Source organism: Mobula hypostoma, chromosome 2 (genome assembly GCF_963921235.1).
Source record: "Mobula hypostoma chromosome 2, sMobHyp1.1, whole genome shotgun sequence".
In the NCBI taxonomy this organism is placed as follows: Eukaryota; Metazoa; Chordata; class Chondrichthyes; order Myliobatiformes; family Myliobatidae; genus Mobula; species Mobula hypostoma.
Window position 1 is genome coordinate 72,459,937 of NC_086098.1, and position 143,965 is coordinate 72,603,901.

Consider the following 143,965-nt stretch of genomic DNA (forward strand, 5'->3'; position numbering starts at 1 on the left):
ATCTCTTGAAGTTTATTTTTCAAAGCTTTCATCTCTCTCAAGTATCTTGCTCTTGTTTTCTTTCTTTCCCTGTCCCCTGCTATACTGCAAGCTGGCTCCTGTATAGTCTGATCCAGTGGACTATCTGGGGGAGTTTCTGGGCATTCTGGGCCCTTTCTCTTATGCTCTCTTGTCGCTTGCTGTCTACGTTTCCATGCCTTTCTCCTACTCCTCTTTTCCCTTTCATTCAAATCACTGATAGTTTTTATCTTCCCATCCTCTACTCTCTTCTTCCATCTTTGCTTTTCCTTTCTCAGGCATTCCTTCTTTATCTCTAGCTCACAATGTATTTTCTCTCTCTGCTTTTTTTGGTATTCCCTGTTTCTTCTCCTTCACTCCTCCACTGATAGCTGCTGCCTAGCCATAACTTCCCAAAATACATAAAAGGAAAGTCAGAATTTAATGGAATTACTATGAAATTGTGCAAAAATACTATGAATTTAATTATGTTTAATTTGGTGAAATTTTATAAAATTATTATAAAATAGTGCAATTAAATTCATTTATGATTTTAGTCATTGGGGATACAGACATAGTAAGGAAATATTGTAGGCTTGTGTGTGGAAGAAATAAAGGGGAAATTATGTATATTATAAATAAGGAAGTTAATGAAACATTACAAGCCATATTACTATTTATTGTGATCATAAATTATATTCAAGCCTCCATTGAGGATGATTTGGATGTTTTTGTCAACACTGTCAAACCATGTATCACCACCGTCAGACAGAAAACCTGACAGTGTTGAAGTCCGACGGTAGTGACAAAAACACACTTTTTAACATGACATGCATGAGTTGTATACAGGAACCATCTTGTTTTTCCTTTGTTGCAAGCTGCCTCTGGCCTCTACTGAAAATGCATACATTTATGACATAATTTAAAATAATTCTTTCTATACAAACAAGACAGTGTTGACACTTCATACCTGTGACAGTAGCAACATCAATAAGTATGTTAAAATTATTGAAAAAATAGCAAACTTACAGGGGAACAACAGGAATTCTGCCGATGCTGGAAATTCAAGCAACACACATCAAAGTTGCTGGTGAATGCAGCAGGCCACGCAGCATCTGTAGGAAGAGGTGCAGTTGACGTTTCAGGCCGAGACCCTTCCGCAAGTGAGTATGAGGAGTGATAATATAGTATAGGAGCCAGGAATTCTGCGCTGTGTGGGCATGGCAAAAGCAAAGGGAATAAATTACGTGTTCCTGCTTATTTCTTGGCATTTTGTAGTTTGGGACCACAGAGGTCTTATCACTGCTGGCTGCTGAGATAACACTCAATAATGCTTAATTGTATGTTTGATAACTGCTAATAAATGATATGAATAAGGAATTCAATGGTTCAATTTACTATCAGAGAACTAATACAGTATACAACCTGAAATTCCTACTCTTTGCTGACATCCACAAAACAGAAAAAAACCCCAAAGAATGAATGACAGAAACATCAGAATCCCAAATCCCCTTCTCCCCCTCCCAGCAAAAGCATCAACAATCCCCTCACTTGCTTCAGCAAAAGAACTGACCCACTCCCCCACCATGCAGGCGATAGCAAAGCCCCCAAAGAGACCGTGATCCAGACTCCATCAGACACTGCAGTCCATAACCCAATATTTTGTTATCTTAGACACGCTCTCTTTCACTAGTGAGGGCAAGAGAGGTCACTCCTGCAACAAACAAGAGCAGGAGACCAGCAGCTCGCTGTTTCGATGTTACAATCTGCTGCATCGCTTCTCTGAGTCCCCCGACTCGAGGACCAACAGGCTCTCATCCTCCATCGAGAGAGAGAAGGGTCACTTGATTCTTTGGAGCTGTGGGCTGTCATGCAAGTATATCAACTGTGTGAGGTCACAGTCTGGCGGCAATCACTTTGTTATGATTTTGGATCAATTTTGCTGCTGCAAGTAGCTATGGCATGAAATGAATGAGATGATGTTGGGATGAGATGGACAGTAGGATTAAAGTAAATACACCACAGCTCCCACATTTCTTGGTGTAGATTATATCATTAAACCATTTCCTGCAATCCATTCCTGATGTCATTCTGTTGACTCTTCTTCTATCTTAAAGTAATCCTACTTAGATGGAGATAGCAATTGGGCTTCTTCTGCTCATTGATAGAAGACAACATCAAAATGCTCACCACTGCACTTCCAGAGAAGTAATGATGCAGTGGCTTGAACCCTTAAACTGCCTAACTTTCACCTCAGACTTTCAGACTCAATTCCCACATCTACTTCTTAAAAGGTTCAAAGGTTCATTTGCGATCAACATATACAACTCTGAAATTCTTTAATTAGTCATAGTCATACTTTATTGATCCCGGGGGAAATTAGATAGCCATGAAACCAAAAAAGAAAAAAAAGAAGAAAAGAAAGGTAGCAGGATCATCAACGATGAAATCCCACCTCTGCAAAAAAAAAAGAACAAATACGGATCAGGCACATCAACCCCCAGAATCCGTCCTCCCGCACAAAAAATGAGCAAAGTGAATCAGGTACATTGACCCCTCCCAAATCCCTCCTCTTGCACAAAAAAAAAGAACAAAATGGATCAGGCATATCAACACCCAAATCTCTCCTTTCCCCACACACGAAAAAAACGAGATCAGGCAAAGAAACAAAGAATATAAGGACTATAAGACTGAAAATTGAAGTCTATAGTCCAAAGTTCAAATCCAAAACGCAAGAAAAACCTGGACAATACTCTCAGGGCCCGACTGCAGCAGCAGGCCTTTCCCTCTCTAGTGCAGAGCAACTGATCAAAAGACAGGCAGCCGGCGCTCACCCTCTGCACTTGCTTCAAGGCTTCAATCATCCTCGTTGCTTCAGTTGGCAAACAGTGGGAGCTTTAATCGGCGAAATGGAGCCAGAAATCGTTTTGTGCCTCATCCTGCAGCCTGTTCATTGTGAAGTTCATTCACGCAGCCTCTCAGAATCCTCTTGGAAACTGCAGAGCACTGGAACACAATATCTCCAAACTTCTGCCTTTCACTCAGATAAATCGTAATGCACTCACTATTGTAAATTGCCTGTTCTGCTTTAGTGTGTGTTCCCTTGCACTTGATGCCTAAGGCATATTGTGCAGTAGATCAGATTTTACACACCAAACCCCAGTCAGTGTCTGCTTGTCAGTGGGTGCCTAATGTCACTGTAGCTGGTTAATTCAACAGGTAGCAGGATAGAAAACTATTTTCAACAATGTAATTTAGGCTCCACTGTTAAGTTCAACAGGAGTCTGTGTCCCTGCCTGTGCCCTGTTGCTCCGATTGTTTTCGGCCACAACAGCACTCTCACTGCCTACTCAATAATACCAAGAATTCTGTTTGCAAGGAAGTGTCAAGCTCAAAAGGCTCCTTGTTTTCAATCTTGTCAATTTCAAACATTAAAGCTGACTGTAAGCAACTTATGCCATTGTATTTTTCATCTTTGTACTTTATTTGGAACTTTTTGTGCCTCTCTCAAGGTGAGTTAAATCCTGCCTTGTAAAAAGAACTTAGGCCTCATTTATTCATGAAATGCACACGTAGATAAACGAGTTTAAAAGACATATAATTCTGGATGTTGTCCAGCACATTGCATGCTAAAGAAAGTTAATAATTAACATTACTGTAGGAACTAGGGAGCGACCTGTCACGAAATAACAAGTGGAGTGAAAGCAGGGTGCCACAAACTAATGATGTACCATTGTCAAAACATCTTGATCAACAGTGTAATTCACATACTATAAGAGGCCTGTAATCATCTTAGAAGAAAGTGGACATCTTCTAATTTAGTTTGCAAGGTAAGTCCTCAACGATAAATATTAGGTTATTTATATAAGAAAGACTCTATGGTTAAGCATATGGCAGAGCTTTCTTTGTATATACTTATTATTTGTAGTGTTTTTACTTCTATTAACCATTAAATGTTTTAAGTTATAAATGTTTTATTGGGTGATGAGTACATAAGGAATTTCTAATATAGAGTTAGTGTGAAAGCATAAGAGTAGTAAAGATTTGCTACAGCTGTAATGTAAATTAGAATTGCAAATATCTTAATAGTGATCATTGATTTATGTTTTTATATTTCCACATCTTGTACAATTTCTTCTATTCTACTATAGTAAATGGAAACTTAATGGGAAAACAACATTTTTATAATTCTTTATATAAATATTAATGATTAATTATATTGGCAAAGTATGTCAGTCTTATGATTTTTGATCAGGTGTCTAATTACTTTCAGCAGACAAAATAAAGACAGGAAAGAACTAAGATTTTTAAAATAAATATTTGTTCATTATACCGAACCAAGGACATAGTTCAATCATGATATACTTTCAGGTGTATTTCTGAATCTCTATTTTTAAACACCCCCCCCCCCCACCTTCCTTTTCCTCATCTCTGGGCCTTAAGTCTTTAGCTATTTGCATTCTGGAATTCCATATGTAAACTTCTCATTTTCCTCTCCCTGCCCATCCCTCTCCTTCAAAATCATTTCTTTAACTTCCTCAAACCTTTAACCAAGAATGAAAATCATAAATTTGCTGCAGCAAAAAGTTATAATTATCTTTCTAAAAATATGGGCTGCAACTATATTGATGGGATAGCTGTGTATATACTAAAAAACATAAAATTTCCAATGTTAATCTTTGCCTTGCGCTAAAATAATCATTTACATCAAAATAAATGCAAAAATTTTTAGCCAGCTTTGTGATTTATGACGAACTGATGACAAAGTTTTCCAAAAAAGGATTGACATGTAAAAGAGAATAAGCCACTTGCGCCTACATGCATAGTGGGAGGAGGTTAGCAACTCCTGCAGATTATGTGTTCAAGTTCAATTATCATTCAACCATACATGAATACTCATGAATACCCAAACAAAACAGCGTTCCTCCGGGGCCAAGGTGAAAACCACAGTACCAACAGTCATCCACAGCACAAGGCACATGTAACACATATAAGATAGCAAGTAAACATACAGTCACACCAAAAAAACATATATAGCTCAAGCTCCTGTGTGACATTTCCTGTAAATATATGGTGCACAGGTATTATTGGCAAGAACTACTAGTAACGAAACCAAATTTCCCTCGGGATTAATAAAGTACATCTATCTATCTATCTACCTATCTATCTATCTTTTCAGCAGTCCGCAGATGAATGTACACACACACGTGCAATGCAGCTTGTCATTCCATCGAGCAAACGTTGGAGTGCAATGCTAACAGGAAGGGCCAGCTCCGAACACATCATGAATGTCATGCTACACTGCCTCTGGCATCTCCTATCCTGGATTGCAGACACATGGCAAGCCCGCGGCTTTAGGCCGAGTCCTTGCTACAACCAAAGCCATGTAGCTCCCTGCCATCTGCCTCACCAGTAAAGAAGGGAAACAGACTTGAAGCATTTTACATTATCAATGTCCAGTAGGGTTTTGCAATCACAAAAGAAATGTAGAAGACAGTCACTTGCTGTTAGTCTGCACACTGCCTTTGTGCACTGACTCCAGTGACTACTTGTAGCAGGCAGTAACACAGTCGCACCAACTCGAGCTCCTCCTGTGAGCAGCTTGCTTATGGAATACACCTGCAGTACCTGAAGTTCTTATGTCCAACTTGGACCTAAATGACATTTAAAAAGACAAGAGCACCTTTGGTTGTCCAAACACATTACCATTTTACCAGAAGTTTTTTATATATATTAGGATTAGACAATTATCTACAGGGGTGTGTCTGAATGGAAGCACTGACTTGTATTTACAGTGCATGACGTCAGATGTTTACAGGACTAGCAGGAAGTTGTTAATTGCGCCAACTTAGTTCAAGATGTTTAAGTGTGAGGCATGGTTACGACATTCTTTTATGACTCAGTTTGTACATGGTTTGATTCAATATGTCTGATACTTTTCAAAGTTCGAAGTTCAAAGTCAATTTATTATCCATGAGCAGACTGAATCTGTGAATTATTCATTATGTTGAGGCAACATTTTCACTGAGAAATCCTACTGAATATATTCCATCACGTAAGTATAAACAGCTGTATTATAACCTGCAATGCGTTAACTGATCTTGTTGTTTCTTTAGTTTGTTTCATATTTCTGTTTTCATATTGAAGGTAGTAATAAGCTACATTTCACAATTCCCTGCTGATAAGTGTGGCAGTAATTGACCTGTTTATTGTTCCTTTTAAAGACCATAAGACATGGGAGCAGAATTAGACCATTTGGCCTATTGGATTATACTGATTCATCTTTCTTCTTAAACCCATTCTCCTGCCCACTAATCTAAAGGGAAATACCTACCAGCAACACACACAAAATGCTGAAGGAACTTAGCAGGTCAGGCAGCACCTATGGAAATGAATAGATGGTTGATGTTTTGGGCCAAGGCCCTTCTTCAGGACGAGGCTATCAGCAAAGCTTCATAGTCAATGCCTGCAGCAATAGGCCTACTACATTAGGCTTATTAATTCCCATACTACTTGAATGAAAATAAAAGCTTCTCAGCCCCTTAGACCGAATGTGTTAATTAACCTGTTCTTAACTACAAGTTTCATCTGAGCTGACCTCTACCTTCCCTCAACCTCGCTACCTGCTGACCTACTTCTTTAGTTCCTATACCCCCGTTACTGCCACAGAGTAACACAAGGAAAACTCCCTGCGAACATCTCTAGTTCAGGTTCAGCCTATTTCTCTTGTACAGGTCCTCCCTGCTCTGGAATAGAGTCCAATTGTTCAAGTATCTTAAGCCCCTCTTCCTGCACCAGCTCTTTAGCTACACAGGGATCTCTACTATATTGCTATTTCTTCACTTCTTTTCTGACTACTACACATTGCATTAATTTCAGTCCTCTGGATTTTGTCTCTGACCATTCTGGAATTCACTATTCTGTTGAAAGAACCTGTGTAAAGTCAAGATTTATGCCATGTCCACCAAATGGCAGGGATCTCTGCAAACTGCGTAATGGATTTCCAATCAGCTTGTCAGAATGCTTGAGGAACCATGACTTTATTGTGATGTGGAGACCAAGAAAGACATAAACTGATGAATCTTACTGACCATTGAAGAAATTGAAACTAATTGCTTAAACTGTCTCAGTTTTAATGATCAACATTTCATTTTTAAAAATCTAGATATCAGCCTGAAATGAATGAACGCTAAAATATTATTTATCCCTTTGGCCTTGTTGCACCAGTTAGCAAGACGCTGGACGAGCTTTTGCCTCAAATGCACATTCACAGTCAATCTATATTTCTTTTGATTCCCTTGGACAGCCCCCAAGATTTTCACCAACAATGACTGCCAAGTAAAATAGAATTTCTGTCTTGAAAACATAAAATTACAGGTGACACAGGGTTTGAAAATAAGTTGTGACAGTGTAGAGATAATTAAAATGGGAATACATGATGTCACGGCAGATCTCAGTTCAAGTATAATTAAAATCATTTGTGGTGTAGACATTGACATAATGAGCAGGAATTAGCTGAATGCAGAAAGTAGATATTGATTCTAGCACCATGTGAATAAAGGGATTTTGTTTTCTTTCTAGGTGTGTCAGGAGATTCAGAATATATATTTTGAAAAATAAAATCTTTACCTGCTAAGTTCACTGACGGTATGTGGTGCAGCACAGAAGTGAAGCAGTGCTCAGCTTTGCAGGAACAGTTTGCTAGTGCTTCTCCAGGGGTTTAAACTAGGGTTGCAGGGAAATGGGCACCTAGTCCGTGAGCCAGTAGGGCTGGTCAGTACCATCTGAGGGGAATAATGCTCATAGTGATTTTTGGCAAGATATATGTCTCTGGAGTTAGAAAATATGTGATAGCGTTGCACCAGTGGTAGCTTTATTACTTCAAGTGCCCTAAAACTTCTGACCAGCAACAAGGAACCTCAGGACACATTCTTAGAGTTGGGTCAGGAATGGGACCTCTCCCCAGAACTGATGGACAAAGTGGAGGCATTTACATGTTTCCTGCATGCCCCAAAAGCATTGACCACCGAAGTAGATGAGCTCAGGTATCACCTTTTCTGTGCCAAAAAAGGTGAAATCAAGAGTCATCAACTCCCAGCAAGCAACGACTACTTAACAAAACATACACAGCAAGTCATCTACCAGGCTGGTATATGGAGAAGGACCCACAAGTGCCAAACCCTGTTGGCAGAGGATGGAAGATGGAGAGAGAAGAGGAAGCTGAACAGTTGGTGGTGCACTGGATGGAAGGCCAGCCAGCACCGATATTGTCCTGCATCTACTGGCCCGTAACTATTCAAGAAAATGCTCACTCCCAAGACGTATGTGTGTTGCAAATGGCCTCAGGTGTACTGACACGTGTAGACTGGCAGACTGTGAGAACCAGGCATCCACCTCAGAGAGCGTGGAAAGTTCAGATGAAGATGTGGAAGACGTGGAAGACTTGGAAAATGATTATGATTATTAATAGGTTATGAAAATATGGAAACAAAGTATAGAAAGCAGTCTTTGATTAAATATATTCATTTTACAACCAAATGGGGCCCAGGTTATGGCTGTGTGGAACCCCACATTTGAATTACTGTATTGTACTGTAATTCTATATGCCATGACAAAAGCTTAAGATTGTTTTGATTTGATACAACAATATGGAAAATATCATGACATTGATAAAACTCCAGAAATCTCTTCAAATGAGGTTTTTTACCTTTTGGGGGGTGAGGTAACATTTTCTGCTGTACTGGTGTCAATATGGAATATATACAAAAAGTGATTACTTATTTGAAGTAATAAAGCTACCGATGGTGCAATGCTATCACATATTTTCTAATTCTAGAGATGTATACCTTGCCAAAAATCACTATGAGCATTATTCCCCTCAAATAGTACCGACCAACCCTATTGGCTCACGGACTGGATATCTACAAGCCTTGTATGGGTTCTAGTGCCACACTTCTGGAACAATGGGGCCTCAATGTTGTCACAAAATGCTAAGGACATGATAAAGGCATCAGTGTCTTCTCAGCAGATCACTACAGATTGGTATCCCTGTCTTGTGGCATGGGCAACATGGAGAAGTAGGCGGCCATCTGCTTCTTCTTGTTGACACTGAAGAGCTGACAACTTCTCACTGTCTTAAGATTTGATTCTGTAACATTTGTCATTCAAAATTCCATACAGAATCTTCTCCTGTAGTTTTGCTCTGTACTCCGCCTTCCTCCATTCATGGACTATGAAGCAAATGAGACTATTCTTGTTACTGACTTTGGTCAGGAAGCTCCTCCATTGCCTCACCATCTGCGTGCCTGTGATACCTTGCAACTCATGACCAGTCTCTTCACCCCGTAGAGATTTTTCACTATTCTTGATAGAGTTCTCCTTGTACGTGTCGAACACAACATCTATTCTGCTATTCTGACTGCCTTCCCTCAGAGCCATTACTTGATCACCTTTCACTCTTTGGACCAAGTTCATTCCATCAACCACTGTAGCAGAGCTTCCTGGGAGTTGCTCTTCTACTGCTACATTTTTCTGCAAGGTTGTGGCTGAAGTAGCTTTATTCTTCTGGTGTGGACAGAGCCCAAGGCAATGGTCCAAGTGGATGAGAAAGGATATCCTCCATACGTAGACTGCACCCTTGTGCCATCACTATGATGTGTCCAAACAAAGACCTGTCTGCTTTCAAGATGATCGCCCTCCCTTTAGATTTCACTTCTCTCTTCTTACACATATCACTGTATGTTTTCAGCTTGTTGGTTTTCATTGGGTCATGGAATTTCTTTGCTGGTGGGTCTTCCTCTAGTCTCTCATCCTTGAAGGTTGCATAGCATTGCTCACCAATCTCATATGCCTTCATCAGGTTGGAGGCAATGTCCTTGGGGGCTGCCTTTGCTGTAGAGATGCTAATGAGGTCCCACTTCTCTGCAAATGAGTTGACCCATTCATGTATGAGGCTAACCACTGCTGAGACTGCTTCCTCATCTTTCTGGATTCTTGGCCGCTGTAGCTCCACATGACAAAGCTCTGATTTGTTGCCTTGCACCATCTCCCTTATCTGTCCCAGGAATGCACAGTGGTGCTCTGCTGTTGTGTAGTAACGCTTGATAGCTCCAGCATTCAGGCTGAACCGTGATATGCCACCAGGAGTCTGTGTGTCTTTGTTCACTGTGGCTTCAATAGCCTGGTCCACAGGGATCTACCCAAAGGGGTTGTTACTTGACAGCTGCACTGAGAACTGGCCCGTCCTGAAGGCCTCATACACAGAAGGATTCTTCTCTGGGAGGTTCATCATCCGAGCAAAGTAAGGGGACAGGTACCTGACATAATTCATTTTATTATAAGCAAAGCACCACGGGATCATGGTTCTTATAGCATGGAGGTGCAACTCCCAGTCCCCCTCACTGAAAGCTACCACTGCTGCAATGCTATCACATATTTTCTAGCACTAGGGGTGTATACCTTGCCAAAAATCACTATAAGAATGATTCCACCTAGGTGGTATCGGTGGCCCAAATTTGGGGTCCTGGCTCATGGACTAACCGGAGTGTCAGGGCAGATGGTGGAGTAATTGTGGAGAGAAATATTGTTAAGCCTACAGACAAAGACAGGAATTGAAAGGTTGAGCATGGTGGGGATAATATTTGACCTGTGTATATTTCAATGCAAAGAGTTTTGTAGATAAAACAGATAAGTTTAGAACACGGATCAGCACATGGAATTATGACATTGTAGCCACTAGTGAGACTTGGTTTCAGGAGGAGCAGGACTGTCAGCTCAACCTTCCAAGATTCCATTGTTTCAGACACGATAGAGTGGAAGGGACAAAAGGGGGAGGAGTGACATTACTAGTCAGGGAAAATGTCAGGCAGTGCTCGGGCTTGACAGACTAGAGAGCTCATCTATTGAGGCTATATAGTTGGAACTGAGGATTAAGAAAGGGTGACTACATTAATGGGATTATATTATAAACCACCCAATAGTCAGCAAGGTTTCAAGCAAATTTGTAGAGAGATAACAGACAGTTACAAGGAAAACAAGATTGTGATGGTAGGTGCTTTTAACTATCCACATATTGACAGGGATTCCCATACTATCAAATGTGTTCAGGAAAGTTTCCTTGATTAGTAAATAGAGATCCCAACTAGTGAGAGTTAGATACTGGACCTCCTACAATGGAATGGGATGGGGCAGATGACTGAAGTATGTGTAGAAGAACACTTTAGATCTAGGTCATGGTTAAGGACCATCTGCCTCTGCCTCTACCTCTACCTCTACCGTATTCCTGGCAGTGGGTTCCATGCACCTACCACTCATTATGTAAAACATTCCCCCCTATACTTTCTTTGAACCATCTTAAAATTATGCCCCTGCCCCCATATTAGTCATCTCTGCCTTTGGACAAAGTCTCTGGCTGTCTATTTTCTAGACGCCTCTTATTGTCTTATTCAACTCTCATCGTCCTTCACTCCAAAGAGAAAGGCCACAGTTTGCTCAACCTAGGCATGCTCTCTAATCCAGGCAGCATCCTGGTGAATCACCTCTGCATGCCTGAAAGAAAATGAATCTCAAGGTTACATATATGTACTTTGATAATAAATTTTGAACTTTGCACCCTCTTTAAAGCTTTCACATCCTTCCTATAATGAGACAACAATAACTAAACACAAAACATTATTTACGTATTCCCAGTATTGGTATCATTAATACCCAACCAATTTTGAATAAATCAGTTGAAGTTTTCAACCAAAATGGAAAATGAAGATAAAACCCCAAATGTCAAAAACCTGAAATAAAAAACACAGAGTGCTGGAAATGCTCCACTGGTCAGTGAGCATCTGCCTGGAGAGACACAGAATTAATATTTCAGATTATAAACATCCGAGATTCTGCAGATTCTGGAGATCTTGAGCAACATAATTGAGTATGTAGTGCTAATCAGGCAGCACCTATGGAGGAGAATAAACAGTCATTATTTCAGACCGAGAATCTTGATCAGGAGAGGAAAGAAAAAGGACAGAAAGCAGAATAATGAGGTAGGCCGAAGGAAAGAAGTCCAAGCTGGCAGGTGATAAATGTGATCAGATAAGGGAGAAGGTGGGTGGATGGGGGAATGGGGATAATGTAACAAGCTGGGATGTGATAGGTGGAAGAGGTAAAGGGCTGATGAAGGTAGAATGTCATAGGACAGGGCAGTGGATCATGGATTAAAGGGAAGGAGGAGGGGAACCAGAAGGAGGCTCCTCATAAAACCATAAGACACAGGAATGGAAATAGGTCATTCAGCCAACAAAGTTTGCTCTGTCAATCTATCCTGCTGATTCACTATCCCTCTCAACCTTATTATCCTGCCTTCTGCCTTCTTGCCTGTAACCGTTGACACGCTTACTAATCAAGAGGCCATCAAACTCCGCTTTAAATATTATGACTTGGCCTCCTCAGCCATCTGTGGCAATTATTTTCATTGATTCACCACCTTCTGGATAAAGAAATTCCTCATCACCTCTTGTCTAAAGGAGCATCTCTCTATTCTAAGGCTGCACCCTCTGGTCCTTGAATTCCCCATGACAGGAAACACCCTCTCCATGTCCACTCTATTTAGGCCTTTCAATATTCAAAAGGTTTCAATGAGATACCCCTCATTCTTCTAAACTCCAGTGAGTACAGGCCTAGAGCCATCAAATGCTCCTCTTACATTAATTCTTTCATTCCTGGGATCATTTTTGTGAACTTCCTCTGGACCTACTCTTTCTTCGATCAGGGGCCCAAAATTGCTCACAATATTCCAAGTGCAATCTGATCAATGCCTTATAAAGCCTTGATATTACAACCTTAATTTTATATTTGAGTCTTTACTACTTTGCCTTCCTTACTACTGACTCAACCTGCAAGTTGAACTTTAGGGAATCTTGCATGAGACCTGTTTGTACCTATGATTTTTGAATTTGCACTGCATTTAGAAAATTGTGCCTTTATTTCTCCAACCAAAGTACATGACCATTCACTTCCCTACACTTCATTCCAGCTGCCACTTCTTTGCCCATTCTCCTACTGCAGATTCCCTGCTTCCTCAACACCACCTACCCCTTCACTTATCTCTGAATCATACACAAACTTGGCCACAAAGCCATCAATTCTGTCATCTAAATCACTGACATATGACTTGAAAAGAAGTGGTCCCAACTCTGACTCCTGTGAAATACCAGGAGTCACTGACAGCCAACCAGAAAAGGCCCCCTTTATTTCCACTCTTTTTCCACTGCCAGTCAGCCAATCCTTTACCTATGCTAGTACCTTTCCTTTATGTCTTACCTGGTCCCTTATCTTATTTAGAAGCCTCATATAGGGCACTTTGTCATAGGCTTTCTGAAAATCCAAGTAAACAACATCCACTGACTCTCCTCGGTATGAGTAGCTAATGAGGAAACTACATTCTCATTCAGAAATATCTTTGGAGTAGATATTGCATGAGGTATTTCTACAGGTTTGCTTTGATTATTGATATTAACAATTGTTTTAGGTTATTTAATTGTGTGAACACTGGCGGGGATACAGCAGAGAAGCAAAGGCTGAAATTTCTAGGAGAAATTCAGAAAGTGCAGGATAGGTACATGCAAAAGAGGAAGAAGTATTATATCAGAACATAAGAACATAAGAAATAGGAGCAGGAGTAGCCCATCCGGCCCGTCGAGCCTGCTCTGCCATTCATGGCTGATCTGACAATGGACTCATCTCCACCTACCTGCCTTTTCCCCATAACCCTTAATTCCCCTACTATGCAAAAATCTATCCAACCTTGTTTTAGATATATTTAGTGAGGTAGCCTCCATTGCTTCATTGGGCAGAGAATTCCCCAGATTTACCACTCTCTGGAAAAAGCAGTTCCTATTCATCTCTGCCGTAAATTTATTCCCCTGAATCTTGAGGCTATATCCCCTAAATCTAGTCTCACCTACCAGTGGAAACAACTTTCCTGCCTCTATCTTATCTATCCCTTTCATAATTTTACATGTTTCTATAAGATCTCCTCTCATTCTTCTGAATTCCATCAAGCACTGTTCCAAGCAATTCAAGCTCTCCTCATAGTCTAACCCCTTCATCTCTGGAATCAACCTGATAAACCTCCTCTGTACTGCCTCCATAGCCAGTATATCCTTCCTCAAGTAAGGAGGCCAGAACAGTACATAATACTCCAGCTGCGACCTCACCAGTACCCCGTACAGTTGCAGCATAACCACCCTGCTCTTAAATTCAATCCCTCTAGCAATGAAGACTAACACTCCATTTACCTTCTTGATAGCCTGCTGCACCTGAAAACTAAGCTTTTGTGATTCATGCGCAAGCACTTCTATGTCCCTCTGCACAGCAGTATGCTGCAACTTTTTACCATTTAAATAATAATCTGATCTTTAATTTTTCCTTCCAAAGTGGATGACCTCGCATTTACCAACATTATACTCCATCTGCCAGACCCTTGCCCACTTACTTAACCTATCTATATCTCTCTGCAGACTCTCCGCATCCTCTGCACAAGTTGCTTTTCCACTCATTTTAGTGTAATCAGCAAACTCTCTATTCTGTGCCACTTTGCATGTGGCTCAGATGGTAATCCAGAGCTTACTACTTTTTTGGCTCCCCTTCTTTAATTTAGTCCCTAGCTGCTCAAATTCCTTCAGCAGAACCTCTTTCCTTGTTCTACCTATGTCGTTGATACCCACATGGACCACGTCAACTGGATCTTTCCCCTCCAACTGCAAGGTCAGATAATATGTCCCAGAATCAGGCACCAGGCAGGCAACACAGCCTTCGGAACGTCTTATCCCTGCAACAGAGAACTTAGTCTATTCCCCTGATGATACTATCTCCAATTACCACTACATTATTCTTCTCTCTCCCTCGTCTTGAATAACTACCCGAACCATGGTGCCACACGTAGGTTGCTTATCCTTCCTACAGCCTCACACAGGGGACAACCACCTCAGTCCTGTTGGACAAGCTGAAGGGCTCAGGCTGCTCCAGCACTGTGCCTTGGATTCCACTCGCAGTCACACCCTCTCGTCTCTGACCACAGACTGAATTTGAGGCTGCTAATCCAATGGTGTGAGTAACTCTTGAAACAGAGCATCCAGATAACTCTTCCCCCTCCCTGATGTGTCAAAGTGTTTGAAGCTCAGATTCCAGGAGAGTGCAGAGAAATTTACAAGGATGTTGCCTGGATTGGAGAGCGAGCCTTATGACAATAGGTTGAGTGAACTTAGTCTTTTCTCCTTGCAGTGGCAGGGGATAAGCAGTGACCTGGTAGAGGTGTATAAGATGATGAGAGGCATTGCTCGTGTGGGTAGCCACAGGCTTTTTCCCAGGGGCTGAAACGGCTAACACAATGGGGCATAGTTTTAAGGTGCTTGGAAGTAGGTACAGGGGGATGTCAGAGGTAAGTTTTTCACACAGAGATTGGTGGTGCATGGAACGACGGTGGTAGAGGCGAATACAATAGGATCTTTTAACAGACTCTTAGATAGGTACGTACATGGAGCTTAGAAAAATAGAGGGCTATGCGGTAGGAAAATTCTGGGCAGTTTCTGGAGTAGGTTACATGGTTGGCACAAGAGTCCCTAATGGTTAATTTGTTGGTTGATTTGGTGGTGAGGAAGACAAATACAATGTTATTATTCATTTTGAGAGGACTAGAATATAAAAGTAAGGATGTTATGTTGAAGATTTTATAAAGCACTGGTGAAGCCCTATTTGGAGTATTGTGTGCCATTTTGGGCCCCTTAATTAAGAAAGGATGTGCTGATATTGGAAAAGGTTCAAAGGAGTTCATGAAAATAATTCCAGGATTGGAAGGCTTGTCATTTGAGGAGTGTTTGTTGGCCTTGGGCCTCTACTCAGTGGAATTCAGAAGAATGACCCCATTGAAACCTATTGAATGTTGAAAGTTCTCAGAAGTGTGGATGTGGAGAGGTTGTTTCCTCAGGTTGGGTAGTCTAAGACCAGAGGTCGCAATATCAGAATAGAGGGGTGTCATTTTGGAATGGAGATGAGGAGGAATTTCTTTACCCATAGAGTTGTGAATCTGTGGAAGTTGTTGCCACAGGCAGCTGTGGAGGCCATGTCACTGGATATTTTTAAGGGAGAGATTGGTAGATTCTTGATTTGTTAGGGTATGAAGGGATATGGGGATAAGGCAGGAGACTGAAGTGGAAAGGCAAAATTGATCAGCCATGATGGGGGAGCAGATATGATGGGCCAAATGGTCTAATTCTGCTCCTATACCTTATGGTCTTATAGTCATGGAGCAGCAGGGCTTAAACGGATGTGGAGTGAATGCAGAAAATCAGGACAAACAGGGTGAGCATGGACTCACTGGACTGAAGGGCCTGTATCTGTACTGTATTGTTCTATGACTCAAATTTTATCCTTACCCATAACTATCTTAAAACATATTGAGTTGTGGTCAAACTGCTAATGAAATATAGCTACCACCGTGGCCTTTGTTGTAATTTCATCAATATTTAGGCCCAAGATAGATCTTCAAAGGTGTTGGCACCCAGAAACTTGAACCAGCTCGCCAATTCCACTGCAGACGCTTCAATGAGAAATGGTGTGTGTTCCCTCGACTTCCCCTTCCTGAAGTCTACAATCCAATACTGTCATTGAATGCAAGGCTGTTGTTGTGACACCACTCACCCAGCTGATTTATCTCACTCCTGTGTGTCTCCTCATCACCATCTGAAATTCTGCCAACACTTGCGTCATTGGCAAATTTACAGGTAGTGTTTGAGCTGTGCCCAGCCACACAGTCAAGGGTGTAGAGGGAGAAGAGCAGTGGGCTAAGCACTTATCCTTGAGGTGTATCAGTGATTATTGTCTGTGAGAAGATGTTACTTCCAATCTGCACTGACTGTGGTCTCCAAGTAAGGAAGTCAAGGATCCAGTTGCAAAGGGAGGTATAGAGGCCCAGGATTTGGAGCTTGTTGATTAGAACTGAGGGTAGGATTGTGTTAATCAACAAACAGCAGCCTGACACAGACATTTCCATTATTCTGGTGATCCAAGGCTGAGTGGCAAAGCCAGTGAGAGAGCATCTGCTATACACCTTTCGTGGTGTTAGCCAAACTGGAGGGAGGAATGTGTGAGTGATGGTCAGGGAGAGGGTGGGGTAAGGGAAAGTGAAGGGTTAATGGCATCAGTTAGGTCAGGAGGAGAAAGAGAGAAAAAATGAAAACCAGGGGAAAGGGACAGAGGGATAATTCTTAGTGGAAGTTTAAGAATTCATGGTTCATGCCACCAGCCCAGGCAGAATATGAGGTGTTGTTCCTCTAATTTTCAATTAAACATGACTTAGTAGTGGAGGGGTACATGGAGAGATATGCTGGTGTGGGGACAGGAAGTTCAAATGAAATGGCTCGCCAAGGGGAGTTCCTGGTTGACATGACAGATAGAGCAAAGATGCTCAATGAAGTGGTCCCTCTATCTGGTCACTGATGTCGAGGAGGCCATACTGGGAGCACTGGCTGCAATAAATAACATCAGTGGATTCCTTTGTAAAATACTGCCTCACCTGGAAGGACTGCTGAAGGGCCTGACAGTGGTGAGGGAAGCTTACCTCTTTGCACAATTATAGAGTGGAATACCTGGAAAGGATGGGGGATCAATAAGGAGAGAATAAGTATAATGAAGAGAGTAGTCCCCTGTGGAGAGGGGAGAGGAGGGAAGTGAAGGGGAGGGGAATATGTGCATGCTGTTGGAGTCCCGTACACATATAACTTTCTTTTCCAATATTTTTATTGTTAATTTTACATATAAGAATACAGAATACAAGAAAAAATGTCAATACATTATAATAAATTGCATATAAAGACTCCTTACCCTATATTCACACAGATGAATTAATTTGTAACATTGAAATATAGTAATTTTATTATATAAAAAAACCTAACCCACTACCAAGACCGAAGCTGATTAGTAAAGAAAAAAAGGAAAACAGAATTATTAGTTATCATCTGTGCTTTAACAGCAAATCAAAGGTTTTGAAAATAATTCAAAAAAGGACCCCACGATGTTTGAAAGTCTTCGCTAGATTCAGGGATTGAACATCGAATCTTCTCTAAACTTAAACATGATGTGACATCACGTAACCATTGAACGGGAATAGGAGGGGTCACATCTTTCCATTTAAGCAAGAGTGTCCTTCCGGCCATAAGAGAAATAAAAGCCAACATGTGTAAGTCAGATGACTCCAAGATAATATCCTTTCCTCCAACAATACCAAATAAAGCGGTCAAAGGATTAGGCTTAAAGTTTACTTTGAAAGGTATCGAGAAAGTTTGAAATACTTCTTTCCAATAGTTTCCAAGACTCGGGCATCTCCAAAACATATGAATGAGTGAAGCTTCTCTGTTATTACATTTATCACAATACAGAGATACATCTAAGTGAAAATGAGACAACTTATCCTTGGTCATATGGACCCTATGGACCACTTTAAATTGAAGGAGAGAGTGGCAAGCACATTACAATGAAGTGTTAACCAATTTAAAAATTTGATTCTAAGTTTCCTCAGAAGTTGAAGTCTGTAAATCTTGTTCCCAAAGATTTTTAATTTTATCTAAAGGAACATTTCTCATTCCCAACAGCATATTATGAACATTAGATATATATCCATTATAAAAAAGTTTCAAATTAAAAATTACATCTAGTAGATTCTTATCAGGACTTTTAGGAAATGTACTTATTTGAGACCATAAAAAAATCTCTTATTCGTATGTATTGAAAAAAATTAGTCTTGGGTAAACTATATTTAGTTGACAGTTGTTCAAACGTAAAGAACGTACACATATAACTTAGACATGTTGGAGTGGAGGGCCTTTACAGGAGTTAAGACATACAAGATGTTGGTGAGACCACTCCTACATTATTATGTTTGTAGTTTGAGTTTCTGTGCTCTAGGAACAATGTAGGTAGGAAGATATGATTAAGCTTGGAAGGATACAGAGAAGATTCACAATGTTATTTCTGGGATGGGAGGTCTTGAGTTATAAGGAGAGACTGGATAGACTGGGAGTGTTTTTCATGGAACAAGGAAATCTACAGAGGTGACCATACTGAGGTTTATAAAATTGTGAAGGGCATAGATAAAGTCTTTTTCTCAAGGTACGGAAGTTAGAGGGCATAAATATCAGATGATGGGGAAAGATTTAAATGGGACTTGAGGGATAAGTTCTTCACACATAGGGTGGTGGGTATATGGAACAAGCAGCCAGGTAAAGTGTTAGATGTGGTTTAGTTACAAAATTTAATAGATTTCTGGACAAGTACATGGATAGGAAAGGTTTCAGAGAGAGATGGGTCAAATAAATGCACTTTGGTCAGCTTGGACTAGTGTGGCCAGAGATCCTGTTTCAATGCTGTTTTAACTCTATGACTATACAAGTATGACGCTAATGCATGAGGATTGGATGTCAATATTTTAAATGCATCATCAGTCCAAGAATTAGATTACTGGCTTACGGCTATGTGCACATCTGAGTGATAACGAGGTGGCATGTTACATAGCAGCATTGCACAGATTTCCTGTGAGTGAGTTAATTACCCACTAAGAAATTGCCTCTAGGTCTATTCTGTGTTGTCTTCAGAAATCAGAGTTCCCTTGCATTATGTAATTAATACAATGCTTACCATGTCTGTTCAGTCATGAAGATGATCAGGCTGGGAATTTTTCCCTGAGCTTTTGACGAATGCCATTGCCAAGTTAATTCCCTATAGTTCACAAAAAATCTGCAAATAATTTTATTATTCTCCCTACTATTAATTTTAAAATGGGTGTTGTATACTAGATATTTTGTTAAATTCTCTAAATGAGGTACAATATGTATTTGCTTCCAGCTTTGTAGGTTCTACTAAGTACGCATTGACTCTAAGTAGTATGTTTATGACTTGGATAGTAATGTCATAAGCTGGGTGGCAGTGTTAGCAGTGAGGAGGATGCTAAGAGGATGCAGGGTGACTTGGATAGGTTGGGTGAGTGGGCAAACTCATGGCAGATGCAATTTAATGTGGATAAATGTGAAGTTATCCACTTTGGTGGCAAAAATAGGAAAACAGATTATTATCTGAATGGTGGCCAATTAGGAAAAGGGGAGGTGCAACGAGACCTGGGTGTCATTATACACCAGTCATTGAAAGTGGGCATGCAGGTACAGCAGGCGGTGAAAAAGGTGAACGGTATGCTGGCATTTATAGCGAGAGGATTCGAGTACAGGAGCAGGGAGGTACTACTGCAGTTGTACAAGGCCTTGGTGAGACCACACCTGGAGTATTGTGTGCAGTTTTGGTCCCCTAATCTGAGGAAAGACATCTTTGCCATAGAGGGAGTACAAAGAAGGTTCACCAGATTGATTCCTGGGATGGCAGGTCTTTCATATGAAGAAAGACTGGATGAACTGGGCTTGTACTCGTTGGAATTTAGAAGATTGAGGGGGGATCTGATTGAAACGTATAAGATCCTAAAGGGATTGGACAGGCTAGATGCAGGAAGATTGTTCCCGATGTTGGGGAGGTCTAGAACGAGGGGTCACAGTTTGAGGATAGAGGGGAAGCCTTTTAGGACCGAGATTAGGAAAAACTTCTTCACACAGAGAGTGGTGAATCTGTGGAATTCTCTGCCACAGCAAACTGTTGAGGCCAGTTCATTAGCTATGTTTAAAAGGAAGTTAGATATGGCCCTTGTGGCTACAGGGGTCAGGGGGTATGGAGGGAAGGCTGGGTTCTGAGTTGGATGATCAGCCATGATCATAATAAATGGCGGTGCAGGCTCGAAGGGCCGAATGGCCTACTCCTGCACCTATTTTCTATGTTTCTATGTTTCTATGTCATAGGCTGCTTTGTATAGATATCAACCCACTACCCTCACCCCCTGGGGCTATTAGTGTTGAAAGCATTGATCCCATGTCATAGAATAGTGAGTCTTCTTCAGAATCCCTAATTACAGAGTTCTGGAGATTGTCTTAAGTATGTGTGGAGGAAATTTGTAGAATTAGGAAGAAAATTAATGAGAAAAAGATCATATAATCAGCAGCTTCAATCTTTGATATTTGACAATATTCTAATATTCATAGAAGTCAGAACGTATTGGTGGAATGGCATTATTCTGACTTGTGACTTTCAGTGACATTCCACAAGGATCAGTAATGGGACCTCTGTTGTTTGTGACAGATAACAATGGGCCCAGCATTGAACTCTTGGGCACACGACCAGTCACAGATTTTCAGTCAGAGAAACATCTTTCCACCATCATCCTCTGTTTCCTACCATCTAGTTAACCTTTATCTATTTGGTCTCCTTGGAGGTCTTATGATCTAACCTTCTAGAGCAGCCAACCATGAGGAACCTTATCAAAAGCCTTACTGAAGTCTAAAAATACAATGTCTTCTGCCCTCCACTCATTGAAACTGGGCAAATTTGAACTCTGTAGGTTAGGCAGCATCTATAGAAATGAATGGACAGTCAAGGTTGGATACCACACCTTGGTTCTCTGCCTGCTCTGGATCTTTTCAGGTCAAGTTGCTGATAAGACATCAACTGGCTTGACCTCAATACTCCTCTCTTCTCTTTGAACCTTAGTCCCCTGAATGCACTGCTCTCCACTCTCTTTGCTCTGTTCTCAACCTCATCATCAAACCCGCAGACAAAGGGAATGAAGTTCTGTGGTGAACTGACCTCCACCTTGCTGAAGCCAGTGAGAACTGTCAGGCACCATCCCCTTAAAAAGGACCCCACTCTAGACGATCAGAAAATTCCCATCCACTGCCACCAAACTCATAGTTCCCTTACCCGGCATTGGTCGCTTCTATGTCCCACCTAAGATCCACAAACCTTACTCTCCAGTAGACCCACTGTCTCTGCTGCTCCTGCCCGACTGAAGCTGTGTCCACATAGCTCAACTCCATTCTACGTCCCCCGGTTCAGTTCTTTCCCACCTATATCCGCTTACTTCACATGCTCGTGATCTCCTCAACAACTTCCCATTCCCTGGCACTAACTGCCTCATTTTTCACCATTGATATGCAGCCCCTATACACTTTTCCTCCCCACCAAGAAGGCCTTAAAGCTTTCTGCTTCTTTCTCAATAAAATACCCATCTAGTTCCCCTCCACAACCACCCTCCTCTGTCTGGAAGAACTGGTACTCACCCTCAACAATTTCTCCTTTGGCTCCTCCCTCTTTCTCCAAACTCAAGCAGTAGCATTGAACACCCATGTGGGCCCCAGCTATGCCTGCCTTTTTGTTGGCTACAGTACATGTTCCAAGCCTTCCTGCTGAGGCTTTACACTGATGACTGCATTGGTGCTGCTTCTTGCCTCCAACTTTCACCCAGCCCATTTCTGACATGCCTCTCTCCTTTCTCAATCTCTCTGTCTCCATCTCTGGAGACAAACTGTCTTCTGACATTATTTTATAAACCCACCGATTCCCGATTCCCATGAGTATCTTGACTATACCTCTTCCCACTCTGTCTCCTGTAAAAATGCTATTCCCTTTCCTCAGTTCCTTTGCCTCTGCCATATCTGTTCTCAGGATGAAGCTTTCCTTTCCAGGATATCAGAGGTGTCTAACTTTTTCAAAGAATATGAATTTTTCATTCTTCCACCATTGATGGTGTCCTCATATGCATCTCCTCCTCCTCCTACATCTGTGCTCAACCCATCTTCCCACCATCTTGACAGGGACATATTTCCTATTGTCTCACCTACCACCCCATGAGCCTCCACATCGGATACATAATTCTCTGCAACTTCTGCCATCTTCAGTGGGATCCTACCACCAAACACTTCTTACCTCCAGACTACTTTCCACTTTCCATAGGGATCACTTCCTCCATGATTCCCTTGTCCATTCGTCCCTTCCCACTAATCTCCCACATATCTCTGCAACTGATGAATCACCTCCTTCCTTACCACCATTCAGGGCCCCATACAGTCTTTCCAGTTGAGGCAAAACTTCACCTGTGAAATTCATCTGGCTGTCTATCATGTCTGGTGCTCCCAACATGACCTCCTCTAAATTAGTGGACCCGGGGTAAATTTGGGGACGAATTTGACAAGAACCTCTATTCCATCTGCCAAAAGTAGAATTTCCAGGTGGACAACTATTTTAATTCATATCCACATTCCCATTCCAGCATGTCGGTCTATGGCCTGCTCTTTTGTCAAAATAAAGTCCATGAGGTGGAGGAGCAATACCTCATATTCACTCTAGGTAGCCTCCAACCTACATAATGTTATAGTGTTACAAGTGGATATGAAAAATAAAACTATTTCAAATTTTTGAAATATATGAAATGTTCTTCCAAATAGCAATAAAAAAAAGCACTTAATATTGTTAAATCAGGGTATTTAGTGAGATCCTTGCAACTGATACAAGCTAGCAAATTCTAGAATATCTGGTCGCAACTTGGTTAAAAGTAATCGATCACCTCTTCTCAAAATGCTTGAGCTTTTGATAGCAGGTGAAGAGCCTAACTAAAATTACATTGAACTAGATAACAGCTGGGAAATACAATTAAAAGCAACCTTGCTTTCTCCCATATGTGTGGAAACTTATTTAGAATATCACTAGTTAACCAGAAATTTTGCTTGCTGTTTGAATTTTGCATGAGCTGCTATATAACTCTGCAGCTCAATTAGATATTCTTGCAATTTGGTGTCAATATCATTCACACTCACCCCAAATGAATCCACCAGCCAATCTGGAATATGCATCTCTAGCAAGTCTCTGAACCAAAATTCCATGTCAGTGTGCAGTTGCTTCAAATGATCAAGATATACAATCAGATAATCATCTTGAAACTCTATTTTAGGAGTTGCTAGTGAATCAAATCAAATCAAGTTTAATTATACATAGATACAGCTGAGCAAGACAGCCTTCCTCAGGGGCCAAAGTGCAAAATATACAAAAAAGCACATTTAAAATAGTGAGAAAACATTCAAAATAGCAAGCAAAGAAACATATTCACGAATAAAAAGCATACGTATAGTCCAAGACTTGAGCAACAGGTCCCACAATTGATTGTACAGTTTCCCAGCAGTGTGTAGATGCACACAATCCAGCCTGTCATTCCACTGCTCGAACACAGGAGGGCAGCACCAATGAGAGCGGCCAGCGCCCCCAACTGAGTGCAGATGGCATGTTGAATGCCTCTGGTGTTTCCTCACCTGGTCTGCAGCAGTAGGCAAGCCTACGACTTGAGATCTAATCCTCACTACAAGTGATGCAACACAGCAACCATGTCATCTGTTGCACCTCTAGACAAGGGTAACAGGCCTGTGGCAACTTGCATTATCTCTGTCCAACAGAGTCTTGCAATTTCAAGTAAAATGTCTGAGCCAATCTCCCACGGTTATACTGCACACGGCCTTCGTGCACCAACTCCTATCCCTCCGAGTAGCAGCCAGCAACATGGTCTGCAGTCACGTCAGTTTTTCGAACCCAGCCCTGTTCCTCTGACATCCTGACCAGCTCCTCCAGAATTGCATAAATTCATAGCATCCAATATTGTTGCTGAAATGTTTGAGTTTTCCAAGCAAAGCGGCAATAGCCTCTTTGCATGATCTGAGATTGCAGCTTTTTGTTCTTTGTAACTGTTGGTTCAACAAAATCAGTTTTTTCAAATGTATCTGACATGTAAATTAGGACAGATTAGCAGCGAATTTGTTCTCCAAACTGTTAATCTGATATAAACAAAATAAAGAAAATTTTAAAAAATACATATATATATTTGTGTGTGTGTGTGTGTGTGTGTGTATATGTCTTTATATATAGATATATACCGTTTATAAATAGTAAACAATGCATTTGTGTGAGAAGGCTCTAAAGAAAATTAGTAAATGTCGAAGTATTATAATAATTTTAATCTCATGTGAAAAAGTGTCAGTATTGAATATCAATGTAAAAATAAATCTAGCTTCCTAGGCAGTATTTTAAAAAATAATTTTTAGGAATTTTTTGAATGCTATTATTTCTGTGAATTCTATGTGGCAATGAAGAGTGTATACTCACCAAGAAAAGCGAAATTAGATTAGATTAGATTAGATTAGATCAGATTATGAGGACACTCAGTCCTCGTTTATTGTCATTTCGAAATGCATACATGCATTAAGAAATGATACAATGTTCCTCCAGAATGATATCACAAAAAAAACAGGACAAACCAAAGACTAACACTGACAAGACCACATAATTATAACATATAGTTACAGCAGTGCAAAGCAATGCCATAATTTGATAAAGAGCAGACCATGAACATACTTTGATAAAGAGCAGACGAAATGAACTTTCTTTTAAAGTATGATTGTAGTGGCAGATAGTGATGCAGTGGTAGACTACCCACATTCTTGTCTCTGGCCGATGACCCCGCTGCAGTAACTGTAGCCTTCATGTCACTTTTTATAGGTATATGACATGCTCAGGTCTGTGGAAGGCATTCAGAACCAGCCTCCTGCTGCATGTTCACCAATTCATCTTGCTGCAGGCAGCCCCACCCAATCTGCAGTTCGTGATTTGGGAGTGTATGTGGAGTAGGGCTCAAGCAACACACACAAAATGCTGGAGGAACTCAGCAGGCCAGGCAGCATCTATGGAAAAGGGTACAGTTGACGTTTCGGGCCGAGACCCTTCATCACAACTGGAAAAAAAAGATGAGGTGTCAGAGTAAGAAGATGGGGGAAGGGGAGGAAGAAATACAAGGTAGTAGGCGATAGGAGTAACTGGGGGCAGGGGGGGAGGGTGAAGTAAAGAATTGGGAAGTTGATTAGTGAAAGAGATACAGGGCTGGAGAAGGGGGGGATCTGATAGGTGAGGACAGAAGGCCATGGAAGAAAGAAAAGTAGGGGGTAGTACTAGAGGAAGGTGATGGCAGGTAAGGAGGTAAGATGAGAGAGGGCAGTGGGAACAGGCAATGGTGAGGGGGGCAATAAATCAATGTTCATGCCACTAGGTTGGAGGCTACCCAGACGGAATATAAGGTGTTGCTTCTCCAACCTAACTGTGGCCTCATTGCCACAGTAGAGGAGGCCATGGACTGAAATGTTGGATAGGAATGGGAATGGGAATTAAATGGGTGGCCACTGGGAGATCCTGCTTATTCTGGCTGATGGAGAGTAGATGTTCGGCGAAGCAGTCTCCCAATCTACAGGAGGCCCCACCAGGAGCACTGGATTCAGTAGATGACCCCAAAAGACTCACAGGAGAGGCGTTGCCTTACCTGAAAAGACTGTCTGGGGCCCTGAACGGTAGTGAGGGAGGTGGTGTAGGGGCAGGTATAACACTTGTTCCACTTGCAAGAAGTGCTAGAATGGAGATCAGTGGTGAGGGACAAATGGACAAGGGAGCTGTGAAGGGAGTGATCCCTGTGGAAAGCAGAGAGTCGGGGAGTGGAAAAGATATGCTTGGTGGTGGGATCCTAATGGAGAAGGCAGATGTTATGGACGCAGAGGGCAATAGGAACCCTATCCCTAGTGGGGTGGCGGGAGGATGAGGTGAGAGCAGAATCACGGGATCTCGCCACCAAGTACATCTTTCCCTCTCTAACCTTATCTCCTTCCTGACCATCACCTCCCTCTGGTGCTCCTCCCCTTTTCTCTCCTCTATGGCCTCTGTCCTCTCCTATCAGATTCCCTCTTCTCCAGCCCTGTACCTTTTTCACCAGTCAACTTCCCAGCTCTTTACTTCACCCCTGCCAGTATCACCTATCACCTTGGTTTTCTTCCTCCTCTCCCCCCACCTTCTTACTCTGACTTCTCCTCATTCCTTCTCCCATCCTGCTGAAACGTTGTCTGTACTCTGTTCCAAAGATGCTGCCTGGCCTACTGAGTTCCTCCAGCACTTTGTGTGTGTTGCTTGGAATTCCAGCATCTGTAGATGTTCTCTTGTTTGTGAGTGGAGTGGGGCTCAGTGAACCCTGCAAGGTGTGAATGGTGATATGCGGGTGGTCAAGCAGGAGCAGAGAAAATGATAGATTTGCCACACCCCACCCCACACAGGCTAAGCTGTTTTGCTGCCTTATTTGCATCATCTGGCACATTTTCCTGTTCATGTCATTTAGGGTTCCAGTTAAATTACATATAATAATTTCTGTTTCATTTTAATAGTTTGGTAATATTTCTTTAAAACAGTAAACTTACTATGACCCATTCAGTAACTCCTGTGGCCCCAGTGTTTTACTTGTGGCCTGTCTGAAATCCAACATGATCCCCTGGAGGACCACCCCCTGTTGAGAACCACTGGGTTAAAGTGTTTATAGTACAGTACACTGACTGAGGTATCAGGGAGATGTGGTGTGGGTGGCTAATTAGAACGGTTGATCAGATTAACTGCCTGGGGTAAGAAACCTTTCAGATGGTCTGAAGTGATCAGTTTAATAGCCTGGTATGCTTTCCAGAAGGGAGCTTTTGCAAAAGGCGGTTTGCTGAGTGGGTAGTGTCCACAATAATTTACCCGCACACTTTTTGGTCCTGGACACACAAGGTCCTACTGGAATGGTAGACTGTAGTCAATGACCTTTCCAGCAGATCTGACAGTTCACTGTAGTTTTCACATATTTGGAGAGGATACTGTACCTAACCAGACAGTATTGGCTGATATGAGGATGCTGTCTATGATGGCAGTGTAGAATTGTACCTGTATGTTCTGAGTAAGTTGGAATTTTAATCAAATGCTGTGAGAATTACATCCTCTGCCGAGCCATTTTTAATGAAGGTGATATCAATATAGTAGATAGGACATTACCATGTGGCTCTTGATCTCAATCCCCTGATTAATGAAGGCCAAAACAACGTACACATTTTAACCATCCTTTGAACTTGCGCAGCAACTTTGAGACATCTATGGACGTGCATGCCATGATCCCCTTATTCCTCCGCACTGCTAAGAACCGTGACATTAACCCTACACTCTTCCTTCAAGTTCAACCTTCCAATCAGTTTCACTGCACACTTTTCCATTTTCCACTTCTCAGCTCAGCTCTATATCCGATCGATGTCCCATTTTAACCTACAGTAACCTTCTACACTGTCCACAGCAGAACCAATCGTCATGTCACCTGAAAACTTACTAACCCACCTTTCCACTTCCTCATCTAAGACAATTGTAAAAATCACCAAGAACAGGGAGAAGTCCCATAACAGATTCTTGCAGAACATCACTGGTCACTGTCCTCTAGGCAGAATACACTCCATTTACTACTGTCCTCTGCTTTCTAAAGGCAAGCCAGTTCTGAATCCGCAACCAAGTTTTCCTGGATCTCATGCTTCATGATTTTCTGAATGAGCCTACCATGGGGAATCTTGTCAAACACCTTATGAGAATCCATATACACCACATCCACTGCTTTCCCTTCACCCAGTTGTTTTGACACTTCCTCAAATGGATCAATCAGACTCGTGAGGCACAGCCTGCCCCTCATAAAGCCATGCTGACTATCCCTAGACCCTAGCTTCTCTAAATGTTCCTAAGTCCTGTCTCTAAAAATCCTCTCCAAAAGCTTGCCTAACACTGATGTAAAACACACAGATCATAACTCCCAAGATTTTCCCGATTCCCTTTCTGAAGAAAGTAATAACATTTGCCACACTTCAGTCATCTGGTACTACCCCTGTGGCCAGTAAGGACACAAAAATCATTGCAAAGGTCATTGCTGGCCTGTTTATTGACAAAGACAAAGCAGCAGTTGAAACATCCCCAAAATGTGTAAAAGGATAGTAACATACAGCTTATCTAAATATGATTGATTGATTTGATAACATAAAGTGCAGATATAGATATTTATAATCTTTTGAAACTGCATTAAACAGAAAGATTAAACAAAAAGTCGAGCCGGTTTGAGTAAATCTCCTTGGTCATTCCACTGTAAAGAATTCAACGTGTGTGCTGGAAGTGAAGTATTTTAACACAGCATATATTAGAAAAATAAAAGCTCTGGTTCCTCGATCAGTCTGATGTTTGGAATCAAAATTGTTGCTGATTCAAATCAGAGAGTGATTATCATCGATCACTGAATCACTAAATAAGACAACGTGGAACTAGAACCTTCACACTGACTATCAGAAACCCATTTATGTTAATCCTTCACTGATCCCATTTTCATTCTCCCCATATTTCTGTCAGACTCCCCAGATTCTACCATTTAACTTACAATGGACAATTCTTCTACTGACCATCACATCTTTGGGAAAAAAAAGAGAAAATCAGGGCATGGTGAGGAAATCCACATAGTCATACAGAGGGGATATAAATTGCACACAGACAATATTAAACATCAGGAATGAGCCTAAGTCACTAGCAGTGTTCCAGCTGGGTCAACATGCTGCCTATAAACACAGAACATAGAATGATATAGCCCAGGAACAGGCCCTTCACTCTACAGTGTCCATGCTAATCAAGATGCCAATTTAAACAAAACCATTCTGCCAGCATACATTCCCATTTCCTGTCTGTACATGTCTCTATCTAAATGCCTCTTAAACATCTGCTTCCACCAAGTTCCCTGGTAGTGCACCTAACAGACACTGTGTAAAAGTCTTGCCTTGTAAATCCCTCACTTAAACTTACCCCTTCTCACCATAAAACTATGCCATGTAGTACTTGGCATGTCCACATTCGGAAATTGATTCTAACTACCCTTTTAAAGTCTCTCATAATTTTAACAATTATCAGATCTCCCCTTAGCTCTGGTGTTTCAGAGAAAACTACTTTGCCTGGTAGCTATTACTCCTTACTATAGGTAATATCCTGGTGAACATCGTCTGCGCTCTCGCTAAACTCTTTACATCCTTCTTGCAATATGGTGAACAGAAATGAACATAATACACCAAATGCAGTCTAACCAAGGTTTTACACATCTACCCACAAACAAGAGAAAATCTGCAGCTGCTGGAAATCCAAGCGACGCACACAAAACGCTAGAGGAACGCAATAGGCCAGGTAGCATCTAAGGGAAAAAAATACCATCAACGTTTCTCTTAAATGTTGAAATCGATCCCGCATCCATCGCTTGTGGTGGCAGCTCATTCCACACTCCCTCCACCCTCTGAGTGAACAAGTTCCCCCTCATATTCCCCTTAAACCCTTCAGCAGGACTGGAGAAAAGAAGCTGAGGAGTAGATTTGAAATCTGGGGGAGGGGAGAGAGAAGCACCAGGTGATAGGTGAAACTGGGAGGGGGGATGATGAAGCTAAGAACTGGGAGGTTGTTTAGTGAAAGAAACAGAAGGCCATGGAAGAAAGAAAAAAGGGGGGCACCAGAGGGAAGCGATGGGTGGGCAAGGAGATGGGAAATAGCTCCCACCACCAAACACATCTTTCCCTCTCACTCACTTTCTGCTTTCTGCAGGGATGGCTCCCTTTACGATTTCTTTGTCCATACACCTGCCCCTACACCTCCTCCCTCACTACCAATCAGATCCCCAAACAGTCCTTCCAGGTGAGGCAACACTTCACCTGTAAATCTGTTCGGGTCATATACTATGCTTGGTGCTCCCAGTATGGCCTCTTGTATATCGGTGAGACCCGACATAGCTTGGGAGACTGCTTCACCAAGCATCTATGCTCTGTCCGCCAGAACAAGCAGGGTCTCCCAGTGGCCGCCCATTTTAATTCCATTTCCAATTCCCATTCCGATATGTCCATCCATGCCCTCCTCCACTTTTGGAATAAGGCCACACCTATGTTGGAGGAACAACACCTTATATTCCATTTGGGTAGCCTCCAACCTGATGGCATGAACATCGATTTCTCAAACTTCCAGTAAAGCCTCCCCCTTCTTTATCATTTCCCATCGCCTTGTTCCTTTCTCATGTCATCTCCTTGCCTGCCCATCGTCTCCTTCTGGTGCTTCTTCCTCCCTCCCTTTTTTCTTTCTTCCATGGCCTCCTGTCTCTTTCACCATTCAACTTCCTAGCTTTTTGCTTCATCCCTCCCTCACCAAGTTTCACCTATCACCTGGCATTTCTCTACCCCCACCCCACTTTCAAATCTACTCCTCAGCATTTTTTCTCCAGTCCTGCCAAAGGGTTTTGGCCCAAAGCATCGACTGTACTTTTTTCCATAGATGCTGCCTGGCCTCCTAAGTTCCTCCAGTGTTTTGTGTGTTTTACACATCTGCAACATGATTTGCCAACTTTGATATTTGTTGTAAACTTTCTCCCAGCTACATTTTCTTCCAAGTCATTTATATGCATCACAAATAACAGAGGTCCCAGCATTCATCCTGTGGATCACTACTGGTCACAGACCTCCAGTCAGAAGAAAACCTCTCTACCATCTCAATTATAAATCAAATCTACCAAATCACAGTAGATACCGTGTGCTTTAATCTTCTAGACCAGCATTGCATGAGGAACTTTGTTGATTGCTTTACTAAAGATCATGTAGACAACATCCACTGCCTTACCCTCAAAAATCATCATCACCACCTCAAAAAACTCAGTCAATTTGTCAGATATGACCACCTCCATGCTGATTACCCCTAATGGTCTGTGCTTTTCCAGATATAACTTGATCCTATCCCTAAAAATCTTTTCCGATAACATCCCTACCATAGATGTAAGGCGTACTGACCTATATTTTTCTGAATCATTCCTTTTGCCCTTCTTAAAGGAACAATATTGGCTATTCTCCAGTTCACTGGGACCATGCTTATGACTAATGAGCTTACCAAAAAAACTCAGTCGAGTCTCCAGAAATCTCCTCTCTTATCACTCTCAGGAACCTGAGATAGATTCCATTTGGCCCTGGGGTCGTATCCAGTTTAATGTTCTTCAACTTGTTTCAACATGTTTCTATAGCTGAAATTGAATAAGAAGATATATTGAGTTCAGCAAGAGCTATCAGCATTTCCACGGTATGATCTTATTTAATAGTAGGAGATAAACGCACCTTTTTACAATAAAGTTATTATATAAATCCAAATAGTTGTCATATATCAATCTTAAATATGTTAGCAGAGTCACCAACCCATTGAACTACCTAATTTAACATGTGTGAAAAATTATTTTAAAAAATAACATGTTGCAAATTGTGAAGTTCACAGTCTGTTATATCATTGGTAGTGCTTCGTAGAGTTACGGGACATTCAAAAGTGATAAATTGGCCACAAGGCCAATGTCATGCATTATCATGTTCAGTACTGTAAGGGTTTCACATGAATATATGCATTTAAATTTACTATTTCAGAAAACATACTTCGGTGTATAAAAATGCAAATATCTGGTTAACCAAATTGCTTGCACTTTGTTGCATTCCAAATTGAAATTTTTTAATGCTGATATTTACAGCTTATAATGGAAATATTTACATGAGAATTCTGGCACATTAGTCTTCAGCAAAACACAGCTTTCAGTCAGAGGTTAATGGACACAAAGATAGTACATGAGTTCGCAAATGAACAGAGGACCTGCAGCCATCCCCATGTGAAATAAACTGACTTTTCATATCATGTGTGCTAACTAAGACCCTAATAGTTAGAAAGGGTAGTTTGGTGAATTCACAGCTAGTTGAATTTGTGCCTACCTGGGATTATAGTCACAAACACTTTTCAGCCATTATTGCAAATCAATTTCAATCCCTTGGCAGATCACCATGAGGCGTGTTGTTGCATATGAGTAGCAATGAAAAATTCCAGCTCTACACATTCCATACTTGTCCTGATCCTGTCTTGCAATTAGTGTTGTGCCAATCTTGATACGTATCTGCTGATGAAATCAGCAACTTGTTTCTATAGCTTAAGAAGACATGCATAGAGTTAGGCAAGTGCAAACAACACTTGCACAGTATGACTATAAAAAGGAAGAACATTTTCACACAGAAAGTACCTTTTACAACCTCAGAGCAATTTTTAATAGACAAAACACCTTATTACTGATCCATTTTTAAATAAATATATGCAGAAGCTTATTCGTCAGCAATTTTGGTGAAGCACTGTTGTTAGTACTCAAATTTACAAAGACAGGTACAGGAAGTCATGGAATCATTTAAATCTAATACAAAGTCTACTATTATTGTGTGAAATACGTGAGGAAGTCTTACTACAAAGTGAGAATTCCCCTAAATTACTGGATAATTTACACGATCCAAGTTCTGATTTCTTGAAAAAGTGTTTTGTGTTCAATGAGAAATTAAACTTGCCATAGAAAGTCAACCCAAAGAAAGGATCTTTAATGATAAGGATATTTATTATCACACAATACAAACACAGAAATGGATCAGGAGCTTGTGCTGAAAGACAAAGATAATATTTCACTGACCTGCTGATTATCTCCAGCATTTTCTGTGTCATTATATTGCAGGTTTTCAACAACTGCAAGTTATTAATTTCATTTATTGTGAAATCTCATTCCTTCACCTAAATAGTTGTCCATAGATGCCCTTAAATAGAATTTTCTCATACTTTTTCTTTTTGTCTCTTCGTTTCTCCATACCCTAATCCATTTCAACTCTAAACCATCCTGTTACTTTTCATTTATGGGCATTTTTCAAATTTCTTCAATTAAGATAATAACTTGTTACTCCAATTATTTACCAGAGTTAATTGTTTTAACTTTGTCCTTGTTCTTGTTACACTTGTTTCAACTTGTATCCCACATTTGACAGTCTTGCAATTACAATTATTCTCTGTTTATTAGAGTTCGCAATTGTTGGTCAGCATTGTTAGCATTTTCTTTTTATCTAAGTGTATAATAAATAAACTTTATTTTTGTTGAAGCCTCCAAAGTGTTTTTACAGAGAGGCAGCGTGAAATTGATGGGCTGAATGGCTTCTTTGGGGACAATAATAATATGATGATTCTATTTAACTAGGTGTGAAATTAAGACAGCGGAATGTTTTTGCACAAGTTTGGTTTCTTCAATACCATCCTCAATGACTGTACTGTCCATTTATGTTGCAGATCTGCCTAGTTTTTTGTGTTTACTCACACAAATAAAAATATTATAAAATTACGATTGATCAGTTTTTTTGGCTTTGAGTTTATTTGTGAAAACTGATCTAAGCAGGCTGTTCTTCAGTTCTGAGTTTCAGTATTTGAGATGATAGAAAAGGAAGAGAAGAAAGGGTTTGGGGGGGAAATGATTTTCACCGGGCATGTTGACTGCTTTTTGATGATAGATATAATCCTGGAAACAATGTGTGAAGTGCAGCTTATTACGAAGAACCAATGCCACGCATCCCAATCCTGGAATGCAACTAGCAGCATTTGGAGTTGGGGGTTATTTATCATGGAACAAGGTCCTTTGTCTCAAATCATTCATGCCTGAGCAAGTCCCATTTGCCTGTATTTAGCCCCAATCGCTCTAAACCTTTCATAGCCATGTACCTGCACAGATGTGCTCTACTCACAGCTCATTCCATAAACTTAACACATTCTGTGTGGAAAACATGCCCCACAGGTCCCTCTTACAGTCTCCCTTCTCTTCCCATACTCTGAGAAGAAGATAGTGACCATCTCCCTTATCCGTGCTCATGATTTTATAAACCACTGTAAAGGTCATCCTCAACATCCTTGCTCCAGAGAAAATAGCTCCATCTTATCCCAAGCAACACAAATAAAAATTGTTGGTGAACGCAGCAGGCCAGGCAGCATCTATAGGAAGAGGTACAGTCAACGTTTTGGGCCAAGACCCGTTATCAGGACTAACTGAAGGAAGAGATAGTAAGAGATTTGAAAGTGAGATGGGGAATGGGGAGATCCGAAATGATAGGAGAAGACAGGAGGGGGAAGGGATGGAGCTAAAAGCTGGAATGTTAATTGGCAAAAGGGATATGAGGTGATCATTGGATGGACTGGAGGCCTAGGGAGAAAGAAAGGGGGAGGGGGGAAGCCCAGAGGATGGGCAAGGAGTATAGTGAGAGGGACAGAGGGAGAAAAAGGAGAGAGAAAAAATAATATTTAATAATAATAAAAGATAAATAAATAATCGATGGGGTTCGAAGGGGAAGTGGGGCATTAACGGAAGTTAGGGAAGTCAATGTTCATGCCATCAGGTTGGAGGCTACCCAGGTGGAGTATAAGGTGTTGTTCCTCCAACCTGAGTGTGGCTTCATCTTGACAGTAGAGGAGGTTGTGGATAGACATATCAGGGTGGGAATGGGACGTGGAATTAAAATGTGTGGCCACTGGGAGATCCTGCTTTCTCTTGCGAACAGAGCGTAGGTGTTCAGCAAAACGGTCTCCCAGCCTGCGTCGGTTCTCGCCAATATATAGAAGGCCGTATCGGGAGCACCGGACGCAGTATACCACCCCAGTCGATTCACAGGTGAAGTGTCGCCTCACCTGGAAGGACTGTCTGGGGCCCGAATGGTGGTGAGGGAGGAAGTGTAAGAGCATGTGTAGCACTTGTACTGCTTACAAGGATAAGTGCCGGGAGGGAGATCAGTGGGAAGGGACGGGGGGGACGAATGGACAAGGGAGTTGCGTGGGGAGCAATCCCTGCGGAAATCAGAGGGTGGGAGGGAAAGATGTGCTTAGTGGTGGGATCCCATTGGAGGTGGTGGAAGTTAGGGAGAATAATATGTTGGACCCAGAGACTGGTGGGTGGTAGGTGAGGACAAGGAGAACCCTATTCCTAGTGGGATGGCGGGAGGATGGGGTGAGAGCAGATGTGCGTGAAATGGGAGAGATGCATTTGAGAGCAGAGTTGATGGTGGAGGAAGGGAAGTCCCTTTCTTTAAAAAAGGTGGACATCTCCTTTATCCCATCTCTTCTTATAAATGAAGCCTTCATGTCCCAGCAACATCCTGGTGAATCTTTTCCGCACCTTCTCCAGTTTAATCACATCTTTCCTTGATATGGCAACCAAAACTGTACCCAGTTCTCTAACTGTGGTCTCACCAATGCATTATACAGCTATAACATGACGTCCCAACTCTTGTACTCATTGTCCCATCCAATGAAGTCAAGTGCTCTTTACATCTTCTTCACCATCTTTTCTAACTGTGTTGCCAGTTTCAAGAAGTATATATTGAGACTCTATAAGGCACCCGTGAGACCACACTTGGAGTATTGTGTGCAGTTTTGGGCTCCTTATTTTAGAAAGGATATACTGACATTGGAGAGAGTTCAGAGAAGATTTACAAGAATGATTCCAGAAATGAAAAGATTACTGTATGAGGAACATCCGGCAGCTCTTGGGCTGTATTCCCTGGAGTTCAGGAGAATGAGGGGGAATCTCATAGAAACATTCAGAATGTTAAAAGACCTGAACAGAATATACATGGCAAAGTTATTTCCCATGGTAGGGGATTCTAAGACAAAAGGGCAAGACTTCAGGATTGAAGGATGTCCTTTTAGAACTGAGATGCGGAGAAATTACTTTAGTCAGAGCATGGTAAATCTGTGGAATTTGTTGCCACGAGCAGCTGTGGAGGCCAAGTCATTGGGTGCATTTAAAGCAGAGATAGATAGGTTCTTGATTAGCCAGGGCATCAAAGGGCATGGGGTGAAAGCAGGTGAGTGGGGATGACTAGAAGAATTGGATCAGCCCATGATTGAATGGCAGAGCAGACTTGATGGGCCAAATGGCCTACTTCTGCTCCTATATCTTATGGTCTTATATTTGTTCTCCTAGGTCTTTCTCATCTACAACACACCCCAGTGGCCTGACATTGCATGTGTAATTTGTAGAATGCCTATAAGACAGGTTTTTAGAGCAGCTAGGAAGAAATTCTTTTAGATTGATTGTTGTGTAATGAACCAGATTTGTTTAGAGAGCTAAAAGTAAAGGAAACTTTAGGAGGCAGTTATTATAATATGATAGAATTCACCCTGAAGTTTGAGAGGGAGAAGATAAAATCAGATGCATCAGTATTACAGTGGAGTAAGGGTAATGACAGAGGCATGAGAAACGAGCTGGCCAAGGTTGACCGGAAAGGATATTAGTCGGGATAATAGTAGAGCAGCAAAGTCTGGAATTTCTACGAGCAAATTGGAAGATGCAGGATTAGTTCATCCCAAAGAAGAAGCAGCATTCAAAAGGGAGGATGTAACCACCATGAGCCACAACCACTGATTCGGCAGCACAGTGGATACGGCAATCGCACTTGTGAATATGCACATGTCAACTAATCGTGTTAGTACTTAACTCCATACTTGTCGTCGTAGTGCATGTCGAGACTTGGACAGAGCACAGCAACGCTTCACTGCCTGTTTGCATTCGGCCTTCCCTGAAAAATTGAACTTTCGAGTCAACCGACTCTGAAGACTAGCATCTAATGTTTAGATGTTCTTTTCAGCCACAGTGTAGGCTTCGTTTTCTATTTAAGAGTTTAAGCTAATGGCCCTGTTTGGCCTTGTGTTTATTGCTTTATTTTCCCTTTAATACTGTTCGCATTAAAGTCTGTGAACTATCGAGCTGCTTCAGTGTCTCTCACTCCGCAATTGGGCCATATCTGAACCTCGTAACACCGTGATTGACAAGGAAGATAAAGCCAACATAAAAGAAGAAGAAAGGGCATACCATATAGCAAAAAAAAAAGTGGAAAGCTTAACGAACCAGAAACCAACGGAAGGCAAGAAAAAAAGCAATGAGAGAAAAGATAAACTATGCAGTTAAGCAGCCAATAATATAAATTAGGATACAAAAGGCTTTTTTTCCCCAGAGATATAAAGAGTGAAAGGTAGACAGGAGTGAACATCGGACTAATGGAACATTATGCTGAAGTAGTAATGGAGAACAAAGAAATGGCAGACAAACTGAATAATTATTTTGTATCCATTTCACTGTGATAGTCACCAGCAGCATGCCAGAAATCCAAGAGAGTCAGGGAGCAGAAGTGACTGTAGTCATTATTACTAAGAAGAATGTGCTTGGAAGGCTGCAAAGTATACCTTGGACCAGATGACTACTCCCCAGGGTTTAATAAGAGAGGTGACTGAAAAGATTGTGGGGGTATAAGTAGAGATTTTTCAAGAATCACTAGAAAATTGCAAACATCACTGCACTCTTTAAAAAGGGAGGAGGCAAAAGACAGGAAATTAAAGGCCTTTTATCCTGAAATCAGTCATTGGCAAGAGTTAGAGTAAATTATTAACAATGAGATGTCAGGGTACATGATAAAATACGCCTAAGTCAGCATGGTTTCCTTATGAGAAAACCTTGCCTGACAAATCTGGTGACTTTCATTGAGGAAACAACAGGCAGGATAAACAATGGAGAATCAGTGGATACAGTTTACTTGGTTTTTCAGAAGACCTTTGACAAGGTGCCGCCTACCAGGCTGCTAAAAAGCATAAGAGCCCATGGTATTATAGGAAAGATACTAGCATGGACAAAAGATTGGCTGACTGGCAGAAGACAAAACATGGGAATAAAAGGGGCCTTTTCTGGTTCACCACTGAGGACAATGTTGGGTCCACTATTTTTCATGTTATACGCCTGAAATCTGGATGAAAGAATTGATGACTTTGTGGCCAAGTTTGAGGATGATACAAAGATAGGTGGAGGGGCGTGTAGTGTTGAGGAAGTTGGGACTTGGACAGATCAGGAGAATTTGCAAGGAAGTGGAAGAAGGAATACAGTGTAGGGAAGTGTATGGTCAGGCACTTTGGTAGGAGGAATAAAGACATAATCTATTTTGTAAACAGGGAGTGAATTCAGAAATTGGAGGTGCAAAGGGACTTGGGAGTCTTCGAGCAGTATTCCCTAAAGGTTAACTTGCAGGTTGAGTTGGTAGTGAGGAAAGAAAATGCAATGTATCATTTCAAGAGGACTGGAATATACAAGCAAGGATATAATGCTGAAGTTTTATAAGGCATTTGTCATACCACATTGTGAACAGTTTTGGGTCCCATATCTAGGAAAGGATGTGCTGCCATTGGAGACTGTCAAAGTTTTATCATATTTTACCATGATCTCGAGTCATCCAGCACTGCTCTTGTGAAGATAAGATTTAGATATGTGTCGAAGCCCCAGCAATCTCTTCCCTTGCTCCCAGTGGCAACCTGGGTTATATCCCTAATCAGAATATGCTTCTCTAAATGCTTATAATTCCTTTCTCTAAGAATCCTCTCCAACAGCTTTCCCACCAATGTAAGATCCATTTGTCTATAATTCCCATTTTTGAACTAAGGAATAACATTTACCTCTGTCCAATCCTCTAGCACTTCTTTTGTGGCCAGTGACACATAGATCAGCGCCAAAGGTGCAGCAATCTCTTTTTGGCAGTGCATATTCTTTGGGTAATTTTATACTAGCACAAAGAATAGTGAGGGAGAATAGTAGGGAATATAACTGCGCTATTTACTTGTCTTGCTTGTGCCTTGCTTATCTTATGATCCATGATGCTAAATCTGAAAGTGGTGCAGACATAGGCAAGAGTTTCTGCCAAGCTGCAATATGAGACCAAATCTTTTATGTAGCATATTTTAAATATTAATATCTGCATATTTAATCTGGTTAAAGAAGAGATATTAATGCTTTGCAGAAGTAATTTTACTCTGCTTGTGAGTCACTGATCGTTCTTTATTGTGCAAATCACTTACTGTTTCAAACGGATAGGAACCTGTGAACAGGATTAGCCCAGTCAGCTCTGAGAGTTTGTTCCACGGTTCCTGATTGATCTACACCATATCTCCATTTAGTCCACTCATTCTACTTCCCTAACAATGACGTTGTTGCAACGAACGAGGCGAACTCAAACGCAGGACACAGGCACAGAGATTGAGTTAAGATGTAGACGCGGGTGTGAGCATTGAACGGCAAACAGGAGGGAGTGCAGGAAAGCAGGAGGCAGGCAGAACTTATCTTGACACAGAGCGTAGAAAGGAAAGCGGCAGACAAAACTTTTCTTAGCACAGAGAGGTGGAGTTACACTGGTAAACCTCGGTGTTGAAGTAGAACTTAGAATACTTATCTTGACACGGAGAGACCAAGTTTCGCAGGTAGACCTCGGAACTGGAGTAGAACTTAGAAAACTTATCTTGACACGGAGAGACTGAGTTTCATGGGTAAATCTTGGTACTGAAGCAAAACATAGTACATACAATCCTATGCGGCTGGGAAACATTAATTACCACACTGGTAAAACCAACGATCTGGTAACTAGTGGGTGCAAAGCCCGGGTTCTTATGCTGCAGGTCTTGTTGAAAACCAGGTGTGCCGCCATCAAAAGAAATTAAGAGAAAATGGGGAATTAACAGTCAGAACCATGGCACAATCAAAGGGAATTAGGAGAAAATGGGGAATTAATGGTCGGGACCGTGACAGATACTAAATTTTGCAAATAATCTAATCTCAATAGTTTTTTTTTTGAAGGAGTGAAGTCCAAATTTCTACCATCCTTGGAATCAAAATATACTTCCTTTTGTCACTCCACAATTACCCAGCTCTATTTTTAAGGTTATAACCCTTTATCCTAGACTTTGTCCATAATATTAATAAGAAAAGTATGATTTCTGTCAGTGGCAGATTTTTCTTTTCAATTAAATAGAATGTTGTTTTTCATGCCTGATCAGTACAATTGTTATTGTCAGTCATCCTTAGATTTTTCCTAATTTAGGACTTAAAATGTCTTGCATACCTGCATTTCACTACTACCTATAATCATATTCTGCATGACAGTATCATTGCTTCATGTCTAGACAATAGCTTTATTTATGTGGTTGCTGCAGGTGCAACTGGAGAGCTCCTTACCTTACAGCATACTTGTAAAGTTATGGCTTGGTTGCTGTGTCTGCATGGAATATTTTTGTCTTGAGAGAAGTGAGGGTGAAGGAACTGTGCTTGATGTTTTTTTTTTCACCTTTCCTGGCATGCAACTAGAAACAAAAATGGACTTTTTTTTAAACAAAACTGGTAATGCTTTAGGGTTTTACAAACCATGATTACTTCCAACGGTTGATTGGAATTTACTGATCAATGAAAGAACAGTTGTTGGAATTTTTTTTGTGAACTTTGATGTGATCTTCAGAAATGTATTATGCATTGTAGGAACTACATAGTGAAACACATTCAAATAAACATGAGCTCTTTTTTGGCGGAAGGTGAATGTTAGCCTCTCCGCCCAAAATGTACAAGTATGTTACTAACAGCTGAAACACTTTTGTACAATAACTTGTTATATTTAGACTTTCTTCCTTGTAGTTCTGTGCATTTATCCAGGATGCAATCTGATCAAGACGGACGCAACCTATTTTGGTAAGGCGGCACTTGGAGTATTGTGTTCAGTTTAGTCACCCAGCTGTAGGAAAGATGTAATTAAGCTGGACATACAGCAAAATAGATTTAAAAGGATGTTTCCCAAACTCAAGAGGCTGGGTTAGATCCTTTGCCTCCAACACATGTTCCCTCCTTTATCTTTGAGTGATACTACCCTCTCCCTAGTTATCCTCTGGCTCTTGTAGACCCATGACCAGACTGGAAGAAAAATCCAGGATGACACTTAGTGAAATACTGAGGTAGTTTTGCAATGTCAAAAGTGCTGATTTCCAGATGAACTGGAATCTTGTCTGCTTTCTAAGTTAGGCACAAAATTTTCTATGGTACTATTCAATGCAAAGGAATGTAGTTAATTACCCCTTGCATCCTGATCAATATTTATCTCTCAACAATATCATAAAAATAGATGTTTTGGTGACTTTTGCACAAATGTTTGCAAAAGCTTATAATGGATACAACCAGGAAGTAGCCAATGTGTTACTCTATCTGTGTGTCATTCTACTTGTAACAATATTTGTGTATTTTAAACCAAAATAAAACCAGCGTCCAAAGCTGGCTGCTAACAGATTCAAAGAGCGAGATTCACAAACGGGAGAAAATCTGCAGATACTGGAAATCCAAAGCAACACACACAAAATGCTGGGGGAACCCAGTAGGCCAGGCAGCATCTATGGAAAAGAATAAACAGTCAACTTTTCAGGCCGAGACCCTTCATCAGGACTGGAGGAAAAAAGATGAGGTCAGACTAAGAAGGTGGGAGGAGAGAACAAGAAAATACAACACTCACAACAGGCTGGAGGAATTCAGCAGGACGGGCAGCATCCGTGGAAACGATCAGTCAACGTTTCAGGCCGGGATCCTTTGTCAGGACTGAAGAGGGAAGGGGCAGAGGCCCTATAAAGAAGGTGGGGGGAGGGTGGGAAGCAGAAGGCTGGTAGGTTCCAGGTGAAAAACCAGTAAGGGGAAAGATAAAGGGGTGGGGGAGGGGAAGGAGGGAGGGGATAGGCAGGAAGGGTGAAGAAGGAATAGGGGAAAACACAATGGGTAGTAGATGAGACGGAACCTTGAGGGAGGTGATAGACAGCTGGGGGGAGGGGGAAGAGTGACATAGGGATAGAGGAAGGGAGGGGGAGGGAATTACTGGAAGTTGGAGAATTCTATGTTCATACCGAGGGGCTGGAGACTACTTAGACAGTATATGAGGTGTTGTTCCTCCAACCTGAGTTTAGCCTCATCATGGCAGTAGAGGAGGCCATGTATGGACATATCTGAATGGGAATGTGAAGCAGAGTTGAAGTGGGTGGCAACCGGGAGATCCTGTCTGTTGTGGCAGACGGAGCGGAGGTGCTCGATGAAGCGGTCCCCCAATCTACGTCAGGTTTCACCGATGTAGAGGAGGCCACACTGGGAGCACTGGATGCAATAGATGACCCCAACAGACTCACAAGTGAAGTGTTGCCTCACTTGGAAGGACTGTTTGGGGCCCTGAATGGTGGCAAGAGAGGAGGTGTAGGGACAGGTGTAGCATTTACCCTTACAGGGATAAGTGCCAGGTGGGAGATCCGTAGGGAGGGATGTGTGGACCAGGGAGTCGCGGAGGGACCGATCCCTGCGGAAAGTGGAGAGGGAAAGATGTGTTTAGTGGTGGGGTCCTGTTGAAGGTGGCAGAAGTTGCGGAGGATAATGTGCTGGATCCGGAGGCTGGTGTGGTGGTAGGTGAGGACAAGGGGAACTCTGTCCCTGTTGTGGTGGCGGGAGGATGGGGTGAGGGTGGAAGTACGGGAAATGGAGGAAATGCAGGTGAGGGCATCGTTGATGACGGCAGATGGGAAAACACGATCCTTAAAGAAAAAGGACATTTGAGGTGTCCTGGAATGGGAAGCCTCATTCTGGGAGCAGATGCGGCAGAGTTGGAGGAACCAGGAATAGGGAATGGCATACTTGCATGTGGCAGGGTGGGAAGAGGTATAGTCAAGGTAGTTATGAGAGTCAGTGGGCTTGTAGAAGATGTCAGTGGACAGTCTGTCTCCAGAGATGGAGACCGAGAGATCGAGAAAGGGGAGAAAATTGTCCGAGATAGACCAAGTGAATTTGAGGGCTGGGTGGAAGTTTGAAGTAAAGTTGATGAAATTGACGAGCTCAGCATGGGTGCAAGAAGCAGCACCAATGTAGTCGTCATTGTAGCGAAGGAAAAGTTGGGGAGCAGTACCAGAATAGTTTTGGAGGACAGGCTGTTCCACATAACCAATGAAGAGGCAGGCATAGTTGGGGCCCATGTGAGTGCCCATAGCTACACCCTTGGCCTGAAGAAAGTGGAAAGAGTCAAGAGAGAAGTTATTAAGTGTGAGTACCAGTTGAGTACAAGAAAATACAAGGTAATAAATGACAGGTGAAACTGGGTGGGGGGAAGCGTGAAGTAAAGAGCTGGAAAGTCGATTGGTGAAAAAGATAAAGGGCTGCAGAAGGGTCAGTCTGTTAGGAGAGGACAAAAGGCCATGGAAGAAAGGGAAGGGAGAGAAGATCCCGAGGGAGGTGATGGGCAGGTAGGGAAATAAAGTGAGAGAGGGAAATGGGAATGGGGAATGGTGAAGGAGAGGGGTGGTAATGGTAGAGGGAGTTCTTTGTGATCGAATTCCTCTGACTAGTGGTGCTTCATAGTAATCAGCTCTGGGTCTTTGCTAATGGCAATACATTTCAATAATTACAAGGGGATGTAGGAGGCATGAACAGAAAGTTATCAGATGAAACAAAGATGGGTAGTATTGTTGACAGTGAGTTTTGATTGTCTTTGACTACAGGATGATATCAATGTATTGATAAAATGAGCTAAGAAATGCCATTCCCTTTTCTCAGTTCCTTTGACTCTGCTGCATCTGTTCCAAGGATGAGACTTTCCTTTTCCAGAACTTCAGAGATGTCCTCCTTCTTCAAAGAATAGAGTTTCCCTTCCTCCATCATTGATGCTGCCCTCACCCACACCTTCTCCATTTCCCAGACATCGACCCTCACTCTATCTTCCCACTGCCTTAAGAGGAATAGCGTTCCTCTTGTCCTTACCTACCACCCCATTTAGCACATCATCCTCCACAACTTCTGCCTTCTTCAACAGCATCCTACCATGGAACACATCTTTGCCTCTCCCCTCCCCACTCTCTGCTTTCTGCAAGAGCCACACTCTCTGTGATTTGCTTGTCCATTCATTCCTCCCCACTGATCTCCCTCCCGGCATCTATCCCTGGAAGTGGAAGAAGTCATCCACCTGCCAATCTCACCTCCATTCAGGGCCCTAAATAGTTTTCCAAATGAGGCAACTCTTCTCCTTTGAGTCTGTCAGGGTCATCTATTGTATCCAGTACACCCAATGCAGACCGTAAGATATAGGAGCAGAATTAGGCTATTCAGCCCATCAAGTCTGGTCTGCCATTCCATCATAGCTGATTTATTATCTCTCTCAACTTCATTCTCCTGCCTTTGACACCCTGATTAATCAAGAACCTATCAACCTCTGCCTTAAATATCCGAATAACTTGGGCTGCTCAGCTGTCTGAGGCAATGAATTTCATAGATTCACCATCCTTTGACTAAAGGGATTTTTCCCTCATCTCTGCTCTAATTGGACACTCCTCAATTCTAGGCTGTGCCTTCTGGTCCAAACTCCCCAACTACAGGAAACATCCTCTCCACATCCACACTATCTTGGCCTTTCAATACTCGATAGGTTTAAATGAGATTCCCCCTCATTCTTCTAAACTCCAGACAGCATCCTGGTTAACATCTTCTGCACCTTCCCCAAAGCCTCAACATCCTTCCTATAGTGGGGCAAACAGAATTGTATGCAATACTCCAAATGTGGTCTAACTAGAGTTTCATAAAGTTACAACATAGCCACATGGCTTTTGAACTCAATGCCCCAACTAATAAAAGCAAGCCTTCTTCACCACCTCACATTTACCTGGGTTAAACTCCATCTGCCCATATCTGCACATGATCTATATCATGCTGTATTCTTTGCCAGTCTTCTACACTATCCACAACTCCACCAATCTTGGTATATTCTGCAAACTTTCTAACCCACCCATCTACATTTATATCCAAGTCATTTATATACATCACAAACAGCAGAGGTCCCAGCACAGGATCCTGTGGGACACGACTAATTATGGATTTCCAGCTTGAATAAGTCCTTTCAATCACAACCCTCTGTCTTCTGTGTGCAAGCCAGTTATGAATCCAAACAGTCAATTCACCACAGATCCCATTCATCTTAATCTTCTGGATGAGGGACTTTGTCAAATGTCTCTCTAAAATCCACATATACAACATTCACTGCCCTCCCCTCATCGATCTCTCTCGTCACCTTGTCAAAAAACTCAGTGAAGCTGGGAAGGCCTGGCCTGCCACGCACAAAGCCATGCTGGTTCTCCATATTTAGGCCATGGATTTCCAAATGCTCATATCTATCCCTAAGAATTTCCTCCGGCAATTTCCCTACAACTGACATGAGACTCACTAGTCTGTCATTCCCAGAATTTTCCCTTGTTCCTTTCTGAAAAAAGGGTACAACATTAGCCACTCTCCAGTCCTCCAGGACCTCGCCTATGGCTAGAGAGGACACACATGTGTATATCCAATCAGGCCCTGGAGATTTTTCCACCTTAATACTCATTAGGAGAGCCAATACTTCCTCCTCCTTGACCTTTAAAAGCCCTAATATATTTATATGCCCAGCACTGATCTCCTAGTCCTCCATAATCTTTTCCTTGGTAAATGCTGAAGCAATGTACTCATTAAGTACGTCACTCACATTTTCTACATCCAAGCAAATGTTCCCCCATTTATATTTGAGTGGTCCCATCCTCTCTCTAGTTACTCTCTTGCTCTTGATGTATGTATAGAATGCCACAGGATTTTCTTTAATCCTACTTGCCAAGGACTTTTCATGGCCCCTGCTGTCTTCCCAAATTCCCTTCTTTATTTCTTTTCTGGCTTCTTTATATTCATGTGCTTCGTTTGATTCTAACTCCCGAACCTTTACATTTCCTTTTTCTTAACTAAATCCATTACCTTTCTTGACATCCAAGGTTCTCTTATCTTTCCATCCCTGTCCTTCCTTCTAACAGGAACATACTTTTCCTGTACACTGCAACACCCTCCACATCTCAGGTGTGCCCTGCTCCAGTTTAAAACTCTCCCCTAAGGATCATACCATACATCATAGTTCCATACATTGATCCATGCTCTAAGTTCATCACCCTTACCCATAATAATCCTAACATAAAAATATACACACTTCAAACTATTCAACCCATCATACCTCTTATTTTGATTTTGCCCTTCAATACTTTCCCTGACATCTACCTTCTGATCTGATCCCTCCCTCACTGACCTGGGAAACCTAGTTCAAACTCTCCTGAGTATCGTCAGCAAACCTCAAGGCCAGAATATTGTTTTCCCTCCAGTTCAGTGCAACCCGCCACTCTTGTAGAGGTTACCCTTTCCCCAAAAAAGGTTCCAGTGATCCAAGATCTTGAAGTCCTGCCCACTGCACTGTCTTCTCAGTCACTCATTCATCCATGCTATTGGCCCATTCCTACTACACTAGCTTGTGGCAGGGAGTATTCCGAAAATTACTACTGTACCTTGGAGGTCCTCCTCTACAGCCTCTTCCATAACTCTATATACTCACTGGGTAGGACCTCTTCTCCTTTTCTGCCTATGTCATCCTTCCTTTATATATCCTGCAGCCACCCCACTACATCATGGACCCTAGCACCCTGGAGGCAACACACCATCCTCGTGTCTCCCTTGCAGTCACAGTATCTCCTTTCTGTCCCTTATCAAGTCCCTTATAACTACTGCACTGCCCAACTGTACCCTTCCCTATTGAGTCTTAGTACCGTCCACAGTGCCACCATCCTGGCTGCTGCTGTTGTGATCCAATGGGTCATCCACCTCCAGCAGTATCCAAAGAGGTATACTTGTTACAGAGGGGAATGGCCTCAAGGGAACCCTGCACTGACTTCTTAATCCCTTTACCTCTCCTGATGGTCACCTGTCCCAAGGCCGTACTCTTGGTGTGACCACCTCTTCAAAAGTCTCATCGATAATATCTCCAGCCTTTCTAATGATCCTGAGAACATTTAACTCCAGCTCCAACTCCCTGACCCGGTCAGTCAGGCACTGGAGATGTAGTTATCAGGTATCTTGATTTCCCATATTTGACAGCAGGAGCATTTCATTCTGACTACTCTAAACCTAAAAAAAAGAGAAAAAAAGGCTTACCTCTTCTTAACTTAACAAGTCAGCAAGTGATATGAGATGACTGAAAAGGGAATGGAAGGTGCTGTATAATTTCATTACTTTTACTTTGTGCAATAAGAAAGAGATTGAAAAAAAATAATAATAAGCAGCAGGATACAATACAATCAATGGATGAATATGAAACATATAAGTATTTGGAATATCAACAAGCAAAGAAGATAGATCATAATGTGATAAAAGGAAAACTTTTGCCAGAATTTACTTCCAGGCTTAAGAAAATCTGCTAATCAGAGCTCAATAATGAGAATATAACAAAGGCAATAAACACTTTTGCTATACCCATACTAAATATTCTTTTGGCATAACATCTTGGTAGATTGGGACACTGCTTGGCCAAGCATCTGCCTGAAAAAGTGGGATTTCCCGGTAGCCACCTATTTCAATTCTATTTCCCATTCCCATTCTGACATGTCAGTCCATTGCCTCCTCTTCTGCTCAATGAGGCCCCATTCAGTTTGGAGGAGCAACACCTTATATTCCATCTGGGTAGCCTCCAACCTAATGGCATGAACATCAATTTCTCGAACTTTTGGTAATTGTATCCACCACACCCCACCCCTCCGCTTCACTATTCCACATCCTTGTTTCCCTCTCTCACTTTTTTCCTTCCCTGCCCATCACCCCTCTCTGGTGCTCCTCTTCCTTCTCTTTTTCCCACTGTCTTCCTTGCTCTCCTATCAGTTTCCCACTCCTCCAGCTCTTTACCTCTTACACCAGTCAATCTCCCAGCTCTTTATTTCATCTCCCCCCCCCCCCACTTCCCCATCACTGTCCAAGGCTTTGGTAAAGCTCAGGGAGTTGTGGTCACTGTCTTTGAAATGCCCACCCACCAAAATCATTTGACACCTGACTAGGTTCATTGCCGCATACTTGATCTGGTATCACTTCTCTTCTAGTCAGCCTGTCTACATATGGTATCAGAAACGCTTTCTCAATGCTTAACAAATTCCACACTATCTAAATCATTTGCACTAAGTGTTCCAGGTCACACCTAACAAATTCTGCCCCATCTAAATATTTTGCACTACTGATCCCAGTTAAATATTAGGGAAGTTGAATTCCACATGACAATAACCATGTTATTTTTGTAACTTTCCTAAGTCTGTCTCCAGATCTGTTCCACAATATCTCTGTTACTACTGGAAAGTCTATAGAATACTCACAATAGAGTGATTACTCCTTTCCTCGTTAGAACCCTGTCTGATCCTTGCTTCATAAACCTTTAATAAGCTTCTTTCTTTCTCTTGACTTTGCAGTGTTCCATATCTCTTGTCAACCTTCACTTTCCATCCTTTCCCAGCTCCCTTCCTGTTTCTGAATTCCATCCACTCTAACACAGTAGACAATCCTTCCCTGAGGACTATCAAGTACTCTTCATTTCATGCTCTTGATATTTATTGCTTAATTATTAATTTTTCTTCTTCTGTATTTGAACAATTTGTCTTTTGCACATTAGTCATTTGTCCATCCTGGTAGGGTGTGGTGTTTGATCAATTCCATAACGTTTCTTGGATTTTCTGTGTATGCAAGAAAATGAATCTCCGGGTTGTAAATGGTGACATATATATAATTCGATTTTAAATTTACTTTGAACTTTGAATTTGATGTTCTCCCTTTCAGCAGCTGTCCCTGACTACCAATTCCAATCCCCCACCTCTTTTGTAACCCCCCTTGTTCCTTATGAAACATCTAAACCCAGAAACATCCAGCAGTCATTCCTGCCCTTGTGACATCCACGTCTCCAGAATGGCCACAATGTCATAGTTACATGCACTGACTCATGCTTTAAATTCATCTCCCTTGTTCCTGATACTTCTTGCATTAAAATAGACACACTTGAGCCTGTCCCACTGTCTGCAATTTTGTGCTACTCTTCTTTGGCCTCTCTACACATGCTATCTACCTGTTTACCATCCTCCACGTCCTCTGATCTATCACTCTGGTTCTCAACCACTGCCAGACTAGTTTAAACCATGCCCAACAGCCCTAGCAATTCTGCCTGTTATGTTTTATAACTTCAAGACATTAAACTAGTTCCAAAATGTGAGTCTAACCTCATGTTTACTTTAAGCAAGGCATGTTTGTATCACATGGCAGCGTGAACACAAAGGCAATTCACATAAACCCATAACTAATTATTTAAAGAACAAGCATGTTTACTTAAACAATATATTTTCAATATTACTCAAATACTACTTAAATATTAAATACACAACACTTCACCCTGCTTAGTTAAAAACTCCAACTCAGTAGAGAATGCATCTCAAATATATACACAATATACTATATAATACAACTACTGTGCACACATTCATTGCATAGTAAATTATCAATTGTCCCATTCTGTCCTATAGATTTAATCACTGTTGTGGATTTCTAACTCCTTTCAGATAACATCTTTCCTGACAAGAGGGGGTGTGATCATTCTGCTTGGCAGTTGAGACTTGTGGCTGTGAAAACAATCTCAGGTTCTGGGCCCTCCTCTGTGGTGGTTGTGGGAGTTGACTCTGAGACTGCAGGAAGTGCTTCTGACAGATCTGGACACCTTTCTGCTCCTTCCCTTTTCTTCTTCTAGTTTGTGCATCCTGATCTTGGGAATGTCCATTTCGTTCACTATTCTCTTATCAATCCTTCTATTGCTCCCTTTACAATCGATTCCTCATTGGTTTCCTCATCCACAACATCTGATGAATCCTTTGATTTTTGTATCTCTATTGAGTCTTTCCTTTTTGGCTTTCCATTCATCCAACTGGGCTTTGGTTTTTGCATGTACTTTTACAAGCAGATTTTTGTCTCCCACTTGAAATTCATGCAATAACCTTAATGCACGCAGAGTAGATTCTGGTTCTTTATACTCATAACACCCGAATGCTTGCAGCTTTCCTGAAGCTTCTTGAACTCTCTTCCATCTTAAAGGCAAGGCATATTTTGCAAGTAACTGCCTAATTAATATATCAGAAGCTTTCTCAGATAAGTTGCCTATAAAAACTGTTATAATTGGACCACTGCTTCTGTCACTTTCAAGATTTCTCTGAACATCATGGTCCTTCCTTGGTCCAATATGCTTTCCAACCAGAGACAAAGGTTTGTACCAACACTAGTTTGCCTTCTGTTGGGGAATGGATCATGGTGTACAGCATGGAGACAGTTGTGGCATCACCCAATACCTTTCTAAATTGGTTTTCATTTGACTCTATTGCAGGGGATATGACATGCAAATGGTGGATGAATCTCCAGTCAAGTTGTAGTTGTCTTGGCCAATCACATCCCCACAACGCTGATCCGGTTTTTACCACATTCAAGCCCAATGTGACTTGTTGGTTGTTGTATTTTACTGTTACAAATGTCATTCCCACAACAGTTATCTTTTCTCCAGAATACAAGTTCTTAGTTGGATATCTGCAGGCTTCAGTTTAGTACAGGTTTCCCCGGCCATCCGAAGGTATGAAACGGTTCGTAAGCCAAAATGTCGTAAAGCGAAGAAGCAATTACCATTTATTTATATGGGAAAATTTTGTGAGCGTTCGCAGACCCAAAAATAATCTACCAAATCATGCCAAATAACACATAAAACCTAAAATAACAGTAACAAATAGTGAAAGCAGGAATGATATGATAAATACACAGCCTATATAAAGTAGAAGTACTTTTCCACAATCATTACTGAACTGTTCTCCGTAGCGAAAATCTCACGCAAGCGCCATTGGCAGAAAATCTCACGCAAGCGCTGTTGGCAAAAACACGACGCAAGCACTCTCCAGTAACCTTTAAGCTATGAAGCTGCCAAATCATACCAAATAACACGTAAAAATACACAGCCTATATAAAGTAGAAATAATGTATGTACAGTGTAGTGTCACTTACCGGAATTAGTTCAGCGCCAAGCACACTGATGATGGTGTGTTAGACTGAGTTGTCGCAGGTTGGGTGGTGCGGTGGCCCCCACCCTCCAGGCCGCCGACCGATACGTTGCCGCGAAGCATGCAGGGGTACAGCAGTAACCGGGAGGCACACAGCACATCTTTAAGGAAAAAGCCGAAATAAACATGCTAATTAATTAGGTGCCGTCCGGCACGTAATTGGCAGCCCAGATCAGTGCCGATTTCTGATTGCATCGTCTTTGATCTGGGCTGACAATTACATGTTGGGTGGCACCTAATTAATTAGCATGTTTATTTCGGCTTTTTTCTTAAAGATGTGCTGTGTGTCTCCCGGCTACTGCTGCATTCTCCGCGAATCAGTATCTGTCCGTGGCCTGGGGGTTGGGGTGTCATCTCGTCATCGTCTGTTTCCATTAGGGCAGGCAGCTCATCTTCTCCTGTGACTGCTCGCCTCGATGTCGAAGGTCAAGGTTCGTCGTCTGCTGTGGCTGATGTGGAAGGCTTGCTTGACTACTGAGCCTCACGCATTTTTCGATCATACAATTCTTTGTAAGGACTCAAACCATCCTGCAAATATCCCCTAAACCTACATACCCTTTCAAAATTAAAGTCGTACTTTATCATTACTTATTCAGTTTCGATTTTTATCCTTTCCTCTTCCAATTGCATCAGCTCTTCATCTATCAGATCTTGGTCATGGGATGCCAAAACCTCTTCAACATCACCTTTGTCAGCTTCCACAAGCCAAACTCACTTTGTCCTTATTTTATTCACCACGATTGAAACGCTTAATTATGTCTAGTTTTACGCTAAGTGTAACACCCTTACAAGCTCTTTCAGGCTTTTCCAATACCATAGAACTCATCTTGCAAACGACTGCTCACAGGCACGTGATAAAGCAATGCCGTTCCGAATCCAGGGGGAGAGCGGCTGCTCGGGGCGCGAGTGGCTTTTTATCGCGCACTGATTTTTTGTCGTAACAGTGAAAACACCTTCTGAAAGTGAAAACAGGGTACTAATGTAGGTCTTTCGTAACAGTGAGGTTTCGTAAAGTGAACGTTCGTAAAGCGGGGGACACCTGTACCTTTGAAATGCCCTTAAAACTCATTTTGTGGAATGATTGAAACAGCTGAACCAGTGTCCAAATCCATTTTAATTGATTTGCTCTTCACTTCTGGTGTAAGCCATGATGCTTGCCTATTGCTAGTTTCCCATTTTAAATCTCAAGGCCAGCCAGTCCTGTGTCACACTCAATATCATCAGATTTTTTCTTCAACAGCAGACAGATTAGTGTTTTTTTAATGTAATTTGACTTCTTAGCTATTTCTTTTCCTTGTGAAGACCATTTACTTTTGTCTGTCTGACATGCACTTTGTATGTGACCTACTTTGTTGCATTTTCTGCAAGTTTTGTCTTTAAATCTGCATTGGTGTGCTGTATGTGAGTCCCTGCCACAACAGTAACACAATTTGTTCAGCCAGATAAGTTTCTGTTCAGATGCTGCAATTTTGTTTACACTCACTTTCATTCCCAGCTGCAACTCAAATGTGTCTCTGTTTGCTGTATCCATGGATAAAGCAATTTCAACTACTCTTTTAAATGTAAGTTATACTCCAGTTAGGAGCTGCTTATGAACACTTTCTTGTAAGATTCTACAAACTAAACAATCCCTCGGTGCATCATTAGTCAGGGCATCAAAGAATATGGCAAGAAGGCAGGTGTTTGTGCTTGAATGGGATCTGGGAACAGCCATGATGGAATGGCAGAGCAGACTCGATGGGCTGAATGGCCTAATTCTGCGCCTATGTCTTACGATCTTATCATTAAGTCCATCATTGTACTCACAATACTCAGGCAATCCCTTCAATTCAGCTGCTTAAGCTGAACTGAACTCTCCTTGCTTTTGATAACCCTATGGCTTGATAGAATTGTATCTATTACAAACTACATATCTTATACCTTTTGCCCTTTGACCTAAAAATAACACCAAAGGACAGAATAGAACAAATGTGAGTTTTCTTGACTTGTGTCCAGTCACAACTAGTACTTCAACTAATTTCACTCAGACCATGAAAGGCGAGTAGCAGGAGAAAACTCAGGTTCTACCAAAATTCGTCTATTAACCAGTTCTTTGGTGGAGGCTCTGGAGATGGTGCTTTTGGGATTACAACATGTCAGTTGCAGCTGAGTAATCAGGTATTATTTTGCAAGAAAGTTAAACTTATACTTTTTATTTCAATGTATATAAATGAAGACCTGAAGGTGTTTATAGAGAAGTATTTGTTGATGCTAATACTCTTCTGCTTAACTTCAAATCCAAAAATCTTTTAATTTACTTAAGCAAGTAATTGTAATTATTAAGCAATAGACCATTAACATGGAGACCACTTCAGGTGTATTTGACTCTTATTATTAGCCTGGCCTCTCACTCTCTAAAGAAGCACCACTAGTATATTTGATAGGACTATCACCGGACAGCAAGGTACCATCCAAAGCTTAGCCAGTGAACTTCAAAGCACAAAATCATCCTGGTGGTAAATCTGTCTTGGAGGATGTTAAAGAATACCACTCCAGGTTGCACTTTCTGACAGTAAGTGATCACAGTAATTTATTCCACATATATGACAAATACTTCAGTGATGTCTATTTAATTCATTCACTACAAGAGAGGAAAAAGCCTACACCTTGACGTGGCCGATGAATCAGCAGAACAACATTACTGTGTAATAGCCAAATGACTCTCTGCCAGTAAGACTATGAAATGCCTCTCCCAGCATTGGCCGCTTTCCATAACCTGCCCCCAGCAATCATTTTTTTTAAATTACAAAGAAGTGGCAGGAATATAACTTAGGCCATCAAGACAATTCTGCCATTCAGTTTGATCATGGGCACCCTCTGTACCAGATTCTCACTTTTGCTTCATTTTCCATAAATTGCTACATTGGTAAGTTTGCTTCTTATTATCACATGTACTAAGGTACAGTACAGTGAAAAACTTGTCTTTCATACTATTCTTATAGATAATTTTTGCAACATTGAGGTAAAACAATAACAGAATGAAACAAAATGCAGTGCACGCAGTCAATAAGGTGCATGGTCAAAACGAGGTAAGTTGTGTGGTCAAGAGTCTATCTTATCATATTAGGGAACTATTCAAATGTCTTATAACAGTGAAGAAGAATAGAAGCTGTAATATGTGCTTTCAGGCTTTTGCATTTTTTGCCCAAACAAAGAATACCTTGAGTGTGTGGAGTCTTTGATTATATTGGTTGCTTTACCAGGCAGCAAGAATTAGAAACATAGAAACATTGAAACATAGCAAACCTACAGCACAATACAGGCTCTTCAGCCCACAATGCTGTGCTGAACGTGCATTTACTTTAGAAATTATCTAGGGTTACCAACAACCCTCTAATTTTACAGGACTCTCTTAAAAGACCCCATCGTATCCGCCTCCAACAACATTGCCGGCAGCCCATTCCAGGCACTCACTACTCTGAGTAAAAAACTTACACCTGATATTTCCTCTGTACCTTCCTCCAAGCACCTTAAAACTGTGCCCTCTCGTGTTAGCCGCTTCAGCCCTGGGAAAAAAGCCTATGACTATCCACACAATCAACGCCTCTCATCATCTTATACACCTCTACCATGTCACCCCTTATCCTCCACCGCTCCAAGAAAAAAAGGCCAATTTCACTCAGCCTATTCTCATAAGGCATGCTGTCAATCCAGGAAACATCCCTGTAAATTTCCTCTGCACCCTTTCTATAGTTTCCACATCCTTCCTGTAGTGAGGTGACCAGAACTGAGCACAGTACTCCAAGTGGGGTCTGACCAGGGTCCTATATAGCTGTAACTTTACATCTTGGCTTTTAAACTCAATCCCATGGTTGATGAAGGCCAATGCACCGTATGCCTTCAAGAGATCCCATTCAACCACAAACACCTGCCTTCTTGCGCAGCAGCTTTGAGTGTCCTGTGGATCCCAAGATCCCTCTGATCCTCCACACTGCCAAGAGTCTTACCATCAATACTATATTCTGCCATCATATTTGACCTACCAAACTGAACCACCTCACACTTATCTAGGTTGAACTCCATCTGCCACTTCTCAGCACAGTTTTGCATCCTATTGATGTCCTGCTATAACCTCTAACAGCCCTCCACACTATCCACAACACCCCCAACCTTTGTTTCATCAGGAAACTTGCTAACCCATCCCTCCACTTCCCCACCCAGATCATTTATAAAAATCACGAAGAGAAGGGGTTCCAGAACAGATCCCTGAGGCACATCACTGGTCACCGTCCTCCATGCAGAATATGACCTGTCTACAACCACTCTTTGCCTTCTGTGGGCAAGACAGTTCTGGATCCACAAAACAATGTCCCCTTGGATCCATTGCCTCCTTACTTTCTCAATAAGCCTTGCATGGGGTACCTTATCAAATGCCTTGCTGAAATCCATATACACTACATCTACTGCTCTACTTTCATCAACATGTTTAGTCACATCTACAAAAAATTTCTATCAGACTCGTAAGGCACACGTTGTCTTTGACAAAGCCATGCTTACTATTCTTAATCATATTATAACTCTCCAAATGTTCATAAATCCTGCCTCTCAAGATCTTTTCCATCAAATTACCAACCACTGAAGTAAGATTTACTGGCCTATAATTTCCTGAGCTATCTCTACTCTTTCTTGAATAAGGGAACAACATCTGCAACCCCCTAATCCTTCGGAACCTCTCCCACCCCCATGATGATGCAAAGATCATTGCCAGAGGCTCAGCAATCTCCTCCTTCACCTCCTACAGTAGCCTGGGGTGCATCTCGTCCAGTCCCAGAGCGGAGACATCCAACTTGATGCTTTTCAAAAGCTCCAGCACAACTGCTTTCTTAATGTCGATATGCTCAAGCTTTTCAATCTGCTGTAAGTCATTCCTACAATGACCAAGATACTTTTCCGTAGTGAATACTAAAGCAAAGTACTCATTAAGTACCTCTACTATCTCCTCTGGTTTCATACACAATTTTCCACTGTCACACTTGATTGCTCCTATTCTCTCACGTCTTATCCTCATGCTATTCACATACTTGCAGAATGCCTTGATATTTTCCTTAATCCTGTCTACCAAGGCCTTCTCATGGCCTCTTCTGGCACTCCTGATTTCATTCTTAAGCTCCTTCTTGCTAGCTTTATAATATTTTAAATCTATCAGCACCTAGTTTTTGAACCTTTCATAAGCTTTTCTTTTCTTCTTGACTAGATTTTCAACAGCCTTTTGTACACCACGGTTCCTGTACCCTACCATCCTTTCTCTGTCTCATTGGAATGTACCTATGCAGAATGCCACTCAAATATCTCCTAAAAATTTGCCACATTTCTGTCGTACATTTCCCTGAGAACATCTGTTCCCAATTTATGTTTCCATGTTCCTGCCTGATAGCTTCATATTTCCCCTTACTCCAATTAAACACTTTCCTAACTTGTCTGTTCCTATCCCTCTCCAATGCTATGGTAAAGGAGATAGAATTGTGATCACTATCTCCAAAATGCTCTCCCACTGAGCGACCTGACACCTGAGCAGGTTCACTTCCCAATACCTGATCAAGTACAGCCTCTCCTCTCGTAGGCTTATCTACATATTGTGTCAGGAAACCTTCCAGAACATACCTAACAAACTCCACCCCATCTAAACCCTTGCTCTAGGGAGATGCCAATCAGTATTTGAGAAATTAAAATCTCCCACCATGACAACCCTGTTTTTATTACACCTTTCCAGAATCTGTCTCCCTATCTGTTCGTTGATGTCCCTGTTATTATTGGGTGGTCTATAAAAAACACCCAGTAGAGTTATTGACCCTTTCCTGATTCTAACCTCCACCCACGGAGACTCAGTAGACAATCCCGCCATGACTTCCTCCTTTTCTGTAGCCATGACTCTATCTCTGATAGAGAGTAGTACCACGTCTCTACCTCTTTGGCATCCCTCCCTGTCCTTTCTGAAACATCTAAAGCCTGGCACTCTAAGTAACCATTCCTGCCCCTGAACCATCCAAGTCTCTGTAATGGCCACAACATCAGAGCACCAAGTACAAATCCACACACTAAGCTCATCCTCTTCGTTCATGATGCTTCTTGCATTAAAATAGACGCATCTCAAACCATCAATCTGAGCGCCTACCTTCTCTATCATCTAACTATCCTCTCTCTCACACTGTCTCCAAGGTTTCTCTATTTGTGAGCCAACCATCCCTTCCTCAGTCTCTTCAGTTCGGTTCCCACCCCCCAACAATTCTAGTTTAAACTTTCCCCAGTAGCCTTAGCAAACCTCCCTGCCGGGATATTGGTCCCCCTGGGATTCAAGTGCAACCCGCCCTTTTTGTACACGTCACGCCTGCCCCAAAAGAGGTCCCAATGATCCAGAAATCTGAATCCCTGTCCCCTGCTCCAATCCCTCAGCTTCACATTTATCCTCCACCTCACTATTCCTATACTCACTGTCACATGGCACAGGTAATAATCCCGAGATTACTACCTTTGAGGTCCTGCTTCTCAACTTCCTTCCTCACTCCCTGTAGTCTGTTTTCAGGACCTCCTCCCTTTTCCTACCATGTTGTTGGTACCAATATGTACCATGACCTCTGGCTGTTCTTCTTCCCACTTCAGGATTTCGTGGATGTGATTAGAAACATCCTGGACCCTGGCACCTGGGAGGCAAACTACCATCTGTGTTTCTTTTCTGCATCCACATAATCGACTGTCTGACCCCCCCTAACTATAGAACCCCTATTACTTCTGCCTTCTTCCTTTCCCTAATCTTCTGAGCCACAGGGCCAGATTCTGTGCCAGAGGTGCAGCCACTGTTGCTTCCCCCAGGTAGGCCGTCTCCCCCAACAGTACTCAAACAGGGGTACCCATTGTTAAGAGGGACAGCCACTTGGGTACCTCTAGTATCTGACTCTTGCCCTTCCTCTCCTGACTGTTACCCACTTATCTGTCTCCTGAGGCCCCAGTGTCACTACTTGCCTATAGATCCTCTCTATCACCTCCTCACTTTCCCTGACCAGACGAAGGTCATCCAGCTGCATCTCCAGTTCCCTAACATGGTCCCTAAGGAGCTTCAGCTCAACACACCTGGGGCAGATGTGGTCATCCGGGAGGCTGGGAGTCATCTGACACTCAGCACAGAACACCGGTCCCACAGACATACCTCCTGTTTCTACTCCTCACAGGTAATTTTCCTCCTGTTTATTGTCTTTTCCCAGTATCGCCGGCCCGAATGAGCCAAGGCCCTACCACCCTGCCTCAGATCACACCGTCAATGACCGCTCCTTTGATTTTCAGTGAATTACAAAGTCTATGGAGGGGAGACTGTACCTCTGTAAGTACGTGGTCATTTTGTTGATCTATTAACCATCAGTTTCAGAAGATGTCATTTCTTATCCATTATTCACACAATCTAACAGGAACCCATGAAGTTGTGCCCAGTTGTGGGGCATTAGCCACTTCAGTTTCCCTCCACTATCAAGGGCCTTTATACTATATTCATTAACTAGGCATAGACCAGAACAAGTGAGATTCAAGCATATGACTCATTAAGTGCCATGTCATTTCACCATATTGATAGATATTCACTATTTGAGAGTTAACCATTACGTCCAACATATCCCAATTACCAGAGAAAAAGCTTTCCAATTTTCTCATTCTTGATCTTTAGCCACATGCATTATGATACATCATGTACTCATCCAAATAATTTTTTCTCAATGAGAATAGGGTTTTATCTCTTATTCACACAATGAGTTTTTGACCGTTGTTTCTATCTGGGTGGACAATATTCTCATCAATTGTTCTACCAGTTTCTGTAAATCTACCCCATCCTGACCTTCTCACTCTAACTCTTTCCCACTGTACTCCCGCCCCCAATCCAAGTTATAGACCTTCCTGCTGAGACAATTGGGCCTTCTCCATTCACTCTGCCTTGGCCTTCCATAATTTTAAACTCATTAATTAAATTTCCTCAGAACCTCTTTTCCAAATGGGGAACAAGAGCTCGGCAGTGATATTGGCACCTACGCTTCCAATGCCAATTCTCACTGCAGAATGAAGGATGCTGTTTTGCCCCGTACGAGAATGCCTTCCAACTGTTACATTGTGTAGAGACTTTTAAAAAAGCCTATGTACATAAATCATAGTTTTACAGTAAAATGATGTACCCATTCAGTCTTTTATATGGGTTAGGGTGACAATCGTCATATTTGCAGCATTATATCCAATGGGCTTTAGAACAGACACCTTTATTACCATACGTGGATGTGTCTTATCTTATGAAAGGCTCAGAGAGCTAGGTAATTTTAGAGATCTAGAAGATTATAAGGCTAACAGGAAGGAGTTTAAGAAGGGAATTAGGAGAGCCAGAAGGGGCCACGAGAAGGCCTTGGTGGGCAGGATTAAGGAAAGCCCCAAGGCATTCTACAAGTATGTGAAGAGCAAGAAGATACGATGTAAAAGAATAGGACATATCAAGTGTGACAGTGGGAAAGTGTGTATGGAACCGAAGGAAATAGCAGAGGTACTTAATGAATAATTTACTTCAGTATTCACTATAGAAAAGGATCTTGTTGATTGTAGTGATGACTTGCAGCAGACTGAAGAGCTTGAGCATGTAGATATTAAGAAAGAGGATGTGTTGGAGCTTTTGGAAAGCATCAAGTTGGATAAGTCGCCGGGACTGGATGGGCTGTACCCAGGCTACTGTGGGAGGCAAGGGAGGAGATTGCTGAGCCTCTGGCAATGATCTTTGCATCATCAATGGGGACAGGAAAGGTTCTGGAGGATTGGAGGGTTGCGGATGTTGTTCCCTTATTCAAGAAGGAGAGTAGAGGGAGCCCAGGAAATTATAGACCAGTGAGTCTTACTTCAGTGGTTGGTAAGTTGATGGAGAAGATCCTGAGAGGTAGGATTTATGAACATTTGGAGAGGTATGATATGATTAGGAATAGTCAGCATGACTTTTTCAAGGGCAAGTCGTGCCTTACAAGCCTGATGGAATTTTTTGAGGATGTGACTAAACACATTGATGGAGGAAGAGCAGTATATGTAGTGTATATGGATTTCAGCAAGGCATTTGATAATGTACCCCGTGCAAGGCTTATTGAGAAAGTAAGGAGGCATAGGATCGAAGGGGACATTGCTTTGTGGATCCAAAACTGGCTTGCCCACAGAAGGCAAAGAGTGGTTGTAGAAGGGTCATATTCTGCATGGAGGTTGGTCACCAGTGGCGTGCCTCAGGGATCTGTTCTGGGACCCTCACTCTTTGTGATTTTTATAAATGACCTGGATGAGAAAGTGGAGGGATGGGTTGGTAAATTTCCCGATGACACAAAGGTTGAGGGTGTTGTGGATAGTGTGGAGAGCTGTCAGAGGTTGCAGTGGGGCATTGATTGGATGTAAAACTGGACTGAGAAGGGGCAGATGGAGTTCAACCCAGATAAGTGTGAGGTGGTTCACTTTGGTAGGTCAAATATGATTGCAAAATATAGTATTAACGGTAAGACTCTTGGCAGTGTGGAGGATCAGAGGGATCTTGGGGACTGAGTCCAGAGGACGCTCAAAGCAGCTGCGCAGGTTGACTCTGTGGTTAAGAAAGCATATGGTGTATTGGCCTTCATCAATTGTGGAATTGAATTTAGGAGCTGAGAGGTAATGTTGCAGCTATATAGGACCCTGGTCAGACCCCAGTTGGAGTACTGTGCTCAGTTCTGGTCGCCTCACTACAGAAAGGATTTGGAAACCATAGAAAGGGTGCAGAGGAGATTTACAAGGATGTTGCCTGGATTGGGGAGCATATCTTATGAAAACAGGTTGAGTGAACTCGGCCTTTTCTCCTTGGAATGACAGAGGATGACAAGTGACCTGATAGAGATGTACAAGGTAATGAGAGGCATTGATCATGTGGATTGTCAGAGGTTTTTTCCCCAGAGCTGAAATGGCTGCCACAAGAGGGCATAGTTTTAAGGTGCTTAGGAGTAGGGACAGAGGAGATGTCGGGGTAAGTTGTTGTCGTTGTTTTTTTGTTTTTATTATTATTTTTATATTTATTTATTTATTTATTTAAAATGCAGAGAGTGGTGAGTGCATGGAATGGTCAGCTGGCAATGGTGTTGGAGGCAGATACGATGGGGTGTTTTAAGAGACTTTTGGATAGGTACATGGAGCTTAGAAAAATAGAGAGCTATGGGTAACCCTATTAATTTCTAAGGTAGTGACATGTTCGGCACCACTTTGTGGGCCGAAGGGCCTGTATTATGTTGTCGGTTTTCTATGCTTCCACGTTTCTATGTTTCATATCTAATTGGCTGGACAGACCCACTAAAGGTGGTAGCAGAGTGCCATATTAAGAGAGGAGACTTCCTCAAGTGTGGAATCAACGTCTTCAACATTGATTCCACACTTGATGAAGTTTCATTGCATTAGGTCAAATATAGGCAAGGAAACCTCCTGTGTACTAGATATTTCCATTCCTAGGTCAGTGATCTCCATGTTGAGCAACACTTGGAAGAAGCATTAAAAGTAGCAATTGTAGTTTTGGAGAGGACTTCAATGTCCATTAACTCAAGGCGCACTAACACTGCCAGAGTCTTTAAGGCTAGACTGAGTGTGAAGTAGGTAATGAGTGAACCAACTCAAGGGTTCAACACAACACACCTACCTGAATTCATCTGTCCATGATAACATGGGTTGAAGCAAACCCAATAGAGAAACCTTTGGAGGTAAATTCTCATTTTCACACTGAGTACGCTATCAAATAAGAGTCAGTGGATGTTATTTACTTGGATTTGCAGAAGAGCCCGGGTGACAGAGGTACTACTGGTTGAGTACACCTTATCTGAAATTCCAAAATCCCAAAGCCTTCAACATCTGAAATTTTTGAGTGCTGACATGGCGTCACAAATGGAAAATTCCACAAGATGCTCGGAAGCTTTCCAGGTGATGCACAGGTCTCTGCACGTCATAGGCAACAGAAGTTAATGAAAAATAGAAGCAAGCACTGCGTAAGGTGAAAAATGAAGATTCGAGTTGATTTGTCAGCAGAGTGAACATATACTGTTTAATGGTCTGCTGATCTTGAAAGAAAAAAACAATCTATCATGGTGAATTGAAAATTGAAGGTAATTGTGAATATTCAGCAGGCTGGCTGCAGAAACTTAAGTAAAGGCAAGGCTTTCAATTTTTTTAAATTAAATTTTAAAAAGTGTCTGCTGATCATGAAGCAGCAGAGCAATTCATTGATAAGTTTACAAAGATTGTCGCTTATGAAACTTTTATCACTAGAGTAAGTATAGAAGTCTGATTGTTTTTATACCTTACATGAAGTCTAAAACAAGTAAAATGCTCATACAGTCTAGTGTACCTTTTTAATCAATACAGGCATCGTAATCATAGGTGGAGACTAAAAGCCTGCTGTTGTTTGTTGTTGTTCAACATCTGATTCAGGATTCTCTTAAAGTTAAACCTGGGGTGGCACACTCGCATAGTGTTTGGCACCATGATTGACAATAACAATTCCCAGGTTCAATTCGCGCTGCTGCCTGTAAGGAATTTGTACATTCTCCTGTGACCACGTGGGTTTCCTCCAAGTGCTCTGCTTTCCTCCCACAGTCTCAATGAGGACAGGTGTGTGATTTCCTTACTTTCCCTTCCTTGCCTTTCACAGTCAACTGCATTGGCCTTGCTGATGTTGAATGTGAAGTTGTTATTACAACACCTCTCACCCATCCAATCTATATCTCTCTTCTATGCTTTCTCATTGTCAGCAGAGATTTCACCATCAAATTATATCATCTGCAAAATTCAAAATGGCATTTAAGCTGTGCTTAGCCCTATACTCATAAGTATAAAGCAAGTAGAACAATGGAATAAGCATGCATCCCGACATTCACCTGTGTACATTGTCAGCAAGGAGGAGTTGTTATCTGACTGTGGTCTCGGTCTCCTGATGAGGGAGTCGAGGGTCCACTTACAGAGGGAGGAAAGCTGGACAGATTTTGAAGCTTGCTGATTTATACTGTTATGATTATGGGTTATTGTCAAATGCAGTCAAATGGGAGTAGGTTTAGATAGGCATCTTGGCAGGCAAGGACAAATTGGGCCAAATGGATTTTTCTTGTTTCAGATAACTATGACTCTTGAACTTATTTCTTAAGCAGCAAATTATATTCACACTACAAAAATGTCAGGTAATAATCATCTCCAAAGCGACTGAGTAACTACATACCTTTTATATTCAATTGAATTACCATTGCTGTGTCGCTTATGTCTACGTCGGTGTTAGGGTTACAGTTTGTGAGTTTAACTAGCAACTATCAGAATTCACTCAAAGAACTACATAAGTTACATTAGTACTGTGGTTTATAGGGAGTTAAATATCCATGACAAGTCACGTGCCAACACCTTTCTACCAGTTGCAAGGCATATGTTAGGAGTGTGATGAACTATTCCCCAATTGACGGGATGAGAGCAGCTCCAGCAATACTCGAGCAACTTGCCACTTTCTGAGATAAAGCAATCCACTTGACTGGTAATCTTTTTAATCATAGTCCTAGTCATACTTTATTGATCCCGGGGGAAATTGGCTTTCGTTACAGTTGCACCATAAATAATTAAATAGTAATAAAACCATAAATAGTTAAATACTAATATGTAAATTATGCTAGGAAATAAGTCCAGGACCAGCCTACTGGCTCAGGGTGTCTGACCTTCCAAGGGAGGAGTTGTAAAGTTTGATGGCCACAGACAGGAATGATTTCCTATGACGCTCTGTGTTGCATCTCGGTGGAATGAGTCTCTGGCTGAATGTACTCCTGTGCTCAACCAGTACGTTATGTAGTGGATGGGAGACATTGTCCAAGATGGCATGCAACTTAGAAGGCATCCTCTTTTCAGACACCACCGTCAGAGAGTCCAGTTCCATCCCCACAACATCACTGGCCTTACGAATAAGTTTGTTGATTCTATTGGTGTCTGCTACCCTCAGCCTGCTGCCCCAGCACACAACAGCAAACATGATCCCACTGGCCACCACAGACTCGCAGAACATCCTCAGCATCGTCCGGCAGATGTTAAAGGACCTCAGTCTCCTCAGGAAATAGAGACGGCTCTGACCCTTCTTGTAGACAGCCTCCGTGTTCTTTGACCAGTCCAGTTTATTGTCAATTCGTATCCCCAGGTATTTGTAATCCTCCACCATGTCCACACTGACCCCCTGGATGGAAACAGGGGTCGCCGGTACCCTAGCTCTCCTCAGGTCTACCACCAGCTCCTTAGTCTTTTTCACATTAAGCTGCAGATAATTCTGCTCATACCATGTGACAAAGTTTCCTACCGTAGCCCTGTACTCAGCCTCATCTCCCTTGCTGATGCATCCAACTATGGCAGAGTCATCAGAAAACTTCTGAAGATGACAAGACTCTGTGCAGTAGTTGAAGTCCGAGGTGTAAATGGTGAAGAGAAAGGGAGACAAGACAGTCCCTGTGGAGCCCCAGTGCTGCTGATCACTCTGTCGGACACATAGTGTTGCAAGCACACATACTGTGGTCTGCCAGTCAGGTAATCAAGAATCCATGATACCAGGGAAGCATCCACCTGCATCGCTGTCAGCTTCTCCCCCAGCAGAGCAGGGCGGATGGTGTTGAACGCACTGGAGAAGTCAAAAAACATGACCCTCACAGTGTTCGCTGGCTTGTCCAGGTGGGCGTAGACACGGTTCAGCAGGTAGACGGTGGCATCCTCAACTCGTAGTCGGGGCTGGTAGGCGAACTGGAGGGGATCTAAGTGTGGCCTGACCATAGGCCGGAGCAGCTCCCGAACAAGTCTGTCCAGGGTCTTCATGATGTGGGAGGTCAATGCCACCGGTCTGTAGTCATTGAGACCGCTGGGGCGCGGCATCTTCAGCACAGGGATGAGGCAGGACGTCTTCCACAGCACAGGAACCCTCTGGAGTCTCAGGCTCAGGTTGAAGACATGGCAAAGTACTCCACATAGCCGAGGGGCACAGGCTTTGAGCACCCTGGTACTGACACCATCCGGTCCTGCAGCCTTGCTTGGATTGAGACGTTTCAGCTGTCTTCTCACCTGTTCAGCTGTGAAGCCCACCGTGGTGGTTTTGTGTGGGGGAGGGGTATAGCCATGAGAGCAGGGTGGGGGACTGTGAGGAGGGATAGGAGGGGAGAGTGGAATATGTGTTGGTTGGGGGCCGACAATAGATGGCTCATGTGGGGGATGGGCAGGGCCCACAATGTCAAATCTGTTAAAGAACAGGTTAAGCTCATTGGCCCTGTCCACACTGCCTTCAGCTCCTCTGTTGCTAGTTTGCTGGAACCCAGTGATGGTCCTCATCCCACTCCAGACCTCTCTCATGTTGTTCTGCTGGAGTTTCCACCCAAAGTTCCTCCTGTACCTGTCTTTAGCCTCCCTGATCCTGGCTTTCAGGTCCCTCTGTATTGCTCTCAGCTCCTCCCTATTTCCATCTCTAAACACCCTGTTTTTAGCGTTCAGGATGTCCTTAATGTCCTTTGTTACCCATGGCTTGTTACTTGAATAACAAAGGACATTTCTTGTCGGAACATGGCAGTCCACACAGAAGTTGATGTAATCAGTGATGCACTCTGTGAGCTCATCAATATCCTGTCCATGTGGCTCACAGAGTGCCTGCCAGTCTGTCACCTCAAAACAACCCTGGAGCGCCTGATAAGCCTCCCCCCTCCGACCATTTCTTCACTGTACTACTCTACAATTCCACTTCTCAGAATTTCTACTTTTGTTGGGATCCTGCCCCCTCTGGGATTCAGCTTCTCTGAAATGATTTTATTTTTATTTATTTATTCTTTTTATTTAGTGAGAGTAGTGTGGCGTATGCCAGCTGGTGGTGTAGTGGCATCAGCACTGGACTTCGAGGCAAATGGTCCTGGGTTTGAATCCAGCCACTTGCACACTTTCCATGCATACTGGGCTGAGCATCGAACTAGCAACTCAGCCTTGTGAAAACAGGCAAATGCTACGGAAACAGCAAAAAATGCCATCCAATGTGTCACAAGGTGCTAAAAGGAGCAACAATAGTGTGGAGTAGGCCCTTCTAACCCTTCAAGCTCAATGGCCCCAGCAACATCCGACAACTAAACTAAAACTAGTCTAACCACTGGTCAATTGGTCATTATAAATTGTCTAAGCTGGTACATTTTGGAATGTGGGAGGAAACCAGAGGACACGGAAAAAAGCAACACATTCTTTGGAGAGGACATACTGAGACACCTTACAGAATAATATAGAAATTGAACTCCAGTCTTTGGAATGCCCCAAGCTGTAATAGCATCAAGCTAACCACTACGCTACCGTGGCAGTCTGAGGCTCTATTTCTTATAGATACAGCTTCTCTGAGATACTACTGCTCTGAGATTCTGCCTCTCGGAGATTCTATTGGTGAGCATTGGACTTTAGTGAGTAGTGACAAGGTAACAGTTTTTTCAATCTTATTATCTTAGTCAAGGAGAGAACTCATGATGTTTCTGGAAGCTGTGTAGTGGTACGCTCCTCCTCCAGGATGTGGGAGCTCAGATACATTTCCAGTGTCCCTGATCACTACACCTGCAGGAGTGTGTCCAGTGCAACTTCTGACAGAGCACCTAGAACAGTTGTAGCTTAGTATGGATCATCCACGGTGTGAAAACTGTAGCAGTCAGTACATTGGACAAGATAGTCACTCCACAGGTACAGAAAGAGAGGAGATATAACCAGAAAGGACATTCAAAGCAGGCAGAAGATCCTTGTTGTCATTCTCTGCTCTAATAAATAAATTGTGTTGGATATTGTTGGGGAAGATGGCCTCGCAGGTTAAAACAGCAGCAACAGGCCAGTGCACAGCACCATTCAGGGCATTGCTGGACAGAAGTAGTGGAACAGGGCTGTGAGAGAAATAATGATAAGGAACACCATCAGTAGGAGGGCAGATAGGCATTCTTTGTAGCTGCCTTTTATGCTATGATCAAGAATGTCTCAGAGCAGCTGAAAGACATTTGTAAAGGAGAGGGCAAACAGCCTGAAGCTGGGAACTACAGAGTTGTTATCCCTAGATTGATTAAGTATTATAAGCTGATCAGTACAAGAGAAGGATAGGTCACTTGAATATGTGACTGAAGGATGGTGCCAGAAGATGGTTGTTAGGTTCCTGGATCATTGGGACCATTTCTGGGTAGGAGGAACTTGTAGAAACAGTATGTGTTGCACCAGAGTTGGACCAGAATACTTGCTGGCAGGTTTGCTCATGCTATTAGAGGATGTTTAAACTGATTTGACAGAGGAAAGGAGCTCATAATAGCTGTTCAGAGGAAAGGTGCAGTTACCAGGAGGAAAATAGTAAGTCCAGCAGGCAGAAGCAAGTAATTGCACATCAAAGGAATTCAATGCTGCGGGCATGTTCTTGCTGACAACATTCATGCACCATCAATCTACAGAACTTGACACTCAGGGATCTGAGATAACTGAAATATTTTGTGTATGACCGTTTACCGCATCTTAAGTGCTAAATGTGCTTTATGCTGTGTATGACTGTTACTACTATGTTTTGCACCTTGGCACTGGAGGAACACTGTTTTGTTTGGCTGCATTCATGGATATTCCTGTATGGCTGAATGAACTTGAGCTTGATCTATCAGGCCCATTAGGGACAACATGTGCAATGTGTGCAGGGAGTCAGAATGTATAGATGAAATTCTAATGAATATTTTATAATACCATTCACAAAAGAAGCAGATTTGTAGTTAGAGTATACTCCCATTGACCTGCACTGGAACCATAGCCCTACATGCCCTACTATCCAAATACCCATCCAGACTTCTCTTAAATGTTGAAATCAAGATCATATACACCACTTGTGCTGGCAGCTCATTTCACACTCTCACAACCCTTCTAGTGAAAAAATTCCCCTCATGATCCTCTTAAACTTCTCACCTTTCACCCTTAACCCATGACCTCTTGTTGTAGTCCCACCCAACCTCAGCGGGAAAAGCCCACTTGCACTTACCCTATCCATATGGCTCATAATTTTGTATACCTCTATCAAATCTCCTCTCAATCTTCTATTTTCTAAAGAATATAATCTTAATGTATTCAATCTTTCTTTATAACTCAATAGAATATTGAAGTACAGAGGATATATTCCAACGTTAATCAGACTTCAGCTGGAGTTCTGCATCATTTCTGGTTACCGTTCTAAAGGAAAGTTGTAATAGAAATGGAGATGATACAGAAGAGATTCACTTGGATCTTCCACAGAATAGAGAGCAGTTCAGTTATGTGGAGAGACTGTAGAGCCAAGATCTGTTCTCCCTGGAGAGAAGGGACATGTTTGAGGCATGGAAAGCCAAGAGGGATATCACAAGTTTGCAGATGCAGATGCTGAACACACACACACACACACACAGAAACTCAGCAGTTCAGGAAACATCTATGGAAATGAACAAATGGTTGATGTTTTGGGTTGAGATCCTTCATTAGGATTGAGAAGGAAGGGGGAAGATGCCAGAATAAAAGGGGGGAGGGGTGAGGGGAAGGAGGCTAGCTAGAAGGTGAAAGGTTGGGTGGGAAGGGTCAAGGGCTGAAGGAGGAATCTGGAGGAAAGGAAAGTGGATCATAGGAGAAAGTGAAGGAGGAGGGGACTCAAGGGGAAGTGTTAGTAAGGTGAGAAGTGGTAAAAGGTCAGAGTAGGGAATAGAGGGAGAGGGAAGGGGAAAGGTATGTTTTTACCATAGAGAAATTGATATTCATACCATGAGTTTGGATGCTACCCAGACAGAATATAAGGTGTTGCTCCTCCACCATGAGGGTGGCTACATCTTGGACAAGAGGAGACCATGGACCGATATGTTGGAATGGGAACAGGAATTCGAATCAAAGCATTTGGCCACTGGGAAGTTCCGCTTGTGGCAGATGGAGTGGAGATGCTTGATTAAGCGGTCCCCCAATTTCCAACTAGTCTCACCAATGCAGAGGTGCAAAGGGAGTACCAACTCAATAGACAACCTCAGTAGATTCACAGTTGAGTTGTTGCCTCACCTGGAAGGACTGTTTAGGGCCCTGAATGGAGGTGAAAGAGAAGGTGTATGGGCAGGTGTAGCACTTTGGCTGTTTTCATGGAGGAATAGTGCTGGGAGGGAGATTAGTTGGAAGGGATGAATAGACAAGGGAATTGCAGAAGGACTGATCCCTGCAGAATGAAGGAGGGGATTAAGATATGTTGTGGTGGGATCCCTTTGGATATGGTGGAAGTTGCGGAGGATGATGTATTGGACGTGAAGGCTGATGGGGTGGTAGGTATGGACAAGAGGAATGCTATCACTGTTAAGGCAATGGGAAGATGAAGTGAGCGTGGATGTATGTGAAATGGAGGAGATATCGGTGAGGGCAGCATCAACAGTGGAGGGAGGGAAGCTCTATTCCTTGAAGAAGGAGGATAACTCTGGTACCCTGGAATGCAAAGCCGCTTCATGTGAACTGATGTGGTGAAGGCGAAGAAAATGAGAAAAGGAAATAGCATTTTTACAGGAGGTCTAGGTGGAAAGAGGTCTAGTCGGAAAGAGGTCTAGTCAGGATAACCATGAGAATCAGTTGGTTTTTAAAAGATGTCAGTTGAGTTTGTCTCCAGAGATGAACACAGAGATCAAGAAAGGGGAGGGAGTTGTCAATGATGGACCAAATGAATTTAAGAGCAGGGCGGAAGTATGAGGCAAAGTTGATGAAATTGATACACTCAGTATGGGTGTATGAAGCAGCACTACTGCAGTTGCCAAAGTACTGTAGGAAGTGTTAGGGAGTATAACTGGGAAATACTCAGGGAGAAAGAAACACCTTATATCCTTTCTGGGTAGAATCTAACCTGATATTGATTGCTCCCTTCCAGTAAAAAAAAAATTCCCTCCCCCCCCCCCCGCAATTTGTTTCTTTTTGCATGCTGGGGTGGGGTGATATTTTCCTTTGAACGGATTCCATTCATTTTTTTTTCATGCCTATCTATGGGAAGACGTATCTCATGGTTATATACTGTATGTCATAAGGGGGCGCTGGTGGCAGACCAAAATGCAAGACACAGACACTGAAGTATTAGGAACGGGACTGTGTCTAGAAAGCAAGGAAAGTGGGGAAGAAACTATGCTGGACAAGACAGGCCCTGGATGAGACTAGGATACAGGGCCTGGGCTAGGACTAGACTAGGAAAGCGGGACCTGGACGAGGAACAAGGAACTTGGAACCTGGACTCCGAGCCAGAGACTGGACAGGGACCCAGAACCTGGGTCTTGACTCGGGCTCGGACTCGGACTCTGGATCTAGGCGAGGACAAGATATGGCAAGGCAACAGGACTGGATGTGGCAGCAGGACGCGGGACCAGAACTAGATGAGGACATGAAGCTAAGACTTGGACTTAGGAGACTGGAACACAGAGCCTTGGTAATCTTGGGAGACAGGAACACAGAACACGGAGGCTTGCTAATATTGGGAGACAGGAACACAGAACACAGCCTTGGTAATCTTGGGAGACAGGAACGCAGAACACGGAGGCTTGCTAATCTTGGGAGACAGGAACACGGAACGCAGAGCTTTGGTGGTCTTGGGAGGCAGGAACACAGAACACAGAGCTTTGGGCTTGGGATACAGGAATACAGAACACAAAGCCTTGGTCTTGGGAGACAGGAATGTGGAACACAGAGCCGGGACCCCTCCTTGGGAACAGGACGTAGGGCTGGGAGTCATACACAGAATGTTGAACACATTTCCCAACACAAGGAAGAGGCAAACGGCCGAACCTACCTAGCGAAGGCGTGGACAAAAGACAGTTCCTTATCTAGACACAGCAAGGCTCCGATCTTGCTCCGGTGGTAGATCTTGATGACGAGAATAAGTGACAATGCAGGCGAGGCTTCAGGCGAGAGCTACAGAAGAAAGGGGAAGGGAACAGTCCAGCCGCTGAAACTGAATCCAGGAGCTGTTTATGTAGCCAGCTCAAAATGAGAATCATGTGCCTCAATTAAGGCACCAACAGAACAAGGGAAAACCGGGAAACCTGGAATAAGGATCGAAGGACCGGCCCATAAACCGGAATGCGGACTTCACGGACCGGACCATGTCACTGCATATATTCTTTAATAAATGTACTTCAAATCTTTGATTCTTCCATGAGTTGAATGATCTCCTGGCTACATATCGCCCAGAGGAATATACTAGGGTGAGGTAACATATACTGGAATTAGAGTAACTGTTCCCAATCTGCCCAGATAATTTTGAGGGTAGGGTAGGGTAGGGATGGAGTGGGTGAATCAGTGCAAATCTAAGCAAAGAAGATTTGAAGAAAAAATATTCTCATGTTTGGAAAATGTATGTGTCAGTGTTGTTTGCTAAAAAGAGCCAGTAGCATTTGCACGTTTTGACATGCATCTTGCTTTCATGCTTGAACAAGACAGCAGCTACTGCATATCATTAAGTAGGTGTTAAAACTGTTTAGGTTTTTATAATCATATTTTTCAAGTAGTCTTCTATTCAACAGAGGCACAGAGAATATTGCATAAACTTGTTGAAATTAGTCATGGTGGGAGGGCCTTGAGATATTTGAGTGGGTATTGCATGCACTCAAGGCATCCACCTAATTGCTCATTTCTGGAGGCTGATCACACAGAGCTGCATGCTGGTGAACTCTGTGTCATTTGGCAAAGTAAGTAAACAACAGAATATGTCTCAAGACTATGTTTACTAACTAAAAGACCATAAGATATAGGAGCAGAGTTAGGCCACTTGGCCTATCAAGTCTGTTTCACTATTCCATCATGGATGTTCAACTTCATTCTCCTATCTTCTCCCCATAAGCTTTTACACTCTGACTAACAGAGAATCTATCATATTCCGCTTTAAATATACTCAATGATTTGGCCTCACCAGCCGTCTGTGGCAATAAATTCTACAGATTCATTCCCCTGGCACAAGAAATTACTCCTCATCTTTGTTCTAAATGGGCATCCCTCTATTCTGAGGTCATGCCCTCTGGTCCCAGACTCAGTCAGTATAGGAAACATCTCACCATATCCACTGTCTTGGCCTTTCAATATTCAATAGATTGCAATGAGATTGCCCTCACTCTTCCAAGTTTCAGTGAGTACAGGGCTAGAGCCATCAAACATGCCTCATACATTAACCCTTTCATTCCCAGAATCATTCTCATGAACCTCTCCAGTGCCAGCACATTTTTCTTAAGTAAGGAGCCCAGAATTGCTCACAATATTCCAAGTACAGTGTGACCAATGCCTTATCAAGCCTCAGCATCACATCCCTGCTCTTATTTTCTAGTTCTCTGTCATAAGTGGGGTGCTGGGTGTGGACCCAAATGCAAGACACAGACATGGAAGTACTAGGAACAGGACTTGACTAGAGAGCTGGAACAAGAACACAGACTTGGGCTAGGACTGGCTAGGAATGCGGGACCAGGATGAAGAAATAGGAACTAGGAGCCTGGGCTTGGGCGAGCCAGAGACTGGACAAGGACCCAGAACCAGGGTCTTGACTCGGGCTCAGACCCCGGAACTAGGCAAGGACATGACATGGCTACAGCACTGGATGAGGCTTGGGTTTCTTCAAGGCTTGGGTATGGATTCCAAGCCAGAGACTGGGCAAGGACCCAGAACCTGGGTCTTGACTAGGACTCAGACTCCAGAACTAGACAAAGACATGACATGGCTACAGGACTGGATGAGTGATTCCTGGACAGCACGAGGGAACCTCAACACCAGGCTGGGTGAGGTATTCCTGGGCTGGGAGAGGCACATGGACAGGATGAGAACACAAAGCCTTGACTTGGTTGAGGGAGACAGGAATGCAGAGCACAGAGCCTTGATCTTGGGGAGGGCAGGAATACAGAACCTTGGTCTAGAGCACAGGAACACAGAGCCCTGGAATTGAGAGACAGGAACACAGGGACATGGAACACAGAACCAGGACCCCTCCTTGGGAAAAGGACTTGGGGCCAGGGCTCTACACAGAATGCAGAGAGACAGTTCTCAACACAAGGAAGCAGCAAACAGCCAGACCTACCTAGTGAAGGCATGGGCATAGAGATGGTTCTCAACACTAGGTAGCAGCAAACAGCCAGACCTACCTAGCAAAGGCAAGGACACAACAAAGGATAATTCCTTATCTAGATACAGCAAGGCTCCAGTCTTGCTCCAGCAGTAGAACTTGACAGCAATGCAGGTGAAGCTGCAGGCAGAAGGTGAAAGGAAGGGAACAGTCCAGCAACTGAAGCTGAACCCAGGAGCTATTTATGTAGCCAGCCCAAAATGTGAATCAGCTGCCTCAATTAGAGCACCCAACATTAAAAGGGAAAACCAGAAAACCTGGAAAAAGGAACAATGGACCGGACTGTGAACCGGAATCCGGACTTCATGGACCGGACTATGACACTCTGAAAATGAATGCCAGTATTGCATTTATTATGATTATGAGGACACGCAGTCCCCTTTTGTTGTCATTTAGTAATGCATGCATTAAGAAATGATACAATGTTTTTCCAGAATGATATCATGAAAACACATACAAACCGACTTAAAAACTAACAAAAACCACATAATTATAATATATAGTTACAACAGTGCAAAGGAATACCATAATTTGATAAGAACAGACCATGGCACAATAATAGTCTCAAAGTCTCTCGAAAGTCCCATCATCTCACACAGATGGTAAACCTCCACGGCCACCGACTTGCCAATGCAGCATCCTGGAAGCATCCGACCACAGTCCGACTCCGAGTCCGTCCGAAAACTCTGAGTCTCCGACCACCTCTTCGACACCGAGCACCGAGCACCATTTCTGCCAAGCGCTTCGACTCCAGCCCTGGCAACAGGCAATAGGCAAAGCCAAGGATTTAGGGCCTTCATCTCCAGAGATTCTCGATCGCACAGTAGCAGCGGCAGTGAAGCAGGCATTTCAGAAGTTACTCCAGATGTTCCTCTGTGCTTCTCACAACTGTCTCCATCAAATCCAGATTGTGCACGGCCCCCTAGTTACACATAAATGATACTCATTCAGAACGGCCGCGCGCGCTGCGTCGCACCACCATCCTCTATTTGCATTCCTTACCAGTGACTCAACCAGCAAGTTAACCTTTAGGGAACCCTACACAAGGATTTCCAAATCCCTTTGCAGAATTGGCCCCTTCTGCCAGTAAGCCAATCTTCTACCAATGATAGTACCTTTCCTGTAATACAAAGTGCTCTTATCTTAATAAGCAACCTCATGTTCAGCATTTGACAAATGCCTTTACTTGGAAAATCCAAGTAAACAACATCCACTGACTCTGCTTTGTCCATCCTGCCTGTTATTTCCTTAAAGATTTGTTAGGCATGATTTCCCCTTAAGGAAGTTATAGACTTTAGCCTACTTTATCATTCACCTCCAAGTACCCCAAAATCTCATCTTTAATAATGGACTCCAACATATTCCCAACCACTGAGGTCAGGCTGACTGGCCCATACTTTCCTTTCTTCTGCCTTCCTCCCTTCTTAACGAGTAGAGTGACTATTTTTCTGTCTTCCAAAACCATTCCAGAATCTAATGATTCTTGAAAGATCATTACTCAAACCTTTATAATCTTCAACTACCTCTTTCAGAACCCTCAGATGTGGTCCATCTGGTCCAGGTGACCTATCTACCTTCAGGCCTTTCAGCTTCCCAAGTATCTTCTCCTTAGTAAAAGCAACTACACTCACTTCTGCCTCCTGACACTCTCAAATTTCTGGCATACTGCTAGTGTCTTCCACTGTGAAGACGGATGCAAAACATTTATTAAGTTCATCCATCATTTCTTTGTCCCTTATTCCTACTTCTCCAGCATAATGTTCACTCTTACCTCACTTTAATTTATATATCTGAAAAAACTTTTGGTATTCTGTTTTATATTATTGGCTAGCTTAATTTCATATTTCATCTTTTCTCTCCTTATGACTTTTTAGTTACCCATTGTTGGTTTTTAAAAGCTTCCCAATCCTTTAACTTCCCATTAATTTTTGTTATATTATATGCCATCTCTTTTGCTTTTATGTTGTCTTTGATTTCATTTGTCTGCCACGGTTGCCTCATCTTTCCTTTAGAATATTTCTTCATCTTTGAGCTTTCCAAATTGCCCCCAGAAACTCTAGGCATTGCTGTCTGTTGTCATGCCTGATAGTGTTCCTTTCCAATCAACTTTGGCCAACACCTCTCTCATACCTCTGTAATTCCCTTTACTCCACTATAATACTGATACGTATAACTTTATCTTCTCCCTACAAAAACTGCAAGACAAGATTCACGGGGACAGAACAAATCAACCAAAGCATGTTCAAAAGTTAGTTCGCCCAATTGGGGTCATCAACAGCAAAGGAATTGTGGATAAACTCCAATACTTATTTTTGTCTCCAAAATTTACTGTATATTATTCTCTTGCGGGATATATGAATGACTGTCAAAACTATTATGGCCCATCGATTCTGTCATAAGGGGGTTGTGATAAAGCACTTTGAAATAATTGTCCTACAAGACTACAGTTAAGGGCCAATGAAAATCTGACTCTAGATTTACAACAGAGTGGGTAAGGTTAGCAAATCTCCCTGTGAGTAGGCCAGTTCGACGAGTCAGCCACAAATGGATCGTAGATTCTGAGAATCATGCAAAATGGAAAAAGGCCCTTCAACCCAACTCAACCATGTTCACCAAGATGACTGTCTAATCTAATCCCATTTGCCTGCCTTTGGCATAGTTCCCTCTAAACCTTTCCTATCTGTCCAAATGTCTTTCAAACACTGCAATATTGCTCCACTAATTGACTCTTCTAGCAAATACTGCCAGATATTTACTCCTTTTGACCTTCCACCTATGCACTTTAGTTTTATATGTCCCCATTCTGGGGGGAAAGAACTATGACTGTTGACCCTATTAATTCTCCTAATTTTGTAAACTCTGTAAGATCACCCTTCAGTCACTTGCCCCAAGGGAAAGCAATCCCAGCCTATCCAATTTCCCCATCTAATTCAAGCCCTTCGGTCCCAGTAAATTCCTTGAGATATTTTTCTGCACCCTCTCTAACATCACTAAATCCTTGCTGTAGTATGACAACCTGAACTGTATCCATTTTGTGCTATTGTATCATGACATGTACGCAAGTATGACATTGTGGCCATCTCTGAAACTTGGCTAAAGGATGGCTGCCATTGGAAGTTGAACATCCAAGAATATACGGACATCAGAAAGATAGTTTAGTAGGCAGAGGAGGTGGTGTTGCTCTGTGTATAAGAAATAATATTAAATCATTAGAAAGGAATGCCCTAGGATTGGAAGGTGCAGAGTCTCTATGGGTTGAATTAAGAAATGACAAGGTTAAAAGGAGCCTAATGGCTGTTGTATACAGCCCTCCAAACGGCAGCTGGGATATGGATTACAAATTACAACAGGAGATAGAAAAGCTGTGTCCGAAGGGCAATGTCATGATAATTGTTGGGAATTTTAACATGAAAGTGGATTGGGAAAACTGGACCTCAAGAGAGAGAATTTGTAGAATGTCTAAGGGCTGTCTTTTTAGAACAGCTTGTTAAGCCCACTAAGGGATCGGCTGAGCTGGATTGGGTGTTGTGCAATGATCCAGAGGTGATAAGAAAGCTTAAGGTTAAGGAACTCTTAGGGAACAGTGATCACAATATGATCCAGTTCACTTTGAAATTTGAGAAGGAGAAATTAAATTCTAATGCGTCGGTATTTCAGTGGAATAAAGGAAATTACAATGGCATGAGAGGGGAACTGGCCAAGGTTGACTGGAAAGAGTCACTAGCGGGAAGGACAGCAGAGCAGCAATGGCTGGAGTTTCTGTGAAAAATGAGGGCAGTGCAAGCAGGTATATTCCAAATAAGAAGAAATTTTCGAATGGAAGAAGGACATCACTGTGGCTGACAAGTGAAGTCAGAGCCAAAGTAAAAGCAAAAGAAAAGGCATACAAGGAAGCCAAAGCTAGTGGGAAGACAGAGGATTGGGAAGCTTTTAAAACTTGTAGAAGGTCATTAGGCAGGAAAAGATGAATTATGAAAGGAAGATGGTGACTAATATCAAAGAAGATACTAGAAGGTACTGTACTATAAAGGGTAAAAGAGAGTTGAGGGTATATACAGGACCAATAGAAAATGACGCTGGAGATATTGTAATGAGAGACGTAGAGATGGCAGAGGAACTGAATGCGTATTTTGTATCAGTCTTCACAGTGGAAGACATCTGCAGTATACCGGACATTCAAGTGTGTCAGGAAAGTGAAGTATGTGTAGTGAAAATTTCAACTGCGAAGGTGCTCAGGAAGCTTAATGGTCTGAGGGTGGATAAATCTCCTGGACCTGATGGAATATACCCTCGGGTTTTGAGGGAAGTAACTGGAGTGATTGCAAAGGTATTAACAATGATCTTTCAAGAATCAATAGATTCTGGCATTGTACCAGTGACTGGAAAATTGCAAATGTTACTCCGCTATTTAAGAAGGGTGGGAGGCAGCAGAAAGGAAACTATAGACCTGTTAGCCTGACATCAGTGGTTGGGCAGTTGTTGGAATCGATTGTTAGGGATGAGATTACGGAATACCTGGAGGCACATGACAAGATAGGCCAAAGCCAGTATGGTTTCCTGAAAGGAAAATCCTGCTTGACTAACTTACTGCAATTTTTGAGGAAATTACAAGCAGGGTAGACAAAGGAGATGCAGTAGACGTGGAGTACTTGAATTTTCAGAAGACCTTTGACAAGGTGCCATACATGAGGCTGCTTAGCAAGGTAAGAACTCATGGAATTACAGGGGGGTTACTAGCATGGGTGGAGCATTGGCTGGTTGGCAGAAAACAGAGAGTAGGAATAAAGGGATCCTATTCTGACTGCTTGCCAGTTACCAGTGGAGTTCCACAGGGATAGGTGGTTGGACCGCTGCTTTTTACGATGTATGTCAATGACTTGGACTGTGGGATTAATGAATTTGTAGCTAAATTTGCTGATGATACAAAGATAGGTGGAGGAGCGGGTAGAGGAAACAGAGAGCCTGCAGAGAGACTTAAATAGTTTAGGGGAACGGGGAAAGAAGTAACAAATGAAATACAATGTTGGAAAGTATCTGGGCATGCACTTTGGTGGAAAAAATAAATGAGCAGACCATTATTTAGATGGAGAAAGAATACAAAATGCAGAAATGCAAAGGGACTAGGGAGTCCTTGTGCAGGATACCCTTAAGGTTAACCTCCAGGTTGAATCAGTGGTGAAGAAGGCAAATGCAATGTTGGCATTCATTTCTAGAGTTATAGAATATAAGAGCAGGGATGTGATGTTGAGGCTGTATAAGGCACTCGTGAGACCACACTTGGAGTATTGTACGTAGGTTCGGGCTCCTTATTTTAGAAAGGATATACTGACGTTGGAGAGGATTCAGAGAAGATTCATGAGAATGATTCCAGGAATGAAGGGGGAGGAATGAGGAACCATATGAGGAACGTTTGGCAGCTCTTGGGCTATATTCCCTAGAGCTCAGGAGAATGAAGGGGGATCTCATAGAAACATTCTGAATATTAAAAGGCCTGAACAGATTAGATACGGCAAAGTTATTTCCAATGGTAGGGGAGCCCAGGACAAGTAGGAATGACTTCAGGATTGAAGGACGCCCATTTAGAACAGAGATGCAGTGAAATTACTTTAGTCAGAGGGTAGTAAATCTACGAAATTTGTTGCCACAAGAGGCTGTGGAGGCCAGGTCATTGGGTGCATTTAAGGCGGAGATAGATAAGTTCTTGATTAACCAGGACATCAAAGGGTATGAGGAGAAGGCAGAGGAGTGGGGATGACTGGAAGAATTGGATCTGCCCATGATTGAATGGTGGAACAGACTTGATGGGCCAAATGGCCACTTCTGCTCCTATATCTTATGGTCTTACGGTCTTATAGACAGCTCAACTATTGCACTTGATGTCATGGCCAATGAAAGCAAGCGAGCCACATGATTTATCCACCATCTTGTTTATTAGTTTTTATTTAGAAATTCGGACTGGTAACAGACCCTTCTGGCCCAACAAGTCTGTGTTACTCAATTATAACCAAATGGGCAATTTGCCTACTAATCCACACATCTTTGGAATTTGGGAGGAAACCGGAGCACCAGAGGGAACCCTCATAGGGTTGTCTGTTGAGAAGCACATGACAGATTAACAACAGTACTCAAGCCAAGAAAAAATGACAGCCATGGATACTGGTGCCTATCATTCACTACATTATGTATTCTCATGCTGGGCCAACAATAGCAAGATTACAAGGCAAGGATAGACTGGAACAATGGCTGTAACAGCATGAATGACAGAAGTATTGAAATGGACAGAGGAGGCAGTAACTCTGGATCTCCCAAATAAAAGGACGTCATTCCCAAAAATTCCCCAGGTGGCAGAACACTGTCTCGAATCCTCCAATAGTGGTGTCTATCCAAAGGTTTACACTAGCAAAGCCCACTTCCTTGTTCTTTAGATAGCAGAATCAAACCAAAGTATAACTAATTATTTATGCCATGGCCGGATAAACCTTTGCTCTACCAATGAACAAATCATCCTCAGTGTTGTTTAGCTGCCCTTTAACTAGAAGAGCTTAGTGTCTCTTCCTCTCCATAACCCTTCAACCAGAAGAGAAGGTCAGTACCATCCCTGACTATCCACCATTTCATTCAATCTACTTAGGCTGAAAAAGTAGCAGTACTGACCATTATGACCAATTTCATAATATAAGCATCCACTACTAGAAATCAGAATATGTAAACAAAGGTGTTGCTCATTACATCTGTGTGGACCTGGGCTAGGACAGTCAAAAGTAAAACATGAGCACTTCCAAAAATGAGTCACATCCTTACTAAAAATCTTACACCAAAGGAAAACAAAAACAACTAATTATGTTAATAAAAATCACAGAAGCACTTTTACATACTTTTTGAAACAAGATCTTCTTCACTAGTTTGACTGAAGTATGTATTCTGCCACCACTGTTTACGGCGTTCTCTGACAATTATGCTGTGGCTTGTCCTTGTTTAGATAGAGGCTCAAGAAACAGTGGAGAAGTAGTGCTATGTCTATCACATATCACATAACAACCACAAATACCTCAGTTAGTTGCCTGTAGGCAGGTTCTTTTAGCGTGTGTTATGAGTTGTGGTGCTGACACACCAGCCAGGGAAAAGGAGTGGCGCTCACAGCATGCAGAATCCTCTAACAGATCTCAGGAATACAGTCTTACTACCAGACAGTCCTACTGTGGCTCAACAGTAAAGTTCAACTGTTTGTGAAACATTGCTGATTTCACTAAAGGCTGATGTCTGTTATCACGCTAGTTCCTGTAGTGCTGAATATAATGCAGAATCAAGGAAAATGTTAGGGTAAGAATGAGCTTGGCTACAAAATCAGCAGCTTGTGGATGTTTAGCTGTGACATGGCATAATATGCCACTGGGGATTAGCAGTCCGTCATCAAAACCGTCAATTGTCAATTCTGCTGAAAATTATACTGCCATTTCATTGGACTGCTTGCCTGTATGGGAAACCTGTTGTAAATATCGTTGGTTAAATAAAATGAGGTTACTCATGTAAAAATTGTATATTCACTTCAACTGGGGTGCTCTATGGTGTTAAATATGGGGAAGAAAAGGTCAGGACTTTCCCAATTTAGTCTAAATACTATAACCATCAAACCACCTGTCTGATTATTTCAAGTATGGAATCTCATTCTTTTAACAGCTACTTGTTGCTGGATGCCAAAATTATTTATTTTACTTTTTATCTTGCTCTTCCTTTTCCCTCATTTTATTTATCTCTCCAACAGATTTGAAACTGAATTCATGATTCCAACATACACTGGATTTAGATTCTGTGTTGATTGGTCACTTAGATTGAAATATTGATAAAGTTGCAATCCTGCTCATAAATTTATCTGACACCTCTCTCCCCTTTCTTGATCTCTCTGTCTCTAGCTCTGGAGACAGATATCTACCGACATCTTTTATAAAATTACTGACTCTCACAGTTAACTTGACTATACCACTGCCTACCCTGTCATTTGTGAAAATGCTATGCTGATGAAGGGTCTCAGCACAAAATGTCAACTATACTCTTCTCCATAGATGCTGCCTAACCTGGTGAGTTCCTCCAGCTCTTTGAGTGTAGAGCTAGTCTCATCTCTCACTTCCTCTGTCTCCACAACATCTGTTCTCAGGATGAGGCTTTTCATTCTATAACATGTGAGATGTCCTCTAGTTTTCAAAGAACGGAGTATCCCTTTCACCATCATTGATGCTGCCCTCAACCATATCTCCTCCATTTTCTGTACATCTGCTCTCACCCCATCCACCCACTATCATAACAGGGATAGGGTTCCCCTTCTCCTTTCCCACCACACTATGAGTCTTCATATCCAGTGAGTCATTGTCTGTAACCTTCACCATCTCCAACAGGATCCTATCATTAAGCATATCTTTCCTCCCCACTCCCCCATCTGTTTTCCGTAAAGATTGCTGTCTAGGTGACTTTCTTGTCCACTCATCTTGCCATGCTGATCTCCCTCCTGGAATTTTTCTATGCAAGCATGCCAAATGCTAATACTGTCCCTACACCTCCTCTCTCAGCACCATTCAGGGCCCCAGACAGTCCTTCCAGCTGAAGTGACACTTGCTTTATGAATCTGTCAGGGTCATTACTGTCTCCGATGCCCCCTCCTTCACATTGGTGAGACCAATGCAGACTGGGGGACCATTTCATGGACCAAGTTCACCTTGTCCGCCCCAAGGGCAGGATCTGCCTGTGGCTACCTATTTCAATTCAACTTCGGTTCCCATTTGAAAATGTCTTTCCATGATCTCCTGTAGTGCCACAGTGTGGCCAAACTCAGGATGGAGGAGCAATACCTCATAATCCGTCTGGGTAGCCTCCAAGCTAATGGCATGAACATTGATTACTCTAACTTACAGTCATTACTCTTCCCTTCCCCTGCCTCTCTTTCCCATTCCCATTCTGGTTAGCCTCCCACTCCTTCTCTTCTCACCTGCCTATCCCCTCCCTCGGGTGCACCTTCTCCTTCCCATTCCTCTGCAGTCCACACTCCTCTCTTATCAGATTCTTTCTTCAAACCTTTACCTTTTCTACGTATCACCTCCCAGCTTCTTACTTCATTCCCCCTCCCCCACTCACCCATCTAACCATCTCCGTTCCCCCTTACCTGGTCTCACCTATCATCTGCTTCCCCCCCCCCACCTGCTTATTCTGGTTTCTGCCCCTTTCCTTTCCAGTCCTGATAAAGGGTCTCAGCCTGAAACATCAACTATTTATTCTCCTCCATAGATGCTGTCTGACTTACTGAGTTTGTCCAACATTTTATGTGTACTGCTCAAAGTTGCTTATCTGTCCAATAAAGTATGACTATGACTACGACTATGACTATAAAGCTATTTCCTATGCAAAACCTTATGAGACTTAAATTGGGCAAGTGCAGGACAGGGCCAAATTGAACTGGGAGGAGGTGTTGATATTCTGCATGCACCAAATGCAGGTCCAATATCTATGCATTATCTTTGTACATAATAATTCTCAGGCATTTCCTTTACTTTGTTGCCCTTCCCTCACCCTTGTCGATACCACTAATATACTGAAGCATATCATATTTTTATTTCCAATTAGCTCTATTTTTTCTCTTTGCTCTATTGCAGCCACAGCTATGTTTGCCATCTGATGCTATTTCACCTAAGTGAAATTCTCATGATCAGCTTTCTCAGTTAGTGGCTCAGTTAGGGGGTTTGAGTTTAAGCCTCACTCCAGAACTTGCATACACAATATTCACTGAGAATTTACTGCAGTGAGGAATGCATTTTTGGAGAGCCCTCTTTTAAACTGGTTTGGATTCATTCTATATCAAGCAGCACATTTCTCTGCTTGAATTGTGCCAATATGGTGAGAAGCTATTATTTGCTCTTTTTTATTTTGAACAATTCCTCGAGAAACATACCTGTTGCTTCTTGCCATCTCCTTCTGAAGAAGCAACATGAAAGAAAATCTTGCATTCATGCAGAACATAAACACTGAACTTGGAGGTACAGGTATATGATCAGTGGAGTCTCTGACATAGGCCACATTTTATTCAATGTTTTATATTCCAAAATTTTATTCAAATGTGACACTCCAGTTGTTATAACTGAAGGCAATTTGCTTCAGACGTTGAGATTAAATGTATGTACAAAACAACGGAAAGCTCTGTTCATCATTCATGTGTTTTACAGTGAGCCTTAAAGTAACCAGACAGCATTAGTGATACTCAGCAAAAGCAAATCAACCGTTCAGTTTTGAAGGCTTTTTTAAAATAAGTTCAATGATTCCCTACATCATAATACTTTACTTATTATAATCACTTACTTATTTCTATTCCAACCTTCATTGACAAACATATATCAAAGCATATTTGTTTTCCCAGGTAAACATTTCATTGCAAGATAAGGGTAATTTTTTTCTTGGCTCCAGTGGTATCATGAACTATTGTAGCATAAAAAGGAGTGCGGTAGAACAGAGGGATCTGGGAATACAGATCCACAATTCCTTCAAAGTGGCGTCACAGGTAGATAAAGTCATAAAGAAAGATTCTGGTATATTGTCCTTCAGAAATCGAAGTATTGACTACAGGAGTTGGGATGTTATGTTGAAGCTGTATAAGATGTTGGTGAGGCATAATTTGGAGTATTGCGAGTAGATCTGATCACCTACTGACAGGAAAGTTATCAACAAGATTGAAAGAGTACAAAGAAAATTGGCAAATATGTTGCCAGAACTTGAGGACCTGTGTTATCGGAAAAGATTGAATAAGTTTGGACTTTATTCCTTCAACAATAGGAGAATGAGGGGAGATTTGATAGAGGTATACAAAAATTATGAGGGGTATAGATAGGGTAAATGAAAGCAGTCTTTTCCCACTGAGTTTGAAGAAATTAGTATGAGAGATCACAGGTAAATGGTGAAAGAATAATATTTCAGGGGAAATCTGTTCCCCCTCCAAGTTTAGAACAAGCTGCTAGCAGAAGTGTAGATGGAAGTTCAATTTCAATATTTAGGAAATATTTTTAATTACATGGCTAGCAGGGGTAAGAAAGGGCATATAATAGAGCAAAAATTAGAGGGAAGTTGGAGGAATAATATACAGCATTTCTGTTTTTGCACATTTTTAAAAAAATCTGTACATAATTAATTTACTTATTTATTTACTACGTTTTTTTTCGCTCTTTTCTAAATTATGCATTACATTGAACTGCTGCTGCTAAGTTAACAAATTTCATGTCACATACCAGTGATAATAAACCTGATTCTGATTGGGAAGCTTTTGGAAACCAACAGAAGGCAACTGAAAAGTCATTTAAAAAAAGTAAATATGGAACAGTAAAGTAAGCTAGCCAAAAATATTAATGAGGATACCAAAAGGTCTTCAGATACATAAAGTGTAAAAGAGAGGCAAGAGTGGATATTGGACCACTGGAAAACGATGCTGGAGAAGTAGTAATGGGGGACAAGGCAATGGCAGATGAACTGAATATGTATTTTACATCAGACTTCACTGTGGAAGACACTAGTAGTATGGTGGAAGTTCCAGGTGTCAGAAGTCATGAAGTGTATCAGGTTACCATTACTAGAGAGAAGGTTCTTGGGAAACTGAAAGGTCTGAAGTGGATAAGTCAACTGGATGAGATGGTGTACACCTCATGGTTTTGAAAGAAGTGGTTGAAGAGATTGTGTAGGCAGTAGCAATGATCTTTCAATAACCACTAGATTCTGGAATGGTTCTGGAAGACTGGAAAATTGCAAATGTCACTATTCTCTTCAAGAAGGGAGGGAGGCAAGGGAAAAGAAATTATAGGCCAGTTAGTCTGACCCCAGTGGTTGGGAAGATATTGAAGTCAATTGTGAAGGATGAGGTCTCTGGGTACTTTGAGGCACACGATAAAATAGGCCGTAGCCAACATGATTTCCTGACCAATTTGTTGGAAATTTTTGAAGAAATAACAAACGGGTTAGACAAAGGAGAATTGGTTGATGTTGTGTACTTGAATTTTCAGAAGGCCTTTGACAAGGTACCACACATGAGGCTGCTTAACAAGTTACGAACCCATGGTATTTTGCAATAAAGTTCCTAGCATGGATAAAGCAGAGGCTGATTGGCAGGAGGCAAAGAGTGGGATCCATTTCTGGTTGCTTGCCGGTGACCAGTAGTTTTCTGCTGGGACCTATGCTGTGATTTTTGCATTTTATGTTATATGTCAATGATTTGGATCATAGAATTAATGGCTTTTTTATTAAGTTTCAGATGATATGAAGATAGGTAGAGGGGCAGGTAGTTTTGAGGAAGTAAAGAGACTACAGAATAACTTAGACAGTTTAGGAGAATGGGCAAAGAAGCAGCAGATGGAATACAATGTCAGAAAGTGTATGGTCACGCACTTTAGGAGAAGAAATGAAAGGGTTGACTATTTTCTAAGTGGAGAGAAAATACAAAAAACCTGAGGTGCAACGGAACTTGGGAGTCTGTGTGCAGGATTCCCTAAACATTAATTTACAGGTTGAGTCTGTGGTGAGGAAGGCAAATGCAATGTTAGCATTCATTTCTAGAGGACTAGAATATTTATAAAGCACTGGTGAGGCCTCACTTGGAGTATTATGAGCAAGTTTGGCCCCTTATCTTAGAAAGGATGTGCTGAAACCAGAGAGGGTTCAAAGGAAATTCACAAAAATGACTTCAGGATTGAAAGACTTGTCTTATGAAGAGTGTTTGATGGCTCTGGTCCTGTATTCACTAGGATCAGAAGAATGAGTGCTGACCTTATTGAAACCTATTGAATGGTGTGTTACGTACCCCGTAACTGGGTTGCCAAACCAACAGAAATGGATCACTCAGTTGGAGTCTGGATTACTAGAACTAAGAAAGTTTTATTAAAGAAACAAGCAACACAGTACTCTAATCAAAAGGATAATAAATGCAACAGTTCAGCAATGATAAACACACATGTACACAGAATTAAGATAACAGGATCAATCAAGCTCTATCGTTGTCTAGGGGTAAATGACCAGTTTCAAAGTGACACAAAGTTCAGTTCAATTTAGTTCAGTTCAGTTCGTAGTAATCGCTGCCGTGGGAGATGGACAGTGGGAGGGGGAAGGAGAGAGAGAGCAAAACGAATGAATATTCAAACGGCTTCCACACAGACCTTCGACATTCATCTCAGTCAGCTTTCGTGGGAGCCCTTTGTGATGTCTTCTGAGGTCACCGACCGTGACCCCTCCGTTTCCAGATACGATCGTTTCTCTGCGGTGAACCAGGCACCCAGGCAAGGGTGGACACACACCAGGTTCCCGCCAATCGTGCCTTTCCACCCTGTGCGTCTATGGCTTGTTCCGTGACCAGCCGTCCAAAATTTCCCACCGACTTGTGGGAGACGCACCGCTTCCAGGGTCTCGTTACCTCGGGGTGTCGTGTGTGTCTTGCCTTAGCGAACCTGTCCCTTTTTATCCCCCTGCTGGGGTATCGCCTGTCCATCACTTCAAACAGTTCAGGGTTCAAAGGGGGAGCCGATCTTGACAGCTCTCCTTCTGTTACTCTCTCCCGTCCCTTCATTAACAGCTCCAAATGCTGCTCCATTGTTTTCCTTATCTCTCTTTCTCTTGAAGACAGGTGGCAAACCAACTGCTGATCCCACTGGTGCCAGCACAGGCCAGCTAACATCTTAATCTATGTGTATTCTCATCACAGGTGAAAGGTCTTGATAGAGTAGACGTGTAGAGGATGTTTCCTATGGTAGGAGAGTCTAAGACTAGATGACACAGCCTCAGAATAGAAGGGTGTCCTTTTAGAACAAAGATGAGGAGGAATTTCTTTTGCCAGAGAGTGATGAATCTGTGGAATTCTTTGCCACAGGCAGCTAGGAAGGCCAAGTCATCATGTGTATTTAAGGTTGAGAATGATACGTTCTTGACTGAACAGGGTACAAAGGGATGGTAGGGTAGGGGAGGCAGGAGATTGGGGCTAAGAAGAAAATTGGATCAGCCATGATGAAATGATGGAGCAGACTTGATGCTCCAAATGGCCTAATACTGCTCCTATATCTAATGGTCTAATACCAGTTCAGCATGGACTAGAAGGGCCAAAGGGCTTAATTCTGTGCTGTAGTGCTTGTTCTATGACCCTGTCTGGGGAGAATCCACAAGGTCACAAGGGTTCAAACTCCACTCAAAATATATCAGATGTTGAGATCAAACCTGGGTCATTGGGGCTCTGAAGAAGTGGTTGTGCCACACCACCATCTTCAATCTTTGTTTCTCTTCACACTTTCAATGTAAGTAGACACACTGAAGTTGCATATCCAATTCAGAAAAGTAATTTCTAATAGATGTTTGAGTACTTAACATGCAGATGTGGATATTAGTAGCTCTAATCATGTTTAAGTTATGTTAATTATCATTTTACTCCAGCATTGTCTCTACAATTGAATGTACGATTTCAAGCAGGAACTTCTTAATAATATTGCATTTCAATTTATTTTAATTGTTTTAACAAAATAACCTTCAGGTTCTTCAACGACCTTATCATTTCAACTTGTCGGATAATTACTCACCAATGTGTCAGCATAAGAGCAAACAAGACAGTTCATAATGACAGGCATCACATGATTAATATTTCCGTTTGAGAATTAGTCACTTAAAGATGATCCTGTCAGAGTCCAAAGTTATTTTTTTTTTGGTTTAGAACATACAGACTGAACCAGCAGCCCTTTTTTTTTAAACCTGTGTGGAAGTTTGCATATTCTCTCTGTAAACTGGTGACAATGCATGACTACTAGAATAATGGGGTGTTAGAGATTTATGGTGGAGTTATTGAGCATGGGAGAGAATGTAGATTATAGAGAAATAAGTGGCAGAAGATTGATGGGGTTGTTCTGCAAGATGGGCAAATGACTGCATCCTCATTTGTAAATGTAAATATATATGAAAACATTTTTAAAACTCCAAAACATTAAAGATATAGTTACAGACCATGTTTCTGCACAAAAGGCAAACAGAAACTGCAGAAGCCTGTAATTTCAAATATGGAGAGAATACTGAAAATACCCAATATGTCAAATTTCATTCGTAGAGAGTGGAATAATTGGGGTAAATGACCTTTTAATTTATGTTTTTATTTACTGTTTTTTAGTTCCGAGCTCTAAGAATTGGACTGGAATCTAACACATTCTAACAAACCTCTCAAATGTGAGAAATAAATGCTCATAATCTATCCTATCCATGCCCCTCATAATCTTTTAAATCTCTGTAAATTCACTGCTCAGTTTCCTATATTCCAGTGAGAACACTCACAGTCTATCCAATGTTTCCTTAAAACTAAAACCCTCCATTTCAGGAAATATTTTGTGAATCTGTTCTGCACCCTCTCTGTTGCTACCACATCTGCTCAGTAATGTGGGACCAGTGCACAATACCTCAAGTGTTTTTTGAGGGTGGGAGGGTACAAAATTCAAAAGTTCAAAGTAAATTTATTATCAAAGTACATATATGTTACCATATACAACACGAAGACTCATTTCCCTGTAGGCATACACAGTAAATCCAAGAAACACAATAGAATCAATGAAAGATCACACCCAACAAGACGGATAAGAAACCAATGTTCAAAGGACAACAAATGTGCAAATATAAAAGAGAGAAAAAAAGCAATAAATATCAAGAAAATGAGATGAAGAGTCCTTGAAAGTGAGTCCATAGATTGTGGGAACAGTTGACTGATTGGGCGAGTGAAATTGAGTTTAGTTATCCCCTCTGGTTCAAGAGCTTGATGGTTGAGGGACAATAACTGTCCCTGAATTTGGGGTGAAGGTACTGAGGCTTCTGTACCTTGTTCCTGATGGCAGCAGTAAGAAGAGAGCATGGACTTGATGGTGGGGGTCCTTGATGATGGCTTCTGCTCTCCTGCGACAGAGCTCCAGGTATACGTGCTTAATAGTGGGAAGGGCTTTACTGTGATGGACTGGGCTGTATCCATTACTTTGTGTAGGATTTTCCATTCAAAGGTATTGATGTTTCCATACCAGACTGTGGAGCAAACAGACAATTATTTCTTCACCACACATCTACAGAAGTTTATCAAAGTTTTAGATGTCATTTCAAACCTTATCAAACTTCTGAGGAAGTAGAGGTGCTGCTGTGCATTCTTCATAAATGCACTTATGTACTGGGCCCAGGACAGGTCCCCTGAAATGATAACACTGAGGAATTTAAAGCTGATGACTCTCTCTACCTCTGATCCCCTGATGATGACTTGCTCTTGGGCCTCCAGTATCCTCTTCCTGAAGTCAATAATCAGCTCCTTGATCTTGCTGGCATTGAGAGAGAGGTTATTGTGGCACCACACAGCCAGATTTTCAATCTCACTCCTATAATTCGTCACTACCTTTGATTCGGCCAATCAATAGTGGTGTCGTCGGCAAACTTAAATATGACATTGGAGCTGTGCTTGACTTCACAGCCTTATGTTTAAAGTGAAAGTATAAGTACAAATTTGTGGATGTATTTTTAAGGTGAGAGTGAAAGGAAATCTGAGCATAAGTTTTTCACACAGAGGGTGGTGGGTAAATGGAACAAATGCCAGCAAAAGTAGGAGAGGCAAGAGCAATTGCAACATTTAAGATGGATTTGGACAAGTGCTTTGATATAACAGGATTAGAATGATACAGGATCTAATGCAATCAACGTAGATCAGTGCAGAAAGGCATAATGGTTGGCATGACTGAGTTAGGCCAAAAAGCAATGAGTCTGCTATAGCAATATCTCATCTCAAACCAGTATTGTGTCAGTGAGAGGTTAAGGCACAGACTAAGACCACCATCACCCAATATCAAAGTAGCTCAGATTGGTTTAGAATTCTGTGCAGAACCAAATGTTTCAACCTTGGGAGTTATGCTGCAGCATGGTTAGAATCTGCACATGCAGTTTTGTGTGTTTTGCTGAGTTTTTTCCCCGCAAAGTTTTGTACAAGAAATGTGAATAGCTTCACTTTTGAGATGTTGAACTGCAAAACATTAAAACTTTTCTAAATTTTACTTAACGTTCTTTTGACGCCAAGGTTGGGGTCTTGGGGGCTAGGTCAATAATTCCTGAAAGTGGCTGCATAAGGTGGTAAAGCGGGCATATACCATGCTTACTGTTATTAGTCAAGGCATTGTGTTCAAGAGTCAGAAGGTTATTCTGCAGCTTTTAAACTGCTGCTTAGGCCACATGTGGAGTATAGTGGTTGCTCCATTATAGGAAAATATGGAGACTTAGGAGAGGGTGCAGAAGATTTTTACTGTCATTCTGTCTGGATTTGAAGGCATTTCAATCAGGAGCTTGGACAAACTTGGGTTGTTCTTTCTGCAGCACTGGAGGCCGAGGGAAGCCCTGATAGAAATGTATAAGATTATGAGAGACATCAATAAAGCAGACAGTCAGTATATTTTCCCCAGGGTTAAAATACTAGAGGGCCTGCATTTAATGAGAGATGGCTTAAGGTCAAATGAGATGTGTGGCCAGGTTTTTCTCGACACAGAGTGTAGAGAGTGCCTGGAATGCACTGTCAGGTATGGTAGTGCAGGCAAATAGGATGGAGGTGTTTAAGCTGCTCTTACTTAGGCACATAAGTGTGTAGAGAATGGAGGGAAATGAGACTTGTGTTAATTAGATGCTTTATTACTCATTTAATTAGTTTGGAGTAACACAATGAGCTGAAGGATCTGCTCCTGTGCTATACTGTCTTGTTTTCTGTAAGGTGCAATTTAACCATATCCATCTCACTGATCCATTTATTTAAGAGAATCCCAAAGGAGCTTTCATCCCATCATTAAAACCCGTGAGGGTGGAGTATTCAAATTCTGAGGTCAGAAATATAATTGTCATCCTTCAATGTCATCTTCTGGAAAGGGAAAACACAGTAGAAGTTAAAAAACATGTTCTGCAACAAACTACATGAATAAATGAGAAAGAAAACATTCTCAGAAATACTAAAAGTAGTACCATTTGTTCAATAGTTCTTGTTTCAAAGTCTATTGCACTCTTGTTAAAAGGCCAGGAGTACTGCACATTGAACAAGTATTTTGTTGGAGAACAGAAAAACATATGGTACCTGAAAGCAATTACTCAGCATTATGATTATTGGAATGTAAACCAGCTGCCACTGTATCTTTCCATTATATCAGAATCCTCCCACATTGCCATCATTATAACGTTTCCAGGGCAAAAGCACATTGGTACACATAGCAGAAGGCATCTGTTGTTCATTTACCTACCAATGGGGTCCCAATTTACTTCATTTTGTTTTGTTTGACTGCCTCCAATGCCTGTTAGCAATACTATTTAACATGGTTGGAGCTGGTAATAGTCACAACTTATTGAAGGCAGAAATTGTCACTTAGAAATAATTGGTTTAACTTATCTTGTAGATCATTAATGTCAAAGGGAATAAATGTGTTTGCATTGGTAGTACATTAATGGTGCTGAAGAAGTTTGATGAAATTCAAATGTGACCTTGGAATTTAATCAAAAAGAACATAATCGAAAGGCTTCCACATGAAATGGACATGAACAGGAAATGCAGTGCAAATTTCATCCTGGAACCTGGAAGTTACTCCACTTCAAGCTGACTTAAATATTTACCATCACAAAGGGCATTTAATAGAGCTGCTGCTGCCTCACTGATCCAGGCTTCTGGATCTATTTGTGTACAGCTTCAATATTCACTCTGTGACCACATGTGTTGTCCCAGTTGCTGCGTTTTTTTTTGCTACTTCAGTTTTTTTCCATATATCAAAATATAAAAGTTTTATTGAAATGCTAATTAGTCTGTTGATTCTCATGTTTATGATTAGGTTAATAAGTAACTAGATTACTAGTCATCCATTAACCTAATCATAAATACGTGTAAAGTTTGCTAAATATCTCTCAACACACATCAAAGTTGCTGGTGAATGCAGCAGGCCAGGCAGCATCTATAGGAAGAGGTACAGTGGACGTTTCGGGCCGAGACCCTTCGTCAGGACTAACTGAAAGAAGAGTTAGTAAGAGATTTGGAAGTGGGAGGGGGAGGGGGAGATCCAAAATGATAGGAGAAGACAGGAGGGGGAGGGATGGAGCCAAGAGCTGGACAGTTGATTGGCAAAAGGGATACGAGAGGATCATGGGACAGGAGGCCTAGGGAGAAAGCAAAGGGTGAGGGGGGGGAAACCCAGAGGATGGGCAAGGGGTATAGTGAGAGGGACAGAGGGAGAAGAGAAAGAATGTGTGTATGTAAATAAATAACGGATGGGGTACAAGGGGGAGGTGGGGCATTAGTGGAAGTTAGAGAAGTCAATGTTCATGCCATCAGGTTGGTGGCTACTCAGACAGAATATAAGGTGTTGTTCCTCCAACCTGAGTGTGGCTTCATCTTTACAGTAGAGGAGGCCGTGGATAGACATATCAGAATGGGAATGGGATGTGGAATTAAAATGTGTGGCCAGAGAAAGCAGGATCTCCCAGTGGCCACACATTTTAATTCCATGACCCATTCCCATTCTGATATGTCTATCCACGGCCTCCTCTACTGTAAAGATGAAGCCACACTCAGGTTGGAGGAACAACACCTTATATTCTGTCTGAGTAGCCACCAACCTGATGGCATGAACATTGACTTCTCTAACTTCCACTAATGCCCCACCTCCCCCTTGTACCCCATCCGTTATTTATTTACATACACACATTCTTTCTCTTCTCCCTCTGTCCCTCTCACTATACCCCTTGCCCATCCTCTGGGTTTCCCCCCCCTCACCCTTTTCTTTCTCCCTAGGCCTCCTGTCCCATGATCCTCTCGTATCCCTTTTGCCAATCAACTGTCCAGCTCTTGGCTCCATCTCTCCCCCTCCTGTCTTCTCCTATCATTTTGGATCTCCTCCTCCCACTTTCAAATCTCTTACTAGCTCTTCCTTCAGTTAGTCCTGACGAAGTTGTCGCGGCCCGAAATGTCGACTGTACCTATTCCTATAGGTGCAGCCTGGCCTGCTGAGTTTACCAGCAACTTTGATGTGTGTTGCTTGAATTTCCAGCATTTGTGGAATTCCTCGTGTTTGCCTAACTATCTCTCACTGATTTGTTATTTTGTTGTTTTCAAACTACACATCAGTCATAAAATAAAACATTGGAAATCAACATGAGACTGTTTTTGAGAATATTTCTCCAATTTCACCTTATGCAAGTCAAACCAAAGACATTAAATTAGTCTTGAGGATAACTGCTGCTGACCTGACATCTTCTTTAAACAGTTACCTTTGCAAGCAAACTAATGGCGTGCAAATCAACCATTAGGGATACTCCAGCTAGGTCCCTATCTAGGAGAAAATGTTCTCTGTGTACACAAGGAAAGTTATAAATTCAGTGTAGATAAGCAACAATAATGATACTCACCCCTAATGTACTGTTCACACACTTACTTTCCAGTAAGACGTCAGCATTGTTTCCTCACAGTCTCTCTAACCAATAAGAGCAGAGAATTGCCATTCACTTCGTTGACATTTTGCCACCTACAATCTGGGATCAATCAAATTCTTGTTATTAACGTTATACAGTATTAACTTGCAAACCATCCTAACACCATGAGAAAACATAATTTGATTTATCAAATTTATCAAGTCAAATATAATTGATCTGTGCCAAATTTTCCCGTGTTTTCATTCCCAGGAAAAGTAAGGCTTATACTAATTATGTTAGCTCATCTGAACTTTATCAAATAAAAGCTGGCATATATCCCGGGCATGGAACGTCGTGCTAGTAATAGTTTAAAAAAATTCCTTTATACTCTGTTTTACCATAATTGCAAACCTCTTTATATTAACTAGATTAACACCAATGACAGAATGACTTTAAACAAACATCAGAATCACTGATGTGTGTCTCGTATCTACCTGAAAGTAAATTGTCGTCGTTAGTTTACGAAAACAATTAGCTTTGTGCATGTGCTATTGACTTGTGGTTACTTACTCTTGGGTTTAGTTAGAAGTGAGGGAGGAAAGGTGAGAAAGCCGGCTGAGGGTCAATATTCTATATAAACATTAATTAGGGTTTGTACTTGTTTGAGGCTATGTACGTGAAAGCCAATCCCATCTCTGTTGTGTTATACATAGTTTGCTTGCTCCCGCATGATGTCATAGAGTGCTGATGTGATGTGTTTCATTTGCAGGAGAGACAGCCCGGCGGCAAGGTGAACCGGCTGAAAGTGACACTGTATTTGCAAAGTCAAGAACTGATAACAGCAACTACAGCTACGTGACAGCGTCGAACACAAGACTCCGGACTGTGAAACGTGGCTGGAAAGTTGGCAGCAACAGACAGGAATACAAACAAAACAATATAAGGTCGCAAGAGCTGGAGGGGTGAATGTTCTGGAGAAGGTGCGCCTGCCAGACTTCGTGAACGTGAAAACTGTGGACCAGGTTGGGATGCCGAGCGAGATCTCGGCCCCTGCAGGTATGCAGTCGGAGGTGAGCCCCTCTCTGCCCCTTAGGCTTCTGACCAAGGGTCCCAGCTACCTTCGCAGTCAAATGGAGAGGGACAGGCGGGATCGGCCGAGCGCCGTGGAGAGACTGGCGGCCGACAAAGCCAAGTACGTGAAGAGCCCGGCGGCGAGGGGACGCAAGTTGGAGCCCAATGGTTTAGGCAGTTCTTCCTCTGAGGAAGACAGCAGTAGCGGCGCCAGCAGCAACAGAGAGAACCACTTGGAACCCAGCAGCCACCAGCGGACCGGGCAGCGGGAGCTCCAACCGAGCATCGTGCGGCGCTCGGGGTTCAAGAGGCAGCTGAGACCCGACTCACTCGTCATCTACCGGCAAAAGTGCGAATTTGTTCGGGGAACTACGACCACCAGCAGCAATCGGAGCTCCAAGAGCAACCGTAGCTTAGTCTGGAGACTCCTGCCGGGCTCTGGTGGCCGGGGCGACAGACTGCTGCAGTCGGCGGCAGGGACAACCTCAGGAGAAGAAGGATTGGCATATGGTACTGCACTCCAGGGAGCAGCAACCGACAAACCAGCGGCACCCCGGGGAGCAGCAGCCAACACGCCGGCGGCACCCCAGGGAGCAGCAGCCAACACGCCGGCGGCACCCCAGGGAGCAGCAGCCAACACGCCGGCGGCACCCCAGGGAGCGGCAGCCAACACGCCGGCGGCACCCCAGGGAGCGGCAGCCAACACGCCGGCGGCACCCCAGGGAGCGGCAGCCATCACGCCGGCGGCACCCCAGGGAGCAGCAGCCAACACGCCGGCGGCACCCCAGGGAGCAGCAGCCATCACGCCGGCGGCACCCCAGGGAGCAGACACCGGCCGCACCAAAGAACCACTGAAACGGCGGGGAGGAGGAGCGGGGCTGCGGCGCTCGTTTTCCGACCTGAGCTACCGCTACTCGCGAGCCTGCTCGGGCTTGGACAGCTTCTTCGAGCACTGCGGACTGGAGCCCGAGGTGATGGAGGACCTGATCAGGGAGAAGTTCGCCGCCACCTCCGACAGCCTCACTCTCAGGTTCCGGAGTGTGAGCAGCCCGGACTCGGAGAGCGAGCTATCGCGGCACAGTAGTAGCAGCAATAGCAGCAGTGGCAGTGGCAGTGGCAGCCAACGGCTCCAGGTACAGAAAAAGCCTCCTCCCTCTGTCCTTTCGGTCATCGAGCGTAACGCCAGGGTCATTCAGTGGCTGTACGGCTGTAAGAGAGCCCAGGAGTCTAAAGGCAAGGCTTCCGCTGTCCTGGTGTAAAGCAGGAGCGTTTCCCCGAACACGGATTGGTCCCTTCTTTAAATTCGGCTGCTTTACGTGTCTTTCCGGACGCGGGCTTTCCTGCGTAGACCGTCTATGCATTCTAAGATTAGAAAGGAGAGTGAGTGCAAGGAGAAGTCGCTGTTTACATACTACAGCGACTGAGAACAGAAGACGTGCATCGAGAAAAGGGATGATAATTGGAGATGGGGTAGGTGTTTCTGCCCCCTTCGCTTCCCCGCCACCATCGACAATGCAGTGACTACTTTTTGATAAATACTGTATTTAAATCAACTATTTCATGGAACTAAGGGGGAAGTTGAGTCTTACAGTTAACTTCACGAGTTTGTCAGATTTCAATTTTCACTGTCTTCATGAAACCAGCTGGCAAAAACCACTGTTTGCAAATACCACAGTGATATAATTGGCAGGGCCTTGTCTGTCTGGACTGGTCCGAAAAGACTCTTGCCAAGTAAACTATTTTGTAATTTCACTTTAGTACAATGTTAAAGTTTCAAATATTCATTCCAAGATGTTACCAGCCACCTAGAATGAAATTTGTATATTTAAAATATAGATATAATTTTATTTTCTGTGTTCGTTGCAGGATCTTTAAAAAGTTCATTTATATAATATTGTCTCCTACAAACATTTCTGTTTGGATAATTGCAGTTTTTTTTATAAGAAGTACTTTAAATCGCAAAGGACTAATATATTGAAACATACAGACCACTTATTGGCCACTTTATTAGGAACGTTCTGTAGCTAATAAGGTGACAACTGGGTGTATATTTGTGGTTTTCTGCTGCTGTAGCCCATCCACTTCAAAGTTGCAAGTATTGTGCATTCAGAGATGCTCTAGTGCACTCCACTGTTGTAATGTGTGGTTATTTCAGTTACTGTGGCCTGTCAACTTGAACCCATCTGACAATTCTCCTCTAACTTCACTCACTAACAAGGCATTGAACCCACAGAAATGCCACTCATTGGATTTCTTTTGCTTTTGGCACCATTCTCTGTAAACTCTAGAGACTGTTACGCATGAAAATTCAAGGAGATCAGCAGTTTCTGAGAGACTCAAACCACCCCGTCTGGCACCAACAATTGGAATCAGAATCAGGTTTATTATCACCAGCATGTGATGGGAAATCCATGGTCAAAGTCAGTTAGACCACATTTTTTCCCCATTCTGATGTCTGGTCTGAACAACTGAACCTCTTGGCCACATCAGCATGCCTTTATGCATTGAGTTGCTGCCACATGATTGGCTGATTGTACCTAATATAATGGCCACTGTGTGTATATCACAATGGGCATCACCTCACTTCCGTGATGGAGAGTGATAGGGAACAATCATTTTTATCCATATCAGCCACAGTTCACAGAAGCTAGTAGGTTTGTACATCAAAAATGTGCTGCAGCAATTTAAAAATATTATCAGATTAATTTTAAACTATTTTTAAAATTCCTAAACAGGTGCCATAGTAGCATAGCAGTTAGCACAGAGCTATTACAGCCAGGGTGTCAGTGTTCAATTCCAGTGCCCACTGTAAGCAAGTTGGTACATTTCTTCCTGTATGCACATGGGTTTCCTCTGGGTAATGCAGTTTCCTCCCATAGTCCAACAATGCACCAGTTTTCAGGTTAATTTATTTTTCTTTTCTGTGCCTTGTGATGCATCATGTGGCAATCTTGCTGTTTCTTTAGCATTTGTCCCTTTTACGAGGCCAAGTTGCAAGCTGGACACTCAACCCAGCATACAAGGAGCTAGCTGGATTCAAACCTGGGACCATAGGCCATGAAATCCAGTACGGATGCCACTGCACTGCCGACTGGCAGTAGGTTAATTGGTCATTGACTAGCTAGGGTTAAATTGGAGTGGTGTGAAGGGCCCATTCCATACTAATAAATTTAAAAAAAATTAACTGTGAAGCAGGGCTGGGGGTGGGAGCACAGTACTGAAACCTATAGGGTTGCTGTATTTCTAGTGCTTCTGAAGTTACTTGGAAAGCTTTTAATTTTCAATTGCCTTTGTAGGATTGTACTTGTGGGTGTCCCATGGAAGTTTTGAACTTAGGATGTTCAAATAGTTGAAACTTGATCTCAAATTCTGTTCCAGTCAGCTTCTTAAATGGAAAATATTCCTCCAGAAAAAGTTTTGCTTATACTGAGTAGTAGGGTTGGCAAGACATTATTTACTTACAGTGGCATGCAAAAGTTTGGGCACCCCTAGTCAAAATTTCTGTTACTGTGAATAGCTAAGCGAGTGAAAGATGAACTGATTTCCAAAAGGCATAAAATTAAAGATTACACATTCCTTTAATATTTTAAGCAAGAAAACTTTTTTTTATATTTCCATCTTTTACAGTTTCAAAATAACAAAAAAGGAAAAGGGCCCAAAGCAAAAGTTTGGGCACCCTGCATGGCAGTACTTAGTAACACCCCCTTTGGCAAGTATCACAGCTTGTAAGCACTTTCTGTAGCCAGCTAAGAGTCTTTCAATTTTTGTTTGGGGGATTTTCACCCATTCTTCCTTTTCAAAAGGCTTCTAGTTCTGTGAGATTCTTGTGCCTTCTTGCATGCACTGCTCTTTTCAGGTCTATCCACAGATTCTCAATGATGTTTAGGTCAGGAGACTGTGAGGGCAATGGCAAAACCTTTAGCTTGCGCCTCTTGAGGTAGTCCATTGTGGATTTTGAGGTGTGTTTAGGTTCATTATCCTGTCATAGAAGCCATCCCCTTTTCATCTTCAGCTTTTTTACAGACGGTGTGATGTTTGCTTCCAAAATTTGCTGGTATTTAATTGAATTCATTCTTCCCTCTATGAGTAAATGTTCCCAGTACCACTGGCTGCAACACAAGCCCAATGCATGATCAATCCACCCCTGTGCTTAACAGTTGGAGAGGTGTTCTTTACATGAAATTCTGCACCCTTTTTTCTCCCAAACATACCTTTGCTCATTGCAGCCAAAAAGTTCTATTTTAACTTCTTCAGTCCACAGGACTTGTTTCCAAAATGCATCAGGCTTGTTTAGATGTTCCTTTGAACCTTTTGAATAGAAAGTACTGCCATGCAGGGTGCCCAAACTTGCTTCGGGCCCTTTTCCTTTTTTACTAGGTTCATCTGAGAAGAATTTTAACAGTCATCCAGTATTATATGGGTTTGAGTCACAAATTGGAATACATCTAGTTTTTTATATCTGTCAGAAGGTTGTCATTAAAATTATTGATTTGTGTTAATTTATTACAACGTTCTTTGATAGCAGCCACTTCTGAAATATTGAACTCAAATGTTATTAGAGAGTCTTTTATTAATTCTGTTGTATTCAAAGCAATCAAATATAATCATTCAGGTAACAAAACTATTAGTTACAAGTTCAAGACAGGCATCCTTTAAAGCAGGGGTTTCCAACTTTTTCATGCCATGGACCAATGCCATTAAGCAAGAGGTCTGTGGACCCTAAGTTGGGAACCCCTTTTTTAAAGAGATTTATTATAAATTTGCAGTCCCAGATTGACCTTATTGCATCTTTGGTGTGAAAGCCCATTGAAATAATTTGCTATTAATGTATAAGGAGAGAACATCATTGATTCACTGGACTGCCACATTGGGGGCTTTGGAGTTTTTAGCTCTTAAGTGTGTGAGAGCTTTACAGCAATGCAGTTAAGCAGAATGGAAGAACAGCCTTTTAACTGTCTACAATCAATATAAGAATGCTTTCCATTGTCTGTAGAAATGAAGGTGTCAGCCATTATATTTATATTCTGATTGTACAAGGCCTGATATACCTTCTTAGACATGAAATTCAAAAAACCTGCAGAAACTGGAAATCTGAAATGCAAGCAGAAATTACGAGAAATACTCAAGTCAGGCTGTATACTTTTTGTGGGAAGGGAAACAGAGTTGAAGGCAGAGATCCTACGTGCCTTGTTCTAATGACAGGCCTCCGAGTGGAAATGTTAACTGTTCCTCCTCTCACAGATGTAGCTGGAATTGTGGAGTTCCACCAACATTTTCTGTTTGTGTCTTTTTGTATCTTTGTCACTGCCGTAGTAGCAGCTTATCAATTTCACGGTTTTTGAACAGAATTCAATTTTTCATATTTGCTTTGTATCATCAGGTGCTAAGTAAAGCTGGTCACAGAACCATACGAAACTGTCATTACTCTTTGAGTCAGTATATGGGAAGTTTGCATTTGGCAAACGTAACCTGAGGTCTATCTGGCTTCTGTTCAGAAGGGAAATTTAATGTGAGCAGATAAAGCTTCTATGACAGCTAAGTTTTCTGAGAAGGCCTCGGCGCATAGGATTAAGGAACTCCCCAAGGTTTTTCACACATAATGTGAAAAACAGGAGTATGTCCAGAGTGGGGGTAAGACCAATCATGGATAGTACAGGAGTCAGATGAGGTAGGGGAGGTCACTAATGAATACTTTGCTTCAGTATTCACCAGTAAGCAGGACATTGACATTTGTAAGTACAGGCTGATATTCTGGAACATGTTGATGTTTAGAAAGAAGATGTTCTGGAGTTTTTGAAAAACATTATGATAAATAAGTTCCTGGGGCTGGACAGAATATAGACAAACTTCATATTCATAATCATAGTCATAGTCATACTTTATTGATCCCGGGGGAAATTGGTTTTCGTTACAGTTGCACCATAAATAATAAATAGTAATAGAATCATAAATAATTAAATAGTAATATGTAAATTATGCCAGTAACTTATAAAATAAGTCCAGGACCGGCCTATTGGCTCAGGGTGTTTGACCCTCCAAGGGAGGAGTTGTAAAGTTTGATGGCCACAGGCAGGAATGACTTCTTATGACGCTCTGTGTTGTATCTCGGTGGAAGGAGTCTCTGGCTGAATGTACTCCTGTGCCCACCCAGTACATTATGTAGTGGATGGGAGACATTGACCAAGATGGCGTGCAACTTAGACAGCATCCTGGGCAGCATATGGGAGGTAGAGAAAGAGATTGCTGTGCCTTTGGTGATAATCTTTGTGAACTCGCCACTAGAGTAGTGCCAGATGATTGAAAAGCGGCAAATGTTATTCCTTTGTTCAGAAAGAGAATAGAGATAACCTTCAGAATTATAGACCAGTGTGTCTTACTTCAGTGGTGGGCACATTTTTGGAGAAGATACTTACAGACAGGATTTCTAAGTATTTGGTGATACATAGTATGATTAGGGACAGTCAACATGGTTTTTATGAGAGGCAAGTCATTCCTCATGAGCCTGAATAAGTTCATAAGACGTAAGACAAAGGAGCAGAAGTCGGCCATTCTGCCCATCGAGTCTGCTTCACCATTTTATCATGAGCTGATCCATTCTCCCATTTAGTCCCACTCCCCCAGCTTCTCACCATAACCTTTGATGACCTGGCTACTCTGATACCGATCCATCTCTGCCTTAAATACACCCAATGACTTGGCCTCCACTGCCACCCATGGCAACAAATTCCATAGATTCACCACCCTCTGGCTAAAAAAATTTCTTCGCATTTCTTTTCTGAATGGGTGCCCTTCAATTCTTAAGTCATGCCCTCTCGTACTAGACTCCCCAATCATGGGAAACAACTTTGCCACATCCACTCTGTCCATGCCTTTCAACATTCGAAATGTTTCTATGAGGTCTCCCCTCATTCTTCTAAACTCCAAGGAATACAGTCTAAGAGCGGACAAACGTTTCTCATATGTTAACCTTCTCATTCCCGGATCATTCTAGTGAATCTTCCCTGTACCCTCTCCAACGTCAGCACATCCTTTCTTAAATAAGGAGACCAAAACTGCCCACAGTACTCCAAGTGAGGTCTTACCAGTGCCTTATAGAGCCTCAACATCACATCCCTGCTCCTATACTCTATTCCTCTAGAAATGAATGCCAACATTGCATTCGCCTTCTTCACCAGCGACGCAACCTGGAGGTTAACCTTAAGGGTATCCTGCACAAGGATTCCCAAGTCCCATTGCATCTCAGAACTTTGAATTTTCTCCCCATTTAAATAATAGTCTGCCCTTTTATTTCTTCTGCCGAAGTGCATAACCATACACTTTCCAACATTGTATTTCATTTGCCACTTCTTTGTCCATTCTTCCAATCTATCCAAGCCTCTCTGCAGACTCTCTGTTTCCTCAGCACTACCGGCCCCTCCACCTATCTTTGTATCATCAGCAAACTTAGCTACAAAGCCATCTATTTCATAATCCAAATCGTTGATGTACAATGTAAAAAGAAGCGGCCCCAACATAGACCCCCGTGGAACACCACTGGTAACCAGCAGCCAACCAGAATGGGATCCCTTTATTCTCACTCTCTGTTTCCTGCCAATCAGCCATCGCTCTATCCACGTATGTAACTTTCCCATAATTCCATGGGCTCTGATCTTGCTAAGTAGCCTCATGTGTGGCACCTTGTCAAAGGCCTTCTGAAAATCCAAATATACAACAACCACTGCATCTCCCTTGTCTAGCGAACTTGTAATTTCCTCAAAAAATTGTAATAGGTTTGTCAGGCAGGATTTTCCTCTAAGGAATCCATGCTGAGTTCTGCCTATCTTGTCATATGCCTCCAGGTTCTCTGTAACCTCATCCTTGACAATGGACTCCAACAACTTCCCAACCACCGATGTCAAGCTAACAGGTCTATAATTTCCTTTTTGCTTCCTTGCCCCCTTCTTAAATAGTGGAGCGACATTTGCAATCTTCCAGTCCTCCGGAACCATGCCAGAATTTATCAACTTTTGAAAGATCATTGCTAATGCCTCCGCAATCTCCACAGCTACTTCCTTCAGAACACACGGGTGCATTCCATCTGGTCCGGGAGATTTATCGACCCTTAGACTATTCAGCTTCCTGAGTACTTTCTCTGTCGTAATTGTGACTGCGCACACTTCTCTTCCCTGCCACCCTTGAGTGTCCGGTATACTGCTGATGTCTTCCTTAGTGAAGAGTGATGCAAGATACTCATTCAGTTCCTCTGCCATCTCCTTATCTCCCATTACAATTTCTCCAGCATCATTTTCTATCGGTCCTATATCTACTCTCACTTGTCTTTTACTCTTTATAAACTTGAAAAAGCTTTTAGTATCCTCTTTGATATTATTTGCTAGCTTCCTTTCATAGTTAATCTTTTCCCTCTTAATGACCTTCTTAGTTTCCTTTTGTAAGCTTTTAAAAACTTCCCAATCCTCTGTCTTCCCACTCATTTTTGCTTCCTTGTATGCCCTCTCCTTTGCTTGAACTTTGACTTTGACTTCTCTTGTCAGCCACGGTTGCATCCTTTTTCCATTCGAAAATTTCATCTTTTTTGGAATACATCTGTCTTGCACCTTCCTCACTTCTCGCATAAGCTCCAGCTACTGCTGCTCTGCCGTCCTTCCTGCTAGTGTCTCTTTCCAGTCAACTTTGGCCAGTTCTTCTCTCATGCCACTGTAATTTCCTTTACTCCACTGAAATGCCGACACATCGGATTTCGGCTTCTCTTTTTCTAATTTCACAGTGAACTCAATCATGTTATGATCACTGCCTCGTAGGGGTTCCTTCACCTCAACCTCTGTAATCACCTCTGGTTCATTACACAATATCCAATCCAGTACAGCCGATACCCTAGTGGGCTCAACAACAAGCTGTTCTAAAAAGCCATCTCGCAGACATTCTACAAATTCTCTCTCTTGAGATCCAGTGCCGACCTGATTTTCCCAATCCACTCGCATGTTAAAATCCCCCACAATTATCATAACACTTCCTTTCTGACAAGCCTTTTCTATTTCCAGTTGTAATTTGTAGTCCACATCACTGCAGCTGTTTGGAGGCCTGTATATAACTGCCATCAGTGTCCTTTTAACCCTGCGATTTCTTAGCTCTTTATGGATGTGACAAAGCATATTGATGAAGGTAGAGCAGTGGATGTGGTGTATGTGGATTGTAGTAAGGGGTCTGATAAGGTAGCCTCATTCAGAAAGTCAGGAAGCGTGGGATCCAGGGAAACGTGGCTGCATGGATTCAGAATTGTCCTGTCCACAGAAGGTAGAAAATGATAGATTATAAAGTGTATTCTGCCTGGAGGTTGGTGACCGGTGGTGTGTTCTGAGACTGCTAATCTTTGCGGTTTTTATTAATGGCTTGGATGAGGAAGTGCTAGAAGTAGTGAGTAAGGGAGCAACATCTTGTAGGGCGGGATCCATTTGAAAACAGTAAATCTAGTCAGGAGTGAGTCATCGTTTGAAGTAGTGAGTGAGAGAGCAACATCTCACAGGGCGGGAGCTATTTAAAAGCAGCAACTCTTATTTGAGCCAGTGAGAAGAAAGGAAGTGTAAGCAGAGTAGCCATTGTGGGAATGATCGGGCTCCAGCTCCGGAGAACAGGTGTGGGCTAAAGGTACTGAGTCTTTTGGAGTCACTTAGATTATTGTAAAACTTGAACTTGAGAAGTTACACCCAAAGGTATAAAGAGTGTTAACAGGATGATACCTAAGACAGTCTTCCTGATGATGACATCTGCAGAAAGTGCACCCAGATTCAGCTCCTGACTGACAAGGTCAAGGTCAGGGAGCTAGAGCTGAATGTACTCAGGATCATCCAGGAAGATGAAAACATCATTTGTACCGAGGTGGTGACATGCAGAGTGTAGGTTTCAGATAGTAGATGGATGACCACCTGGGGAAGTAACAGGAATAAGAAATCAATGCAGGGTCCCCCTGTGGCATTTCCCCTTAGCAAAGTGTATACCCCTTTAGATACTTCTGGGGGGGGGGGGGGTGACCTATGAGGACACCGTAGCAGCAGTCAGGCCAATGGCATTGTGGCCAGCTATGAGGCTCAGCAGGGAAGGGTAAAGTCAGGTAGTACAAAAGCGATAGGAGACTCAATAATTAGGGCGATGGACAGGAGAAAGACTCCAGGAGGTTGTGTTGCCTCCCAGATGCTGGATTCAAGGATGCCTCAGGGTGGCTGCAGAATATTCACGAGGGAAGATGAGTGTCCTATGGTTGTGGTGCATGTTGGCACCAATGACATGGGTAGAAAAGGAGCAAAGGTCCAATGCAGTGAGTATGGGGAAGAGGCTGAAGAGTAGGACTTACACGGTTGTAGTTACTGGATTACTCCAGTGCCATTTGCTAGTCAGGGAAGGAATAAGCTGATAGTACCTGTATAGATAAATGAGTGGCTGAGGATCTGGTGCAGGGGGCAGGGTTTCAGATTTCTGGATCATTGGGATCTCATGTAGGGAAGGTATGAACTATACAATAATGATGGGTTACATCTGAACTGGAGGGGACTAACATCCTTGCGGAAGATTTAACCTAATTTGCCAGTGGGATGGGAACTGGAGTGACAAGGCTGAGCATATGGCAGTTGATACACAAGTAGGTGCAGTGTGCAGTGAGACTCTGAGGAAGGACAGGCAGATGATAGGGCAAAATTGCAGTCAGTGGGATGAGCTGAAGTGTAACATGGGGGCAAAATCAAAAGGGATGAACATAGGACTAAAGGTGCTATATTTGAATGCATGCAGGGTGATGATCTTGTAGCGCATTTGAAAATTGGCAGGTATGACATTATGGCAACCATTGAGTCATGGCTGAAAGATCACAGTTGGAAGCTTAACATCCAAGGGTACACCTTGTACTGAAAGGACTGGCAGGTAGATAGAGGAGGAGGGGTTTCTTTCTTAGAGTGAGGTGAAATAGGAGCGGAAGATGAAGAATCCTTGTGGGTAAAGTAAAGAAACTGATCGGAGTTATTCAGACTTTGAACAGCAGACAGGATGTGGGATATAAGCTACAATGGGAGATAGAAAAGGCTAGTAAAATGGCAATGTTATGATAGTCATGGCAAGGTTAGATTGGGAAAATCAGGTTGGTACTGGATCCCAAGCAAGCGAATTTGTAGAATGCATACAAGATGGTGTTTTAGAGAAAACTGTAGTTGAGCCCACTAGGGGAAAGGCATTTCTGAATTTTGGGTGTTGTGTAATGACCCAGATTTGATTAGGGAACTAAAAATAAAAGAAGCCTTAAGAGGCAGTAATCATAATATGATAGAATTCACCCTGCAGTTTGAGAGGGAGATGATCAGTATTACAGTGAAGTAGAAGGAATTGCAGAGGCTTGCTAGAGGAGCTGGACAAAGTTGATTGCAAGCGGACACTAGTAGGGATGATGGCAGAACAGCAGTGGCTGGAGTTTCTGGGGGCAATTCAGAAGGTGCAGGATAGATATTGTACATCCCAAAGATGAAGAAGTATTCTAAAGGGACGATGAGGCAACCATGGCTGACAAGGGAAATCAAAGACAGCATAAAAGGAAAAGAGAGGCCATGCAATAAAACAAAAATTAATGGGAAGTTAGCAGATTCTGCTAGTTAAAAAACTAGCAGAAGGCAATTAAAAAGTCATAAAGAGAGAAAAGATGAAATATGGAAGTAAGCTAGACAATAATATAAAAGAAGACACCAAAAGTTTTTCAGATCTATCAAAAGTAATAATGCCAGAAATTTGAGAGTGTCAGGGGACTGAAGTAAATGTAGTTACTATTACTAAGAGGAAGGTGATTGGGAAGCTGGAAGTTCTGAAGGTAGATAAGTCACCTTGAGCAGATGGACCACACCACACAGTACTGAAAGAAATACAGTAGCTGAAGAAATTGTGGAGGCATTAGAAATTATTTTTCAAGAATCTGGAGGACTGAAAAATTGCAGATGACACTCTACTCTTTAAGAAGAGACGGAGGCAGAAGAAAGGAACTTAGTGGTCAGTTAGCCTGGTGTCAGTGGTTAGGAAGATGTTGGAGTCTATTATTAAAGATGCTGCTTCAGGGTACTTTGAAGAATGTGGTAAAGTTGGCCAAAGTCAGTCAGCAAGGTTTCCTTAATGAGAAATTTTTCCTGACAAATCTATTGGAATTATTTGAGGAAATAATGGGCAGGATAGGCAAAGAGGAGTCAGGTTGTTGATTATTTGGATTTTCAGAAGGACTTTGATGAGATAGATAGATACTTTATTGATCCCAAAGGAAATTACAGTGTCACAGTAGCATTGCAAGTGCAATGATATATAAATATTAGAAGAGAAGTAAGAAAGGGTTAAAAAATAAGTTACTTCAAACAGTCTAACAGGAGGAAGTCATCACTTCCCCAGCTATAAGTTGACTCATTATAGAGCCTAACGGCTGAGGATAAGAGTGACCTCATATAGCACTCTTGGGAGCACCACAGTTGTCTTAATCTATTACTAAAAGTGCTCCTTTATTCAGCTAAGGTGGCATGCAGAGGATGAGAAACATTGTCCAGAATTGCCACGATTTTCCGTAGGGTCCTTTGTTCTACCACAGCCTCGAGTGTGTCCAGTCTGACTCCTATAACAAAGCCAGCCTTTCTAATCAGTTTATTGAGCCTGTTGGCATCATCCGTGTTGATGCCATTGCCCCAGCACACCACCACATAAAAGATTGCACTGGCAACGACAGATTGACAGAACCTGTGAAGGAGAGGCCTGTGTACTCCAAAGGACCTCAGTCTCCTCAGGAAGTAGAGGCAACTTGGGCTCTTCTTGTACACAGCCTCTTTGTTGGTGGTCTTTTCAAGTCTGTCATCCAGTTGCGTCCCCAGGTACTGTACATGAGACTGCTTTACAAGATAAATAACTCTGATATTACAGGAAAGGTACTAGCATAGATAGAAGATTGGCTGACTGGCAGGAGGAAAATAATAGGAATAAAGGGGCTTTTTCTGGTTGGCTGTCAGTGATTTATGTTCCTCTGCAGGGATCAGTAATGGGGCTGCTTCTTTACAGGTTATATGTCAAAGATTTGGGTGATGGAATTGATGGCTCTGTGGCAAAGTTTGCGAATGATACAAAGGTAGGTGGAGGGTCAGGTAATGTTGAGGAAGCGCAGACTGTGGAAGTATTTGAACAGATTAGGAGAATGAGCAAATATGTGGCAGATGGAATATAGTGTCATGAAGTGTATGTTCATGCACTTTCTTAGTGTGACAAGAATACACAAAGATGTTAGCTGTCCTGTGTGATCAGCAGTTGGTCTGCCACCTGTCTTCGGGAGAGAGAGAGAGATAAGGAAGACAATGGAGCAGCATTTGGAGATGTGTAATGAAGGGACGGGAGAGAGAGCTGTCTAGAGCGGCTCCCCCTTTGAACCCTGAACTGTTTGAAGTGATGGACAGGCGATACCCCAGCAGGGGGATAAAAAGGGACAGGTTCGCTAAGGCAGGACACACACGACACCCGAGGTAACGAGACCCTGGAAGTGGTGCACCTCTCACAAGTCGGTGGGAAGTACCGGGCCATAAACGCACAGGGTGGAAAGGTACGATCGGCGGGAACCTGGTGTGTGTCCACCCTTGCCTGGGTGCCAGGTTCAGCGCAGGGAAATGGTCGTGTCTGGAAACGGAGGGGTCACGGTCGGTGACCTCAGATGACATCACAAAGGGCTCGCACGAAAGCTGACTGCGAAGGTCTGTGTGGAAGCTGTGTTGAATATTCATTCGTTTTGCTCTCTCTCCTCCCCCCCCACTGTCCATCGTTACGGCAACGATTACTGTGAACTGAACTAAATTGAACTGAACTTTCTGTCACTTTGAAACTGGTCATTTGCCCCTAGACAATGATAGAGCTTGATTGATCCTGTTATCTTAATTCTGTGCACATGTGTGTTTATCATTGCTGAACTGTTGCATTTATTATCCTTTTGATTAGAGTACTGTGTTGCTTGTTTCTTTAATAAAACTTTCCTAGTTCTAGTAATCCAGACTCCAACTGAGTGATCCATTTCTGCTGGTTTGGCAACCCAGTTACGGGGTACGTAACATAAGTGGGGTTCTCGTCCGCGATTTTGAACGCTAAATTTGGGACGGAGTAAACTGATTGGGTTAAAATTCCCGAAAGAAAGAAAAGACAAACAGCAGAAATGGAGGCTGAGGAATTTATAAAGGCGCCGACCTTGGAGGCATTAGAGGATGCCAGGAAATCGGAATTGGTAGCTGTGGCCAAATGGTTGAATCTTGCTAAGGGGAAGTCGACAATGAGGAGAGAGGAGATACGCAGAGCTATCGTAGAGCACTATGTATCTAAAGGTGTGTTTCCCCAAGGTGAGCTGGGGGTGGTGTCTATTGAAAAACCTGCTGGAGACGCAGTACAGGTACAGCTTGAAAAACTGAGACTCGAGCACGAGTTCCGGGTACGGCAGTTAGAACATGAAGAGAAGCAGTTAGAAAGGCAGGAGAGAGAGTTAGAAAGGCAGGAGAAAGAGAGAGAGTTAGAAAGGCAAGAGAGAGAGAGGGAGAGACAGTTGGAGAGAGAAGAGAAAGAGAGGCAATGGGAGCGAGAAGAGAGAGAGAGAAGCAGAGGGAAAGAGAATTCGAGCTGGAGAAGTTAAAGATAAGGGCAGAGCAGGGAATCGTGCTGAACCAAGGTGGAGGGTTCCGGGCGACCCAGGAGGTTAGGCTGGTTCCCCCATTTGACGATACCGACGTGGATCGGTACTTTCTGCATTTCGAAAAAGTGGCTATAAGTCAGGACTGGCCGAGGGATAAGTGGGTTGTTTTACTTCAGAGTGTACTGAAAGGGAAAGACCAAGAAGCTTACTCAGCTTTGTCCGCGGAAGATGCCCAGAGGTATGAGGTGGTGAAAGAGGCCATCCTCAGGATTTATGAGTTGGTCCCGGAGGCATACCGGTAGAGGTTCCGGAATGCGAGGAAGCAGTGGGACCGCACGTATTTAGAGTTTGCCCGTGAGATGCAGACATATTGTGAGCATTGGTGCGCCTCGAAGGGGGTAGATGGGGATTATGACAGACTGCTACAGCTGATCCTGATTGAGCATTTTAAAGGTTGTGTCCCTGAGGGTATGAGACCCTACCTAGATGAGAAAGAGGCAGCCACGTTAGCCGCAACTGCTAAGTTAGCGGATGAGTATGCGTTGACGCATAAAATGAAGTTCGCCCCGAGTAAAGGCTACCAGAAGTGTAGTCAGGACGGAGGGGAGAGTCCGCCGGAAAAGTCAGAAAGTAAGCCGGAGACTAGTGAGAAGGATAAGGTAGACCGGAAGCAGTCTGGTCGAAGTCTCCTGGGATCGTCTGCTATAATTGCGGGAAAGTCGGACACTTTGCGTCCAGGTGCTTTGCCCCAAAGAAGGAGACGGGAAAAGGAAAAACGGCGATTTTGACTGGCTGTATCGAGCTGGTACACGAACCGCTAGGGAAGGACAGGTCTGCTAAAGTTCAGGAAGGGCGCGAGAAGTTTATCTCGGCTGGATTGGTGTCAGTGAAGGAGGGGTTAAAACCAGTTCCAGTGCGGATCTGGAGAGACACGGGAGCGTGTCAGTCACTAATACTGAAGAGTGTATTAGAGTTTAGCTCAGAGACCCAGACTGGGGAGGTAAAGGTCAAAGGTGTTGGGGAAGGGACAGAGTCAGTCCCTTTGCACCAGATACACTTACAAAGCAACCTGGTCTCTGGACTAGTCACGATCGGGGTGAGGTCCGAATTACCGATGAAAGGCATGGAAGTCTTGCTCGGTAATGACATTGCCGGGGGAATCGTGTTCCCAGTCGTGAGATTGACAGGTCAGCCTGCCAGCATTGAGGCCCCGCCCATGGACTCACAGGTTCATCATGGGGCTGCAGTAGTAAATTTAGCTGAGACGTTTCTGCCAACTTTGTACTAGAAGGGGGTAGAAAATGAAAAGAAGGTGTGTAGGGAGACAAGAGGTAGTGAGGGAGCTGAGACAGACTTAGCATTAGCCAGGAAGGAATTTGCGCAGGCACGGGAGCGAGACGAGGGGCTGATAGTTTTGGCAGAGACAGCTCTCTCTGACACAGACTTAACAAGGGAACTAGTAGGCTATTGTGCGGAGGAGGAAGTGCTAAGGAAGAAAGGGAAATCAAGTACAGTACCCGCAGATGGGGAATGGGGGGTGGTGCAAAAGAGTTATGAGGATGAGATTTTTAACCTGGCCCACAAGGTACCCCCCGGTGGACATTTTGCGGTGCTGGAGGAAACAGTTGGTGGAATCATGAAAGAGGTTTACCGGCTGCCCAGGGGGGAGGATGTTATTGATTATGGCCGACGCGAACTGAGACAGTCACAGGCTTTTGATATGCTAACAAACCTAGTCGGTGTTAGCACGGAAGTCAATGAAGCTAGGGTCCCCCTGATAAGAGAAAAAAACCATTTTGAAAAGATGAGTATGGTATCGACCAGATGGGAGAAGGCTATTGTTTTGGCCAGGTCTGCTGATAAGGTCTCTCCCTTAATCCCCGAACAAAGCGACTTTTTAGGAGAAGTAATTAAACGACTCGCACCCGTATGTTTGATTGTCCCGAGACGATGCAAAGAACTGGGACGTTGGGTGGTGTCTGTTACAATAGGTTAGCCTAGTAAGCCACAGTCATATAGAATGAGTAATTCAGTGACTGAAGGGCTGACGAACACAGAGGTATGTATTGGCAATGTAATACGGCTGTCTGAAGCCAGCTTGATAGTGAACATTGAAAAAAATGAGTTCGGCCACGCGAAGGTCACTTACCTGGGAATTGTGGTGATACAGGGGCAGCTGGCAGCGATGCAAGCTACAGTGCAGGCTATCGCTGATCTCCCAACCCCGACAGGCAAGAGGGCCCTCAGAAGGCTCTTGGAGATGGTGGGGTACTGTAGGAAGTTTTGCAATAACTCTGCGGTCACTACCCCTCCCCCTCCTACTAAGCCCTTGCGAGAGAAAACTAAGTCGGAATGGGACGACCCTTGTTATTGTGGTCCGGGACAAAACCAAATGAGAGGTTACATTGATCGCAATTCATCAGTGTTTTTGGCTGCTATGAAGTTTGCTAAGTTGGAGCCTGGTCTAAGGGATTATCAATAACACATATAAAAAGAACAGAAAATGTGATGGCTGACTGTCTGTCAGGTGTTGACAACTTCAAACTCGCTGTATTGGCCAAATAGCTGATAAAGATGTATATTTCTGTGTGTATCAAATAATGTATTCACGTTTGTAATTTTTACCCCCCGGTAAAAATCCTTAAAGGGGGGATGTGTGACAAGAATACACAAAGATGTTAGCTGTCCTGTGTGATCAGCAGTTGGTCTGCCACCTGTCTTCGGGAGAGAGAGAGAGAGATAAGGAAGACAATGGAGCAGCATTTGGAGATGTGTAATGAAGGGATGGGAGAGAGAGCTGTCTAGAGCGGCTCCCCCTTTGAACCCTGAACTGTTTGAAGTGATGGACAGGCGATACCCCAGCAGGGGGATAAAAAGGCACAGGTTCGCTAAGGCAGGACACACACGACACGCGAGGTAACGAGACCCTGGAAGCGGTGCGCCTCTCTCAACTCGGTGGGAAGTACCGGGCCATAAACGCACAGGGTAGAAAGGTACGATCGGCAGGAACCTGGTGTGTGTCCACCCTTGCCTGGGTGCCAGGTTCAGTGCAGGGAAACGGTCGTGTCTGGAAACGGAGGGGTCACGGTCGGTGACCTCAGATGACATCACAAAGGGCTCGCACAAAAGCTGACTGCGAAGGTCTGTGTGGAAGCTGTGTTGAATATTCATTCGTTTTGCTCTCTCTCTCCTTCCCCCCACTGTCCATCGCCACGGCAAATGATTACTGCGAACTGAACTAAATTGAACTGAACTTTCTGTCACTTTGAAACTGGTCATTTGCCCCTAGACAACGATAGAGCTTGATTGATCCTGTTATCTTAATTCTGTGCACATGTGTGTTTATCATTGCTGAACTGTTGCATTTATTATCCTTTTGATTAGAGTACTGTGTTGCTTGTTTCTTTAATAAAACTTTCCTAGTTCTAGTAATCTAGACTCCAACTGAGTGATCAATTTCTGCTGGTTTGGCAACCCAGTTACGGGGTACGTAACATTAGAAGGAATAAAAACGTAGACTATTTTCTAACTGGAGAGAAAATTCAAAAATCAGAGGTGCAAAGGGATTTGGGAGTCCTTGTGCAGGATTCCCTAAAGGTTAACTTGCAGGTTGAATCGGTAAGATAGGCAAATACAATGTTAGCTGTCATTTTGAGAGGACTAGAATATAAGAGTAAGGTTGTAATGCTGATGCTTTATAAGCAATTGATCAGACCACATTTGGAGTACTATGAGCAGATTTGGGCACGTATCTAAGAAAAGTTTTGCAAGCATTGGAATGGGTCCAGAGGAGGTTCACGAGAATTATTCTGGGAATAAAATGGTTAAGGTATGAGGAGCTTTGATGCTCTGGGCCTGGACTCACCGGAGTTAAGAAGAATGAGGGGGGATTTCATTGAAACTGATCAAACATTAAAAGGCCTGGATAGAGTGGATATGGAGAGGATGTTTCCTATAGAGGGTGAGTCAAGGACCAGAGGGCACAAGCTCATAATGGAGGAACTTCCGTTTAGAGCAGAGATGGGGGTAGGGGGAGGAATTTCTTTAGCTAGAAGGTAGTGAATCTGTAGAATTCACTGCCACGGGCGGCAGGCCAAGCCATTGGGTGTATTTAAGGTGGAAGTATCAAATATTACGGGTAGAAGGCAGGAGAATGAGGTTGAGAGAAGGTCCACAGAAGGTTCATGTGAATGACTCTGGGAATGAAATGTTAACGTATGAGACTCTGGGAATGAAATGTTAATGTATGAGGCTCTGGGAATGAAATGTTAACGTATGACTCTGGGAATGAAATGTTAACGTATGAGACTCTGTGAATGAAATGTTAACGTATGAGGCTCTGGGAATGAAATGTTAACGAATGAGACTCTGGGAATGAAATGTTAACGTATGAGGCTCTGGGAATGAAATGTTAACGTATGAGACTCTGGGAATGAAATGTTAACGTATGAGATTCTGGGAATGAAATGTTAATGTATGAGGCTCTGGGAATGAAATGTTAACGTATGAGACTCTGGGAATGAAATGTTAACGTATGAGGCTCTGGGTCTGTGCTCCCTGGAGGAAGGATCTTACTGAAACCCCTGAAAGGACTAGATAGAGTGGATGTGTAGAGGATGCTTCCTATAGTGGGTGAGTCTAGGACCAGAGGGCACAGCCTCAGAAAAGAGGGACTTCCATTTGGGACAGAGATGAGGAGGAATTTCTTTAGTCTGGGGGTGTTCATTGTCACAATCGGTGTGGAGGCCAAGTTATTGAGTATATTTAAAGTGAAAGTTGAGAGGTTCTTAACTTATCAGAGTGTTAAAGGTTTCATGGAGAAGGCGGGAGGATGAGGATGAGATGGATAATAAATCAGCCATTATGGAATGGTGGATCAGACTCGATGGGCCTAATTCTGCTCCTTTGTCTTATGGAAAGGTGGATTAGTAGGTTTGCAGACAACACAAATGTTGGTGGAGTTTTGGATAGTGTGGAGGGTTGTTGTAGATTGCAATGGGACATTGACAAGATACAAAGCTGGGCTGTGAAGTGGCAGGTGGAGTTTATCATGTTGTTAAGGCGTAAGATGTTTTGGCATTCATTAGTTGGGAAATTGAGTTCAAGAGCTGTGAGATAATGTTGCAGCTCCATAAAATCTTGGTTATACCACAGTTGGAACATTGGGTAGAGTTCTGGTCACCTCATTATAGGAAGGAATTGGAAGCTTTAGAGAGGGTGTAGAGGTGATTTACAAGGATGCTACCTGGCAAAAGGACATGTCTTATAAAGTAGGTTGAGTGAGCTAGCTTTTCTCTTTGGAACAAAGGAGGATAACAGGTTACTTGATAGAGATGTACAAGAAGATCAGAGGAATAGACAGAGTGATTAGCCAGATAATTTTTCCCAGGGCCGAAGTGGCTAATACAAATGCATATATTTTTAAGTTTATTGGTGGAAAGTGTAGGGGCATGTCAGAAGTAGGTTCTTTACACAGAGATTTGTGGGTGCATGGAATGCCCTGCTAGGGTGGTGGTAGAGACAAATACAGTTGGGGCATTCAGGAAACTTTTAGATAGGCACATGGTCATGTAAGAGTGAAGGGTTAGATTATCTTAGAGTAGGCAGAGTACCATGAGCTAAAGAGTTTGCACTGTGCTGTCATTTTCTATGATTTACAGATGTGTGTGAACAAAACATTACAGCACAGTACAGTCCATTTGACCCTCTATGAGACAGAAAAGTTTTCTCAACCTATCAGTGTAAGTCATGCTGACTAATCCAAGCAGCATCCTGGTAAATCTCTTCTGTACTCAATATAAAGCTTTTACATCCTTCCTACAATGAGGCAAGCAGAACTGAACAAAATATTCCAAGTGTCGTCAAATGGGGATTTATCACAAAATTACTGGCTAATGAAGGCCAGCACATCATATGACTTCTTCAAAACCCAATTAGCTTGCAGGGCAACTTTGAGGAATTTATGGACGTGGACTCCACTTCTCAGACCAGCTCTGCTTCCTGTTAATGTCCCACTGTAACCTATGGCAACCTTCTACACTATCCACAACTACACCAACCTTTATGTCATCTGCAAACTTACTAACCCACCCTTCCACATTCTTATTCAAGGCTCTTATAAAGATCACAAAGTGCAGTGGCCCCAGAACAGATCTCTGCAGAACATCACTGGTCATTGACTTCCAGGTAGAATACACTCCATCTACAGCCATCCTCTGCCTTCCACGGGCAAGCCAATCCCATGCCTCTGAATTTCTGAATGAGCATATCCTGGCAAATATTATCTGTCACCTTACTAAAATACAGAATATATACATATCAGTGGTAGCGCACATCCATAGCTCTATCTCAATCGGTGTGCTTTGTCCCATGAAGAATTTTATCAAGCTTATGAGACATGATCTGTCTCTCAGAAAGCCATGCTGCCTATCCCTAATCAGACTTACTTCTCCAAATACATGTAAATACTGTCTCTAAGAATCTTCTCTAATATTTTGCCCACTGCTGAAGTAAGATCTACTGGTCTATAATTCCCAGGTTCATCCCTACTCCACCAGCAAAATAACATTTGCCACCACTCCCACCCCCCAGTCAATTGTACAGCAATCTCTTCCCTCACTGCTTGTGCTAACCTCTGGTTATACTCCATTCAGTCCCAGGGACTTATTTGGCTTAATATTTTTCGAAGTTTCCAGCACATGCTTTTTATCAAACATGAAACATATTAGCCTATTTTGTGTTGTCCTTACAAATATCAAGATCACTCTTACTTTGAATACTGAATAAAATCATTAATGAAGAGCCTCTCATATCTTCTCTGACTCCAGGCGTGTTTTCTTTTCTATCCCTGATTGATCCTACTCTCACCCTAGTTATCTTCCTGTTCATCTCATGCATGTCAAACACCTTGGTATTTTCTTAATCCTATTCAATGTGGCCTTTTCTTGCCCCCTTCTGGCTCTCCTGTCCATTCTTCAGACATTTCCTGGATACCTGTCTAATCCTTGCTTTATAAACCCGAAGTAAGCTTCCTTCTTCCCCTTGACTAGATGTTCCATATTTCTTGTCATCCTTTCCCTGCTTCAATGGGACAAACCTATGCAGGGCCTCATGCAAGTGCTCCTTAATTTGTACCCAGTTTACACTCCCAAATTCCTACCTAATACCATCATAATTCCCCCTCCCTCAATTAAATAATTGCCCCCATTCCTCTCCAAGGCTATGGTAAATGTTAGGAAATTGTGGTCACTTACTCTGAAATGCTCACCCACTGAGAGATCTGACATCTCACCTGGTTCACTACCCCAGTACTAGTTCCAGTATGGCTTCCTCTTTAGCTGGCCTGTCTATATTTTGTGTCAGTAATTCTTCCTAGACACACCAAACAAATTCTACCCCAACTGAACCTTTGCACTAAAGAGGTGCCAATCAGTGTTTGGGAAGTTCAGTCATTGCCACTCCAGCATACTGGTTAGTGTAATGGAGCAGTGAAGTTCGGACATCCTCAGTAAGGAGTTTGTATATTCTTCCCCGTGAATGTGTGGGTTTCCTCTGGGTGCTACAGTTTCCTCCCAAATTCCGAAGGGGTACCAGTTAGTAGGCAAATTGGTTATTGTAAATTGTCCTCTGATCAGGCGAGGGTTAAATAGCTGGGCTGCTGGGCAGTACAACTTATTGGGTTGGAAGGGTCTATTTTCCACTGTATCTCTAAATAAACCCATGACACCAACTGTATTCTTTCCAACTCTGCCTCTCGATCCGTTCCTCAGTGTTTCCGTTACCATTGTGAGTCCTAGCGAATACTTCTAATAGAGTCATTGCTGAATTTCTATTTCTGATTTCCACCTAAACTGACTCAGCAAACAATTCCTCAATGACAACTTCCCTTTCTGCAGCTGATACTATCTCCAATTAGTAATCCCAGTCTCCCATTGATTGTATCTCCCTCCCTAAGCCCTTTGAAACATCCAAACCCCAGAACATCCAACACGCATTCATGCCTTATGACAGACAAGTCTCTGTAATGGCCACAACTTCATAGTTCCCAGTATTGACTCTTGTTCTAAGTTCATCATCCTTGTTCCTGATATTTCTTACATCAAAATACACATTTCAACAGACCACACTGACTGCATATTTTCCTCATCGCTACCCATCCTTCCTTATGCTCTCTACAGTCCTTATAGTTTTATATTCTTACTCAGCTCCCTTTATTCTCTTTTCAAGACCTTATCCTTTTCATACCTAACCATAAACTATGAGAGGATCTCTTTTCTTTCTCACTCATACAAGATTTCCATATCTTATATCTGTTGTTCCTTATCTAGTGATATCTATTATAAACCCACAGGCTCTCACGTCTACTTGGACTATACCTTGTCCCATCCTGTTACTTGTTAAAAATGCCAACCCAATCTCTGAATTCCTCTGTCTCCACCGCATCTGCTCTCAGGATGATTCTTTTCATTCTAGAATGAAGAAGATGTCCACCTTTTTCAATGAAAGGGGCTCCCCTTCCTCCAGCATCAACACTGTCCTCAACTGCATCTCTTCCGTTTCACACGTGTCTACTCTTACCCCATCCTCCTGCCACCCTACCGGGGACAGAGATCCTTTAATCCTCACCTACCACTCTACCAGCCTTCATGTCCAGCACATAATCCTCCAAAATATCCGCCCCTCCTATGGGATCCCACCACCAAGCACATCTTTCCATCCCCATCCCCACTGATCTCCCTCCTGGCACTTATCCTTGTTCAAGTTCTACACCTGCCCCTACACCTCCTCCTTCACTACCATTTAGGGCCCTACGCAGTTCTTCCAGGTGAGGTGACACTTCACCTTTGAGTCTGTTGGGGTCATATACTGTGTTGGGTGCTCCCGGTGTGGCCCCCTGTACATCGATGAGACCAGGCATTGATTGGAAGACTATTTTGTGAGCACCTATGCTTCATCCACCAGAAAAAGCGGGATCTCCCAGTGACCACTCATTTTAATTCCACTTCCCACTCGTATTCTGATATTTCCATCCATAGTCACCTCTTCTGTCGTGATAAGGCCACACTTAGGTTGGAGGAACAACACCTAATATTCTGTTTGGGTAGCCTCCAACCTGATGGCATGAACATTGATTTCTCAATTTTCCAGTAATGCCCCCCACCCCCCTTCACCATTTCCCATCCCCTTTTCCCTCTCTCACCACATCTCCATGCTCGCCATTGCCTCTCTTTGGTGCCACTCCCCCCACCTCTTTTCTTTCTTCCATGGCCCTCTGTCTCTTTCACCAATCAACTTCCTCGGTCTTTACTTCTTCCTTCTCCCTCCAGGTTTCACCCATCACCTTGTGCTTCTCTCTCCCCTGCCCCCACCTTTCAAATCCACTCCTCAACTTTTTTTCTGCAGTCTTGCCAAAGGGTTTCAGCCCAAAATGTCTACTGTACTCTTTTCCTATATGCTGCCTGCTGAGTTCCTCCGGCATTTTGTGTGTGTTACAATCTATTGAATTTTCTCATCTCTAAATCTTTGAAGATATTCATAAGCCTCATTTTGCAGTACACTGAATCTTTCTGTGAGATACTTTGTAAACAGAACACTATGAAACTGTGATGGATTATGTCCAAAAGACAGAAAGCTATCTGTTTATGTTTCAAGTTCAAACTTAAGAAATAAAAAACACCTTCAAAGTATTCTAACTTTTTTTAAAGAAGTACCTGCATCAATTAATGTCTGGGAGATAATGAACACTTACAGTTTTAAGATTGGTCCTCCAGATTGCCATCCTAATCTAAAGCTAAATTAAAAGTTAACAATCAATCTTCGAGTATTGAGCTGCAAAATTGTCTCGTTGCTCTTGAACTCTGTCACCTGACTAATGAAGGCCAACACACCGTATGTCTTCTTAACCACCCTATTAACTCTTGAATGGACCTCTATAATGATAAAGATGAACTCGTGACCCCACATTGTACCTCTTCATGGTCCCTGCACCCTATTGTCTACCTGACCTGGACTTTCTCTGTAAATGTGTCTCTTGACCTACTGTATCTTTTGCATTATGTTATTGCTTTTACACTGTATAACATCAATGTACTTATTATGTTTTGAAATTCCAAATACAAGAAAATCATCAGATGCTGGAAATCCGAAGCAACGTGCACAAAATGCTGGGGAAGCTCAGCAGGCCAGGTAGCATCTATGGAAAAGAGTAAACAGTAGAAGTTGAAGGTCATTGCAACTTTCACTCCTCTCTCCAGCGCACTGGAGCTTTTTGCTGTCCGTTGTTGGGTCAGTTTAAACACTGGCTGAGGTAGACTGCAAAGACATGGTGTCAGGATCTGAGGCGAGAGCCAATTTCACTCGTTCTCCATGATGGTCATCTCCATGGCGCTGATGAAGATTGCCCTGGCTGTTGTGCTTCATGCCCGCTATTAGGATTAACTGTTAAGTGAGGCTTTGGGCCTACTCTGTGCTTTTTCAGGGTTCAGATCTGAGGACTCATGTTTGGTTTGGAGTGCTGCAATTGCTTAATTTGTTTGCATGATTTTTTAAATTTAATTTTTCTTTTCTCTTGCCCATCAAGTGTTGGTCTTTTCTTTTTTTTTCTTTAATTGGGTTCTTTTGGGTTTCTTGCTTCGTGGCTACCTGTGAGAAAGCAAATCTCAAGGTTGTATAATTTATACATTCTTTGAAAATAAACGTACTTTTGAATCTGAATCTGAAATGATCTGCTTGGCTGCTTACATAACTAAGTTTTTCACTGTATCTTTGTACATGTGACAATAAAAAATCAATTACCAATTATGTCTGGTGTGAAGTGCTTTTGAGTTCAGAACAAAAAGACTGAAGTTTATTATTAACTCTTTCAGTTTTGTTAAGCATGAGGCTGTCCGTTGTCCAAATAACAGGTGCCTGGCCCGCTGAGCTCCCCAGCATCTCTTTCCAAGATCTAATTTAACAGTGATCCATGCTAATATTATTTTGGGAAACAATTACTCATATGATATTGAAGTAACTGGGAAGTAATTTTTGACTCAATGCTCAAGCATGAAAAATGACAAAGAATTATAGATATCAATGCAGGACAATGAAAGGCTAAATGGTAGAAATAAAATTGAATAATCAGTAAAGACCCCCTCCATCCAGTACTTGCTTTTCTCATGTTACTGCTATCAAGGAGAAGGTACAGGAGCCTGAAGACCCACTTGCAATATTTTAAGAACTGCTTCTTTCCCTTTGCCATCACGTTTTTGAATTGTCCATGACCCATAAACACTGTCCCATTTGCTTATTCTCTATTTACTTATATTTGTAAGTTAAAGTAAATTTTACATCTTGAGCAGTAGTTCTGCTGCAAAACAACAAATTTTACGCAATGTCAGAGATAATGAACTTGGTTCTGATTCGTATTTTTAAAATAACTTATAGAATAAGCTATTGCCCCCACCTCCCCCTTCACCAGTCCCCATTCCCGTTTCCCTCTCATACCTTAACTCCTTACCTGCCCAACACCTCTCTCTGGTGCTCCTCCCCCCTACCCTCTCCTATCAGATTCCTCCTTCTCCTGCCCTTTATCTCTTTCGCCAATCAACTTATCAACTTCCCAGTTCTTTACTTCACTCGTCCCTCTCTCCTGGTTTTACCTACCACCTACTCTTGTACTTCTTCCTCCCCCCACCTTCTTTTCTTCTTTTTTTCCAAGTCTTGATGAAGGGTCTTGGCCTGAAATGTTGACTGTTTACTCTGTTCCATAGATGCTGCTGGCCTGCTGAGTTCCTCCAGCATTTTGTGTGTGTTGCTTGGATTTCCAGTATCTGTAGATTTTCTTGTGTTTGCAATACTATTTTGGAGTCTTGCTTATCTGTCTGTTTCCCTCACTATTGAAAATCCCTCCTTCATACCTTTTCTTGACCCTACAGTGGTGCCACAGTGTTGCCTCCGAGAAGCTAATCACAGATTTGTATCCAAAACCAAATATCTGCTTGAGAGAGGAATGACCGCTGAATGGCCACTTCGCACTATCCGCCTGCACTTACTGCCTTTCCTGGCAGCCATCTATCACCTAGGAAATGCCCTCTTCTCAGTGCTACCATCAAGGAGGAGATACAGAAGCCTGAAGACACACACTCAAAGTTTCAGAAACAGCTTTTTACCCTCAGCCATCAGATTTCTAAACGGACAATGAAGCTACTAACACTATCTTGATATTTTTCCTTAGTTTTTGCAATACTTATTTAATTTTAAGAAATTATAGATACATGTTTCTTACTGTAATTTGTAGTTTTATTATTATGTATTGATGCTGCAAAACAATAAATTTCATGGTTTGTGCCAATGATATTAAACGTGATTCTGATTCTGATCCATCTCCTTTCTGTCTGTGACCAACTTGAAAAATGCACCATCTATCACATTTAATTATGAATCATCCTCTGAAATGGCTTACAAGACATTCAGATCAAGGGAAAATGCATGAAATGGGACAGTATACGAGGGGTGATTGATAAGTTCATGGCCTAAGGTAGAAAGAGTCAATTTTAGAAAACCTAGCAGATTTATTTTTCCTACATTTACACACTTAGTCCAGCGGTCGTGGACAGATCCCTTCTTTGTAGAAGTCGGCATCTTGGAACTCCAGAAGTGGTCCACAGCAAGGGTGCTTGATAGGTTTGTGGCCTAATGTAGAAGGAGATGGGTTATTAACTTCAAGCTTTCTGCATTCTCACTCAAAGAGTTGAACTGCACCTGCATGTAACGAGAGCGGTATAACTTATCTCCTTCTACCTTAGACCACAAACATATCAATCACTCCTGCTATGGACCACCTGGAGGTCCAAGACGCTCTCATTACATGCACAAGCAGTTCAACTCTTTGCGTGATAATGCAGAAAGTTTGAAGTTAGTAACTCATCTCCTTCTTCCCTAGGCCATGAACTTATCAATCACCCCTGCTGTGGACCACTTCTACAAAGAAGGGATCCGTATGCTCCACGATGGCTGGACTAAGTGTGTACATGTAGCCGGGGACTATGTTGAAAAATAGATGTGCTAGGTTTTCTAAAATTGACTAATTCTACCTTAGGCCACGAACTTATCAATCACCCCTCTTATACTGACCTTGCCTGTAGTTCCCAAATCCTGGAAAATAAATAAATTAAAAATATTGTTGTCATTTTAAAATATGAACATAGAAATTATTCCATTTCCAGTACAGGTTCTTTAACTCAAAAATGATTCTACAGGATGTATAGTTTCTACCTAGTTCCCATTATAGATGAATATAACAAGAAATTTCACCCTCTTTAACCTAATGGTAGAAGTGAAAAGCAACATGGACAGGTTATAATTAGCAACATATCAAAAATTAATTAGAACCAGGGCTGGAATTATTTACTTTCAAGCCCATCAAGTCTCAGGGATAACAGTTATTGATAAGTGTGTGGAATTGCACCTGACAAAGGAGGAGGAAGAATGGCAGCTTAGGAGAAAAGGCACAACTTAACTACAAAAAGATAGCAGAATTATTTGAGAAGCAAAATGTTTAACATTATTAAAATGAATCATTTTTCCCTTGATAGAATAATGTGGAGTGTTAAAATGCCCCTGCACAAAGAAATTATTTGCTGGAGAAATTAAAGCATCGAGCTGTAGGGGAAAAAAGCACTGAGAAAACTAGAAAAACAGGTGCTGTTGACCATAAGTTTGGATTGCATAGCTGTGATGTTACCTATTCACGAGAGTAATTCTATTTTAATTGCCAGTATCACTGAAACATTTTTTCATAAAACAGTAATCTTGTCAAAGGTTTGTAGTCTTAGGAAATAAATCAGATTTTGTTCACTATTATTCTGAACAATGCTGTTAGTAACAGGGGCCAGGAAGTTTTACCGTGCCTCATCTGGGCCAGGGTTTGGTGTGTAGTACATTGGCTGCGCATACATAGAGACACACAAAGACTGATTCTGTCATTGAGAAGGTTAACTGTGAATGATGGTTCTTGGAGTGGATGCTTAGTGAAGGTTCCTAACAATGAGACAGGATGGTTGCTCGTGACTTTAAGAATTGTACCTTTAAGGATTTAGGATTGATGACATGACTGGGGTCGGGGGGCATGGCAATATATTCAGAGCAGACACTATGAGTTGAGAAGATGGTGTGCAATTAGTTTGGATACATAGTTGAGGTTTTTGCCAGAGAAGCAATTAGATGGCTCAATCAATGTGCGTGGTGATTGTAGGTGAGGATGCTGTTCCATTAAGGGGTATGTGGAGCAGAGAGGTGAAGATAGGGCAAGGTTTGCGGGAGCAAACTCTCAGAAAAAAATTTAAAATAGGATCTGCCTGAAACAGTTTGATATCAGACTCAGGCCATGGACCAAGTTAACTAAAGCAGTACAAGGCCAAACTTTATTAATTAAGATATTAATCTGTGAGAATATCTTTTTATTTCAATATACTCTATACTTTGTTCATAAAGTGTTAACTATATACAGTAGAAAAGACATGTTAACATAGACAACAAAGAATACCATCCGAAAGCAAGAAGGGTGGGCATGGTGGGCCTACACCTCTGCAACTCTTTTGTGCTCTACAACTCTATAACTATATGACTCCAAAGTTCAAAGTAAATTTTATTATCAAAGTACCTATACATCATCAGATACAACCTTGACATTCCTTTTGTGGGCATACTCGACAGATCTATAAAATAGTAACTAGAACAGGATCAGTGAAAGATCAATTAGAGTGCAGAAGACAACAAGCTGGGCAAATGCAAACATAAATAAATAGCAATAAATAATGAGAACATTAGATGCAGAGTCCTTGACAGTCAATCCATAGGTTGTGAGAACAGATCATTAATGGGGTAAGTGAACTTGAGTGTAGTCATCCCCCTTGTTCAAGAACCTGATGATTGAGGGGTAGGAACTATTCTTGAACCTCATGGTGTGGGTCCTGAGGCTCTTGTATCTTCCACTTGATGGCGACAGCAAGAAGAGAGATGCCCTGGGTGGTGGGGATCCCTGCTGTCCTATGACAGTGTTTCATGCAGATATGCTCAAGGGTTGGAAGGGCTTTACCCATGACGTACTGGGCCGAATCCATCACCTTTTGTTGGATTTTCCTTTCAAGGGCATTGGTGTTTCCATACCAGACTGTGATGCAGCCAATCAATACACTCTCCACTACACATCTATAGAAGTTTGTGAAAGTTTTAGATGTCATACTGAATGTCTGCAGATTTCTAAGGAAGTAAAAGTGCTGCCATCCTTTCTTCACAATTGCACTTACATGCCGGGTCCAGAGCAGGTCCTCTGAAATAGTAACGCCTAGGAATTTAAATTTGCTAACCCACTCTATCTCTGATCCTCCAATGAGGACTGGTTCATGGACCACTGGTTTCCTTCTCCTGAAGTCTATAATCAGTCCCTTGGTCTTGCTGACATTGAATGAGAGGTTGTTGGTATGATACCACTCAGCCAGATTTCCTATCTTCCTCCTATATGCTGATTCATCACCATCTTTGATTTGACCACGTTTGGTGTCAACAGCAAACTTGAATTTGATATTGGAGCTGTGCTCAGCCACACAGTCATAAGTGTAAAGTGAGTAGAGCAAAGGGCTAAGCACACAGCCTTGTACTGTAGCTGTGCTGATGGAGATGGTGGAATTGTTGTCAATCTGAATTGACTGTGGTCTACAAGTGAGGAAATCCAGGATCCATTTTCACATTGAGGTATTGAGGCTAAGGGCTTGGAGCTTATTGATTAGTTATGACGAGATGATGGTATTGAATGCTGAGCGGATGTATGCATTTTTACTACCCAGATGTTCCAGCATTCAGTGAAGAGGCAATGAGATGGCGTCTGCTGTGGACCTGTTGCTCCAGTTGGCAGATTAGAATGGATCCACATCGCCTTTCAACACCAGCCTCTCAAAACACTTCATCACTGTGGATGTAAGTGCATCTGGGGAACAGGTGGGTCACCATGCTCTTCTTGGGCACCAATATAATTGAAGTCTGCCTGAAACAGATGGGTACCACACACTGCTGAAGTGAGAGGTTAAAGATCTTAATGAACACACTGGCCAGTTGATCAGCACAGGTCTTTAGTACGTGGCCAGTTACTCTGCTCGGGCTGGATGTTTTCCATGGATTCATCCTCCTGAAGGCAGCCAACGTGTCAACTTCAGAGACTGAAATCATGGAATCATTCAGAGATGTGGACATTCGTGATAGTCCCTCCTTGTTCTGATGGTCAAAGCAACCATAGAAGGCATTGAGCTCCTCTGAAAGCAAGTCCTGCTGTCTCCCTTGTCGCTTGATTTAACTTTATAAAAGATGATAGCATTCAAACCCTGCCACGGCTATCAAACATACCTCATTAATTCAAATTTGGTCTGGAATTTCCACTTTGCCTGTGAGATGGCTTTCCAGATATCATACTTGAACCTCTAGTGACTTTCTTGGTCTCCAGACCTGAATGCATCTGATCTGCCCTCAGCAGATTGTGGATCTCATGGTTTCATCCAGAGCTTCTGATTGGGAAAGACTCTGAATGATTTAGTGGGGACACACTCATCTACAGCTGTTTTAATAAAGTCTTTTACAACCATGGTGTATTCATTCAGATCTCTAGATGAGTGCTCGTACACAGTCCAGTCCACTGACTCAAAGCAACCCCATAATTACTCCTCTGCCTCTCATGATCACCTCGTTGTTGTTCTAATCTCTGGAGCTTTAGTTTTTATCCTCTGCCTGGAGTAGTTATATATTCATTAAATATTACAGTAAGTGTGTGTGTATATATATAATAGTTAAATTAAATAAGTAGTGCAAAAATAGAAATAAAAAAGTAGTGAGGTAGTGTTCATGGGTTCAATGTCCATTCAGAAATTGGATGACAGAGGGGAAGAAGCTGTTCCTGAATTTCTGAGTGTGTGCCAGTAATTGCTGGTAGCGACAAGAACAAAGCATGCCCTGTGTGGTGGCGGGGGTGGGGGTGGGGGTTCCTAACGATGGATGTTGTCTTTTTGAGGCATTGGTCCTTGAAGATGTCTTGGATTCTATGGAAACTAGTCCTCATGATGGAGCTGACTAAGTTTACAACTCTCTGCAGCTTACTTTGATCCCGTGCAGTAGCCACCCTCCACCACTATACCAGATGGTGATGAAGCCAGTTAGAATGTTCTCCATGGTACATCTGTAGAAATTTTTGAGAGCTTTTGAGACACACGAAATATTCACAAACTCCTTGAGAAATATAGCTGCAGTCCTGCCTTCTTTGTAACTGTGTCGATATTTTGAGTCCCGGACTTCTCTTTTGGTTCACCTTGGTCTCCACTTTCTGGGTAGAATCCAGCAAACTCTCCCTTGTCCTAATCGATCTTTGCTTGCAGCGTTGGATGAGATCTTCAGCCGCAGGGACCCCAACCTCGGCGTCTTATTCCGGAAAGAGAGACGGAGGATAACCAAACCGGCACTCAAACAGTGACATCCCATACACCGAATGCCGTAAGGTGTCGTGGGTGACTTCCACCACATCAAGTGGTCACACCACTCGTCCGGTCTTTCGGAAGTCAGGCAGCTTAAGGTACGTTCTAAAACCTGGTTGGTCCGCTCCATCTAACAGTTGGATTGCAGGTGAATCCCTGAGGCAAGACTTGCTGTTGCCCCTATCAGTTTACAGAACACCCTCCAGAAGTGTGGTGTGAATTGTGGACCATGATCCAAGACAATGTCCACTGGGATTCCTTAGATCCTGAAGACCTGGTCCAGGATGATATCAGCCATCTTCACCACAGACAGTAGCTTCTCCAAGGCAATGAACTTGCAGGCTCAACAACTACCATGATGACCAACTTCCCCTTGGATGGCAGGAGACCTGTGACAAAGTCCATGGAGATGTGTGCCCAAGGTCTTTCTGGAATAGGTAGGGAGTGGAGGAGCCTGGGCGTACACCTTGCATGCCTAAACGTACTGCTGAACTTCTTTTGTCATTCCAGGCTACCAGTATCTCCTCTTGATAAACTCGAGGCTCCTAGCAATCCCTGGGAGTGCAGTCATTCTCAACAAGTGTCCCCATTGGAGTACCTGGGACCGGAAGGAACTTGGGACGAACAGCCCACCTGGAGGACCATTCCTAGGAATCGCCACTTGAGCTTGGTCCTTGTGAACAAGAGTGTCTATACTCCAAAAAATTGGCACTACCACCCTGGCCATGCTCAAAATGGTGGTAAGCTACTCCTCTCATTCTGTTTCATGAAACTGATGGGACAGGGCATCTGGCTTCTGGCTTTTTTGACCCCCTCTAGCAGTGATGCCATTCCTCCAAGGCTAACAACCGCAAGAAGTTCCCGATGTCATAGTTCCTCTCTGCTGGGGATAGCTGCCTAGAGAAGAATGCACATGGATGCAGTTTACTGTTCGAAGACAGTCATTGGGACAAGACAGTATCCACTCCGATGTTTGTGATGGCCACTTCCATGATGAGGGGAAGGTCCAGGTTAGCAGAAACCAAAATGGGAGTTGTTTTGAATCACTGTTTTAAGCTCTGCAAAAGCAGCTTCTGCTTCATTAGTCCAGACAAAAGGGCTCGTGGATTTCTTAGTTAGTGCTGTCAGCAGAGCTGCCACCAAGCTGAAGTTTCTGATGAACTTCTGGTAGAAGTTAACAAACCGCACGGTTCGTGGACAACGCAAACAACAGGAATTCTGCAGATGCTGGAAATTCAAGCAACACACATCAAAGTTGCTGCTGAACGCAGCAGGCCAGGCAGCATCTCTAGGAAGAGGTACAGTCGACGTTTCAGGCCGAGACCTGACGAAAGGTCTTGGCCTGAAACGTCGACTGTACCTCTTCCTAGAGGTGCTGCCTGGCCTGCTGCGTTCACCAGCAACTTTGATGTGAGTTGCAAGGTTTGTGGCACTTGACCGATATTGGTTGGTGGTGGCCAGTCTCTGACTGCCTGGGTGTTGGTAGAGACAATTTTGAGATTGCTATTGGAGATGACAAAACCCAAAACTGAAACAGTCATCATGTGAAATCTGACTTCTCCAACTTGACATAAAGTTGGTCTAAAAGGATCTTTAAAATGTCCCTGACATGAGCGACATTCTCCTCCGTGGACTTCGAGATTAGGATTTCATCCAGCTGAACAAAAGCTAACTATGTGGCGTATCCCAGAGCACATCATTTATAAAGGCTTGGAAAATGGCTGGGGTATCCACAAGGCCGAAAAGCATATCCATGTAGTCGTAGAGCCCCGTCGCTGTATTGAACGCAGTCTTCCACTCATCACCTTCCCTAATATGGACAAGATTGTATGCACTCCGTAGATCTAGTTTTGTGAATACCCTCGATCCTTGGAGCATTTTGAAAGCCGTATTTGTGTGTGGAAGGGGGCAGTGATACTTAGCCATTATGCAGTTTCTTCTCGTATAGTCAATGCACAGCCACAGGCTCCCAGCTTTCTTTTGTATGAAGAATAAGCCTGCACCAGCGGGGGAGTTAAAGGGCCAAATGAAGCCCATGGCAAGAGCTTCCTTTATGCACTCCTCCATTGTGCCTCTCTCTGGGCCTGAGAGCATCTACAATCGACCCCGCTGAGGACAAGCGCCAGGCAGCAGGTCCATGGCACAGTTGTAGGGTCCGTGTGGTGGAAGAGTTGAGGCCTTTCCCTTGCTGGAGACCTCTTCCAAGTCCTTGTAGATGAAAGGCATTTTGACCAGTCTAGGTGTTGCTATCTCCTCCAGACCTTCTTTCAAGGATGACTCCTGAGGCTTCTTAGGTGACAGGTGATTTGACAGACCCATGAATCCTCTCCCTACATTCACAAAGTTCCTTCATAGAAACAGTGACCAAATCAGAGTCCAAATCCCTGTCGGCATCCTCAGGCAACGGTAGAGAGGCATTACAGAGGGTTCTTGCCCACCCCCCCAGAACAGGTTTCGAGGATCGGCATTCAGGGGTCTCCCCTCCTTGAGATCTGACAGCTGGAAGCCTAAAGCTTAGCAGTGAGTTTCCCAGACTGCTTGGGCCTCTCCTTGGACCTTTCCTGAACTAGAGATTCTCTCTCTCTCTCTCTCTCTCTCTCTCACTCTCATTCCTGTGTGATCTCAACCAGACAGTGTCAGGACTGGCACAGTCCCGTTGGCTGGAACTAGCTCGTCCACTCTTGAGGACAGGACTAGGTCTCCAGAAGGTCCTACGTTCCCTTGCACTGACGCCTGCTCCCTTATTTGTCATTGGTCACAGGAGAGTCTGGGTGTTGAAACACCCCATGCCGCAAACAAACCCTCGTACAATGACTGGACTAAGCAATGATTCTCCCCCCCCCAAGGGCAAGGGTACCGAGGATTAGGGGTATGAATGGAGAGTCAGTAACGTAGAAACTAATGTCTTCCACATGATCCCCTATCCTCATCTGCAACCCCACTGTATATTGCTGGATCTGCCCGGAACCTAGTGAGCGACCGTACTGGACCATTGCGGGCATGGGCTGGCTCAACTTTCACAGCGGTATGTCAAACCAGTGGGCTGTTCTTAAACCCAGAAAATTATCTGCTGCTCCTGAGTCCACAAAAGCCTTTACCTGCCTCAAGTTCTTACCCCAGGTGAGCTCCACCTTCAGCACAAAACCAGAATCTGTGGGATTGGGAGTAGTGGCCACTCCTGTCACAATCCTCCCGACACTGGACAGTCCTAGCAGTTTCCTGACAGATGCAGCCTGGGACATTCAGCCTGAGTGTGACCTGATTCCCTGCAGTAAAACCAGTGATCTTGCCTCCTACACCAAGACCTCTCATTGGCGGAGAGCTTAGTGCAACCAACCTACATCTTGAGCAGCTGGAGGGCTGGTACAGGTCCAAGATTGGGGAGTGAAAATGCGATACACAGGAACTGGGCTTGGACCAACTCTCTTCGACCTCTTATAGTGGTCCCACTTTCGCTCTGCCAGCTGGGAAGTTGATTGGTGATAGAGATAAATTATCGGAGAAGGAGGAATCGATTAGGAGATGACAGAAGGCCGTGGAAGAAAAAAAAGGTGGGGGAGGAGCAGCAGAGGGAGGCAATGGGCAGGCAAGGAGATAGAGTGAGAGAGGGAAAAGGGGATGGAGAATGGTGAAGGTGGGCTGGGGGAGAACTACTGGAAGATCATGCCATCAGGTTGGAGCCTATCCAGGTAGAACATAAGGTGTTGTTCCTCCTTCTTTAGTGTGGCCTCATCACAACAGTAAAGGAGGTAATGGATCAGCATATTGGAATGGGAATGGGAAGTGGAATTAAAATGGGGGCCACAGGGAGATCCCACTTCTTCTGGCAGAGGGAGCGTAGGTGCTTGGTGAAGCGGTCTCCCAATCGTCGTTGGGTCTCACCGATATACAGGAGGCCACACCGGGAGCAATAGACACAGTATATGATGTGCTTGGTGGTAGGATCCCGTTAGAGATGGCAGAAGTTCTGGAGAATTATATGTTGGATGTGGAGGCTGGTGGGGTGGTAGGTGAGGACAAGAGGTACCCTATCGTGGTAAAAGGACCCCTATCCATGGGGTGAGAGCAGATGTGTGTGAAATGGAAGAAATGCGGTTGAGTGCAGCATTGAAGGTGTAGGAAGGGAAGCTACTTTCTTTGAGAAAAGAGCATATCTCCTTCATTCTGGAATGAAAAGCATCATCCTGAGATACAATAGGGTCTTTTAAGGAACTCTTAGGTAGGTACATGGAGCTTAGAAAAATAAAAAGCTATGCAGTAGGCGGTTTCGAGAGTAGGTTACATGGTTGGCACAACATTGTGGGCTGAAGGGCTTGTAATGTGCTGTAGTTTTCTATGTTTTTATATTTCTATGAGAGCAGATATGGCAAAGATGGAGGAATTGAGAGAAGGGGATGGCATTTTTACAAGTAACAGGGTGGGAAGAGGTATAGTCCAGGTAGCTGTGAGAGACCATGGGTTTATAATAGATGTCCGTAGATAAGCTGTCTCCAGAAATAAAGACAAAGACAAAGAGATTGAGAAAGGGGAGGGAGGGGGACATCAGGTAAATCTGAGCGCAGGCTGGAAGTTGGAGAACAAAGTTGATGACTTCAACAAGCTCTGCAGGGAGCAGCACCAATGCAGTGGTCGATGCAGTTAAACTTCCAAGCAAACTGTAGACCTTTAAACCTAATACACTCTGCAAAATTGGTACTTGCTTCAAAATAATTTGTTTGCCTCGTATACTGAAGACAGTTATCTCTTGTAAAATCAGATGTGCCAATCTTTCTTATGTAGCCAGCCAATTCTGCTCATTTTTTATGAGTATTACGACACTTAATTCACTCTTTTTGAACCCATGAATTCTTCCATTTTCTGACTTTAAAAAAACTTGAGTCTTCTCTTCCGAAGAACACGTGCTGTGCTGCTGATTTTTAATGTGATTGTCTCCGCACACATTATGCTGTGTTTTTTTACCCATTATTCTTCACTGCATTTCTTTTAATTCAAATGTCTTACATCACTTCATCAGGTTGATTGCCACCTCAGGTTTGTTTTAAAAATATTTTGCTCCCAGTGTTGTGTTTTGAAACTTCAAAACATTGAACTCATTCAAAGGAAGACACAGTAGTTCGAAATGTGAATCTAATTTCACGTTTACTATAAGCAAGGCGCGCACAAGTAATATGGTGCTGTGATGGTGTATGCAATTCACATACTTATACATATAGCCTGTAATGAATTATTGAAACAAAGAAGGTTACTTAATCAAATGATATATTTGCACAATTACTCAAATATTACTTAAATATTAAATACTCTACAATAAGCACATAGCCTTTTATTTGATCTCCTTGCAGCCTCCCCCATCTCAGAAAAAACAACTCAAGTTTGTTCATTTGCTCCTTATGACACATGTCTTCTAAACAAGGCAGCAAGCATGCTGGTAAAACTCTCCTGCACTACCTCCACAGCTTCCACATCCTTTCTATAATAGAGCGACCAAAATTCAATACAATGCTCCAAATGTGGCCAAACCAAAGTTTTAGAGAGATGCAACATAACTTACTGACTCTTGAACTCATTGCCTGGACTAGTAAAGGCAACAACCTTCTTTACCTCCCCATCAGCTTGTTTATCCACTTTCAGGGAGCAATGGACTTAGACCCAAAGATACCCCTGTGCATCAGCATACGTGGATCCTTCTATTAAATGTGTCCTGTCCCTTTACATTTCTTCTTCCAAAGTTCAACACCACACACTTGGCCAGATTAAAATTCAACTGCTATTTCTCTGCCCATATGTTCAACTGATCTACACCTTGCTGTACCCTTTGACAGTCTTCTGAACCCTCCATAACACTACCAATCAGTGTGTCATCTGTACATTTATTAACCTACCCATCCATGTTTTAATCTAAGTCATTTACATATATATACATACACACACACATCGCATATACTGTAGCAGAGGTCCCAATACAGACTGGTTACAGACCTCCAGCCAGAACCACAACCACTACCATCGACAACTACCCTCTCTTCAATGGCCAAGCCATTTCTGAATCCAACATCCAAGTTACTGCAGATTGCATGCATCCTTTTCTCTGAATGAGCCCACCATGAGGGACCTGGTTGAATGGGTTACCAAAATCCATGTAGACAACATCCTTATCTTAATCAAACACTTTCATCATCTCCTCGGAAAACACAAACCCATGCTGTCTACTCCTAATCAGGGCTGCTTTCCATTTCTGTGGAGACTTGTCTGGATTCAGATTCCTTCTGCTCTCAGAATAGGAATTATAGTTCTCATTATTTGGAAGTTGATTAAAGCAGTTGCACACAATCTCACTTAGCTCAGCATTTTTCAGGGGCCCATCTGTTCTGCATATGTTGTGTTATTTAGTCTATGATGAAATTTGAAGATAACTGAAGGCAAGCATACGTTCCATCATTTGCACAGCAAATCAAAATATAACTCAGTTATTTCAGTGACTTCAGCCACGTTCTCTTCACTGTTCCCTTCTGTCATGTACAGGTATAAAGCACAGAATAATAGATCACCCAGGCAAGTATACAAAAGATATTCAAATATTATTCCAAATGCACACACATATGTTTCTCATTTAGGATTAACTGGGTAGTGTGTAAATATTTACTAATGAAAATTAAATTGAGATGAAGGGTCTCAACCTGAAACATCAACTGTCCATTTCCCTCCGTAGATGCTGCCTGTCCCTTTGAGTACCTCCAGCATTTAGGCAAACTTGGACGCACTACTGAGAAAATTGTAGGTATTTCAATTAGATGGGAGGACAACAGTGAGTGGCTTTTCAAAGCTATACTTTCAGATATATGGGAATAGCAAAGGCATCCTTTAACTTAATGGTACGCATTGTTTGCTATGGTTGACCACCAGTGTTTTCACCTTGTTTACATAGTTTTGAAAAGTTTAGATAAAGGCCAGTCTGCAGATTACTATGTTCAAACGCTTGAGAAAGATTGTTTGATAAAGCTACTAACAGCTGTTGGCCACGTTAATAGACGGGAATAGTCCATCTGTCAACATTGGCAATCAGTACCACACACCGCTGAATCAGGCAAAGGGAAATGAGAGCAAACTTCCAATACCAGTGTTTATATTGACCAGGTCATTTTTACCTCATAAAATATAGACATTTTTATGCCTTGCAATTTATTTATAGTGCTTTAACGTGACTATAAAATAATTGTTAATTATTAAGAAAAATTAAGGTAAATTTTATAAAATCAGTTTTTAAAAAGTAAGCAAGTGTTACATCATAGGTCTGTTGTGACGCTTTGTTTAGTGCATTGATATTAATGGCTATATAAAAATTAATACAAAATCAGAACACTCTTTGATACAAGTTAAAGAACAAAACCTGCCAAAGCTTATATAATAGGTACATAACTTAATTCTTCAGTCCATACCTTTTTTGCTTTTGATTAAAAAGATAATCATGGAAATATCTAAATTGCCAGCAACTATTTTTATTTTGAGTTTTATCCATCTTATTGTTTCATTGATATGTCCCTCATGATTTCTGTATGTCACTAGGATGTGAATGTAACCTTCTTCTTGAGGGCTCTGGAAAATTAAAGTTGAGTCACTAGCAGGGGGCTCTGATTCGAAGTAGTTCATCTACTCTCCCCCTTGTGATGCAAGATCAAAAATTTCCCAACATATGTCAAAAATGATAAACTTAATTCTGACTCATTTTTAAAAGTTTAATTTATTTTGTCACACCTTCCAGGTAATTTCTTTTTACACTTTGAAGAGTCACGCTCATTTATAAGTCCAGTCAAGATTTATCTTCTGGAGATCAATGCTGAAGCAGCATTTGGAACACTGGGGCTATTTTGAGTCTAGGTATTAGGATAAAAAGATAATATGTTAAATATTTCTTATTTCCATTATTTATTTGCTAAGTTCGAACTTACTTTCATTGTGTGCAATTTACAGTACCCTATATCTAAAAGACTACCAAAATCCTACAAAAGGTAATGGATTCAGCCCAGTAGATCATAGGTAAAACCTTTCCAACCATTGAGCACATCTGCATGAAACATTGCCGTAGAAAATCAGCAACCATCATCAAAGATCCTCACCACCCAGGCCGTGCTCTTTTTTCACTGCTGCCATCAGGATACAAGTGGCTCAGGACTCACACCACCGGGTTCAAGAACAGCTTCTACCCCTCAACTGTTAACTACAGTTATTTAAGTTATTTACAGTCTTTTATCTTGTTATTTCATGCTCATTATTTATTGCTATTTATTTATGTCTGCATTTGCACAGTTTGCTGTCCATTGGTCCTGTTTGCAGTTACTGTTCTATAGATTTGCAAAGTATGCCCACAGAAAAAGAATCTCAGCGTTGTATGTAATGACATGTATGCATTCTGATAATAATTCTTACTTTGACTTTTGAACATTGAACTTTACCCAGAAGCCAAATTGTTTGTTAGAAGTTAATTGCAGATCAGATGGAAAAGGCTGCCGAAAGACGCCATGGCAAACATATGGGGAGCTTAGGTTTTGTTGAAGTTAGTGATTATAGGCTAGAATTTGAATATGTGGCGTGTAATAGACTATCAGAAGATCAGTATGGGGGACAAAAAGCTGTAGGCCATTGCAGGATGGGTGTAAGGAGTGATGTCAGAAATCAACAACAGCAGCTTCCATTTACAATGTACTTCCAAATAATAGTATCAAATATAAGCTGACACTGAGATGAACAACAAAATTTTAAGGATTTATGAAGAAGACAGATGACATCCTAAAGGAGAAAGGAAAACTGGAGAGATAAAGTTTGAAAGGCAGTTCCAGAATTTGGGGTTTCAGCAGCTCAAGTCACGGCAATAAATGTGAAGCTGAGAGGCTGAAATCAATAATGATTTCAGCACTAAGTAATTTGAGGTAGGGATGTTACGCAGAAGTAGGAATCATAATATTATATTTTCTTTGGGTTGGTATTCCAAACCTGTATAAAATTTATGAACACTCATAAAATGCTGGATGGACTTAACAGGTCAGGCAGCATCCATAGAGATCAGTAAAAATTCATCATTTTAGGCAGAGATCCTTCAATAGGACTGGAAAGGAAGAGAGAAGACAGCAGATTAAAAAGTTGGGTGGGGGGGAGGGAAGTAGCACAGCTAAGGCTTAGGGAGGTTAAGCAAGATGGATAAGAAAGGTTCAGGGCTGGAGAGGAAGGAATCTGATAGGAGAGGAAAGAGGACCATAGGAGAAAAGGAAAAAGGAGGGGACCCAAGGTGAGATGATAGGCAGGTGGACAGGTGAATAGAGGTAAGAGGCCAGAGAAGGGAATAGAAGAAGAAGGGAGGGGAAGGGATTTTTTTTACCAGAAAGAGAAATCAATATTAATGCCATCATGTTGGAGTCTATCCAGACGGAATATAAGGTGTTGCTCCTCCAACCTGAGGGCAGCCTCTTCATGGCATGAGGAGTCCATGGACCAACATGTCAGAAATGGAATGGGAATCAGAATTAAAATGCTTGGCCACCGTGAAGTTCTGCTTTTGGCAGATGGAGTGGAGGTGCTTGACAAAGTGGTCCCCCAATTTACAATGCGTCTCACCAATGTAGAGGAGGCCACATCGGGAGCATCAGACACAATAGACGATGCCAGCAGATTTGCATGTGAAGTGTTGCCTCACCTGGAAAGACTGCTTGGCATCTTGAATGGAGGTGAGAGACGAGGTGAATGGGCAGGTGTAGCACTTAAGAGGCTTGTAAGGATAAGTGGCAGGAGGGTGAATAGACAAGGGAATAATGGAGGGATTGATCCCTATGGAAAGCAGAGAAAGGGGGGAGGTAAAGATGTGTTTGATGGTAGGATCCCTCTGGAGATGGGGGAATTGGAGAATGATAGGTTGGATGCAAAGGCTCAAAGGGTGGTCGGTAAGGACAAAAGGATTTCTATCACTGTTATGGCGATAGGAAGATGGGATGAGTGCGGGTGTCCGGGAAATATAGGAGATGTGGGTGAGGGCAGTATCAATGCTGGAGGAAGGGAAACCCCATTCTTTGATGAAGGAAGACATCTCTCTGTAGATAAACCTACCTGTAACAACCCCCAAATTTTTCTTCCAAATACCTTAAAATTATATCCTTCATATTAGCCATTTCTGCCATGGAAAAAGGTTCTGGCTGTCAACACTATCTATGCCTCATACTATCTTGAACACTATCAATTCACCTCTCAACCTCCTTCTTTCCTATGAGAAAAACCCTTGCTTGCTCAGCCTATCCTCATAGGACATGCTCTCAAATCCAGGTAGCATTCTCTGCACCCTCTCTAAAGCTTCCACATCTTTCCAGAAATAGTGCAACCAGAACTGAACACAATACTCCAAGTGCAATCTGATAACTGTTTTATAGAGCAGCAATACCACCTCATGGTTCTTGAACCTAATCCCCCAACTATTGAAAGACAACACACATTCTTAATAACCCTATCAACTTTGAGGAGTCTATGATCATGGACCCCAAAATCCCTCTGTTCCTCCATACTGTTAAGAATCCTGCCTTTAACCCTGTAATTCTAAAGTGAATCATTTGACACTTTTCCAGATTGAACTCCATATGCCACTTCTCAGCCCAGCATTGCATCCCATTGTAACCTGTGACAAAGTTCTACATTATTCACAACCCCACCAACCTTTGTGTCATCTGTAAACTTACTAACCCAGCCATCCACATCCTTGTCCTCAACCAAGTCATTTATAGAAGTTTCAAAGAGCAGGTGTCCAAGAACAGATTCCTAGAGGACACCACCGGTCATTGGGCTGTTGGCAGAAAACGCTCCATATACTACCACACTATCCCTTCTATGGGCAAGACAATTCTGAATCCATACAGCCAGATTTCCCTTGATCCCATGCCTCCTGACTTTCTGAATGGGGAACATCATCAAATGCCTTACTGAAATCCATATACACCACATAATTCCCAGGCTTATATCTTGGGAGTAAGGTTAATATTTCTTGAACAAAAAAATTTTGAGTGGACAGCCAGAGACTTTTTCCCAGGAAGGAAATGGCTAATATGAGAGGACATAACTTTAAGGTGATTGGAGGAAAGCATAATGGCGATGTCAGAGGATTTTTTTTATATGCAGAGAGCAGTGAGTGCATGGAACTCCCTGCCAGTGTGGTGGTAGAGGCAGATACATAAGAGGCATTTCATAAATTCTTAGATAGGCACTTGGATGATAGAAAAACAGAGATCTATGCAAAAATAAATGGCTAGATTGATGTTAGTGTAGTTTAAAAGGTCCGCATAACATCATGAGCCAAAGTGCCTATACAGTTCTGTAATGTTCTCTGCTCTATGTTCTACTTAACACCCTCCAGTTCTCTGGCATTACACCTGTGGCAAATGAAGAAGCAGATTATTGCCAAAGGTACAGCAATCTCATCCTTCACTTCCCATTGTAACTTGTATCCTATCAGGCCTCAGGGAATTATCTATCCCAATGTTTCTCAAAATTTCCAGTACATCCTCTTTCTTAACATTAACATGTTCCATTATATTTGCTTGTTTTATGCTAAACTCAGATTTGTCAGGCTCCCCCTTACCGATAAATACTGAAGCAGAAAATGCACAAAGGACCCACCTACCTCCTCCCTCCTCCAATTTGAGGCACATTTCTGCTTTTATCCTTAACTGGTCCTAAGCTCACTCTAATCATCCTCCTGCTCTTCATGCATTGTGTAGAATCCTTTGCGGTGTTTATATATATATATATATTTATCTATCTATCTATCTACCTCTCTATCTATCTATCGAATGTTATGGGATTTTGAATCCACCTTGCCACAGGCTTTTCTTGGCCCCTTCTGGTTCTTCTAATTCCATCATTCAGTTCTTTTCTAGCTTCTTTATAATCCTTAAGGGTTCTGTTTGATTTTAGCTTCCTAAACTTTATATTCTGCTTTACTATCTTTCTGCAGTAGTCTCATTTAGCCACCTTATGTCCATAGGCGCAATGTCAATCCAATTACTTGTCTAGATGCCTTTTACATGTTCAGAGAGCATCTACCTACACTATTTTTTTCAGGCAGTATATTCAGACTCCAACCACCCTCTGTGAAAATTTTCCTGCTGTGCATTCTTCCTAAGCCTTTTACTTCTCACCTTAAGTTCAAGTTCAAGTCTAGTTTTTTGTTAATCAACCATATACATGCATGATCAAACAAAACAACATACCTCCAGTGCAAAACACAGTACATGTAACTCATACACATAACTCTTTCCAAAAAGTAAATTAACAAATAATAAAGTGCATTTACAACACAGATTGAAAAGTAAGCAGTATAATGCTGCTGGCACTTCATGTGTGAAGACACCAGGGAGCTCAGTAGTCCTATGGGCCGGGGGAAGAAGCTGCTTCCATTCCTAAAGTTCTTGTCCTAATGCTACATTACTTCCTGCCTGATGGTACAGTAGGAGGTCAAAGAGGTTGTTGGATGGATGAGAGGAACCATTGTGCTCAGGGCCCTGCATACATAGCACTCCTGATAAATATTCCTGATGGGTGGAAGAGATAATCATTTCAAAATCAGAATCAGGTTTAAAATCTCTGGCATATGCTGTGAAATGTGTTGTTTTGCAGCAGCAATACATTGCCACACATAATAATAAAAAGTATAATTTATGACAAGAAGTATATATAAAAAAGAAAATTAAAGTAGTAAGTAGTGCAAAAAGAGAGGGAAAAATACTGAGGTAGTGTTCATGGATTCGTTGTCCATTCAAAAATTTGATGGTAGAGGGGAAGAAGTATTGAGTGAGTGGTTTCAGGCTCCTGTACTTCCTTCTTGATGGTAGCAATGAGAAGAGGGTACGTCCTGGGTAATGGGGGTCCATAATGATGCATTTAATGATGCCAACTTTTTGAGACATGGACTTTTGAAGATGTCCTAGATACTGGGGAGGCTAGTGCCCATGATGGAACTAGAAGAGTTTACAATTTTCTGCAACTTTTTCCAATCCTGAGCAGTGGCCTCTCTATACCAGATGGTGATGCAGCCTGTTAGAATGTACACGACAGTACGTCTATAGAAATTTCCAAGTATCTTTGGTAACATTCCAATTCTCCTCAAACAACTAATGTCAAGTACTAGGGGTGATTGATAAGTTCGTGGCCTTAGGTAGAAGGAGTCAATTTTAGAAAACCTAGCACATTTATTTTTCCTACATTTACACACTTAGTCCAGCAGTCATGGAGCATATGGATTCCTTCTTTGTAGAAGTTGGCGTCTTGGACCTCCAGAAGTGGTTCGCAGCGGGGGGTGATTGATAAGTTTGTGGCCTAAGGTAGAAGGAGATGTTATTAACTTCAAACTTTCTGCATTTTCACTCAAAGAGCTGAACTGCACTTGCATGTAATGAGAGCTGTATAACTCATCTCCTTCTACCTTAGGCCACGAACTTATCAATCACCCCTGCTGTGGACCACTTGGAGGTCCAAGACGCTCTTGTTACATGCATGTGCAGTTCAACTCTTTGAGTGCTAATGCAGAAAGTTTGAAGTTCATAACTCATCTCCTTCTACCTTAGGACACGAACTTATCTATCACCCCTACTGTGGACCACTTCTACAAAGAAGGGATCCGTATGCTCCACGACCACTGGACTAAGTGTGTACATGTAGTGGGGGACTATGTTGAAAATTAAATGTGCTAGGTTTTCTAAAATTGACTCCTTCTACCTTAGGCCACAAACTTATCAATCACCCCTCGTATAGCCACTGTTATGCCTTCTTTGTAATTGCATCAATATATTGGGCCCGGGATAAGTCCTCAGAGCTGTTGACACCTAGGAACTTGAAACTGCTCAGCTTTTCCAATTCTGTTCCCTTGATGAGGGCTTCACAATTCTTCGCAATGACAGGGCAGCCGAGTCTTTTAAAGGCAGAGGAGGTGGAATATGGTTTATGTTTAACTCATCGTGGTGCACAAATGTGGCACTTCTGTCTCAGGTCGAATGTCATCCAATGATCTGCTGATGGAGTTTTCTGCCATCATTCTGGTAGCAGTGTACAATCCACCTTAAGCCAACATCAGGCGGGCATTAGAGGAACAGAGCAATGTTACCAAGAGGATGAAACTGCACACCCTGATGCCTGCCCTATCATTATGGGAGATATCAACCAGGCAAGCTTGAAGAAGTCTCTGAACAACTAACATCAATATATCACCTGTGGAACCAGAGGAGCCAACACACTTGACCATTGTTCAAGCAGCATCAAAGAACGCTTACCATGTTGCTATCCCACACCCACATGTTGGAAAGTCCAATCACCTGGCTGTGGTTCTACTACCAGCATATGTGCAGAGACTAAAACCTGTAGCATCGGTAGTGAGGACCACAAAGATATGGTCAAGGAAGGCAGTGGATGCTAACAGACTGCCTTAAGTTGGTAGATTGGACAATATTCAGGAATTCATCTTTAAGTCCAAATGAATACGTATGCCACAGTTGTCACCAACTTTATCACGACCTGTGTGGATGGGTCTGTGCATTCAAGAACATACCAGACCTTCCCAAACCAAAAGCCGTGGATGAACCAGGAGACAGAAGTGCCATGTTAGTGCACCACGATGAGTTAATCATAAACCATATTCCATCTCCTCTGCCTTTAAAAGACTCAGCTGCCCTGTCATTGCAGAGAATTGCGAAGCAATCAAGCCACAGCTTTGCATCTGAAATAGTGTGTGGTAGCCATGTTTTCATGAAGCAAAGTGCACAGAAGTCCCTAATGTCCCTCTGGTACAGCAATCTGTCTCTGAGGTCATCAATTCTACTGCCCAGAGACTGTACATTCACCAGCAGGATAGTCGGGAGTGAGGGGGCTTTCAATTGCATTGTAGATCAGCGCACTGTCCCCACTACCATTTTGTTAAGGGGGAATTGCACTCACAACCCAAGTCTGCCATTCGAGGTTCATCAATTTTGAGTTTGATAGATTTTTCAAACATCTTAAAACCATGCCACTGACTGAAGTATCCATTGCTGTGACTGTGGTTTTCAGCTGTAGTAGTCCCAAGTGGCAATATTTGATGATTCCCATTGGAACTGCAAGCAAACAGTCACCCCATAATGACAACACATACAAAATGCTGGAGGAACTCAACAGGCCAGGCAGCATCTAGGAAAAGAGTACAGTTAATGTTTCAGGTCATAGTCCTGCCAAAGGGTTTCAGCCTGAAACATCGACTGTACTCTTTTCTTAGATGCTGCCTGGCCTGCTCAGTTTCTCCAGCATTTTGTGCATGTTGTTTGGATTTCCAGCATCTGCAGATTTTCTCTTGTTTGTGACATCTTAACTACATCTCAGCAGTCCTCACAATCCTTGAAAAAGACTTATGGTTAGATGCCTTACAATTCCCATACCAGACAGTGATAGAGCTGGTCAGGGCAGTCTCAACGGTGGTCCTGTAAAAACTGGTTAGAATGGGGTGGGGAGCCTCATTCACCTCAATCTCCTTAGGACGTGGAGATGCTGCTATGATCAGCCCCAGGGACGAGGGTGAGATCATCCGTTATGTGCACTCCCAGAAACTTGGTGCACCTAACTATCTCCACGGAGCAGCCATGCGTGTGTAGTGAGGAGTGGTCGGCCTGCACCTGTCTAAAGTCCACAAACACCTCTTTGGTCTTGTCCACTTTGAGACTCAAGTTGTTGTTCTCGTACCATTCTACCAGCCACTCTACTTTCTCTCTGTACACTGTCTCATCGTCATCGTCAGAGGCCAACCACTGTTGTCTCATCAGTGAACTTGATGATTCAGATTGAACTGGATCTAGCAGTGCAGTCGTGCATAGTGTGAACAGCAGCGGGCTGAGCATGTAGCACTTTTGGGCGGCGGGGGATCAGCGTGTTGGAGTTAGAGAAGTTTCTGCCAGCGCAGACTGACTATGGATTTTCTGTCAAGAAGTCCAGGATCCAGTTATAAAGAAAGGTGTGAAGACCCAACAAGGACAGTTTACTCACCAGCTTCTGAAGAATAATCATATTAAATGCTAGGCTGAAGTTGGTAAACAGCATCCTCGAGTAGCCCCATTTTCAAGATGGGATTGGACGGAGTGGAGTGCAGAGGCTATGGCATCATTAGAGGACCGATCTGAGTGATAAGCAAACCGGAAAGGGTTCAAAGTAGCAAGAAGGTGGGGTTTAATGTGATCCATAGCCAACCGCTTCATTATTGTTGAGGTCAGTGCCACTGGACGGTAGATTTTGAGGCAGGTTACTGTCACCCTCTTGGGCACTGGGATGATGGAGGCCACCTTGAAGCCTGTGGAGATAGTGGACTGTTCCAGAGAGATATTGAAAATATATGTTAGACCCTCAGTCTCTCAATGCCCAAGCAGGTAAATTATGAGGCCCCACTGCTTTACATGCATTAACCCTGGCTAGGGATTTCCTGATGTCAGCTATGACCAGACAGAGTGCCTGCTCCTCAGGGTGAAGGGGGGAGGGGCTTTCCTCACTGGCACATCAATCTGTGCATCAAAACGAGTGTAAAAGACATTCAGCCTATCAGGAAGAGAAACTGCACTACTGTTGACACACGGGGTGTACTTGTAGTCCATTATAATCTGAATGCCCTCATATCTCTGGTGTCACATAAATGGCTATACATTCTCTGTGAATAATCCCATTTTGCCTTCCTGATGGCACAGGAAAGCACAACTCTTTCTGATCAGA

The 143,965-nt window shown here is 42.6% G+C and overlaps 1 protein-coding gene and 1 long non-coding RNA gene across 4 annotated transcripts; one reads left to right on the top strand and one right to left on the bottom strand.

The window, feature by feature from the left end:
- Positions 1-3,683: 3,683 nt before the first annotated feature.
- Positions 3,684-96,349, top strand: LOC134340963 (protein FAM110C-like). Of its 3 annotated transcripts, none has more exons than XM_063038620.1 (3): positions 3,684-3,827; positions 58,674-58,793; positions 94,773-96,349. In XM_063038620.1, exon 3 carries the CDS (start codon positions 95,032-95,034, stop codon positions 96,331-96,333), a length of 1,302 nt encoding a protein of 433 aa, XP_062894690.1. In that variant the 5' UTR covers positions 3,684-3,827; positions 58,674-58,793; positions 94,773-95,031; the 3' UTR covers positions 96,334-96,349. The 3 variants fall into 3 exon arrangements, with proteins under 3 accessions (XP_062894690.1, XP_062894679.1, XP_062894668.1); XM_063038609.1 differs by having other exon boundaries at positions 58,674-58,789; XM_063038598.1 differs by lacking the exon at positions 58,674-58,793.
- On the bottom strand, positions 90,345-96,090 carry LOC134340969 (uncharacterized). The gene is made up of 3 exons (XR_010016683.1): positions 95,974-96,090; positions 94,001-94,123; positions 90,345-91,478 (listed from the first exon to the last, which is right to left on the bottom strand). It is a non-coding gene; the product is annotated as an uncharacterized LOC134340969 (long non-coding RNA).
- Positions 96,350-143,965: the final 47,616 nt, after the last annotated feature.

What these genes read in the sequence shown, in the direction of transcription:
- LOC134340963 (XM_063038620.1), top strand. Translation starts at nt 95,032, where the DNA reads ATGCCGAGCGAGATCTCGGCCCCTGCAGGTATGCAGTCGGAGGTGAGC.